Consider the following 121896-nt stretch of genomic DNA (forward strand, 5'->3'; position numbering starts at 1 on the left):
AGCAGCAGACTTATATATAAATCAGATCACAGAAGAAAAAGAGATTCAGAGTTGAATTTGACTGTTTGTATCAGTTCAATCACAGAGATAATAGAGGATGAAGCATCTGAAACATTCACAGATGTACTATTATAAATGACATATCTTCTTTATCTTTTTATACACTCTTGATCTTCTTTTCTCAGCAGATATCTGATTATGTTTTCTGATTGTGTTTTCTAATTATGTTTTGCATGAATGCAGATACTGATATATTTGTTTTAATTCATGTAGAATCTTCACATGTTGACAGATTTACATTCACAGATGATAGTAAACACTTCAATATTAAATCATTGATTGAGAACTTGAAGAATGTGATAATGAAGAAATTGTCTGTGTCATATATAGCTGAGTCTTCTGTGTCTCTCTCTGTCTCTTCTACTACTTCTTCTTAATCTTCTATGCATATCTCTGTGTTCTGTTCTCCCGCTTCTACTATCTCTGTTCCTGCTATTCTCACTTCTGCTACTTCTGTCTCTACTACTTCTGTGACTGTTACTAGCTCTTCTCATTTTAAGAAGATATTGTATAGACTTGATAAATCATGTTTCTCAGTGTGTATACTCTCACTCTTCTTACTAACTTCTAGAACAGTTTATTACACAAAGACTGTATATAATATAACTATTTAAAGCTCAGTTATAAACACTGATTATTACATTTATTTTAAATATTTATGATGAGATAATTATTCATTTATATCAGAGAATCATCTTTCTTCTTAACAGTGTTAAGATTGTAAGTTTTTTTCTTTTTCTTCTTCTCTTCTCACACTAATTTTTCTAGAGAAAATTATTATGAGTTTCATTGTATATGAAGTTGTAATGTCTACAGATATCAAGAAACTTTTTACAACTGTAAAGTTTAATATTGTAAGTACATTCACTCTGATAAATTTCTTTAAGATAATAGATCTGTATTGATCTATTCTCTGACATCTGTTATCTGACTTTATAGTGCAGGCAAAAGATATCTGTGTTTTCAGAAATGAGAATGTGAATATTATACTCTTTTACACTCATGAGTATGAGACTTGTACATCTTGTCTGAAATATCATTGTGAGAATAAACTATTTATATACTGTGTTCTGCTTTCTGCATTCTTCTGTTTTTCTCTCTCTCTTTCTGAGAAGTCTTATATATGTTGTAATTGTATGTATAACTCTAAGATTAGTGAGTGTTCATTTGATAACTATTCTCATCTCTGATTTTGCAGTTTTGTACACTAATAATGATTCTTAGTTGCTTCAGTGCCAGAGATCATTTTAATCAAAGATAATAATATTATCAAGACTATCTTCTTCTACTCTCAAGCTTCTTCTGTTATTTTCTCTCTCAACATCTTCTCTGTGAGTAAGATTATGTACACTTCAGATTATAAGTGTTCAGCTCTGAGTAACTTCTATTATTATTTATCTGATTCTGCATTCTCTTCTTCTTCTGTTTCTTTCATCTTCACTCTTTCTGTTCTGACTTCTGATTCTGCAGATTCTGCACTCTTCTTCAATTTTTCTACACACACACATACACATTTCTATATTGATATTTCAGTCAATCTTGTGATAAACAATAATAATGTTGTATGCAGAGTGATAGAGAAATCAGAGACATGTATAGCATTGTTACAAGAGCAGCTTGCAGCTCTTGAATCTCTTACAGATCCCAAGTTTTGAGATTTCCTTTGTTTTTGATGTTTTTCAGATGACATGATGTTGAAAATAGATTAAACATATAATGTATGAAAATGAATAAGATGTATATAATAACATTTGTCTTTTTACAGCTGATTCTTATAGTTAATCATTAATTCATTATCTCTTAAGTCATTCTCTTTTCTTTTCTTATACTTTTTCTTTGTCTACTAGTCACTACTCTTACATGATCTTTATATGATACAGTATTCAGTGACTAGGTTCAGCAGCTTTTATCTTGTGATTCTATCTCATATATTATACTGTCTCTCTTCACTCACTCAGATCACTATAGTAAACAGCTTATTGAAACTAATCTTACTTAATCTCTGAGCATTCTCAGAAGTTGAGATGACTTAGTCTCATATATTCACAGATGTTTCAGATGTTTCATTCTCTGTTATCTTTATAATTGAACTGATGTAAATAGTTAAATTCAACTCTGAATCTCTTTTTCTTCTATAATCTGACTCATGTGCAAGTCTACTGCTCTGAGATTATTCTTTACTGTGTTGCATCTGCTATCTGCAGTGTATTATTATATGATCAGCTACAGTTTCATCACTTATTAAAGTGTGATGTTCATCTGATTTCTTCATTTCTTCTCATTCTTTTCTTATTATTGTGAAAAGATCAGAATAAGTAAGATTATCTGATTCATAAGTGTCTATGATTTCTCTTACTTTATAAGACTTTTTAATTATAAGTCTCTTCTTTTTCAACACTGATGATAGTGCTGTAAATAATCATAATTTACTCAGGTCTTGTATCTTCATCTCTATAAGATATGAATTATTTATTAAGTTATATAAGATCTATCTCTCTGATTTCTTCAATGCATATATTCTCAGAGAATGTGATTTGAGTATTTTATAGAGCTTAAATTATCTAGATTGAAACTTCTTAGAACTCTCATTTTATATTAGAACTCACATTTTTATCTTGAGACTTGATTTCTTAACTAGTGAGTCTTGTATTCTTTTTGATTGAATTGCTTGATTCAGAAGTAACTCATTAGCTTTTGCATGTATGTGATTAATCTCTTTCAATCTTGATTCTGTATCTGTGACTGCTGCATCTGCAATCACTGTTACTGTTGCATCTGTAATTACTGTTTTCTCTCTCATCTTTTCTGAAGCATTCTCTGAGATACGCAGATGCAATCTATATAACAGATAGAATAATAAATGCTTAGAGACTGCATGTTACTGAATCTGTATAATTAATAGTGCCTGTCTGAGATATTCATCTCATAGTCTTATAGACTTGCTCACTAGATATTTCATCAGTATATTACTCAAGATTTCATTCAAGTGTTTCATCTTTCTATTCATTCACAGATGATATGATATTATTCTACAATATCTTATCTGTAACTGACTTATGAAATGCCTCACTGCTTCTTTCATGAGATTCACATCATTATCAGTTAGAATCTCACACAGTATTTCATAGTTAATATAGATCTTATCATGTAGAAACTTCATCATTATCTTCTCTATCATCTTTAAAACTGCTTTCACAACTGACCAGTCAGTAGTGTAGTCAATAGCAGTGATTATTCAATAATTTTCATTTGATATTTACAGCAGTATATCTATAAGATTCACTCTTCATTGTTTGAACAGTTGTATCATACTTTTTATCTGATATTGTGCTTTCTTATATTCTAATTCTTTCTTAGATTCTTTCACAATCTGATAAGTTAAATACTTGTGAGTGTATATCTAAATATTCTCAGTCATGCTTAATCAGTACACTCTTGATTTAAGTACACTTATAAGTTCAGAACTTTCTAAGTGACTGAATTTCTTATACATGTAAGTCACTAAGTCATATCTAAATAAATGTTTTAAATAGAGAGCTTCTGCATATTCTAGATCACAGTAAAGCACAGTATCATTTTTTAATTTTCTCAGCTTGAAGTTCAGAAGTATCTCTTCTATTCCTTTTACAAGATGCTTATCATTCAATATCTTATCATTCTTCAAGTGAGAGATTATTGTATTCACTCATTCTGATTTCTTATATTCTCTTAGCATATTTAATACAAACTTTTCTTATATCTGATTCACAGAACTCTCATTTATGAAATTGAGTTTGTGACTGATTGTATCAGATATCACAGTATCTGATCTCTTTCAGTATTTAATATGAAGATTGTATACTTAAAACTCTGAGATTCAACATGCTAAGTGTTTGAAAGATTTTATTATTAATTATAGATAGACAAGGCTTTCATAATCTGTGATTACTATTGTCATATATCTATTATTGATATATCTATCTTATAATATCAGTGTGTGCTTAATTACTAGCAATTTCTTTTCACACACTGAGTAATTGAGTTCAGTGTCTGATAGTTTTCTATCATTATACATCATCAGATACAGCTTGCTATTCTTACTCATCTGTAGAAGAGTGTCTCTGATAGCTCATTCAGATGTGTCTATCTTAATATAGAAAGGTTTATCACAATCTGATTGAATAAGTACTGAGAATATTATTATATATTTTCTCAGTGTGAGAAAGATTTCTTTACACACAGTATTTCAGATGATTGAATAAAACTTCTTCTTCTGCAGATTGATATTTATTTCTCTTAAGAGATCTGAGAGTAATACAGCTATTCATATGAAATTCTTGATGAATCTACATTAATATGAGATTAACTCAAGAAACTGTTATACATGATGTATATTTCTCAGTCATGATTAATTTACTATGACATTCAATTTCTTCAGAATAAGATATATACAGTTATTACTTACTATATATTCTATAAACTTCAACTCTTCTGTTTTAAACACACACTTTATTAATTTAATATAGAGCTTATACTCTGTCAGAGTTGTGAGCACTTTATCAAGATACTTCAGATATTCATTATATAAGTTTGAGAAGACTAAAATATTATTCAGATATATAAGATATAAGATTTCATTCTATTTATAAAGAATTATATTCATCATCATTTAAAAGATAGCAGATATATTTATCAGACTGAATAATATTATCAGAAATTTAAACTTTTCTCATTATATATTAAACACAGTTCATAGTACTAATAGTTTATCTATACAAATCTATTTATATTCTGAGAGAAGATTAATCTTTGATAGATATCAGATGTTTCTGACTGTATTCAACTGTTGTTGAATCTGTGACAATGAGTATCTGTTCTTGATTGTAAGCTTGTTAAGTGCTTAATAATTAATACATATTCATCACTCTTCACTCATCTTTTTCATGAATAGAACTGAGAAGTCTTATATACTTAATAAAAGTTATATAAGATCATGTTCTAGAAGATCTGTGATCTGATACTTCTGTTCTTTGAAATGTATTTGTGATAGAGAATATACATTCTGATTGACTGATTTCATGTTCTCTATATTAATCTCATGTACAAATTCTTGTTTCAGCAGTAATTTCAGTGAGAGATCTGTTCAGAAGATCTTCTTATACTTCTTCAGAAGTTTCTTCATATACTTATTCTCTTATATATTCTTTATCTTGATTTTCTTCTCTTTTAGATTCTGTATAACATACAGAATGCTTTCAGATGAGATCTTGTAAATTATTCTCTTTACTTATTAATGTATAAGCAGATTTAATTCTTCTATATCAGAGATATGAAATGTTCTTCTCATATCAGTTAATAGAATTGTATGAACTGTTTTCTTTCTATCAGTTAACTGTATATGACATGTATATTATTGAATCTGCAGATTGAATCTTTAAAATCAATTAAGTCTGAGAATAAGATTGTATTTCACATTCTGCAGCTCTTACACTCAAATATAGTAAGATTATTCTCTGAAGTATAAGAGAACTCTTACTCTTGCAGATGATACTAAATATTAATTATCAGACAATTTTATGTATTAAGAATTCTTTACTTAACAGACTTCTTTCAGTCTTCAGATTATATAATTATTAATATATTATATAGAAGCTTCTGTATTTATTAATACTTTTACAGTTATCTCTTAATTCTTACTCAAGTGCTCGCAGCTCTCTATATATTAATATTTCAGATCTTAAGATATTAAGATAAGTGTCTGCTTCTTCATTCTCATCTGCATCTCATTCAGAAGCCTGCTTTCTCTTGATATTCACAGAATTCAGAGAGTCATCTAACACAGACATCTCTTTCACTTTGAAGACTTTTTATAGAATATCAGTGAGTGTCTCTGAGCTCACTGATTCTGCTAGTTTTTTAACTCTCTTGCTTCTCTTAACTGTGTACACTATGTATAATCTTTTACATCATGATTTTGACATCTGCAGTTAAAGTAAGCTTAATACTTATAATATTAAGATTTTCACTCAGAAGATCTCTTTTTCAGAAAATTCAGTGCTTTAGTGATAATATTTAAATCTAGATTCATTGTATCTGAGTGTATAACTTGTATTATAAAAGTCTGATTATCTATTCTCTACTGAAATATACTTAATTGCAGTATTTTCTATCACAGCTGACTCACTTATTTCTGTATAATAAGAATATTATATGCTTCTTTCACTGTATCTGATTATGAGATTAAGCATTTTTATTTCACTCTTAACTCAGGTGTAAGATTATGAATGAAGATCTATAAATAGAAAGATATTAAAAGCTCTTCATTTAATGTAAAATAGTGTAAGCTGAAGTGTATAAAGTATGATATAAGATTATTTACTTATCTACACTCAGTGAAGTATTTATAATACTTATCTTATATATTCACTTTCTCAAAGTTGTGCAAGATTCATTTAAAAAACTTATTTTATATTTATAAAAATGAATACTACTTCAGATCTGTGAGATTCATCTTTTTATCAGTTATTTATAATAACTTTGCTTTTTTATATAGAAATACAGCAGATCTTAAGACTTGTTAAAATTTTATTAACTATCTATCTATGAGTTTACATTTAATCTGATAATATGATTATATCTGACTTAGTCAGCTGATTGCAGTATCATTTTTTCAGTTACTATTAAAGCTTAATAACTTCAGCAGATCTTCTAGCTTGATATATTTTATACTTAAATTCTCATTCTATATAGCAGTCTCAGATAATATGTATACTTCTGAAGAGATTGTGAACAATTGTAATAAGATCTTCAGATTCAGTATAATTACCTATCTGTGTAAATATTCAATCTTCTGCTGTAGATCTATAACCTGGTTTTTTCTATTCTTATTAATAATGATAATTGTGTCAGTAAAGCTCTTTATAGTGAATACTTGATTCACAGTGAATATTAATTATTACTTGACTTTCATCTCACTCTATTATTATATATACAAGATCTTAATCTTGTTTAGAATTCTTGTATATGTACAGAGCTTCAATTTCAGTTTAATAATCTTAACTATTTTTCTTACTATTTTGAGTAAATCTTCTGAGAGATTTTGTATATCTTTCAGTTCAAATAACAGAGAAGAGTGTTATTCATATTAATTAGAGAAGATATTCATTTTGATGATTTTTTATTGATTGTATAGTGTCTATTATTATATCATTTTATAATTTCTGTTATTATTGTATAACTTCAGTGATAAGTACTTCTTTCTTTTATTCTTCTGAGTAGAGAGCAGACTTCTTTGAATCTGATTCATCACTCTTATCTTCTTTCTCACATTTTATTCATTTGTATATGTGATATTCATCTGAGTGTGAAGTTTTTTCTCAATAAGCAGAGCAGTATTAATTAAATACTCTTTCACTTACTACTCTCTTATACATTATCTTTTGAGATGTTTTAGAATCACACTGATATGATAACTATGAATTGTTTTGTAAATGAAATTATTATACTCTGAAGAAGTCTGCACTTCTTATCAGTTTTTAGACATGCTATCAGATGTGATTTAAAGATTGCTTAAGTTAGTGTATGATTACAGATGTACATCAGCTTCTTATATACATTATACTAAATTAATTAATGACTGCTATGATCTCTTTACATTCGTAAGCATGTTCAGAAGTAACTGTGTTATTATTCAGCAATTATACATTCTTCTGAATCACAAAAATAAGTTAATTTTTTGCGGAGAAATTGATTAAAACTATTCAATTTTATTCTAAATCATTCAATTCTTCTCACACAACAAGTGTGCAACTCAAATCAGTTAATAAAAAGTGTAAAAAAGAATTAAGTATTAATGAAAGCTCTTCAGTCACTGAAAAAGTAATTCTTACTTAAAAGAATATGAAATTATAATAGAAAACAACTCTGTTTTTAATTCTTTATAAGAATATTATATAAAACTCTGAGAAAAATATCTTATTTTTTCAAGAGAAGTAAAAAACTAGTTCTAAGATCTTTTTTTTTTACAATAACTGCTGTAGAAGAATGAGATAGAAACTGCTAAGATATATACTACTATATATCTTCTATCAAGACTTTTCCTCTTCAGAATCTTGATATTATAGAGAATATAAGTCTGTTTCTAAATAATAATATAAATATTATTAGCAGAATATAGAGAAACTGAGTATTTATATCTTAAAATAGAAGACTTTGTCAATGATTATATCAATATAGAGTTAATTCTCAAGTTCAATAGAAACCTAGTATTGCTATTCTCAATCTCTTGCAGAATCTATTAAATATTGAGATATTAAAACTAGATTTAATATATCTCACTGTGCAGAGATCAAAGACTCAGTCAGATCTTGAGTTAGACTGATTTTATAGTTGTCCGCTGGTTATGTATTGAATACTATTGCCGAGGTATCTTTTTGTATCTTTCTGCCGGAGATAGGCCAGATTGAGCAGGGCGGTACGTGAGTGGGACTTGGTGTTGATCTTTTGAAACATCAAAGATGGACAGGGTTTTCGTGGAGGTTGCTCTTCAGATATCTCCACAATTACAGGTCAGGGATCTTCCAAAATCAAGAAGATTGGTGCATATGGCTAGGTCTCTTCACCTTACAATTTGTATGGCAATTTGGCCCGGGGTTGTGGTGTGGTAGGGGGAAACAGGGGATAATCCCACACAGGAGTTTCGAACCACGTCTGGTTCACGTTTGGCTGGATAACTCCACCACCACACGAGGTATGCGGTCGGCGATGGGGTCAAAATGCTCGTATGATCGAGTGCTCTTCGATGGATCTATCGGCGGGTTCTTATTCGAAGAATTGAGCGAGTTCGTGATGGGGAGGTGTTTTTTGTGAGATACTCAGTTGTAAGAGGCCTACGCTGAATAGATTGGTATAATATATAGGTCTTATAATACAAAGTGAAAAATGTTAAAGAAGGAAAAGAAAGAGAAAGTGTGAGAATCAGCAATTGAAGTGAATATTTATACACATACATGATGTGTACACAGTGAAGCTTCAGAGTGAAAGAATAGAAATTTCATGAGTTTTTCAGCTGAGAATCAGTGACTGAGAATCAGAGCTTTCAGTGAAATCTGTGAAGTGTAATGAAATAGTCTATATGATTGATCAGATGCAGCCCGTCACATTAGCTCTCTCTCTTCAGAAGTGATATAGAGTCACAGATATATAGTTCTTATTAATCAAGAGCTGCAGTCTTGAATAACACAGAGCTCAGAGTTCAGATCAGACAATCATAGCTAACTCATTTCATAAGATATTATCAGCTGTGGCTGTGAAATCTCTTATTAAGAATATCTTCAATCTCTTATTCAAGTTTGTTATCTTCTTCTATGATTTCTAACAGCTGTTAATCAGAAGTTAGTTAAGAAGAGAATAGATTAATGATAACACAGTGAAGTAAGCTTATATAAAAGACATTATAAATCTCTGATAATATATCAAGATAGTAGTTATAACTGTCTAGAACTTTTATCACTTTATACTTTATATAATGATAATTCAGTGTGTAAGATAAGTATATAATCTGTATATTCTTAAGATTTAATCATATCAGATCTTCTATCTTATATTACTCAGCAGAATCTCAGTGAATATTGATTCAGTTCTCTTGATCTTATTTAACACTTATTATGAAGACTTCTGTTCAGTCATAGATATCTTGAAACTTTATTACTATATTATCAGTGATCTGAATTGAACTGTGAAGATTCAGTATGAACTGTATAATCTCTAGAAGATTTAACACTTTCATGTAATAACTATATATAAGAAAGAACAGACTTATATCTGTTAAGATAGCATCTTAATTATTAATAGTAATCTCTGTATATAGAAGAAGATTATATTAATTATCTTATAAATAATTACAGAACTTATAAAGATAATTCTTTACAGTCTGAATTATTCATTCTAATACATTATCAGTCTCAGAGTGATAGACAGTTGATAAATAGTATATAATTTTAAAAACTTGACAGATTCTTATTCAGAGAGTGCTCATAAATTAATAACTCTGATTTAATATTATAGATCTCAGTAATTTATGCATCTAATAGAACAGACTCTGTAGAAAGACTTTAATAACTGATTCAGTATTTATCTTATTATAAGATTTCAATATTATATCTTTATTTAATCAGTTCATGATAATCAGAACATTCTTATAATTCTTACTCTTAAAGAGATTAATAGCAAAGTTAATTACTATATCTTATCAGATTCTATTAGAGATATTAAGTGATTTCAGTAAATCTTTTCTACAGTTCTTTTATAAAATGATGAAAGAATAATAGTTGCAGTTTCAAATGAAATATCTGATACTGTTTAATATTTCAGATCAGTAGAACTCTTGAGAGATCATTCAGTATAATTGTTTATAATCTGAGTGACTGATTATATACAAATCATGCATCTCTTGCATTATCTGAGTGTGTAAGAATTCAGAGTAAGAGACTTAATATTATTCATAAAACTGTAGAGTGTTATTATCATTGATTGAGTATTCTGAGATGTCAGTTCTTATATATAGTTCTGAGAGGAATTGAGATGCTTCTTGACACACTGCTTTGATAAGTGCTTGAAGAAGTTCATCAGTTTGAGCTGTTACATATTATAATTCATTCAGTGTAGGTTCAGAAGAAGTTGAGATATCAGTATCAGTATCAGTATTAATATCAGTGTCAGTGTTAATGACAGTTTGAAGAGAGAGTGTTCTAATTAAAGAAGTGTATATAGTGTTATAAATTGTTTCATCTTGATTAACTAATATCTTCAGATCTAGAAGCTGATATTCTCAATTTATTCAACAGATATCTGTTACATTGAAAGACATATCTTACTCTTATTATGAAAGAGTATCTGTCATTGAGTTCTAGCTCTCAGAACAGTAGTGTATTATAAAATAAAAGCAGCTTAAGAACTCAGATCATTGTATCTGTTATTCAGTGAGTTTACAGATAGTTATAAAGTACTTGAAATTCTTATAATCTGTGATTATCTCAAATTCAGAGACACTTCAGAGTTCAGAGTCTCATTCTTCTAGATAATGTATAATTGTAAAAAGTTTCTTATCATAGATCTCATAGTTGCATTCAGTAAGACTCAGTTTCTTAGACATGAAGATATATAATTATAAGATATCTTCATTATCATATTATAATATAGCTTTCTCTGTAATATAGTCAGAGAAGTCAGCTTCAACAACTATTTCATAATCAGAATTAAATATCATTAGTAGAGAGATATTAATGAACATCTTCTTTATCTGTATAAATACAGCTTCAGTGTTTACTGATCACTGAAATACTGAGTTCTTTCTGATAAGTTCTGTAAATGATCTTATAATATCTAAGAAGTTTTGTATAAATCACTGATAGAAGTTAGCAAATTCAATGAAGCTTTGTATATCTTTCACAGTATATGAAGCTTCTCATTCAAGAATAATGAAGACTTTCTCAGAATTCATTCAAATTCTCTTATCAGCTTCTATAATAAAATCTAGATATTTAGTACTCTTGACTTCAAAGTTATACTTATCAATATCTATTGATAGTTCTGCTTCTTATAATCATTGTAATACTCTTCATACATGTTCTTAATGTTCTTTTCTGAACTTATTAGTGAAGATGAGAATGTTATTGAGATATGCAGATACAAATTTATCAAGAAAATTCTGAAGTGCTCAGTTAATATACTTCTGAAATATACTGAGAGTATTAATTAGTTCAAAGAGTGTAACTATTCATTCAAAGAGATTATAATATGTTCAGAATACTGTAAGTTATTCATCTTCTTCAGTAATATGAATTTTATTAAATGTGATAATAATATTTAATTTTATAAATCATTGAGCTTGTCTGATGCAAGCTAGAGTTTCATTGATAAGAGATAAAGAATAACAGTTCTTCTTGATTAATCTGTTCAATTCTCAATAGTTTACACAGAATTGAAGTTCTTCATCTGATTTCTTTGCAAAGAGAATAGAAGCTGTAGTGAAAGAGTTGCTAACATGTATAAATTTCTTATTCAATAGATCATTGAGTGTCTTCTGAAGAAGAAGAAGTTCATCTTGAGACATATTATAAAGAGAGTTTTATAATGACTTGAGATTCTTATCATTCTTCTTTTCTAACTTGATATTGTGATCTACTTCTAAGTCTTATAAAAGAGATATATTTATAATATTATCTTGTCAGAAGACATCTAGATATTCATGATATTATTAAGAGAGTTTTGTATGAGAATCTGTTATTATTAGACTGGCCGGCGGGACCATGAATTTCACATTTGATCCCATTTGATCTGGTCTCATACATTTCTTGACGTGAGTCCCACCAGGACCAAGTCTCAAAAAAATCTGAAAATGAACCATTTCTGAGAGAAATGATGTGAAAAATGACCAGATTTAATTCAAGAACAGTGAAATGAGAGTAATTTCTCAGAATAAACTGTGAAAGATGATCATTCTTTCAAAATCAGAATGAGACTGAGACTGAAGATCAAAATCAGTCTTATTCAGTTCATTCAGTGATTGCTTATATAATCAGAATTTGGTAATGATTATTGATAACACTCATGAAACAACTAAATACATTCTTGTACAAGTTTATTCTTCACTTTCTCATGAAAACTACACTTCTCTGATATACTGTGATCAGAGGTATTAAACTGTCTGATAATTTCATGTTTTATAATCATGAGTTTCTTGATTGTTTCTCCTTGTAATTGTCTCTGATGATAGTGACAAATATCTTGACTTGAGTTGAACTTTCACTTCATTCTCACCTCTGTCAATGAAATTGTCAGAATATCACATGTCATCAGTGTAACAGTTGAATATGTACTCTCAACAATTTTTCATAACTCTAGAATTGATTTAGTGTGTAAATTCATTGAATTATCTTGAAGATAGCAGTCAAATTCAGTTTTATAAGCATGTAGTTTTGCCTGATTTTCAGTTATAATCAATGTATGCAAGTTCTGTTTCAAAGTTAGTATTATAGTTCTATATGATATGAAGTGTTATCAAAGATCATTACTTACTAGAGAATTGTATTTCACTGTCTTCATATCTTGAACATCTACTCATTCAAATCTCTGATAGTTGATATTGTAGTAGTCTCAGACTAATTTAATATATGAGTCTCATTCCTTCTCTGTTCAATCTTGAGAAGTGTAGATATTAACTTGATAGAAGGAATTTAGTAGAGCTGCTATAGTATAGTACTCTGCAAAAGATTGTTCAGTTTTGCTGTAGTAATATGCCAGTTTATCTCTTATAGTAATAATAGCCTGCACTATAGTATTATCCCAGACTGAATTTCTTTTTGAGTGATTCAACTGCTTCTCAAGATAAGTAAATAAACTGTTATACACTTATCAGGCTGACTGCAGCATTGATGTATGAGTGATTGAGACTGTCTTTATTATCTTATAAAACTGAAACAGTAAATCAATCATATATTTCAACTGAGTTCACTTCATATCAGAAAGTTTCAATATCTGAATCTTTTCTCAATCAGAGTGTTGTACTCAATGATCAATTGTCTGACATAATTGAAGAGTCTGAACAGTCATTTCATATGTTGAACTTCACTGTGTTCTAACATTCTGTATCATATTCAGTGATGTGACTGATTTATTTATTTATTGAATATTATGAAATCATTATTATTGTTTAGAGAAGGTACAAATTGCATTAACAATGTTTCAAATCTGTGATATTTAAATTATTAGTCAATCTATTCAAAATTAACAGTAGTATTATCAAAAAGTGTTATCAAAAAGCAATATTAAAAAGTGTTGTCAAAAAACATTATCTTTTGTAAAGTGAATGCAAAAGTTACTTGAGTAATCACTTTCATCTCATTCTCATTTCAAGAATCAGTCATCTCATTATTCTTTGTCTTGATGTTAAGATTCTTTATCAGTGTTTGTATTACAAGTTAAATCACATGAGCAATGCAGAGAATATAACCTTGTTTATTATTTCAGGAATGCAAAGTCAATTTTTGCTTCAAGCTCTTCATCATAGTGTAGTTATTCACAGCATTATCAGTTGTAATTGTAAGAAGACTGAGACTAATATCTCAATAGTCATTTTTAATCACAGTCATTAATATCTCTGTTATATAATTCTCAGTATGACTACTGATCAATGATTCAAATCTAATTAATATCTCTTAATAAGTTCAGTTCTCATCAATATAATAACATGTAACTCTTATAAATGTAAGATTATTTATACTAGTTCATGCATTCACTGTGAGAGACACTCTTCAATGATTCTTCAACTCTGATTCTAGATGTTGTATATTGACTTTGTAGTGTATCTTGAGATTGAACTGAAGACAGAATCAATGTGAAATATGAAGATTTGAATTAAGTATTTGAAGAAGTGTTCAGAATTTGAGGTTTTCAATTGATTGAAGAGAAAGATTCAGAGATATACATATGTGAAGTAATTGTTCACAGAAGTTATCAGATGAGAGTTATGAAATCAGAGTACTAATATATGATTATTTTCACATGATTTTCTTCAAATTAGAAAGTTAGTGTTATCAAAAATTGTTATCTGATAGAGTAACTTATCAGCTCAGTAGTAATTTTCTGATTATTTTTCTTTTATTATCTGCATTCTGATGACTTCAGATATCAGAAAATTTCTTCAGAGTCATGATCAGTTTATGATGAATGTTTCTGAATAAAGTTACAGTGATTGTAGTAGAGAGATAACTCTTCAGTAATCTGCAATGCAATCTGTTAATAATTATTTCATAGTTCATCTCAGTGTTTGTGTTGAGTTTTTCATAAATTTTGTAACCTGAAATCAGATATGAAGAATGAAGTGATTATTCATTATGATTGAAAGAGAGTATTCTGTATTGAATTGTAAATAATATAGACTTTGTGATTCACAGTGATTTCTTGAAGAGTTTGTGAATCTTCAATAGAAGTAAAAGAAGTGAAAGAAGTGAATTCAGAAGATATGATAATAATTTGAGAAAGATAACAATTTATTTTCAATAACTGATCACTGATGTGTGTAAGAAGAATTTAATATAAGAGAAAATAATCTTGTTTTCTTAGCTTAGTTATAATTTTAGTACTAACTCAGATTAAATATTATCAATGTATAAAAAGTAAATAAACAATCTTGATTAGTCTCTGTCATATTTCTTAAATATATTAATATTGTGAAAGAGAGTGTTATCCAATTACATTATCAGATAGATATTATTAAAAATATATTAATATTGTAAATATCAGGTGTTGAAAAAATGTTGATACTTATACATTATAGTGATTTGTGAATCATGATAGTTAAATATATATATATATATATATATTATTCCTGACTTGATTACAACTTGTACAATAATTTTTAAAAACTCAAAATTAATTTCAATTATTAATAATTATGAACTTATAACTAACTAATATAAAAAGAAAAAAACTTTTTCTACTCATTATCTTTCTGCTCTTTCTCATTCTTCTTATTATTCTTTATAATTCACTTCTTATTCTTCTTCTTCTTCTTCTTCTCCTCATCTGAGATGATAATCATCTTAAAATCTCTCTTCACTGTCTTCTCAGAGAAGGGTTCTCACTGCTCTCTCTCAGCCAGGTCAACCTGCATCTCAAAATCCTGCATTTTCTGATCTGCTGTCTCAGGTTCCATCTCAGTGATAAGTAGATTAACATACTCAGAGAGCAGAGCTGTCTTCTCAATGATCTGAATCATGAAGTGCATTCAAGACCTGAACAAGGCCTCAATTCTCTTCTTCTCTGTCAGCTTCTGCTAATCAATTAGAGAACAGAAGCATTATCAAAAATTATTATCTCTCAATAAATAAAAAACTTATCAGTTTTGACTTCTTTATCTCCTGCTTCAACACTCTCTTAATCTTCTTCTATCACTGCTTATTTACAGTAATACTCTTCTTCTCTCTCTCTCTCTTCATCTTGATCTTAAATCATTCTCAGAACTTCTTCTGATTTCACTACTACTGCATGAGACTCTTCACTGTCTTCTTCTTTAATCTCTCACAGATAATGTCATTCACATTATTTCTATACTTAGTTCAGTCTAAATCTATCAGAAGTATTACTTAAAATCATTATTATTCTACTCTCTTACAGAGCCTCTTCAAGGCATTATAATATATCTTACAATTTGTCTCTTCTCACTTGAACATCTTCTTCTTCTCTTTCTTCAATCTGTGACAGTGCTCATGCGCCTTGATAGTCTGCAGAACTGCAGAATATTTGAAGAGAGATAACATGATTGATTTCAGTAAGTGTTAAAGAGAAGTGAAGGCAGAAGAGATAATCAGAAATAATATAATAATGATAATAATAATGATAGTGATGATAATAATGATGATGATGATAGTGATGATGATAATAATGATGATGATAATAATAATAATGATGAAAGAGAGAGTGCATTGAAATATATTACTGACTTATCAAATATAAAGAGACTTAAAGAAAATATTAACAGCTTTCAGCAATGTACAGAAACAGCTACAGTGTTGCATAGCAATATTATCTTTATTCAATGTATACACTGTTGATATTCTTTGTATGCAGTTATCATATAATCTGTATCAGAGATATATGCAGAAAACAGATCTTTGTTGCTAGAATAAATGATTGCAGCAATTCTCTGTTTTTATATTATAAAGATAAGTTATTCTCATTTCTTTCTTCTCTCTTTTCTCTTCTTCAATCAATCACTAATTTCAAGCTGATATGAAAACTATTAAAACACTCTCAGAAACTCTCAAATTGAAGAGTATAGACTAATCAAATTTTAAATACAGAAGAAATCAAATTATCTTCTATAGATTCAATTACTTATTCTCTCTCAAATAAAACAGCAGTCACATCCCTCTCTCTCTCAATCAAACAAAACATGGCCCGTGAAAAGTGAGTACCATGCCAGGTCATAATGATCAACATGGCCTCAGCACACAGGGCTGCATATGCACAGTGCATGCTGAACTGAGAGACTGTGTGAGTTGCAAATTAGCAGCAGCATCTCAGAGAGAGCTGTGCAGTGTGAGAAAGCCATAACTCTCAGTTACATGCACAGAGAGTGAATTATCACAGTAAGTGTATATACATTAAAGTAATACTTTTTGATAACACTCAGTCTCTGATATGATGAAAATAGAGTCTCTTCATGAGATTCATTTTTATCAGAAGTTAGAAAATCTTATATTTCTCAAGACTATCTTCACACACCTTGTCTGTGAAATTGATGAGAGAAATCATCAATTTCAGCATTCTATTCTTAATGTCATTCAAGTGACAGCAGAGTTCACTCTGATCATACTTTTTAAGTGTATATTTTCTAATTATTCACATTTATATAGATATATACTGATTATTTATTAGATAATGTTAAGACAATAGCTTATCACAGCTGTGTTACTCTCACTGTAAGAAATACACAGTTAATAATGAATATTATAAAGACTCTGAGAAGTGAGTATTTTGAAGATACTACAGCTCTGCAATCTTGATTTTTTTTTATTTTTATTTTTTTTTTCTCTTTCTTTCTCTTTTTTTCTTTCTCTTTCTTTCTCTTTTTTTCTTTCTCTTCTTTTTTTCTTTCTCTTTTTTTTTTTTTTTTGTTGTGATTTTTTCTTGTTATTTTATTTTTTGTTTTTTTATTATTTTTTATATTTTATATTTTTTTTTTAATTAAAATAATATCAATTATAATCTGTGTTCAGAAAAGTAATAATATTTAGTAACACTCTCTGTTGAATTTTCAATAAATGAGCACTATGTTATGATATTATGTAAGTGAGAAATGATTTCATAGTCTTATTTAATATCATTTTCAATAATGAGATTAGAATGAAAATGTGACTAAGAATTCAAACATATTCTTTATCTGAGACTAGATTTTTATTTGAAAAGTGAATCTGAGATCTTTAATATTTGAAATAACATGATTTGAAATCAATGTGATGAACATAAACCATGATCAGAAGTAATGCTTTTAGGCAACATAACAACTGTAAAGTTTGATCCTGGTCTCAGACACGGTCACATGATCAGTCTAGTTATTATAGTACAGAATAACTTCTCTAGAGCTTTCTTAATATTGATCAGACTGATGAAATAGATTGTTATATAATTCTACTATCAGTGATCTTTTCAGTGACTTTCTTTTCAGAGTATTTCATAGATGTTGACAGAGATCTGTATCAGATTCATAGTCTTGTGAATGTTATCTTTATGAACTCTATCATTGTTAGGAAATATTAAGCTTCTGTTTTAAGTATTTAACAAGATGTCTTGTTCAGATAGTCAGACAAGTTCTAATATAAAATTATAATTGAGATTATTAACTTCATATATATAGACATCTTCATATTGATATTCTCTGACATCTATGTTCAACTTCATTATGTAACAGATACAAATGTCTTTTAAGTCATTAAATTCTGTGAGAAGTCAGAGTTTTGATAAGAGAATATACTGAAGATTGTAACATCTTATAACTGAAGATTTAATTATTGTATAATAATATAGATTACTATCTATCATAGCTTTTATATTATACATGTTATCAATCACAGTAGATATAAGAATTACATTCATTGTCATTTTCTCTTCAAATTATTATCATCTGATCTCTTCAAGCTTCTGTTTGTGAATTTGAATAGAAGCTAATCTTTTTCCTGTTTCATCAGAGTATTCTCATAGTTATTTTCTAAATCTTTCTTCAATACAATATAATTAGCACAGACAGGTGTTGATTCATTCTTTAAGTGAGAAGATATATAGACTGATCAGCAGTTGAAAGCAATATGTTCTAATTAGTTACAGTTAATACACACTTCTCATTAATATTAATTAGCAACTTCTTCAGAAGTGATCTCAGAAACTCAGAAGTCTGTTCAGACAGCAGAGACTCTTACTTATATATAGATATTTAAGTCTACTCAGTTCATAACATCTGTATCATTATTGTTATTTCTCAGTGCAGATGTATAAGTGACTAAGATGTGACATCTTCTATCACTGTTCTATATACTCTTGAGCTTGATAAGATGATCATTCAATGTTTAGAGTTGTACATAGAAATCTTTATAAGTCTGATTTTTATCTATGCTTATAAGAGTCTGTAAGAGTTTAAAAGTTAATATCTTCTTAAGTATACTAATCTTCATTTAATTCTCTCAAGATTGATTATCTGCTTCTAGAATCTTGATATTGAAGTCAGAGATAAATATTATAAGAGAAGTGTTTCTCTATCAGATACTCTGTAATCAATCTAATACTTTCTATTATATGACAGTGTCTCAGAACAGAATATCAAGATATTTGATAATATTATCAGATGTTTATAATACTGATTCATACATGCTTTTATTTATGAATGAAACTTCTGTTTCACATGATTTTTCAATTATTTATTGATATATCAATCTTGATTGATTAGTGAACTGATGACATCTTCATCTACACTCAGTTTTATAAGCATTTTCATTCTTCATGATGAGTAGAGAGTGAGATTGAAAGTATTAAAATATATAGAAGTATTTAAGTATTCTTTTAATACTTTTATATTCAATTCTGTAGATGTTGAAATTGTATGAGTTTCTTATTAAGATAATTGTTAAATCTCTTCATATTAATATTATTGAGTTGCATGTATATCAGCTATTTATTATTATTATAATTTCAATATTGTTTAAAGTCACTGTGACACTGTATTTATACTTATATTTAAGAGTTCTTTCATATTATTGTTAGACATGATTATATTAATTATTAAATATGTAATTGTATAAATATCTTATACATCTGTGTCAGAACTCTCAGATCTTTCACTGATATTCTCTTTATAAGATCTTATTCTCTTCATAAGATCTTGTTATAAGATCAGAGTAACTGATAAGTAAGCTTCTATCTAGAGACTCAGTGTTCATTTAACTGATTAACTGTTTCTCTATTTCTTACATATTATTACATGTTCAGATATTTTCTCAATGAATAATCATTTCTAATAAGAAGATAATAAACATTTTTCAAGTGTAAGAGATCTACACTGAATAGATCAGTATAATATATAGGTCTTATAATACAAAGTGAAAAATGTTAAAGAAGGAAAAGAAAGAGAAAGTGTGAGAATTAGTAATCAGAGTGAATATTTATACATGTACACAGTGTGTACACAGTGAAGCTTCAGAGTGAAAGAATAGGAATTCTGTGAGTTTTTCAGCTGAGGATCAGCAACTGAGAATCGGAGCTTTCAGCGGAATCTGTGGAGTGTAATGGAATAGTCTATATAATTGATCGGGCGCAGCCCGCCACATCAGTTGATTCTCACTTATGTCTTGATGATCTTAAATACAAAATTGTACAGTATTTGAGATATCATAGAGAAGCTGTGATTGAATAACTGATTAATATGAAATAGAAGACATTGTTCTTCAGTATTTGTGAGATTCTGACAGTAAGCTGATGTTATCTCTGTTCTGAAGATCTGTTGATCTTTGAACTGCTGCATCAAGATAATACAATTGATTCTGAATTCCTTTACAACTGCAGCATATTTAGGAATCAATTGTTGATTCAATTGAGCAATTGCTTGCTCTATAATCACTTCATTGGGTGGCATGGTGGGTGGTTGAAGTTGAAGAGTTGCAGGGATTCATGGAAAAAATAGCAGTTCGTTGGGTGGATGAGTTCGTTGGGTGGTGAGTCACGTTAACATTAGCCCCAGAAGATCATCGGCCCGTTGGGCCGTTGAGCCAAACCTTGGAAACCTGGCCATGGGGAAAGTACAGGAATCCAAATACACAAGCACATACTCCTGTTGGTATTTCGGAGGCATAGCCGCTGGAGGGACGTGCAGAGTCAGGTAGTTTTGACACTCTCCACTAAGTTCTGACTTTGAGGTATGATACACGTTAATAACATTCCTGAATTGGAAAACTTATGAGCGGCGACGTTGTAGGCAACATCGTACGTAATCAAAGGGGTTGAGCGAAAGGGAACGATGGAGAGCTGAAGGTAAAGCACCAATTATTGACTGGATACTGGATATCAGGATTCGCTGGACAGTGAACATTGGTATCAGGCATGTTTTTTGAGAAATGAATCTGATTCCACAGTCGTTCTTGGTAGCGTTCGGTTTCCCCAGATACCCCAAAGATTGTTAACGTACTCTGTTCTCTCCGAATATTGAGAGAAAGGAGGCTCATCTCGTAGTCCTGGTGGAGATGAGGTGCAGAAAGGCTTTGGAGAGAAACCAGCGAGGCGAAAAGGCATCGCGCTTATTACGACAACCAAGGGTGGTCATTGTGATATCTATGCTTCTCAATTTTGTAGGTACAATGTAGAGACAGAGGCATTCTCCGTGCCTTGGGACACTGTTCCGCTATGGGTCACAATAATACTATTTTCGGACAGAGCCAAAATCTCCTCACAAGGTTATTGAATACACAGAGGCAGGGACTTTACCTTCGATCAAACATCATCTAAAAGTCCTATTATTGGATCATGACTACTACTATCTCTATGATCACTCAGTATTGCTACGATCATATCCTTTATACTAGGGGCAACTGCGAGTTTCTTATTTTGAGATTATACGCAGTACTACGGAGTATTTTTTTTTTATTTTTTTTTTCGTCAAACTTATTTTTACTTGATGGTGAGTAGCTCCTCGGAGCGGATCTACTTTTATACGTTCGGGCAATGGGCAGGGGAAAAATCGCCTTCGGGACTGGTTTCTAAGCAAGGTCAAAGCCAAACCCCACTATTTCCAAGGTTGCGTGTCTCGTCCTGTCATGGAGTCCGGCAGTATGGAGGTCAATAGCAGCTTCTCAGAATTTTGCCTTTATGTGTTTTATCTCACCCTGGAGTCAACAGCGGCAGAACTACTATCTATTGAGAGGACATCGATTTCGCGATCGATTGACGCCAAGTCTACATATGTGCAGCAGCCATAATGCAAGTGTTTAAGGTACTATGAGCTTTCTTTGGCTTGTCAAAATTGGGTATAATACTAATTGGGAAAGGATAGACCACATTTTCGGTGCCTCTAACTTGCGATGCCTGTATCGAGGAGGTATCCAAGCCCATCTACGCTCTTGACGGTAGGTGGGATATACAGTCAATGCTTTATCCTCCTAGTACCGCAATCAAAACATGTGACTCACGGCGAGAAATATCTAGGGGTCAAGAACGTGCAAGGTAGTTTGAAGGACCAGATCCTCCTCATTGAAGGAACGGTAGCGCCTTCTGCCATAGTTGCTGCAATCCAGAGTACTGGTAGAGATGCTATCCTTAGAGGGAGCGGATCCTCAAACAGTTAGTCTCACCTCCCGGGCACACCCCCGGCCCCTTGTATTTTTATTCTATACTATACGCGAAAGGACCCCCGCTTACTGTTTTGTTAAATATTCTTTTTGCGAAAAAAGATGCGTCAGTATGTATCCTAGAGACACACTCCAGTACCGTACAGAATTCAATCCGTGGACTTGTGCGCATGGTCCAGGTTTCCCCGAAGTTGACACTTGTTGATCTTACGATAAACGGCCTCCCGCCTGGGAAATATTGGGCTACGGTACGTGATACGGGAGATATCTCCCAAGGACCGGCATCGACTGGCGGCATATGGGAGGCTCTGAAACAGAAGGTCCAAGGATCGGCCCTCCCGCGAGGAGTATTTGGCGAGGTAGAAGTGGGCAGCGATGGAAAGGGGAACGTCTTCCTTGACCGTCCAGTTGCCGTATGGGAGTTGATTGGGAGAAGTATGGTTGTGTCAAAATCCAAGGAGGGGCCGTTCCAGAAGGAAGATCCAAACACGCTGGTTGGGGTTATTGCTCGCAGCGCTGGCGTATGGGATAACGATAAGATGGTATGTTCTTGTTCCGGTCAGAACGTATGGGAAGAACGAGTAGAGCAGGTTTCGAAGGGAATGTTGTGAAGAATCGCTGTGGATATTCCCGTGTTTAAGTTGACTGAAGGTCATTTTGATGGCTGTCTGTCTTCTTGGCCCCTTGGAGGGTATTCCCAGACGATGCAGTCGTTTGAGCCCTGGGGTTGAGGGGCCATACTAATGGCGAGGGAAGGTTAAGAACAGGCTAAACTTGCGATTTCAAGTTGGCTGAAAATGCTTTTTTTTAAGATGTGATACCAGATTTAAATAGCAAACAATTATAAGGAGAAAATGATATGATACTTGCGAAAATAGTGGCTGGCAAGGTATTCCAGGACTGGGCTTCATGAGTCTACGTCTGGTAGAGGCCGAACCCCTGACACTCACATCAAACCCAGACTTGCCGGAAACTCAGCCATGGACATGTGTTTATATGCGACAAAAGCTGCAAATCAAATCAGATTGAGCAATACAGAAACATGTTAACTATTCTCACATCAGATCATGGTATCGATCAGAGTAGAACAATAATAATCAACACATACCGACTTTTCGTCTGATAGTCAAAAGACCTCCATCCGTCCATTTCGCGTTGGCCTGTAGAGATCGGCGGTTAAGCGCCCCTAAATGTTCCTAGTCCCCGCCAACCCCGTCGCAGGCTGCGCGCCACACGCGAACAACCAACCACCGCCGGCAGCAGATGCTATGCCATGCCATGTTTCCTCGCTCTTTGGCGAGCGTCCAAGAGCCAGGGGCTGTTGTTGACCTTGCTGCATTCTGGACCAGCCAAATGACAGCCGCAACGGGTTTATTATCTGCCTTCAGCTGGAACATCGGCTTCGAGCCGAGGCCGGCCTTCAATGCAAGGAGGAGGGCCAGACGTGATCTCCACCCAGTTCCTTGCTTCAACAAGTCACATCTCACAAACCGTGTTTCGGGTCCATGGCGGATCCTGGCTTTGGTGCAGCATCTTGGCCTTTTGTGACACATTACCCCTCTGGCTTCCTGCGACAATGAGCATGTTTAGGCGGCTTGCCCCGCCGCCCCTTGCTCAGGTCAAGGGGACAGCCCCGTCGCCTGCAAAGAGGTCGCTGTCATTCTAGCCGATGTCTGGCCTTTTTCTACTCTCTCGACCTGACGGGGCGGCAATTTGACTCCTCCCATTTGACTAATTGTTGTATGTTTTTTCTGTTTATTTTTATCGAGCAAGAAAACCCAGAACGGAAAGGGAATATCGACTACAGGCTGGCCCTCCTACGGATACAACTCACACGGCTTACCGTTTATTGAATCGTTACTCCTATTTTCTGCATTCGAGGCTCTCGCCTACCGGTGAATTCGGTTGTCTAGGGTTATGCTAGGGCGCAGATATCCAGATATCCTTCAGGAAATCCTTTAAATTGTCGACTTCTCATTATTGATTTGCAACCAGACATATCTAGCTAACGTGCAGGAGAAATAATGGCTGTCTACGCTGCGTAAGTCTGCAAGCTGCATCTTGGCCAGCCGTCCGGAATAGGATATTTAGCAAAGCCAACTCGAGGGCCCCTGTCATACCTTACCCGAATACTCCCCAAGGGAATTGCTCGGCGGCTACGTGGTTAATTTGGCAGGCTGGGACCCCAAAAAGAGAGGATCAACTGCAAGCCATTCCGCTAATCACAGCCATCACGCGCCCAGAGCACTTCCCTTAGGCGAATTGGCGAGGAGAGTGTGGCCGGTTTAGCCACCTCGAGATAGATAATACGTCTGTCTCTCTCCATCTTTCGTTTCTCCCTCTAAAACAAATCTTAAGCACAAACTCGACATACATCTAGCATCGAGAAAAACCCGCCTTTTACGAGTTGTATATTATTCTATCAAACTGAAGAACTCTCGCTAGCGTTTAACTCAAACCATCTGATAATCAGCGCTTGGGACTGAACAACCGGCCTTGCGTCTGTGTTGCGGGGAACGCCGCAAGTTGCGCAATGTCTTTAAAACAGGTACGGAAACCGCAAGGAAGACACATTTTAGAGTATTTGGTTTTGATATCCTTCAGATGACTGACTTTACTCTTTTTTATATAGGAGATCGAAACCTGGGTTCAAGCTCTTGCGAACTACGATAATAATGAGTTCGAAGAAGCGCTAAAAGTCTTTAATAATATCGCCGATACATCGAAAATCCTCTTCAACTGTGGTGTCATCTATGCAACTCTGGGAGAGCATTTTAGAGCGGTATGTTAAAAACGGAAAAAAAAAAAAAAAAAAAAAAAAAAAAAAAAAAAAAAATCGGATGAAGGCTTTATAATATAACAAAGGTATTAATTCTTTGTTTGCTTCTAGGTGGAATGCTATCAACGGGCCGTTGCACTTGATCAGTATTTTGCTGTTGCATATTTCCAACAAGGCGTCTCCAACTTCCTCGTGGGCGATTTTGAAGAAGCTCTCGCAAATTTCAACGATACACTACTCTACCTGAGAGGAAATACGTCGATTGACTATGAGCAGCTGGGGTTGAAATTTCAATTGTACTCGTGTGAAGTTCTATTTAATCGCGGCCTATGTTACATATATCTCCAGCAAACAGAGCCTGGCATGCAGGACCTTCAATATGCTTCAAAAGAAAAGGTTAAGCCGGATCACGAAGTCATCGATGAAGCTATCAAGGAAAACGCAGATGTAGGTCACTCAAGCTCACGAACTTTGTGCGTTCCCTTGGATGCTTTTGACTAACATGACCTACCCAGGGTTATACTGTATTCTCTATTCCCGTTGGGATTGTATACCGACCAAGTGAAGCGAAAGTTAAGAATCTAAAAACCAAGGAATATCTCGGGAAAGCCAGACTAGTTGCTGCTTCTGACCGTGCAAATGCCTTCACTGGCTTCCAAGGGTCCGAAATCAAAAGAAATGCGGTCGACACAGCAAAAGACGACCGGCCGCCGGAATCAATCTCATTTGCAGCTTCAAATCTAGTTCAGAAGGGCTTGACCAGTCGTGGAGGCAGACAGCAATCAGAACCACCTATCAGCCGAAATTTGTTCCCACCGACCCCGCCGCCCGAATCAGAGAAACCACCCTCTGTTGCAGGCAGTGGCTCTCCTAGCAATTCATCTGGTTTATCAGGACGCGGCCCTCGGCCACCGATGCTGGATTTGGGTCGATCAGCCATACCCACGAACGACTCCGGGGCAATGGGAACACAGAAACCGATGGAGAGGCCGCGGATAGGAACCGTCCGAACAGCATCAGAACCTCGCGGCCCGCCCTCCAGACAGCATTCTAACGCGCGGAGTCGTGACCAAAATGGTCGACCTCTGTACCGAGAAACCACCAGACGAATGCAACGGGACTCTAATTTTTCACCTGTCGATGAAGACGTGTACGCCGATGAGGTCTACGACATGTACGCTCAACCTCACAATGGCCGATTGGGTGGAAACACCAGGGGGGCAAGTGTCAGGCGGCAACGACAACCAGCACAGCATCAACCCCGTTACCTAGAAGATGGCGATTACGTTAGCGACACATACGAAGATGATTCAGCGGATGACGGCGAGTTTGAGATGATGGGCGCTCCTCCTCCACGTACACACCGGCGGCAACCCTCACGGCGGACAGATGTGCGCAAAATCCGAGCCAAGGTGCATGCCAGTAGCGACGTGCGATTTATCATGATTGGGTCGTCGGTTGGCTATAATGAATTCGAAGCTAAAATTCGGGATAAATTTGGGTTTAAGAAGCGGGTGCGGTTGCAGATGCAGGATGATGGAGATATGGTTACGATGGGTGACCAGGATGATCTTGATATGCTGCTTTCGACGTCCAGGCAGGAGGCGAGGAGGGAGGGGCTTGATATGGGGAAGATTGAGGTATGTTCCTTGCTTTCTTTCTTTCTTTTTTCTTTTATCCCCGAACTTTAGACGAGCTTCTTTCTTCTCGTGACTTATTTATCCCCGTGTCTGAGACTGACTTTATTTTTCTACTGCAGATTTGGGCGCAAGAAGTATGAAAAATGCTTTATGTATAGATATATCTGCTCTGTCCTTCTGTCTCCATCTTCCCCTACAATTCAACCCATTTTACGAGACGATGACTTTCATATTCCGTGCTTATAATCTACACATGAATCTACGAGCTCCGTACTGCATATTATTTGTCCATCTCACCTTTCCATAATATACCACCGTTTGTCTATTGATATCTAGCCCGTTCTATGTTTCTCCCCCGTCTCCCCTCCCGTAAATTTTTGGTACTGTATTGATATCCTGGTTACTTTCGCGTTTTCGTTTTTGTTTAGGTTCCTTGTCTGTATTCTAGCATGCAGGCAGTACTTCATGAGAGGAAAAAGAGTGAATCGCACTAAGTTAGCTATGCAGCTATGTGACAATGCAGAATTAATTCGTTCTTTTTCTCTTCTTCCTCCATTTAGGATCTTGTTTATTTTTCCTTGCGAACTCATCCTACCTAGACTTTTTTGGATATACATATAATTGAATAATTTCTGACATTTTATTTTCTTCTCCCAGTTTTCTATTTCCTTCTATTTTTTTTCTTTTTCCTTCTTTTTCTTCTTGTTTTTCCCTATCTTTCTATACTCTTTTACCCTCGTTCCCCTGTTAACTCTTCTTGGCAATTCTGCACAGCTTGAGGCAAGTAGTGCCTGATTAATGACAGCCTCGGGTGGGCAGCTTTCATGTAGGCAGGTTGTCAGAGGTATTTCCTGGGATATTTCCGGGGATATTTCCGTGGTAATATGGGCACTAGCTCAGCTCATTAATCTATCTTTATTATACGATATAAATACATACCCCTTCATATTTACAAAATTCTTCGGTGTTCTTTTTTTGGATATAACAATGGTATCTATCCCCATTTCAACAGTTAGTTAACCCGAACTGTGGCTGCCGGCATGACTAAGCATCGTCTCCGCAAGGCCACAGTAGCCACAAACGCAGCAAACACACTCAGAGCTTCATTTCAACATCCGCCAGCACAGCAACACAACATCAATTGGGCATCCATTATAGGCATCTTTTGTGAAATACACATACGCATACACGCATATATCCCCTCCTTCTCAGATATCTCAATACCGGGCATAACCAATGCAACGGTAACGACCGTAATGACGGACATCACCCCTCTCGTCAGCGAGCTCCTCAAGGCCCATGGCACCAGGGTGACTCAACCCAGATCCAAATCCGGGGAAGAGCAGCGGCCGTCAACAGAGACTGTAGATGAGTTTTTGAAGGAGGCGTATAGAATAGTATGTAAAACGAAGTTCAACGACGTTGGAATGAGAGGGAGAAATGCTCTATATTTTTCTATACTTAGGACTTATCCAAAATAAAACATGCCCCAATTTTGAGCTGTCTGGAACTAACACACCAAACAACACATTGACAGAACGCCCATATAACCTCCCTCCTCACCTACTTAAAGTCCATCCGGCAATCATATCTTTCCACCTCCCCGCGGACGCATTTCTCCCAAAATACCCACCCCCATCGCCGCCATTCAACCACCACCTCCCTCCAACAACCACCAGACCAGAAACAGCAAACCCTAACCGACACGGACCGCGACACAATCGACTCGTCCACCGCCCTCGTCCTCCGCGACCTCTCCAGCTCAATCAGCAACCTCGCCTCCGCCGAAACCCTCCGCCAAGAAACGCAATCGACTCTCCTGCGCAAGAAATTCGGGCTCGATTATAAGAACAGCGCGCTGTGGAAATGGGCTGCCGGGGGAAGTCAGGTGGAGAAGAGTGCGGGGACGGGTTCGGCAGAGCAGGCACGGCTAGAGGAGACGGAGCGGACGCTGAAGACGGTTCGGGAGAATGTGTTGTGGTGGTTGCGGAGGCGGTTGGAGGGGGTTGCAGAGGTGCAGAGGGGGATGGTGGAGAAGCGGATTGAGCGGGTTCGGGAGAAGGAGAAGAGTATTTTGTATAAGATGAGTGGTGTTGCTGGGGTTGGGGCTGGTGTAGGTGGAGTAGGTGCAGGGAGTGAGGGAGGGTCGTTCCCGATGAGGGACCGCGTTGCCGGTGCAGCTGATGTCCCGCCAGATATGATTGATGAGAAAGAGAAGGCTGAGATTGAATCGAAGCTGTCGCCGGAGCAGCTGCAGTTATTTGCGCAGGAGAATGAGGGACTGTTGAAGCATTATGAGGATACGTTGGGCAAAGTGAAGTATGCGACTCTGCACTTTTCCCCCGGTTTTTATTTACTCTTTATTGTCCCCTATCCCCAGTCCTTCAACAAAGAAAAACGACGAAACATCAGGAAACCTATGTCGAGAGACCACGCGCTAATCAATTTTTTTTTTTTTTTACAAAAAAATAGGAACGCCGAGAAATCGCTCCTAGAGATATCCTCCCTGCAGCAGACGCTGGTCATGCATCTATCCACGCAGGAAGATTTCATCAACCAGCTTGTCTCGGACGCCGCCAGCACAGAGGCCAATGTAGGGCAAGCCAATAAGGATCTCAAGCGGGCCACTGAGCGGCGGAGCACGGCGCAGGCAGTCTTTTGGGGGACTGTTGGGCTGTGTACGTGGTTGATTATTTGGGATGCTATATTTTGATTCGGATATATATATATATAGCCATGGATGTGATTTATTCTGGCGGGATTCTTTGTAGACAGGTGGTACATGTAGGAGGAGGTTAGTGGTAATTGATAAAGGCAGACTGTACTGTTTTTTGCAGGTATTTCATGCTTGTTAAGATCTCACTGAACATGGCGGTGTACGAATGTACAGAGTACATGTACCTTGTACGTACATTTGCCTACTTTATCCATAACATACATTTCGCTATCACAGACAGCTCCTAGGCGTTTGTACCGATGGCAATAAACGTCAAAAACTAATCGTAAATAATCGACATCCATCCTTGCTGGGCTTGACTATTATAAGTTATCTCCCACTCACCCCACGAGTCAATGAGACGACATACATACATGTCTGTCTAAACTCCTAAAGAAATACAACATAGAGATTATAGTTATTGGCATGATGGCCCATCCCCGCCAAGCCATCCTCATATCAGTCTTTTGCCCCCGTCCTACCAGTTAAACTAGTTAAACCCGTTAGTTAAACCGGGGGACCTTTTTGGTGCCTGGTAGACTTGGCAATCACAAACGGGTCGGGCCTGGCCTAATTTTTGACTCTTGTCTCTCTCTCTTTTACTTTCTCTCCACAGTTCGCCCTTTTTCTTGTTTTCCTGAAACGGCTCTTGGGCGGTTTCGGGTTTCCGATTTCTGTTCCTCTCCTCCCTAACCCCTAACCGCCGTACATCGGCGCAAGATGGAGGTGCTTTGAACTCCCCCCCCCAACGACGCCTCCCTTCGTTTCTTTTATATATATATAAAGTAATTTATATGTATATAATCTTTTCCTACGGATATACCATTCGTTACATCTAGACCCAGGTTGTCTTGGTGTTCTGCTGCCCAAGAAGCCCTAGCCCTATTATATTCGTATTCCTCATATTCGTATTACGTCTATGGGCTCTTTTTCACGCCCGCAAATCCCCACTTCTTATATTTATATTTATATTTATATTTATATTTATTTTGAATCTACTCCTCTGAATATACGAGAAAGGGCAGCTAGGTAACCCCTGGTCACCCGTTTCCCCCCTGCTGCGCGGTAGCCATGGCTCCTCCCCCGAAAAAACGCGATGATAACTGGATTGATGTACGTCGTTGCACGGGCGCTTTTTCGTTACAATATATATTTATATATATTATTCCCCCATATATAAACCCTCCCACCCCCTTGCTATGAAACTAACACAACCCCCGGCAGGGCCTACGCGGAATCGCCTCCTTTATCGTCGTAACCGGCCACCTCCTCACCGCATTCGCACCAATCCTGCACTCCCCCTCCTCCTCGAAGGAAGGCTGGCCTTTACTCTTCCAGCTCCCCATCCTCCGCCTCTGCGTCGGCGGCCGCGCCGCAGTCTGCATCTTCTTCATCGTCACCGGTTTTGTCAACTCACTCAACCCGGTCAAGAATGTGCAGGCCGGCAACACCGAGCTGGCCCTCACGAACCTGGCCAAGGCCACCTTCACCCGCTCTGGCAGGCTATTTTTCCCGACCAATATCGGGGCGACGGTGGCCTGGGCCGTGTGTCAGCTGGGCGGGTTTAATATTGCGCGCAGGGCTGATGCGGGCTGGGTGCGTATGGTGAGCAAGGTGCCTGGGCCGACGTTTTGGGCGGCGGTTAAGGCCCTGTTGAGGAATTGGACATTATTTTGGAACGATGGCTCCGGCACGTATGACCCGGTGCATTGGACGATTGTTTTCTTCCTGAGTGGGTCGATGCGGATTTATTTGACGCTGCTGGCAACGTCGTCTATTAGTTCGCGGTGGAGAGTTGCTATTGTTGTTGGGTTGTATATCTTCTCATGGTGCACGAGTGACTGTAAGTTCAGGTATCTATATATATATACATGCATGTGACATATATAAAGCTAACACCCCCAGACATCGTCGGCATAAACATAAACTCCGGCCTCCTCCTCGCCCACCTGCAAGTCACCTACGGCTCCCGCGCAACATCCACCCTCCCAAAAGCCCTCCCAGCCCTCCTCATCCTCACCGGCCTCCTCATCACCTCCTTCCCCCAGGACAACCACGACTGGACCAGCTGGTCCCTCGCCATGCGCCGCATCATGCTCAGCATCACCCCAGCCTCCGCCGACCGCTTCATCGGCCGCTACTGGGTCAACCTCGGCTGCACGGTGCTGATGACGGGCGTCTTCTTCTCGCGCAACGCGCGCCGCATCCTGACGCTGCCGCTGTTCAATTTCCTGGGCCGCTGCTCGTTCCCCGTCTACCTGCTGCACAACACGCTGCTGCGATCGCTGCTGGTGTGGATGGTGTACGGGGCGGAGGCGTGGGATAAGGAGGCGTGGGGCCGGGTGAAGGAGGATGGGACGCCGGCGGAGTTGCGGCGGGGCGGGTGGGGCACGTTCGCGGTGGCGGTGCCGGTTTTTTATGTGGTGTTGTATGCTACGGCGTATTTTTGGATGGAGAGGGTTGATCCGCTGTGTGCGCGGGTTGTGTTTTGGATGCGGGAGAGGATGTTTGCGGGGGAGGTGGAGTTGGGGAGGGCGGGTGGTGGTGGTCTTCATAATGGTAATGGTATTGGTAACGGCGGTGCGAATGGTGTTCTGAATAGCAGTGCCAAGGGGACCTTGACGAGGGAGAGGGAGAAGGAGAAAGAGCAGGAGTTGTTGGTGGCGGGGTTGGTTTCTAATGCTGGTGCGAGCGGGAGCGGCTCTTCATGAGGGAGTGTTTTAAGGGGTAAGGGGGGGAGGGGGGGGGGTCCATTTATCTATTTATCAGATCGATCCGTGCCATACGAACATATATCTATATATATATATATATATACCTGCGACGGCACATACCCGGCGTTATGTTGCATTTTTATTATTATTATTTTTTTTTGTCCGGGTTTAACTAATAATGTGCTTCCCTCCTTTTTGTTTACTATTTAATTGTGACCTTTTTTCTGTGGAAGGTGTAAAGCTTGTGCGATTGAAAGGTTGCTAGCTTGTGGAAAGTTATACGGTGGAAGGATTAGTAAGCCAGATCACATGACCTGACATTTTCCTTTTTGGATTGGGGATTCTGCATATATTTTTTTCGTTTTCGGTTTTCGCTATATATACCACCAAGCATACTTACTACTCTACTACTCCTACTCCCACTATACTACAACTACGAAACAATAGCATAGACAGACATATTATCCCATCTATTCCACTACCGCCTCCCCGCCCCTCTTTTTGTTTTTTTTTTTTTTTTTCTTCTTATTGTCTAGTTATCCCTTCCCTATTATCCCTTTCCGATATAATCGTCTTTGCCACAGCGATAGCCCCCATATACCACTCCGCATTTACTTCATACCCGTGGGCTAGACCCACCCACCCCCCCACCGATGAGATTGAGTACGGAGTAGTCCGTACTGAAAGAAGAAGCACAAGAAAATAAAAATAAAAAAACAAAGAAAATAAATTCAAGAACAATGTTTCTTTCCAATTGGTTTTCACCTCCACCTACCTCCGCTTAACTATGATAAGTAGACCAGAGGAGAGAAGAGAGGAGAAGAGAGCAACTAGTTATATAAAACAAACAATAAAAATAAAATAAAAATAAAAAAATAGATAAATAGATAAATAAAAAAGCATGGTGTCAAATCTGTCTGTCTTTTTTAACCAAACCAACTCAAACTGAGAGAACCCATCCATCCCTCATATATTTTACCTTCCCACCTTTTTTTTTTTCTTCCCCTTTCTCCCTTTTCTCAACGAACCCCTACCTACCTCCTATTTTCTGTCTTCTCCAACCTACGAGGTCTCCCGCACGACACTGTCGACAGCCTCCGCGAAGTAATCGATATTATTGCCGTTCAGACCCGCCATGGAGATACGGCCGTTCTTAGTCTGCACGTCGGATATCAAGGTAAGCAAGGGGCCGTCCCATATATATCAAAATATAAAGGGGGGAAAAGGATAACCCACCATATAAATATGCCACTTCTCCCTCAACTGCGCAACCTGCGCTTCACTCAACCCCGTAAAACTAAACATGCCAATCTGGCTGGTAACATGATCCCAGCTCCCCGGCGTCCCCTTCTTCTCCAACCTCTCCCTCAACCCGCGTCTCATCTCTATAATCCGCCCGCTCATCGTCTTCAGGTCGCTCTCCCACTCCGCAAACAGCTGCGGGTCGTTTAGCACCAGCGACGCAATCCGCGCCCCGTACGCTGGCGGGTTCGAGATCTCCGAGCGCTGCAGGATAGCCAGCTGCGAGGCGATGTGCGCGCTGCTCTCGACAGCCTGTGGGCCGGGGCCGGCGATGAAGTGGAAGGCGCCCGCCCGCTCGCCGTAGAGGCCAAAGTTCTTCGCGAAGGATTGCGCGATGCATAGCTCGAAGCCCTGCGCGACGAAGTAGCGGATCGCCCAGGCGTCGCGGTGCAGGTCACCCGATGCGAAGCCCTGGTAGGCGCAGTCGAAGAAGGGGAAGTGGTTCGCTTCGCGGATGACAGCTGCGATCTGTTTCCATTGGTCCTGTGTTGGGTCGACGCCGGTGGGGTTGTGGGCGCAGGCGTGCAGGACGATGATGGAGCCGCGCGGGGCGGAGCGGAGGGCGTCGAGCATGCCGGTGATGTCGAGGCCCATTGTTGTGGGGGAGAAGTAGGGGTATTTTGCTGTGCGGAGGTGGACGTTTGAGAAGATCTGTTGGTGGTTGGCCCAGGTTGGGGTGGAGAAGTAGATTGTTGGCGGGGGTTTGGAGGGGTGGAATTTGGAGAGGAAGAGGCCGCCGAGATGGACGGCGCCGGTGCCGGAGATTGTTTGGAGGGTTATGGCCTGTGGATGGGTTTGGATTATTATCGGGTGGATTTAAGGGGTATGGAGAGAGGTGTATGTGGATGGATTGACAGTACTTACCCGCTTCTCCTTGATGGCGGGTGAATCTGCGCCGAGGATAAGTTTCTGGGCAGCGCTGGTGAACTCTGGCAGACCAGCGATGGGGAGGTATTCATGGTTTAGATTTGGATCGTTGCGCAGGATCTCATCGGCCTGTATGATATTTATTTTTAATACATCTGAAATTCATTTACGTAGTTTGATAGCACGCTTAGCGATACACACACCACCCCACTTCCCCCCCCCCCCCCCCCCCCAACAAAAAAGAAGCCACTACTAACTAACCTTTTTCACAACAGGCAAGATCCAGGGCTTCGCATTGTTATCTCTGTAGGCACCAATGCCCAGGTCGACCTTTTTATCGGAAGGGTCCTGTTTGTAGGCGCGCATCAGGCCGAAGAGGGGGTCTTCGGGGGCCTGAGGCACGGACGTAGCCGTGAAGATGGAGGGGGAGGGCGACGCCATGGCGATGTGGCGGGAGATGTTGGCGAGACGAGAATGGGCTGTGAAGTTTGGGGTTAAGGAGGAAGATGACGATGACCTGGCTGGAGCGGCAGAGTAGGAGGGAGAATTGGAAGAGGAGTTGGAAGAGAAATGAAGTTGAAAATGAAGTTGATGTTGATGTTGATGTTTATACGAGGAGGAGGAGGAGGATAGCGGCGGAAAGGAGAGCTGCTGCGGGGAGTCACGCGGGGCAGACATGGCGGGCGGTGGCTGTGGCCAATCAGCGTTCGCGCTGCTGGCTCCTGGGCACACAGAGGGCGAGGGCGAGGGAGAGAGAGAGAGAGAGATAGTGTGTGTGTGTGTATATACAGGGGCGAGCGACGTAGGCGAAGTAGGCGGGTCAACGGGTAGAGTAGTGAGTTGGTTATATCACAAGGCGGCGGTTGAAAGAAAATATCAGAGACAGAGATGAATCATGATGATGCTTTCCTCGGATTTAAGTTTGTTTACCAAGGAAAAATAGAAAAAGAAAAGGCCGATGAAGCCCCGTTCTTACGCAGTAGATACCCAAGCAGGACAAGGACGAACTGGTTATTTATATTATTTAATATTATATATTATTGTATCCCCGTACCAACAAGCCGAGGCAGTGGATGGGCGGCGTCACAAGAATTGAATAGCAATATATCCATCCGTAGCTAGTCTTTGTACGGAGTATTGAGATATATATATATATATATATATCAGATGATTTTGAGACTCTTCGGAGGACTCTGTAGACCATTTTCATGTGCCTGATTTATTTTATATTTTATATATTTTATATATTATTTTATTATTATAACTTATTAATTACAATATGTTCTGCCATCAGCCATTCACAGCGCTCGGCTAGCCCTACTTCCAAGCAGTGATTGAGTTCGAAATGCCCGCCCGATGCCGTCATTGGCACGTAATCCGCGGGCCATTTCTCTGTTCTCGATGTTTTACTATTTTATTCAACCAGAATATTATCAATATATTTCTTTATAATAATTCTCATCTATTGTAGAGGCAAAAATGGGCAAAACATACCCAGCCAACAAAAAGAAATCCTGGGATGAACCACCCGTTCTCCTGCCCTGAGATCCAGCGCGGACTTTTTCAAGTTCATGAATTACTAAAATTTATTTTTTTTCTATTTTTTCTGTTTTTTTTTCTGTTTTTTTTCTTCTTCTTTTTAGAATCTCAATCATGGAAGAGCACCAATCAACAATAGGGGAAGTGAAGAATTTGTAAAGATGTAATCCCCCGGAAAAGAAGGGAGCTTGGCCGAAAGTCGTTTTTCCTTTTTTCTTACCCAGGAGGATAGTGTTGGGAGATATATACAGTGAACAATGTAGATCAGCATATCAATAACTGAAGAAAGAATTAAATAAAGAAACAGATACTCAAATTGCTTTCAATTGTAAGATAAGCCTCTTGACAAATGCTCAAGTTATATATATATATATATAAGAATAGAAATATATATAATCTCATGAATATACACTTACTAATTGTGATAATAGCAGAATCTCTAGTAGTTAACATTAAAAGATCCAAAAAAAATAGGCTGAAAAGAACAAATAAGAAAAAAACCAAAAAAAAAAATTGAGAAAAGAAAAAAAAGAAAAAAAAAAGAAAAAAAAGAAAGAGAAAAGAAAAAAAGGGGGGCAGGGAAAGAAAAGGGAGAATAAAAGAAAAGAAAAACCCCATGGAATGTAGGTAAATATGATAGTACTAATAATAATTAATCATATAAAAAGTAAATGAATAAATAAATTCCCACGCTGGCTTCAAGAATGTTAGTTACGCTAATGTATTCAATATTCAATCCAAATAAGCAACTTAACCCCCCGGCCCCCCATCCATCCATTCTCATCACAATTCGTCCATTCGTGCATTCGTGACATATCCTCTCGGCGGATTATAACAGATATAAAGGCAATAACAACTGACATTTGGTCAAAAGGGGAGACAAAAAGGGGGGGGAAGGCAGGAGATAGGGAAGAAGGGGTCCCGCGTGACGATCGTTCATAAAAATGGTGGCTGGGGGGTTTGGGGTTTGGGGGGGAGAGTTGGAGGTGCAGTCAAGGTAAGAGGTGGGATATTCTTGTTGGTTGGCGGTTTGTTCGTTGGTGATGCTTTTGTGTGTGGATGTGTGGGCGTATGTACATGGACTGCTTTTCTTATGTATAATACCATATCATCAGATATATCCGAGGGAAAAAAGGCAACTGTGGTAGAGGAAGGCATTAGGGAGCTGAAGATGAAGGACGAGGATGTTATGATTCACAGACACGATATAATATATCGGTCATCCACTGAGCTAGGTAGGTGCTGCACTCGTCGTTGGTTGTTGGATAGGCGTAGTGGGTGTGGAAGTAGTAGGGATGGAAATATCTGCAGCCGTGTCTGTATCACCGCTTGGATTGGCAGCGGGGCTCCGACTGGCACTGGCACTGGCACTGGCACTGGCACTGGCGCTGGCGCTGGCGCTGGCAGTGGCAGTGACGTCGGTATCAGTTTGCGTACTAGTACCGAGTTTAGCAATACCACCAGCACCAGCACCAGCACAGCACCAGCACCTCCAGCACACCACCGCCATCCATCGTCACCATCACTCTCCCCATGCCTCCTCGTCCGCACCCGGAACCCGCTCCCTCAGCCACGTCGATAACCGATTCCGCCTCGACGCCTCATCCATCTGCCCCTGGCCACTTCCTTCGGCTACTGCTGGTGACGACGACGCCTCGGTAATAGCCCCCGTCGCCGTCACGTTGTTGTTACCGTCGTTCGTGCGGTGTTGTTCACTACTGCCGCGCATGTGCCGGAGCGTATAGAGGCGGCGTTGGCGTTGGTGTTCCTGTTCCGCACTATCGTTTTCGGTACCTGTGTCTAATATCATGCCGCGAGTAGAGGCGGGGACGAAGTAAGTTGATACCCTGCGGTAGCGGCGGGCGTAGGAGGTGCGGAAGTGGTGGTGGGAATGGCCGGAGTGCCGGGCTAGCGTTGATGGGGGTGTCGGCGTAGTCGCTCGGGATGGTGTGGAGGTTGGAGTTGCGGCGACATCGGGTTCGGGTTCGGCTTCTTCAGGGTTGAGGTTTATGCGGCTGTCGTTGGTTGGGGGGTTAGCACAGGGGTATAATTCGATCTACATTATATTCTATGTTCGGAGAAGGATTTTGAGGGAGAGGAGAGAAGGCGGGGGAAGGGGGGATTTTGGGGGCTCACCAGAGAGGACAGGTCCCGGATACATTTATTAACCAAGGGTCAACGCATTCCGGGTGGAATTTGTGCTGGCACGGCAGAAGCCTCACGTCTTGACCCTTCACAAAGTCATCTGTGCAGATGGGGCAACCTAGCGTACCAGAATCTGCCAACTGATCCTGATTGACAGGATTCAGCTCTGGTGAAGCAGGGCCAATGACTCCCTCATCTTGCTCTTTTACCGTATTTGCAACCACATGGGATGTTGACGCCACCGTGGCCGATGTCGCTGTTCGTTCTTGTTGTGGTGCCACTGGTTGCAGTTGTTGCTGGTGTTGGTCTACTTGCCGAGTTTTAGGGGTTGTGACGCCGTCGGTGCGTGCGTCACTTCTCCGGTGATCATGTTCACCATCTGGATAGTTGGACGCTAGCTCAAGGTCCTGCTTCGCGGTCGGAGCTCTTTCGTCCTCGGGGTCGCCAAACTTGACAATGGGTAGTGTCTCAAGCATGGCTCGTGCAATTCCCTTGGCACGGCTCTGGCGAGGTCTACCAGCGGTGTTGCGCGGACCATATCGATCGGGGTTAAGATGGGCTCGAACAGCTCCGGTGATGATGACGGTAAGGAACAACGCGGTTATGATCCCCGTAATGCTATACAGGATTATCATGGCTACTGATAGATCTACTTAGATTCAGAAACGACACGATGTTTTCTTTTTGCGAATGATACTTACCGTTGTTTCGCTGACCTCCACTTCCAGGCCTCGATGAACCCATATCCATACTTGGAATTATAATTGATTCCCCGACGGCCCTCCCCCCGGAGAGCAAGGCCGTTGTTAACTCACTCGCAGCTAGGGAACTGGTGATGGTGAAAATATTCATGAATGGGGGCCAGTTAAGGGCCCCAGGAGAGTAGCTGCAATGTGAAGACTCGGTGCTGTAGAGGATGATCGCGTTGGGAGTGAAGGCCCCAGTGATGGCTAATCGTAGGGCGTCATCGACGTCGGATTCTCCAGAAGAGACGGACGCATCGCAGCTGACTAGAGCGATATCACTCCCATTAAGCCTGGTGGCGTTATTGGCATCTATGATCACTAATGTTCCAGTGATGTTGAAACGCTACATCACAGGGAAGAACAGGAAAATAACAGTTAGCCAGTGTAAAAAAATAAATAATAAAAAAAGTCCTATGCTGATAGATGGATGGATGTATGGACGGGTGGGTTACTGGGGAGGTGGGGGTGGGTGGGTGGCGGAGGAGAAACAGCCCCATAACTCTAATTCCCGCCCGCCGAACAGAGTTAGAACACAGAGCGATATCATAGTGAAAGTATTCCTACCGATTCAAGGAGACTCCGGAACAACCTCCTTAGGGCGGTGCTAAGTGGCAACAGCCCAATCGGGCCCAGCGTCAACTGCATGGTAAGTAGTTCATATTTGGTGATAGGGAGGAACGTGTCTACCGAGTCGTTGGTAGGGCGGGATACCTGCGCCTGCGCAGGCATGGAGAGGAGAGTGAATGCGCATATCCACAGCAGCGGCATCACCACCTCCGCGAGGGAGGACGGGAGTATATGCATAGTAGATGGAGTTTCCTTCTTTCCCTTCTTTTCTTTCTTTTCTTCTGTTTCTTCTCTTTCCTCTTATTAAGCACTGATTACCCGATGTGGAAAGTTGACACGGTAGATTATCTCTAGAGTCAGATACATCGTAATGATTAGCTGGATAGACAAGAGGAGAGAGAATGTTTATATATACTCCGTAGATACAGAGGTCGTCCCGGCTCATTTGTTTAGGAGTTGACAAGGATAGACTAACGTATTTGCTGTACATGGGATCACCCTAAAATGCGCTCAAGAAACCACCAAGTCCAGACTCATAGTTGTCGATCGACTACGGGATGGGATAAAAAGCAGTTGACTATCGCAGTTAATTTATACCACGGAGAATTGTTCCAAATGTTTTGGACAAAGCACCGGATATCGAGATCGAGATCGAGGACGGAGGGTCTAACGTCACTCAGCCCAATCAGTCACCTCCCCAGAGCGGCATGGCGAACGAGAGAGACAACCTGCGGAGGGCTTTGTGGAAGGAGAGAGGAGAGTGGAAAGTGGAAAGTGGAAAGTGGAAAGTGGAGAGTGGAGAGTGGAGAGGAAGAGGATGAGGGCGGCGGCGGAGGAGGAGGATGAGGAGGAGGAGGAGGAGAAATAGCAAAGAAGAAGAAGAATGGTCTCGGAGATGTGACGGGGGAGAAAAAGAAAGTTGTTGACACACGCTCTGACCGCGGACCCGTGGATGCTGGTGGGCGTGGGGTTGCGGCGGGCGGATCGGTCGGCGCAAGAACAACGGTAATGATCATAAATAAACAACTCAGCCCCTAGCAGCCCTATCCAGGGAATTGGAAATTGGATGGATGTAATAATAATATAATATGTGCTCACCCAGAGCTAGTTAGTTATTTCTTGAGTTTGAGAATCTATTATTCCATTTCATAATTGTTAACTCCGTTATATTTTGTTCTGCTTGACCATTGGCGGTAAGGTAACTACAGCTTCAGAATGTATCCATCTATCTATCTAGCTGGCTATCGAATCTGCATGAAATTGTGAGATGTGAAGCTTCTTCAGCTTACTCCCTCCTCCTCCACACCCGGAAGGGGAGAAAGTCCTGCCTTTTCGATGTGGAATCTTTGAAGTTAAAAGATTCCACACCAGCCTAACACTCCAAATCAAGAAGAAAGAGACAAAAAATAATAAAATAAATAAAATAAAAAAACTACAAAAAAAAAAAAAAAAAAAAAAAAAAACCCCTTTGCTTCTATGCATCTTGACTACGCCCCCCCCCCAAGTCAAGGCCCTTTTTTGTAACAAGTCCGTTCGATCCCATCTGGCCGTGTTAGGGCTGAGGGCTCAGCCACAGGGCGAAATCCGGGCTGGCGTCGTTCCAATTTAATAATAGTAAGGTTAAAATATTCTGATGCGGTGGCGACCGATGACGTGACGGTTAAATCGCCTCCTTTAAAACCTTGAGGAAAACGGTTTCTCAAACTCTGTTTCTCCTGACGTTAAAAATGAACGGTTGAATTGGCGTTTGTAAGCTAGAGTTAAAAGTAACTACGCAGTAATAACTGATTATTATTGCCAAAAAAGGAAAGTTTCTCCATCTTTCTACATGTAATGGTACCTGTACATGTACAATGTACATGTACTCCGTACATACATAATAAATAGGTCCGAGACTACAACACCGTCCATAACATACGGACCGTACTCAATATATTATTAATTTTAACTAACGTTGATTTCAAGAACGATCTTTGTCTTTGAATAAAACGAAGCTTTCAAGCATTAACATCATACATGTTTCCATTCTAACCACCGGGTTATAACTGCCACCTCAATAATATAACCCCAGACTTTCTGCTCTTTATTTTTCCCATTGAATAAACATCTCCTCATTATTGGAAATGTTTTAAACTCATGACGGTGATCAACTATCAGCTGTTGTTGCCTCCCCCCTTCGTTTTCTTCCGGGGATTTTTCCTATCTGGTAATATCCGATTGTTCATGCTACTGCAAAACAAGGCAGCAAGCAGCGGGGTTCCCTCCGGCCCCTCTGGAGCATCATCAACGGAGATAACTGTTCCCCTCCGAGCCGTGGCCGGATGATCGGCTACTACCGTGATGAGGTGCGGCCATTATGAATTTTTCTTTTTTTTTCTTTTTGGCTTCTCTATTACTGTGTGGTATTGAATATACATACTGTAAGAGGCATTGTCTATTTTACATCAATGTCGATTTCGCAGTCTTGTTTTGGTCAGTGCCATGCAACATCATCCCATCATTCATTCATGATGGTGGCTGAGGGAGTTGAGTGACCCAATACCCAACGGGGAAGATGAGTCGTACGGTAGTTACAGTACAGTAAACTCCCCAGCAGGTTTGTCTATGACAGCAAGCAGCCCATGGTCTTGTCTGCCTGTGAGTTGTGGCATGCAGTTGACTTTTTTATCACGCCATCAGCGCCTCTTCAACTGGATCAAAGATTAAGATTTGTACGTACATGTACATCCCGAACGCCTCTGGCTTGCTGTTCCTTGTGCTCTGTTGTCTTCTTTTTAACATAGCTTGCCTGATGGAGTTGAGTTATGTTGAGGTTGGACATGCATCCAGAATCTAGACATAGACAGACTGTCTCTGCCTTTGACTCACAAAGATGCGAATGTTCGGCCGTGTCTTGCACCGGCGGCACCAGCCATCCCACCCTAGGGCTATTATTTACTTGCGTGCATAAATAGGGTAAAGATGAATATGGCCTTTTGCCGGGTAATTCGCAGTTTAGGCTTTGCTAAGTCAGTCACAGATGACATGCAGGCAGTGCAGTAAATATATATATATATATATAAAAATATAAAAAAAAAACTGATAGAGCCTTAACTGCTTAGTTGTATATTATCTAGATAATTCAGTATAACACTAAACTACTTTTGTCACCAATTCTCACCAGAGTCTCTGAAGATTTTCATGATTCTTCATAGATTCTTCAAATTTCTCAACTTTGACTTTCAATTATAAAATTCTTATATATTTTTGAGATTTGTGAATTATCTTAGATTGTAGCTAAATAGAAGAAAAATAGAAATATATAATTTTTTTTTTTAAAAAAAAAAAAAAAAAAAAAAAAAAAAAAAAAAAATTAATATTTAATCTAAATATATTTTAATTATTTTTTTATAATTATTAAAACTATAAAAAAATAATTATAAAAATGTTAATTTTTCTAAATCTTAAGATAAAATCTGATTTATTTGGGTTAGCTTATTTCCTATTTTAGATTAGCTTAAAAGAATGAGTGACTAATCATTGGGCGGCGCTCCATTGTCGGGAAGCAAAAAGGATATCCCAAAAATGAAAAATGTATGAAGACTTGTGCATGTGTCCCATTGCCCGCGAGAAACATAACCGCTTCAGCTGGAATATATAAGTTAGTTGATTATATTGACCAGGGGGAATGAGTACCGGTCGAGAGAGTTTAGCTACGAGCATGGCACGTCTCTAGCAATGCCCGCGAGGAGACTCAAAGTACCAAGCAGCAACTCCATCTCCACCCCGTCACCATCACACTCTATTTATTCAGAGTGACAATTGTTTGCTTTAGCGGCGGTGAAAAGGTTCTCTCCCCCTTCCTTACTTTAAAATATCTGGTTAAAACTACTTTCATACAGATCAAATCAAAGTAGGGATGAGCGTCATTAAATCCAGGCCAGTTATAGCAAAAAATGTGGGTTGAAAATCGATCCAACTAAAATGGCTGGTTTCCCCCGGTTTAACTAGACGGCCATTAATGAGGTTTTTGTTCAAAATCCCATGAATTCATCTCATCGTCAACGGTCAGAAAAACCCCCCTCAATGACGTTTGTTTAACCGAGTATGAAGTTGGTAGCATCCTAACTGGAAGTGGACGAGAGAATTTTCCCCCCAAACGACTTACGAGTGCAGTCCCAAGAATAATCAGCTCACATCACCAATGCGTCCAAGTGTGTTCGGTTTTGAAGTTGACGCAGGGGGCAAATGTTATTATTTTGTCTGGACAGAAATTGCTAGCTATGTGGAAGCCTCAATCCCGATTCCCCTACTAGAAAAAAAAAAAAAAAAAAAAAAAAAAAAAAACAAAACCGAGGCGGAGATTAGTGGTTGTCACCCAACTTGCAAAAGACTAGATGGAGTTTTTTTTTCGCCTCCAGATAAGGCAGGGCAGGATTTTCCCTATAGTATGACATCAATTTCTTCTTTCTTCATTTTTGTGGAGATTGGTTGTGAAGGAAGAACATTGAATAGTTATCAAATAATGCCGTCAGACAGAGAAGGAGAGGGCAGGATTTCTTGTTTTCTATTCTACGGAGTACACTGATATCTAAGGCTAACGGGCGTTTCTTATTGCATCCCTTCCAATTGGGAAATTTACGTGGAGGAGGCAAGTAAGTAGTTATTATTTATTGACATCTATCCCTTGGAACTTGCAATTAATTAATTTGCCAAATAGAAATAGCGACAACACCAATTGCTCTGACGGATAGATTAACAACTCAGCAGTAACTACTCCGTACTCCGTAACTAGATCATATAAAAACAAAAGTAGAAAAATCGGAAGCTCATATAACTATCCTGTGTGAATAAACGAACACACCGCACACGTTTCAGCCTGAAACCACCGAGCGAGGTTTGTCCACAGCCAATAATGGCGCCAAATCACCGATGGATGGGATATTTCTTCGTTTCGCTCGGGGTCATTCTGTGGGGGCGTTGTGCTTGTGTGGTTGGTCGGAGTAACGTAAACTTGGGCGGCCAGACTGCTTGCTTGCTTCGCATCGAGGGTCGAGCCTTGGTTGGGCGGAGGAGAAGGGGGCTTGTGGCAACTTTCAGTTGAGATTTCTTCTTGTCACTTGACTTTTACTTGACTTGCTTGACACTGGTTTGTTTGTCAGAGCTTCATTCGGAATTTGGGAACGGGGGACAGTTTCTTGGTTTCCCCTCCTTTTTTTTTTTTTTTTTTATGGGCAAGATGCTCCGTTATTGCGGGGCTGGAATGGATCTCCTGTTCCCTCTTTTTAATTTTACCCACCGTCAAAAACGCCACCCGCTGGGTCGTGCTAAAGTCTGGAGAGAGATCGACTTTTAACTTATCCTTGTTCGAGTCATGAATAAACCTGGGACCGAGGTAAATAAACTAAGGCTAGCAAGATGGAAGGAAGTTCAGTTCTATGTGTGCCTTTTTCACACAGGTCGTCAGTGAGAAAGAACGTCATGATGTTGCATGGTCACAGAGTCACAGATAGAGGGGGAGAGAGCGCCTACCAAGTGGCGCTTATCCTGCGCTAGTATTAGGTATTAGGCGTGTGTTTCGTGTGTTTCGTGTGTTTCGTTTAACCAACTCGGGGCCGAGGCATGGCGGCCAAACGCCGGAAACCTTAACCATGGAGCCTGGAACGTTTGCCGTTATTTGCATAAGTATTATTATTGGACACTTATCACGGGTCGACCTCAGAAGGCTTGTTGTACGTATCGTATACATAGTTACATACTGAATTTTTGATTTTTATCAATGAATTTTTTTTTTTTTTTTTTTTTTTTTTTTTTTATTATCTTTTCCCATATTTTGTTCTCTGTCTTCTTCTGACGATTGTTCACGTTTCCTTTTCCTGCTTTCCCTCTTGAACCTACACACTCGTTAGTTATTACTGCTACAATTAATTATCATTATATAACCAGGTCCCTAAATCAGCTAACTAAACTGTTTTTTGCCACCAAAGAAGCCCCCGGGCCCTCCCGCTTCGTTATCACAGTCGCTTCCTGCCCTTCTTCTTCTCTTCTTTATCTGCCAATTGGGTATAGTACATGTCTGTACATCTACATGTACATTACATCTTACATCTGGCGCTCTTTCAATCCTATCCTATCAGAGATCTTCGCACAGCTCGCAGACGACGGCCTGGGGCCAAGAACCGCAGATCAGCGCCTTCCCCGCAAGTTACACGGCGCATCCTGCTAACGCACTTGCTAACGTAGTTACTTACTTGCTAACGCACTTGCATGCTTTAGCGTCTGTGCCGGCATTAGATTAGCCCTGCTTCCAACCGACGTAAGCTTCATCTATTCCCTACAATAATCGTCTTTGTTTCAAGAACCGATGAAGGATCGGCCTAGAATTCGGCAAAAACGCTTTTCCCGGGACAGGTTCCAACTACTGGGCAAGGGCAGCGGCAACCACCAAAACGATGCCACTGACAACATCCCATTGACCAGTGTCCCGAGTCGAGGCCAGAACGGTGCGCGACAGGAGGACTCCAATGCTTCTTCTTCTTCGTATTCCTCCTCCTATATCCCGCCGACAGACCTGCCTGCTGAGAACGACAACAATGACAACAACGAGAAGAGCGGATTATTCCATCATAGCCCAGGCGGACGCAGGATGCTGTCGTCGCATGGGAAGCAGCTCGAGGCCCCGGAAGATGGCACCATCAACCGCATGGGAGAGCTGTACAATGCGATTCTGAATTACTCAGTCATCACGCGGTATTTTATCTACGTTACGCCCTTGGCGTTGCTCATTGCCATCCCCATTGTTGTCGGAGCTACAGTTGCTCAAAATGCAGAAATCGCGGGTGTTCGCATTGTATGGTTCTTTACTTGGGTGGAGATTGTCTGGTTGAGTTTGTGGGTGTCAAAAGTTGTCGCTCATTACATCCCCTATGTGTTTCAATTCCTGTGCGGCATTGTCAGTTCTGGGACGAGGAAGTATGCACTCCTCTTGAAAGCCTTGGAGATACCATTCTCTCTCATTGGCTGGTCACTGACCTCGCTTGTAACTTTTATTCCGGTACGTCTTTCAACCTGTTCCGTCCTATCATTCTGTAGAATGAAAATGGGAGAAGGGGGAGGAAAATAATATATACAACTAACTGTAACAGTTGATGACGCGAAACCCTTCCAATAGAGCTTCCGGTAACACAGGTATCCATCATTGGCAACGTGTGGTCAATAATGTCTTGTTTGCCGCGTTTATCGCGACTTTGATTCTAGCTGTGGAGAAGATTCTGATTCAATTGATATCGATCGGCTACCACCGGAGACAGTTCGATTCCAGAATCAAGGAGTCCAAGCGGAACATTGCCCTCCTTTCTATGCTCTATGAGGCTTCACGAACCCTTTTCCCTGAATATTGTAATGAGTTTGAAGATGAAGACTATGTGATCAACGACTCCATTGTTGGTGGTGTTGGGAAATTTGGCCGTGGCCACAAGCGACGAGGATCCGCTTCGCCGCTCCGTTTGATTCATGGTGTAGGTCGAGTCGGGGACAGAATTACAGCTGCATTCGGCAACGTCGCCCAAGAAATTACTGGGAAACAGGTCTTCAATCCAACTTCTGCCCATTCGATCGTGACCTTAGCGCTCGAGAAACGCAAGTCGACTCAGGCACTTGCACGCCGTCTGTGGATGTCCTTCGTCCTCCAGGGACGAGAGAGCCTTTTATTGGATGATATTATCGAGGTTCTTGGTTCCGGACGTGAAGAAGATGCGAAGGAATGCTTCGCCATGCTAGATCTCGATGGCAATGGTGACGTCAGCCTGGAGGAAATGATACTTACTGTCACCGAGATTGGGAGGATAAAAAAATCGATCAACAACAGCTTGCATGATGTGGATCAGGCAATTCATGTGCTGGATAGCCTTCTGTGTGTTGTCGTCTTCATTATGGTTGTCTTGGTTTTCGGTATGTTGCATGCAGACCACGCAATCCTTGCACTAATTAAACACATGGGAGAACTAACAATTTGAAATAGTTGCTTTTCTCAACACCGGATTTGGAACCACTCTTGCGGCGGGGGCGACTACTCTTCTTTCTTTATCCTTCGTCTTTGCCACGACCGCCCAAGAGGTCCTCGGCAGCACGATTTTTCTTTTCGTAAAGCACGCGATGGACGTAGGAGACAGAGTCGATATCGGGGATCGTCAACTGATTGTAGAACACATCTCTCTCCTTTACACCGTTTTCAGGGGTGTTCGAGATCACAAAACCTTTCAAGCGCCAAACATAGTTCTGAACACACAATGGATTGAGAACGTCACTCGTTCAAAGGCCATGCGCGAGCAGATCACTCTCACGGTGGATTTTGGTACCTCGTTCGCAGATATCCAGCTGCTCAAGGCCGAGATGCAGAAATTCGTCCGTGATAAGGAAAACTGCCGCGATTTCCAGCCAGATGTTGACATCGAGGTCGTCGGCCTTGGCAATATAGATAAGCTCGAGCTCAAAATCGAAATCCGCCATAAATCCAACTGGTCCAATGAGACTGTCCGAGCTGCCCGTCGGTCGAAATTCATGTGTGCATTGGTCCTTGCCATTCGCAAGATTCCCATCTATGGACCTGGCGGTGGAGATGCAGTGCTGGGCGACGTTACTAGGCCGTCATATTCTGTCTCCATATCGCCCGAACAGGCCCAGGCAAGCAAAGACGAGTGGGCTAAGGGTAAAGAGGGGAAACGGATGGTTCCCACAGATGAGATGGACAACTATTTCGCAGGTACCAAGGAGCAGGATGGTTCCGAAGGCACCTCCACCGCAGTGGAAGGCAGGTCTCCCGGTGACGGCAAACCCGTTTACCGGGGCGCTTCAACCCGATCAGTTCCTGCAAAAGACAAGGAAGCTTCTGTCGTCCAGGCACTGCATTCACGTCCACCAGCGATGGACCAAGCACGCATCGACGGATGTGAGATCCCCCGCGACAGCAACACTACCCCCTCCAAGAAGCACAATGGAGCAGGCGCAAGCGACAACGGAAGCGGGACTTCCAAGCCACACCGTGACGGGCCCCCAGTCGCCCGAGGAACATCCACAGGACGACGGACGGGAGTCCCAGCTACGAGATTCGTATCGCCCAAGACACCCATCAATGAAGCCGACGTGCCAACCCACACCGTGCCCCCAACCTCAGCACCCCCATCATTACCAGCAGCGGCAGCAACAGCAGCCAACCCACCGCTAGCGCAACATCCACCGCCCCAACCACCACCAACAACAGCCCTACCATCAACCCCTACACCCGAATACTATGAACTCACCGAACGGGACCGCCACCCGTCCTCCTATTACTCCTCCTCTTCTCCCACCGCCGATAATCCATACCTACCACCCCCATCGCCGCACCCATGCGCATCTCAAATGCAATCGCAGCCACTACAGCCCCCTCCAGCAGTTGCGTATGGAGGTAGTGGCAGCCGTGCTGATAATCTACCTCCACCGATCGCTCCAGGCCCGGGAGGAGGACCGTTACAGCAGCAGCCACCGAGACAGCTTGTGCCACCGCCGGGCGGGAATGCGTTTGCACTGCCGCCGCGGAATGAATACCAGTACTGACACCGGCAGCAACAGCAGTATCAAAATAGGATGATGATAGATAAAAATAGTTAGGAGTTTTTATTTGATTTATTTTTGATTTATTTTTGATCTATTTATTTTTTTGTTATTTTGGGGGGAATTTACGAAGATGGCTTGTATATACAAAATATATTAGAGAAGAATTTGGTTTCTAGACCAGTGGCAATGTACGAACATACTATTTGAATGTGACTATGGGTGGGATCTATGGAGGGCAATTGGCGGGGCGGTTGCATGCGTTGTTTTTGGATATTTTGAATTTTTTATCTAACCCATCTACTCCGTACGCTCTTCCCTATATATATAGTTATTATGATTTTTTTATATGTATTAATTATTATCTTGCGTCTTAACGGTTTTATGCCCTCTCTCAAACGTTGCTATATTGAACTAGCCCCGTTGACAAGAAGAGGGATTCGCGATATAATATTAATTCAGATTGTAATAGTTATAGTACAATTACTCGAAAATGCACTCAACCCGTGCTAAAAACAGCTTCAGCCATTCAGTCACAGCATTGCCCAAATGTTTCCATCCAACCATTCGTTTGCAATATCCCGTATATTATTCTATCACATATACATATATGTACTGTATGTACATGTACATACAGAGAGATACTGGGATTACCTAAAAAAAAACCATCTATCGTACAGAAACTATCGCTTTTGATAATATATAGGGGGGGGGAAGTGTTAAAACAAACAAGAACAAGAGAGGAAAGACCAGAATTCCCCCGGAAGTCTATACATGCAGGGGGATACAGCAAATAAAATAATACATGGGAAAAACATAGTAATGCACACGGGTATCTGGGTGTATGGGATATTGCGACTTTCATTAGCCTTTCGTAATGTTATGACCCTGCCATGGGATGGGGAAGATGGCGAAAGGCGTCCTGGGTTGACACGGTGACTGAAGGCTTTTTTAGATGGAGGTTCGAGTAGTAGGTGGAAGCAACGTGGGTTGGTTGCTTTTATTGGGAGGATGGGGCAAAAGTTTTGTGCTAAGAATGGAAGGGGAGGGGAGAAATGTGCGCTGTAGCGGAACCTCGTTGACCGCGTTGGCGTACGCGGCGGTCGAAATGCTGGGACTCGTTCTACTGGGGGTTGGAAAGGAGAAGGAGTTGATCGGATACCTCAATGGAGGGGTATCCCCCCCCCCCCGGCTACATTCAACAGCCCAAGGCAGACAATGGTTATCCACCCGCCCAACGTCAATATATGTCCCCATCTCCCATCTCCATACACGCATATATCACGGGCAGATCACGACATATTATTTATATCTCACTTCGTCTCCTTCCACGGATACGAGACCGGGTCATCCTTCCTGAGCCAAATCTTCGTCCGCCGCTTCGTCGTCACATGTTCCACGAACGCCTCGCGGGTGTACTTGGCTTTAAACTTGCGGATCCAGCGCGGGTCCCAGAGCTCGCTGGCCACGCCTAGGTCCTTACAGCAGCGCATCATGGCGTTGGACTTGCAGCCCTCTGTCGCGGTGGGGATGCCGTCGGGGGAGAAATAGTCTTGTTCGCCGCGCGCGACGGAGACAAGGCTATTGGGAGGAAAAATATTTGTTAGTTTATGTATATTATAGAATGGTTTCTGGAGGAAGGGATATAGAGTAAAAATGAAGGGGTCTACGAACCGGCCATGCGCAACGAGCGCGTACTCCCTCGTCACAGTCTTGGCTGTGACGATACTCTCACCCCGCGGTGCAAGCCCCCAGCCGCCCGGCCCAAACGCTTTATTCAATATACGTCGATATTTAATCTCGGGGAGGTAGACAATACCATCTGGCTTTATCTCGACGTCTTCTGGGTTTACCTCTTGGAGGAGGACTGCGGCTGCTTCCTTTGAGAAGGGCTCGGCGCTGAGCCCGTGGAATGAGCGCGTCCAGTCGACATGGTCTTTGCTGTTGTTGTTGTTTTCGGTGGAGTTTGAGATGCCAAGGTCTTTGGGCTTATCGTCTAGGCCCGTCTTGCTGAGATTTTGGACGGTGGTTGTTGTTGGTGTCGGTTTTGAAGGGGTGGTGGTACTGGAGTTTGAGTTCGACGAAGAGCTGGGGGAGGGAGACGAGGAAACGGGTGGTTTTGCAGGAGTAGTGGTCGGGGCAGGAGAGACAGGTTTAGAGGCCGCAGATGTTTTAGATGCTGTGTATTGCGACTGGCGATATGTTGATGGGCTGGTTATGGAGCGGAGAGGAATGTAGGCGAGCTGAGCTCTGGACGAGACGGATAGTCCTGCTTTCCGCGGTGAGTGGAGAAATTCTGCAGTCCGACTGACTGTGCGGAGTGCACGAGATGCCATTATAAGGGATGAGCTGGCTGGATACGTAAATGCCAGTCAGTCAGGTTAGATAGTCAGTGGTTGTGGTGTTGAAGCTGTGAGGGTTGTGTCTCGTCGATTGCTGCGGATGTTTTTTTGGAGCTTGGAGGTGGAAGCCAGATCCCGTGACACAGAGATAAATATTTAAATATTTATTAAAAGCGTTAAATATTTAGATTTCTATGACAGAAAACATCAATTGAAAGACGGGAAACCAGAATATAATAGTAATATACATAGAGAGATAATACACAGAGTGGGGGATTTCCTTTTACACAGATCCAATTACGCCTATCCTTTCCCTCCAGTCAAGAGTCTTTTGACTCCGTTCGCTGCTCATTGCCATGGCGTTTCCAGCATTCCCGGAACGCCTCCATCTGTAGATTGAAACAGGACTAAGTCAGTATTTATATAGCCTTCTAATGTACTCAGCATGCATGTGTTACGAGATACAGTGGATGTACTGGAGTTTAAGCTGGGGCGCATAAATAATAGCCTGGCGGGGTTGAGAAAGCGCTCGGCGGCCAAAAAGCCTTGGACGTACTTCTTTTTTACATGCTCGCCAGTCTCTCTTCTCGTAGTAGCAATCGTTCATCTTCAGCTGCTCCGCTGTTGTCCCCAATGGCCTCTCGTTAGCATCCCCCCTTGCCGTCTTTAAAAAGGGTCGCCGTCTTACCTGCGCATCCGGTGCTGAAGATCCGCTTGTCCCTACAGAATTGGATTGGAGCGTTAGCCGACCAGTCCAAAGCGAAGACCTTGTTCCCTGGCCCCAGGAGACGGAGAAGAGAGGGTTCATACCATTCATCAGGTTCATCATCGTCCACTGTCTGCGTTACCGGCGGATTGTTCTCTGATTTGGACATTGCGAGGAAGTTTCTTTTGCTGTGGTTGGAGAGAAGTAAAGACTGTGGAGGTTCTGTGGCCGGAGATCGATATAAAACAAATTGATTCGTACTTAGAACAATTTCCCCGCCACGCGGAGGAACCATCTACTTCACTACTACAAAATGGCCACCAACCCCGTCCTCCTTTCCAAAAGGTTGAACGTGCTGGTCTACTCCGGTGCGCAAACCTACTCTGATTGGAAAGGCAATATTCTGACCCCCGCTGCTCCAGGAAATGGAACTACTGTCGATGCCGTCCGCCACTGCCTCTACTCTTTCCGCCGGCTCCTGTCTGCGAACTACGCCGTGATCCCCGTCACGGGGGAGATGATCGTCAACGAGCCTTGGACTGCTTCCTGCGCGCTGCTGGTAATGCCCGGTGGCGCGGACCTGCCGTATTGTCGGACTCTCAACGGAGAAGGTAACCAGAGAATTGGTCAATTCGTCCAGCGGGGTGGGGCATACCTGGGGTTTTGCGCTGGCGGTTACTTTGCCAGCAAACGATGTGAATTCGAGGTCGGGAACAAGAAACTGGAAGTTGTCGGTGACAGGGAGCTGGCCTTCTTTCCCGGGACCTGTCGAGGGTGCGCTTTTCCCGGATTTGTTTACGATAGTGAGGATGGTGCTCGAGCCGCGGAGCTCAAGATATCAAAATCTGCACCGGCGTTTGGGTCTGTGCCGGAGGTCTTCAAGGCTTATTATAATGGCGGGGGCGTTTTTGTTGATGCGCCTAAATACGCGGACCAGGGTGTAGAGGTTCTTGCAAGTTACACAGAAGATCTCAGCGTGGATTCCGGAGAGGGCTCCGCTGCCATTGTCTACTGTAAGGTGGGCGAGGGGGCAGCAATTCTAACTGGGGCTCATCCCGAGTTTGTATTCCCTGCAAAGCCGATTGATAGCTGGGTACTGACGAAGTCCAGGTTTGCTGCTTCCAATCTCGACAGGAAGGCAGATGGCCCCGAATATGATAAAGTCGTCGATGCCTTGGCTGCAGACGATGAAGCGAGGGTGGAGTTTTTGAAGGCTTGTTTGACGAAGTTGGGCCTTCAGGTTACCCAAGACTCAGCCCCTGTGCCATCGTTATCCAGACTGCATCTCTCCTCTCTGAGTCCTCAGGGGGTTGTTGGGCTGCTCTCTGCCCTTCGAGATATCATTACCGTGACTGATGGAGAGGAGTATATCAAAGATGATGCGGACACTTTTCATCTCGAGAAACCATCGTCCATGGGCATGAGAGACCTAGCTGAATCCCTACCTGCAGAAACTGCGAAAACTGATCAAGGAGACGATTCTGACAAAGTTGTCGATAATAATTCTATTATTAAAGAAGTAGTTGTCCATGACGACATTCCGTCGTCTAAGGCTACCCCTTGCTTCAACCACCACGCATTCTACGGAAATCTCAAAGAGTACCGCGCACAGTCGAAAGAGCATATTCACGAATTCGGCTCAAATATATTGTACGGAGAGGTCGTCACGAGCACAAGTACCCTCCTAGAGAAGTATGGACTTCACAGCCCGCCCTGATTTTCGCTCTCCTTCTAAAAGGCAATGTCCGCCTGCTTACACAAACTATAGGAACACCCAACTACTACGGAGACTCCCACATGGGTTCGTGGCTACTGCAACAGTCCAAGTGGCCGGAAGGGGCCGCGGGTCTAACGTCTGGGTCTCGCCATCCGGTCAACTAATGTTTTCAGCTGTCGTCAAACATGCCGTTGAGAAAATGGCACGTGCTCCCGTGGTGTTTATACAGTATATCGCCGCCATCGCTATCGCCCAGGCCATCAAGAGCTATGATAACGGATACGAAAATATGCCAATAAAGCTGAAATGGCCAAATGATATCTGTAAACATGGCCTCTCCCGCCCCTCCCCTTTCCAATGCTCTCCGTTAATAACCATCTAATCCAATCCCCATTTAACTCCACAGACGCTCTGGACCCTACCCAACCTGACTCTAAATCCTACACAAAAATAACCGGCATCCTCGTAAACGCCCACTACTCCTCCGCAGAGTACATCGCCGTCGTCGGCATCGGCATAAACGCCCTAAACCCTTCCCCGACCACCTCCCTAAACGCCCTCCTATCCGCTCTCGAGCAAAAATCACCCACCAATAAAAAGCTACCGCCACTTACCCTCGAGAAACTCCTCGCCCGCATCCTCACCACCTTCGAGTCCTTGTATACCCGATTCCTGCGCACGGGCTTCGATCAGTATTTCTTCGACTCGTACTACGCAGACTGGCTGCATATGGATCAGATCGTCACCCTGGAGGCGGAAGGTGGGGTGCGTGCGCGTATCAAGGGAATTACGGGTGATTATGGCTTACTTGTGGCGGAGGAGTTGGGGTGGGAGGACCGCCCCACGGGAAAGATGTGGGAGTTGCAGAGTGATAGTAACAGTTTTGATTTCTTCAAAGGGTTGATTAAGAGGAAGGTTTGAGTTGGGTTGGAGGTAATATGGGGGGATGTGAATAGGATATGGGAATGAGCTATCCTTGTACTGCAGACGGACGTGGTGGATGAGCCTCGGTGCGATTCAGGTAAATGACTGCCGTGATACAACCACTTATGTAGTTACGTGATGCTTTGAGGGATTTTTCATGTTAACCCCCTGTAGCGAGATGTTGATCGTTGCGGTTCTAGATGTAGAGATACATATTATACTCTCTGTTCCTCGTAAAAAATGCCTTTCGTCGGATTTTTATTCCTTTATCGCCCCCTTAACATAGGGGAATATATATATGATGTATTGACAAAGTGTATTTTTTCTTAAAAGCTCAAAAGTCTCTCGTATCAATTGACCCATCGCCCTCTTCTCTTTTCCCCATCTACGTGTGTTCCCTCGAAAAATACTAGAAGATGAACCAATAATGAAAACTGCCCCAAAAAACCAAAAGTGAAATCTTGAACAGGTTTGGAAATCAAAATAAAAAGAATCAAAAAAATAGGAAGTGATGAGTTGAAATGGAAAAAAGTGAAATATCTTTATTGTTTTTGTTCATTTGTAACATTATCCATCAACAACTAGGCAGAGTAAGGGAGATTATATGTATAGACAATATACAATATACAATATACAATATATGACAGGAATACCTCTTTTACCCCTTTTCATCTGGCAAGTCTCCTGGCAATTCACGTTCTTTGAAAATGTATACACCACGTATTGTTCGCGTTTGCGTTTATGATGGAGAAAAGGGGTAGTAGAGAGAGAGATGTAGAGGATCTTGCTTCCTTCGCCTGTCTTTTTTTTCCTTTCTTTCTCTTTGTAACGGGTAAATATCGATTGTCTCTTTCTGGTAAATGTATTGTTAGATGGTGTATGGTATAGGTATGCTGTGTAGCGTTTTCTCGCGAAATAGAAAGGGCAAAATTGAAGTGATGTCTCGCTGGGTGAGCCTAGGCCCTTTATTTCCCGCTTCCTTTTGGGAATAGGTCTTATTAGGGTGAAAGAAAGCGGGGGCCAGAGGAGGGGTGAGTTGTGGTGCTTGTAGGGGGCAAAGAGATGAGAAAATGTTGCTGAAAAGGGGTGACCTGATATTAGCCATGCAGGTGTGATCGGGAATGATAAAATTCTGCTGGTGAGCTTTTTTCTTCGTGGGCTTCCATACCTTTCCTACATACGGAGTAGTAATATTGGATTTTTATTTCATAGCAAACCAACCAAAGGCAAAAAGTTCATCGTACACTCTCCTCGTAGCTCAATGGGTACACGAATCAATGGACAGAATAGATCACTTAGGTTTATTCAAATCCGATTTTCTTTTTTTTAAGGGCAGGCATTTACTCCTCAACAGTAAACTCGAAGGATCTATCCCCCTTTCCAATGGGAATCTGCTCTGCCTGGTCGTTATACAGCGTCCGCTCAAAATACTTCACCCGCCCAGATTCATGCACAAGAACAACCGTCTGTGTCTGCGTCCCATACAAACCCTTCATATACGCATGATGATCCATCGGCCCATTAGCCACCACGTCAACCTTCTCCCGCAGCTTCGATGCACACACTTGGTCGACGGTATGTTTAATCTCGGCATCGTCCCCAATAACTGGGATGAAGATACTCTCGCGCAGCAGATTGATATACGTCTCTAAATTCCCCCCCTCGCGCAATCTCGGTAGCGTATCCCTACTCAGCAACCCCAGCAATCGCTGCACAAACGCATCCTCGCCCTCGTCCAGTTTCACAGAGGTATCAATCGCCTCCTTCAGAAGCCTCTCCCCATCCACAATCTTCCGCCACGACCGGTCTCCAAATGCCGTATTGCTCAGCCCGACCGTCTGCCCCTTTTCAGTTGCTATCCACTCAATACCATCCGCTGCCGAGACGCGGTTGGACACAACAGCCAAAGGGCCCCGTACGTTGCCGCAGGCCAGACTGAAGCCGCCAGCCAGCTGGGCTTCGCCGCTTGAAACCAGCTCCTCGGCATACTCCTTGGCGCTTATTGTACTGTCTGGAGGCAATTCGAGGAATGAGTTGACGATGGAGCCTCTGCTACGCACGCCCACTACTTGCTTATCGGGGTCTTCGCGGTAGTTTGTCAGCACCGCGATGCGGCCTTGCTGTGTGACGCCTAGCCAGGTTCCGTGGACTTCTCGTGCTAGGTCTCGAGAACCTAGGACATGGGATTTGCCGTCGGGCCACCAGCTTGCGGGGGCTGTCGGGCGGTGGAGGAATTCCTAGTTGATGTTAGTATGGTATAGATATAAGATATCATTAGAGACATTTGGGACAGTCTGGGTAAGCGTGATGAGTATAGGAATTGGGAGGGTTTATCAAGGGAGATCTTATACATACATCCCGATTATCGATTAGAATTAGTGGGTAGGAGGGGTGAGCGGTTGAAACGAGAGCTATGCACATTGTTGGGAGTCGAAACCGGGGAAGAACGTAGTGCGTCGAAATGAGTTTCCCTAAAAGGGTTCTTGCGGTTTTTTTCCTTTTCCCTCTCTTTTCTGTCTAGATGTCTATTTTCTATCGACTGTTAATATACGAGGCAGACAAAATTCTAGCAGATATGGTACAACAAATTGGTCAGAGTTAATATTCCCACATGCCACAAACGGCCGGTACCTGGTGTGCGCTGGCAGATTTCCTAGAGCCCGCTATTTATAGAGAAGCTTTCTGAGAACAAAGAGCACCACTCTAAATCCCGGGCTTAGAGTCAACAAAAGAAAAAAAAAAAAAAAAAAAAAACTGACGATAAGCAGCTATGTGTCGTGGAAACACGTTGTTGCGGAATTGCGCGGTTGCAAGTCGGGCGAGGCGCTCGTGAGTGGCGTTCTCTTGGCTTCTGGGTTGGCCTGCCGAGGTTGAAGGAGTCGCAGAAATGAGTGTTAGGCAGTGGAAGAATACAGCTTGTCAGGAAAGCTATGGAAAAATAGATGAGCCAAGTCTATATTGAAGCCAGGTTGGTTTGTCTATAGTATGCGTTATATGGGCTGGAGAAGGAGGGATGTTGATGCATTCAATGACGTTGGTTATTCTGCTGGTGCCAAGACAATTTATGCCAGGTTTATCTTATCTACCGCATCATGCAACCATCATCAACAGATAAACAGGACATAACTATAGCTATAGCTATGATTATCAAGCCATTAGGCTGGTATAAATGGAAGACTAATAGTAATTTATTTTACTTCCATTTCTGTTTTGACCCATTATCACAACCTAGTTGGGTTTCGCCATTCAGCCATCAACGCCGTAACGAAGATAGGGGATGCAAATGACACCAAGGGAATTACATTCTGAAGGCATCATCAGTACACCGCAGGTGAGAATTTCACGACACACAAGCCTAGTGACAAGTTAGTGCTAATCGACATTTCTCCATCCTTCTTCTGCACTCCCTCGTCCAGCCCTTCTTATTTGAACAAGATTCAACCACTCCGATTCCAGTCAGCGGGATAATCTATTTCCCGAGTCAAAGTATGTTTTCTGCCAGCACGAAATTTGACGACATATATATACCACCCGTGGACGATGGCGACAACCCAAATCGCCAAACTTTGACTTTTAATCTGAGAACGGTGTAGAAGTTTAAATAGAGTACAGTTCTTCCCCATCCGTCGGCCACAGCTACATGTATGTAGCTTCCTTCAGCTGCGCGCCACGAATTACCTATGATAGTCGAACCCAAATTCCCCATCGAGAACTATCAGATCCTCACATCATCGTGGAATATTTGCAAAGGGTTAGATTTGATGTCATAAAACGTTGGCATAAAAACTCAATCATGCAAAATATATCATCCGCATAGCGTTTGGAAGATAATATTGTGAGAAAATTCACTTTAGATCAAAGTTGTTGTTATTATTTTTCCCTGGACACTCGTGAGTCCGAAACCAGAGGATTGAAAGGATTGGAAATCCTAATCCTTCAAAATCCACAGGACACGAAAATCGAGAGAGGGCAGACACGGAGCTCCATGAATCGGTCTAGACTGGTTACTGATCCAGGTGTTATGATTAGCAGCCGAAGTCAAGGAGAGGGGAAGGAGGAAATAGTAGGAATCTTGCGAGAGTATATGTCGTTGAGAATTCCATAAAATGATACTTTCTCGCGTGACAAAGGTATCCAGTTCCTGGGGTATTTAGAAGGTAATACGAACAATCCTGTATAACGCTCAATATAACGCTCTTCGAAACCGCCGTTAGCAAACTCGATCCAGGATAGAACCCTATATTTAAACTCTAGAAGATTCCCGAGTAATTAACTCTCTAAGAGCGTTAAGTTTCATTCACTGCTGAAATGTATCTCCTCACCTATTGGAACGATGAAGCCAGAGCATACCTGCTCAACGGTATGTTCTAGGTAGGGTAGGCATGGGGTGCACAACCTCGAGAGATCCTTTCCAGGGCAACCTACTAGTAGGCAAAAAGTGTATAAAAATGAAGTCTAGCTTTTTCCGACTGCGAATTAGGCTTTTGTTGCAGTAGTTAATAATTGTCGGCCCATATATTACTGAGAGTTCCGTGGTTGGAGGCGTTGGAAGAGCTTATCCCAGTTGACTAGTTACGTCAGAGCCCTAGTTACAGGATCTGATTAGGGTTAGAGTTGCGCAAACCCTAACCTTCTGCCCGCATAAACATCGTCGACAAGCAAATAAATAATAGCCCGATCTCAACACACATAGTTCCAAGTTAATTTATTTTAACCTCTTTGGGTTTCAACTTGCGGTCACATGTAGGCTATAGAGGGCGATTTGGCAGTTCAGACCTCGGTAGTCATGTATACATGATGTACTGTACATGTACATGTACATGTAGGATTCTGGGTGGCTCAAAGGCCTCGATCCCACAATACCACCGCTCTTCCCTGCAGTCACATCACATCAGTAAACGTGTTTATTCTGACCGAGGAACTTGGATTGACGGAGGGGTATTCTGTGACTGTGCATAATAATCCCGCAAGCGAGCCGATCGTTGGACTGGATTGAGTTCGCGGTCTGGGAAGTTTCTGAAGCTACGCCGCTATGCTACGGAGAGTTCAGGTGGAAGCTAAGCAGCACTAAACGCATGGAACCCTGCTACTGTCAAGTACTGCGGGGGCTTGCCACCAGTTTGCCAGAGCTAGAAAACTGATCTCGGCCTCTGGTTGGCTGCGGCATTATCAATCTCCCATCAGATACGCCGAAAAGGCCTAGCCGCATCTGATAAAAATTTCTCCCCCCTCCCAAGCTCCCTGCTGTAGAAGGAAGATGCGCGACAAAACCCAGCTGTGCTTAAGGTTGAACTCAAGGCAGGGAAAAAAAGAAAAGAAGAAAGCCTGTTGGATCGCTTCCCAAACACAGGACAATGTTAGGGTTTTACCGGCTTTATCTAGTGCTGTCAGGTCCTGGTTTCCTTTTGATGCGTCGAGGGATCTTTAAAATGCAGCCCCATGCCCGCATCCGAGCCCGGAATTGGCCCTTTGTTTCTTTTCCTCTTCATAAACCGAAGGATTGCTTGCTTACATCGATCAACTCGTCTATATCTACTTCAGTAAATACTTGGATCTTGTCTATTCAATTACCACCTTGATCGTCTCTACTCAATAACTACCTGGATCGCATCTGCGCAATAACCACCCAGACCTAACCATTCGATAACTACTCGAATCCTATCTATCCAACAGCTGCTTTTAACTGTGATCTATCTCATTAATTACTTGGACTTTTCACCCCGCGACTCTCCGTTGATTCACCATGGGAGCTGCTGAGGATAGCAAGGAGGCCATGCCTCCGCAGCCGGTGGAGGTGGATATGAAAGAGAAGCACCCTGCAGCTGACCCCGGAAACGCAGGCCAGGATGACCAGTCGCCGGTTCTCCTGGGAGAGAAAAGTCCTGGTGTTGCGCGGATCGAGGTTATTTCTCGTTACTTCACGCTTCCAGATCGTATCATGTTCTTTTTTGGTATATTCCTTCTCGCCTATGCTTATGGCTTGGACGGGACGATTCGTTACACCTATCAGGTTCGTCAACGTCTTTTCCCCACTGGAGAGCATCTGTTGCCAAAAAACAGAGAAAAATCCAAAGTACTAACTGAATATCACCGCAAAAGCCTTATGCCGTTGCTTCATATGCCGAACATAGCTTGTTAGCAACAGTTAATGTTCTACGAGGCGTCATTGGTGCTGCTGCCCAGGTATGTTCCTTCTTTAGTCAAGCATATAGATACTGCGATACTGATTACTCCATATCTAGCCAACCATCGCAAAAATTGCTGATGTGTTTGGTCGCGCGGAGGTTATCTCTGTTACTATTGTATTCTATATCATTGGTACGTGATATTCTTCACTTTGACGGAAAATGCTTCTACTTGCAGATTTAGCTTACGATAATTATAGGTACCATTGTTGAAGCTTGCGCGACTAATGTGCAATCATTCTGCGCCGGTGCTGTCCTATATCAAGTGAGATAATATGTTCCATGTCCCACTGCAACTCTTTGTGCCCACTAAAATCTAACCCTGGTTTTTCTTTTCCAAAAAGATTGGATACACCGGCATCATGTTGCTTGTAGAGGTTCTGATTGCCGACACAACATCTCTTCGATCCCGTCTATTTTTCTCTTACATTCCCGCATTACCATTCCTTGTAAGTTTGAACCTTTGATGATTCGTTCTGGGTTCAAAAATATCCACTAACCGGTCCTAGATCAATACTTGGGTGAGCGGAGATGTCACGAATGCTGTTTTGGCCACTACAACTTGGCAATGGGGTATTGGAATGTGGGCAATCATTTACCCAGGTATTTTAACTTCCGTCCTTACAATCTACTCTCCGCGCAAAGGAAAAAGTAGGATCAGAAAAGAAAACTAACATAGTTTATAGTTTGCTGCCTGCCCTTGATCATATCTCTATTCATCGTCCATAGAAGAGCAAAGAGAGATGGCGCTCTTGAGAAGTACAAAAGCTCGTATGAGCTTATGGGTGCTCGCCAGCTTTCAAAAGCTCTCTTCTGGCAGTTGGATGTAATCGGCATCATCCTTTTGATTGCCATTTTGGCGCTTATCCTTGTCCCTTTTACTCTTGCCGGTGGAGTAGAGACCCAATGGGCAAAGGCCAAGGTGATCGTACCGCTTGTCGTTGGGTTTTGTTGCATTCCTGCCTTCATTCTCTGGGAAAAGAATTGCAAACATCCCATGCTTCCATTTAAAGTAAGCCCTCACACCATTTATATTCGATATTTGCCGTCTTCTTTAAGTACTAACACAGCTTTGCTCCCAGCTTCTGAAAGACCGCGCGGTCTGGGCTGCTCTTGGACTTGCAATGATGCTTAACACCGGTAAGGACCACTCAAGTTCTCTGAAAGATTCTGGAGCCTAGGCTAATCTTCCATCCTTTTTTACTTTACCATTCCACAGCATGGTATCTTCAGGGAGACTTCCTGTTTACGGTGTTAATTGTTGCCTTTGACGAGTCCATCAAAAGTGCCACCCGTATCACGTCCCTGTACAGCTTTGCATCTGTCATCACAGGTTGTATCGCCGGCCTACTTGTCATGAAGATTCGCCGGCTTAAGGCCCTTATCATCTCCGGAACACTTCTTTTCATCGTGGCATTCGGTCTCCTCATTTACTTCCGTGGAGGAACGAGCGGAGCTAATCAGTCCGGGATTATTGGTGCTCAGGTCTTGCTCGGTATTGGTAAGTCCAACTCACAGCTCAATTCAACCCCAAAACACCCCCCACCAGATTTAATATTGACAATGCTAATCTCCTATTCAAAGCTGGGGGTTTATTTCCCTATTCCGCCCAAGCAAGTATCCAAGCTGCAACGAAACATGAACGTAAGTACCCCCTCTCTTCCTCAGTCCGTGACAACAAACAACAACCACAATCAAAAGGCACCCTTGTTACAAATCCAACTAACCCTTCACATAGACGTGGCCGTTATCACCGGCTTGTACCTCGCAAGCTACAACATCGGCAGCGCAGTCGGCAACGCTATCTCTGGCGCAATCTGGAACCAAGTGCTTCCGGGCACTATCAAGGACCGAGTCGGTGACATTATTGACGCGGGCACGATATACGGCAACCCGTTTGGATTTGCTTCGGAATATCCCGTTGGCACGCCAGTCCGCGATGGCGTTATTGATGCCTATCGTCATGTCCAAAGGCTGCTGTGCATTACTGGTATTTGCCTCAGTGTGCTGTTGGTCGTCTTTGCCGTATTGCTCCGTGACCCCGTTCTGGGAAAGACTCAGAGTCTTGAGGATGCGGAGAAGCTATCGATCTCGTCGGCTGAGGAAGAGAGTTCGAGATGATTGTGTGAGGGTTTATTTGTTTTATTCTTTTGGTTTTCTTTTTTCTATTTTCTTTTTCTCTTTTTTCAAGATCCCCGGTTAAAAGCCTTACTCCCTTCATATTGTTTGTTTTTGTTTGTTTTCAACGATGCCCCTTTTGATGTTTATTTATAGATACTGTCCATGGAAGAGGATGTATATTGATTTATTGAGTTCAAACGGCTTCGGATGGTTTTGGGTACAGGTTTTGGGTGGTTTCCAGTGCTTTTCCAAATGGTTTCCTGTTTATATACGATTCCCGAGTTCTAGATGATTCCCTATGTTTCTGATATGATATAACTCTAATATTAATGTCTTATTTTTTTTATTTTTTTTTATAATGATATCCAGTCCTCACAAAGCAAATATTTTGCAGGCCCCTATGAAACTCGGATTTCAGTCATAAGCGGCGAGTTATATTCTTATCATTATATGCTTACTAGCATTCAGCACCTAGTCAAGGTGAATGAGTGGCATATAAAATATAGAGAGTAGTTCGTTCCGTGACATGAAACTTCCATACTATATAGTAACTAGTAACTAGCCATGGTAAATTTGAGTGTCAGTGCGACCCCAAGGATAACAAGGCAAGTACCTACATTAATGCGGTATTGTATAGATAGATATAGCTATGACAGGCTATATACAAATCGTTCTCAGCTAAGATGGGAAAGGAGCTCTGCGCCAAGCAAGGCCCAGCCTTAAGTTAATAGCCGAGGCCAAACGGGAAGTCTCCCGACCGACTGGGCCAAGCGCTAGACTAACCTAATTCAACCCCCAAGCAAACCCTATGACGACAAGCAACTAACTATAACGGTTCAACTTCCACCCCCCCCCCCCCCCCCAAAAGCCCCAGCCCCCCCCCCAGCCAGATCCATCCCCCGCTGCCCATCACATCACACATTCCCTCGCTGCCAGCGATTATTACTCGCGATAGTTCTGGAGAAACAGGGTGGTTAAGGGACACATCCGGTGATCTAGCAGCTGTCTTTGCAGTGGGTCTCGATTATTATTCTGGCCTTGACTCTGCCGCTCTTGCAAACTACACAGCCTTCCGCTTCTGCACTTCCGCCCCGCTTGTCTTTTTCTAGGGCTCTACGGAGTATATATATTCCCATTGAAGCAAGATCTGGGATCCTATATATTTTCTTTTTTTTCTTTTCTTTTTTCCCCTTTTCTTTTTCTGTTTTAATCCTAGACCGGTTGGCCAATCTGCCTACAATGTTTGGCATCATTGCGGATTTACTATCGTGAGTCTCCCGCTCTCTGATGCTTGACCTGATTGATATTGGAGCTCTGGTTTTATATATATAGCTCTAAAGGTTTTACGATCAAGCCCACAATAAGCCTCCTAGCGATCAAAAATACTGACCGGACTTCTTTTTCCGCTTCGCCTATAGCTCCGCGCTCACCATCCTCTTCCCTATCTTCGCATCTTACAAAGCACTCCGAACCTCCGACCCTTCCCAATTGGCACCATGGCTTATGTATTGGGTTGTAATGTCTATAGTGTTGCTGGTTGAATCCTGGACATATTTCATCGTCAGATGGTATGTTACAGTGCAAGAAAACACCCAATCAAACCCCCGGCACGTTAGGTACTTGTTCTGTTTTGTGTAAACACTAACCCCGGCGCACTTCAATACAGGTTCCCATTTTACAGCTGGATCCGCCTCTTCGCCCTCTCCTACCTCGTCCTCCCGCAAACCCAAGGCGCCAAGCTGCTCTACCAGCAATACATCGACCCCTTCCTCCTCCTCTACGAGCGTGAAATCGAACAATTCATCAGCCAAGCACACGACAGCGCCAAATCCGCCGGCCTCGAGTACCTCTACAAAGCCATCGACTTCATTCGCGAAAAGGTCCTCGGCCTGCCCACCACCGCCCCTCCTCCCCCGCAACCACCGCCGGCAGCCGGAGCAGCGGGTTTCGCCCAATCCTTACTATCCCGCTTCACCATCCCTGGCGCCGCGGGTGCCGCATCCTCACTTGCCGGCCCCGCTGCGGATCTGTACTCCCTGCTGGCCACCGCTGTGGGGTCAGCAGCCACCTCGGGGAAAACCAGAGACATGCAGGCTGAGGAGCTTAGCGCCAGCGGCAAGCTGATTCCTGATAGCATTGCCACGGCGTCGAAGGCGGAGCAGGCGGAGTATATCGCGTCGCAGAAGGAGCGGCTTGGGGTCCTTTTATCGGCGTTTGATCGCGAGCAGCGGAACCTGCGGCTGGATCCGAGGGGTGTCGGGGTTAGTAGTGATCAGGATGATTTGGCGTATGGGAGTAGTGGGTATGATGAGTATGAGCGGGGAGCGGGGCTGAGGAAGAATCGGAGTGATGTTTCGTTTGAGAATATTGAGCATGAGGAGTTTTTGGCGGGGGGCAGGGAGGGGAGGCATCATTCGCGCAGCCCACACCGGAGGAAGGGGGGGGATGATGTGGCGGATTTTGCGAGGAGGTCTGTGGAGGAGATTGCGAGGGCTTCGGGCGTTTATCGGTAGAGAGGGTTATCGGCTTTTCGTATCTAGTGCGGATTTTCTTATTCCCTGTTTTAATGCTTCCCTTGTTCTTATTTTTTAACTTTTATGGTGTTTGCTGTCATCCCTTGTGTTGCCGGTGGCGCATATATACGTACATGTCTTGTCCACATGTACTAGAAATCAAAGATCGCATATCATGAATTCATGAGTTGATATACCCTTTCGATTATATTCATCGCCCCAATGGCGGTTGTTTCCTCGCACACGACCCGACCCAGGGGACCAAAGGCGCGAACGCAGATAAATCCACAATGCTATTATCAGACATGGCTGCCCCTGATATATCTAGCTGGGTAGACTTGGACTTACCCAGCACACACACTTCAAAGATACCTACCTACCTACCTACCTACCTCGGCGATTTTACAGCAATACTATATAGCTGATCATACGGGAAGATGGTGGAGCATAGAGGTTGTATGCGAGGCAAGCCATAGCGTGTATGTGTGTGTGTGAATCTCTAGAGCTCTCAGCTCCTTCCTTTATCTCCCCTTCTCACCCCGATATTGTTTCCCCGTCTCTAAGACGGTCTCTTTTGATTCTGCAGTGAAGGGAATACGCCGAATATATATATATTTTCCATATCTTATACGATGAACAGGGAAGTATAGTTATTTACTATATCTATCAAAGTACCCGCCGGTGCGCACGTCTACATCCCATACAGTCGCCATCCCCCGCCCCCCGCCGCCCTCCCCCCAAACGCTCTACATATGCGTTTACGGGAGGAATCACAATCACATTCTCTACCCCTTCATTGAATTCCAGCATCTTTTGTACTTTTTGTTTTTTGAAAGGTGCGTACAGTGAATTATGTCCCTGTGGATTAGAACTTCGAGACATTTCATCCAGTGAATATGAAACACGAACATGAACATACCTTCTTCCATCTCGTACTTACCGTGTCTCAACGATATCCTACCCTCTCTCGGCTCTTTTATTAACAAAATTCCATCTAGAACAGACAAAAAAAATAAAAAATAAAGATGATTCGGTTCCCTCAACGACAGAGAAGGCGTCCGACACTACCGAAAAAGATCGAACCCCTTCCCGCCGCAGCAATAGATTCAACAAAACAAGAGCTAGAAGCCGAATCACAGCGGCAGCAGCAGCAAGTGGAGAGAGACGCGTCCCTTGAATACCCGCCGCCGCTCCCACAAAAGCACCCAAGATCGTACATATACCAGGCATCGGGAAGAGTACACCCCCGCTCCCCTTCAGAGAACCAGAGTAGTAGCAGTAGCCATAAACGCCAAAAGCTAGATGAAGCGCGGAAAAGGGAGCCGGGCAAATTCTCCACGACCCTGAGTTCGCTGGACAATCGAAGCAATGCTACTGCTTTTGACGATGATGCGAGCTTCAGATATGCGGGACAGCCCGGGCCTAGCATGTTTGGGTTCGAGGTGATGGAAGGAATGTGTGGCATTTCTGGCTTCTGTGGACGCGACGATGACCATCAGCAGCACCAGCAGCACCAGCAGCACCAGCAGCACCAGCAGCACCAGCAGAAACAGACGGGAACCGCACGGCGACAGGACCTCCTAGCCCAACTACGCGCGCTGGAAACACGACAGCTAGAGCTGGATAGTTGGGAGAAGAGCGTGGAGGATAAGTTTGCCTGGCTGGATAGTGCGCGCGAGGCGGCGGAGAAGAAGCTTGCGTGGTTGACGAGGGAGGAGGAGGCGATGAGGCGCATGTTGATGTGGTTGCCTGATGAGCTGCGGGTGGTGGAGGAGAGGCGGGCACAGGCTGTGCGGGAGCTGGCGGCCACTGAGGGGAGGGGAGAGACGGTGTTGAATCCGCTTGAGGGGTTGGAGGGTGGAAGTGGGAATGGGAATGGGAAGGGGGGAGCGGGAGGGGAGAAGGATGGCATTGTGACTGATGAGGAGATGATTGGGTAAATGGTTATTAAATATCATTATCTTCATGGTGACATCAGGAGGTTCTTGTACAGCGCTTGCCAGGTTGTTTTTCATGTTGACTTCCAGGAGTTCGTTATCACTATTATTAGATTATTGGTTATGGTTATAGACTGGGTTTTTCTTTGCCTTTGGGCTTCATGCGGGCATAGAATGGAAAATGACAACGATGAGAAAGGTCCATTCAACTTTTCATAATATGAATCTCACCCTCACTTGATACTACAGATTTAGGCCTGAAGTAGTGCTAGAAACAGCTGCTTTCAACTCCCACAGTGCCCAGGTGCAGTCTGGAGTTAACATAGCTACTTGCATATAGTCTTCGATATCAATTCAATTCATTCCCTTCCCTCCATTCAGTTCTTTTATGGTGTTTATTTAACCAAAGCCCATTACTCAATCAATTAGAATTACCGCCATTTCTCCTTCTCCGAATTTGAGAGGTGATAAGTTCAAGCAGACTGAATATAGAGCTAGGGGTTCTCATCCCGGAAACTGATGACGGAGCTCCTTAACTTTGAGCTCTGAGATATGGCCTTCTCAGCGTCGAATTGGTGGTAAGGACAGAATGACAGCGCGGTTTGAGAATCGGCGCTGTATGTACTATTTTATTATGGTCATTGGGGAAGGGAATGCCGGGAGGCGGTATATTTCTCTTTGATCATCTTGAGCATCACTTGGGCCGCTGTAAGAAGGTCGATGAGGACATATTCTGCAGGATTCTTTGGATGATAGAAGATCACTGGAACCTCTGGGAATAGAAACAAGGGTGACTGGTGTAGCACAAGCAGCCCCGATTGTCAGCAGAAGGTATATATATATATATATATATATATATATGGATGTCGCAAGGAGGGAGTATTGTGGGAAACGCGTGGCTCAGGCACGAATTGACGAGTAAATAATACATGAGCCCAAGCCCGTGTAACTATAGAAATATTTATTTATACAATTACCTTGAACAATGATGATATCAAGGTTAGGACAAAAAAACAATAATTAAATAATTAAATAAATAAACTAACTCAAAAACAGGTCATAAATCCAAACCATGGTCAGAAGTTGAGCATTGATTTTCTAACCATGTTCATGTTCAACTTTCCTCTAACCGCGTTCACCGTTATTTAGTTACTCCGTCGTTAGTCATCTACATTCAAAAATCGCGTTTCTTACCTTACACTAGAAACAAATAAATGAAAATACCTTCATTCTTTTAGATTTCTTCCTTATCATAGCGTTCATCTACTGTTAATTCCATCGTTATTCATTGTCTCCCTCACTTTGCACAATAATGTCGCGCGTCACCATCGCCAACCTACCCCGGATGAGCCGCGATACCCTCGCGGCCATGCTACTCACGCCTACCAACGCCAATACACTCGCGATAGTAGATGTACGGGATTCAGGTAAGAGCTGTTTCCATTCCTAGTTTTTGCCCTATCTTTTCTTCTTTTGTATGGGCGTAGAAGCATATTGCGCAACAGAAAGGAATAATCCTCCTTAGTTTACCCCGCGGATACCCATACCCCTCTCCAAACAACCCCCCCCACCTTTCTTTTTTTAAAGCTCACAGCACAACCGACAACCGTTCCACCCTACTGACTCTAATGTCATTGCTATAGATCACGTCGGCGGCCACATCTTCACTTCGACCTGGCAGCCGAGCGCGACTCTCGGCCGGCACATGCCGGAGCTCATCAACTCGCTACGCGACAAGGAGAAAGTCGTCTTCCACTGCGCGCTGAGCCAAGAGCGCGGTCCCTCTGCGGCACTCAAATACATACGAGAACGAGAACAAGTACTGGGGAAGGAAGAGAGTGCTAAGCAGACCGTGTTTGTTTTAGATGGGGGCTTTGTCCGGTGGCAGGAAAAGTATGGGGAGGATCAACGGCTGACGCAGGGGTATGTTAAGGATATTTGGGAGGATTGAGGGGCCCTACACTAGAGGGAGGATGTTGTATTTTTTTATTTTTATTTTTATTATTTTTAATTATTTTTAATTATTATTTTTAATTTTTTACGCGATATACAACTGTTATGCGACGTTTTAATATTTGGTTTCGTTTACACCCGCCTGGAGGCTCGCGATGCGAATCGTCAACTGCGGAACTTCGGCCACGATAGGCACTGGACGATGATCAATGGTTTAAAAAAAAGAATAAACGCGGAAGAAGACTACCTTCATTTCTAGCCCGCACAGGTTTGCCAAAACATCTTCATTCCTTAGTATACGTCCCTAACAGCGATTATTCGAAGACTGGGTTGAAATAGTATTAACCGGCGGCCAAGACAAGCTCGACATGAGCCATTCCAACAACGGATGCTGTTTCTTCCTCCAATCATTCTATAGAGAACTTCGTGGCTTCCTATACAACAAGCTCTGATAGATGATAGGATCTTTGAAAATACAAGATTTCTCATGATAATTGGAATTGGTTAGTTATTCCAGCATGAGGGAAATACTCAATACGATACCCATCTTTGCCGCCCCTATTCGTCCAAAAACCCAGAGATCCAGCATTAAAATACATCAAGGATATATAATACATACGAAATTACATATATAAATACAAACCAAACCCTCCAAAAAGGTTTACCTTACCCTAAAACACTCCCTCCGAACCCAACAGGCCTCCGCTTCCCCCCACTCTCTGGCACAATAGCCAAAGCCTTATATAGTCTCCCCATGCCCCCCCCCCCTCTCTCCACCAAGCGCTTCCACCCACTCTCAATCCGCTTCCTCTTCTCCTCATCGCCCTCCCCTTCCACCTTCTTCAGCAACTGTGCCGCCCTCTCCGAAATCCCCAAGGCTTCTAAAAACGCCCCTTGTTCCGTCGGCCCATACACCTCCACGCCGGGACTAGCATCAATCGCCGCCTCCGCCAGCGCCGTGAAATCCACATCGGCGCTAACGTCAACCTGGCCGGGAGCGGCAAAGGGGGAAACGAGCTGATGTTTCCGGATGCCGCGGAGGGAGTTTATGGGAATTGTAGAGGTGGTGCCGTAGTCGAGGATAAGAGCGGCGCCGGAAGGGACTTTATTCTTCTTCGCGTCCGTGGCCGCTGGGGAGGATGGGGAGGTAAACGCACCTCCTATCCGCTTTGCGATGTCTTGGACGCACGTTTGGCTTTCCGGGCTGATCTCGATTGTGGACCCTGGAGTTGATTTTAGGGCCTTGTACCGGGGCGACATTTCGGGGAGGATGAGGGAGGACGGTGTGGATGCCTTGGCGAGTGAAAGGCGGAATTCGGGCTCCTTGCTGCTTTTCACTTCTGGCGTTTCTGGGTTGGGCGAGACAACGAGTTCTCTCCATTGGGTGGTAGTGGAGGAAGAGGGAGCGGACGATTGGTGGAGAGTGATAGGACCAGTGGGCGAGTTAATGGTCTGGGGCTGAGATGGTACTTCTACAGATTGGAAGGCGTGTATGGGTAGGGCGTCGAAGAATTCGTGGGCGAAAATGAAGGGGGTTTTATCGGGTTCTAGATGTATGATAGGCGAGAGGAATAATCAATTATGCTCACAAACATCTATAGATATGCCATGGGGTCGAGCAGGAAATATATACTTACCATCTGGGAGGAAACTGATATGCTCTGCCCAAACAATCGGGACACCCAGATGTATACTCTTGCTCTTATACCCAGCCTCAACCTCCTCCATAGGTGCATCTCCGCAGAGTAATTTCCGCTGAACCTCCCGCAGCACCGGGCTGGCTTCTACCAGATAAACAGCCTCAATCGTAGACGCAAAGCTCTTGAAATTTCGAAAGCACTGCCATGGACATCACCCCAAGTCATTAGCAATCGCCCACATCCCAAACTACCCAAAATGCCATTAGAGAAAAAGTCAAAAATGAAAACTCACCCTTAACATATCCCCCATAAGTGTCCCCTTGCCCGGTCCAAACTCAATTATCTGCACCCCACCACTCTTCCTCCCCTGTCCCATCCACTCCGCAACGGTCCAAATACCCAACAGCTCGCCAAAAATTTGAGAAATCTCCGGTGACGTCACGAAATCCCCCTTGGTGCCAAAAAGCTCAGTATCCTCAGCCTCCTGGCCGCGAGAGGTGTAATATCCGCCATCGGGGGAGGTGAGGCATTGGCGCATGTACGCTGCGATGGATACTGGGCCGGTGACCTGTGGGATTCAAGCTCGTTTAGCAGAAGATCAATTCATTCTCATCTCTTTTCTTTGTTATTAAAGAAATATCGGATAGGATTATGGGAAGAGATACGTACGCTTATAGCTTCACCAAGCGATTTTGCCAGTGGCGTTGACCATTGTCGTGGAGTCGTCGAGCTCGGGACGGCGGTGGAGGACCATCGCACAGGAACTGTCGCATTGGAAGCAGCCAACTGATGAAACCGGCCAACCTTTGGTAGGCGCGTTAAGAGCAGGAGAGCGGATCCATTGCTCATTTTTGAACGAGCCCCGTGGCTTTCCTGTAGGCGGATGTATGTGTAATTTCCGCGCGGAGGCTTTTGGAGGAGAGGAATTTGTGTTTGGAGTTCGCAGTTCGGAGACCGAGAAATATGCGGCTTGGGTCCCGCTAGATTCGCCCGCTCGCAATTTTAGTCGCGCATCGCGAAGCACGGAAACCAGGATCAAATACTTTTTATAATACTTACTATGATTTCAATTTCATTGATTTGGATTGTAAACTATAATGTTCCTTCTTCGCCCATCCACGACTAGGGGATCCGCCAATGTAAGGAATAAAAATAAAAATATAAAAATCCAAGAGGACAAAAGAGGTTCACGCATAGTAACCCCATGAATTCATTATACAATACAATGAAATTTCAGTTTACAAAATAGAAAATCTACCTGACAAGCCCCTTCTCCTTTCTGATATGCTAAAGTAATCAAACCTGAAGCCGGTAACTATATGCGCCCATTACCAAACCAAAAAAAGGGGGGAAATAATTAAAAATATATAGACTTATTCGTAAATTTCGCGCCCCATATACTTTTTATCCTCCAAATTCCATGACGGCTCCATAGCCCCGGTCTCGTTAGTTCCATGACGTAATGTTAAAACAGGCATATACCATGATCGCCAAACACAAGGAGTTATTGAAAAACTGATCATAAACAGCTACTATCTCCCGCGTCTCCCATGGTAGTGTGAGTCGTGGCTCGGTTCATCTATAACCATTTGATCACTGTAGAGTCCCGTATCACGGCCATTTCCCATGCTTCGATCCCTCCCTGATCCACTACCTCCTCGCTGATCTCTACTTCCACGACCGACTCCGGCGTGCTGTTGCTGCTGAGATCGATCATCGAAGCCGTAACGGCCGTCTTGTACCTGGGGGTCAGCGCGTCGTTGCTCGCGGCGCTCACGGTCCGCTTGTTCGCGGAGGCTATCGAAAGTGGGCTGTGACCGATGGTGGCGTAGTCTGCCTGTATTCGTTTCGGCGGGTATTTGTGGAGGGGGTTGCAGTCCTGGTTTTATCCGGACATGGAGGATCCTTCCATCCGCCTTGAAGTTGTGTTAGTTTGTCTGGAGTAGCTAAACCAACACCAGATATGGAGTAAAGTGACATGCGCTATACCTTTTGATTATTGAATCGTGCAACTACGCTCTCAGCACCACTCCCTTCCTCAAAAGTCATCTCAGCTGTCACTTCCGGGTGCGTAGACACAATCCTGCAGCCCAGAATTGCACCTCCTACTGGTTCGAGTGCGGACACGATATCTGCAGCGGTGGTGCCGGGCGCAAAGTTACTTCCCAGCACGACGCAAGGTCCCGACACGCTTCCTTTGCTGAATCCTGGTCCCCGATCCGTGATGGTCGTTTGGCCGCTGTTTTGTGTAATGAGATCGGAGAACTTGCGGTTCTTTCTGGCGGGACGAGTCGGCACAGCCGGTTTTCTCGTCGCTACCGGCGCAGCTGATCTCTGGGTATCTTATTAGCTACTTGGGGTTGTCGAGCCTAGGTTCTAACGTCTAATAAAAAGAAAGGAGTACCTTTCCAATGCCCACTCTACTTGCAAGGCTGCCAGGTACTACAGACACTCTGTTGGCCAACGCGCCTGCGCCTGAACCTGACCCTGGCCCCGAACCTGGTGCGCTGGAACGCCTTTTAGCCTCGAAGAATTTATCCGTCAAAGCTTGCTTCTTACGTCGCGTGCGGGCTAGAGGTTTTCAAAAAAAAGAAAGAAAGAAAGGCGTTAGTTTTTGAATATATTCTCTACTCCAAAACAAAAGAAGACGAATAGACAAAGGGCAGGTGTTGGCAAGAGCTTTCCATAACTTACCAGCCTGGATAATCTCGTCGAATGAGACAGCTTCCTTGGCTGCGGCCATGGTTGCGGAGTATTAGTTTTTCTCTGAAACTGGATTTCTGCTATGAAATTAGGGCAGGGTTGGGTTGATCGAGAGAAGTGGACTAGTTAGTGATTGTATTTCTAGCAGATGAATTGCTAGCTTGTTCGTAGGGATGATAGATGTGATATGCTGTGGCCAAAAGGGGTAAAACTTCATGGCGGCTAAGCCTGCGGGCGCTAAACCGTGTTTGGCTAGTGGATTGTTCCAACAAAGCGCGTCGAAAGTATTTTAGAGGAACAGGCGTTTCTGATTCTCATTGTCAGATATGTCAAACAAGGCCATGAATGAGAGTAATACACCAACGCCACTATATATAACCCGAGATATATAAGGGGCTGTCTGCTATTCTCTGGCATCCCATAGGAACTTGGAGTGATATGTAGTGCCACGCCTAGGTACCTCCTGGTGCATACCAATTTGTACTTGTCGCGAGGTAGCTCCAGCACACAGACAATAGCCCCCTGGAAACTTTCTCTTCTTTCCTAATCGAGCATGTCCTGCTCGTCGTTCTGGCCTCGGATTTTGAGCCTCATCCAACGGTGCTTCATCTTCTTCGTTGTCTTCCTCTTCGTCTTCTTCATCATCTCTTTCGCGTCGTTCTCGCTCTGGTCTTTGTATCTCTTCATCCAGGAATCTCCACGAGTTCTCTGACTCCATTCCTACTGTTCTATTTCTCCTAATACCCAAAACTATAAGAACCTGTAGGTATTCAACTACCTGAATACTGCTTTCGGTATCTATCTAGCTATATCATCCTTGTTATTCCCTATTTCTATCCCTTCGGATTCGCCAGTGCACGAGCAAGTGGCCGTTCAGCTGGCCTATTTTCCTGCTCACCCAGTTTTACCCTATATAAATACCCTATATAAAAGGGGGGCTAGTTTCGATGGCTTCCATTTGGAGGCGAATGACTTCCAGTCCTGATTGCCGACTTGATGAAGACGCGTCTAAGACGCAGTCCTCACTGAGGTCGCGACGTGTAAAGAAAGACCTCCATCGACGTCGAAGCCTGGCTGGTCTCTTTACTACCTCGCCTCCGTCCAAAGAGCCGTAAGTTCCCTCTAGACATCACCTCGATGTCTCTGTTTCTGATGTCCAGTCGGCCTCATAGGGACCAAAATATAACAACTATTACATGCGAAGAGAGAATCCATTATCCGCTGTACAACCCTCGCGATCCTAGACATAACATAGACGCTCTTGCCTGTGATTGTAAGGACAAGGGATTCTGGACTACCTACGGCCGATCTATAAGATCACGCTTTCAAGGTTCCGCTAAGTCCGGAACAGTATCTCCAAGTATCCAGCAACGGAACTCTCGTCGGAGCATCCGATCTAGCTTCGTGTCCTTTACTAGCTCGTCACGACTCATGAAACGCTTCTCCCGCTCGGAAACGCCTTCCAAACCTCCTTTGAGCTCAATTTGGGAGCCCCAAAGCGCGAGTCAGGAGGTAGCATGCAAGCTCCTGCCTGATAAGATTGACGACTCCCAACTTTCGGGTTTCCATGAAGCCTTGGGCGCCCCGCGGCAATATCTTTTGCCGTCACTTCCATCAATGTCATCAGGCTTAATGTCCCCATTGGAATTGGAAGCCTGTACTGCCGGAGCGCATACGGAGCAGGAAACATCCTACCCTCAAAATTATGGATCTGGACCCCAAACATTCAGTCGGCCACTCCAGCCGTTTCATATTCTGCGGAACGCAGTGTCTTCCATGTCCAGTGGCCAGTCAGCAGTCCAGGCACACCCAAAATATGCCAATATCTCAAATAACAGTGAGCTTTTAGTAGCACGCATCTTTTAACCCCAAGATGAAGATTAACTCCTAACAGGGTTTATTGTAGGATCCGAAATGGCCAGCTCACCAATACCCATCACGTCGAAGCGCCCGCCGCTTAACCACCAGCAAGCTCGCATGGTAAAGGCAAGAGATGGTGCAAACATGTCAACTTTGTTGAGTAAACAGATGCATTCGCACTCATCTACACTTGATGACAAAAAGAATAATGAGAGCCAAATATCAAAAATTTTATCTAACGGTGCAAAACCTGAGTCGCTTCTTAACCTTGGTGAGCAGTGGCTAGAAACTCGAATGCAACCACTCCGCGAAGTCAGCCCCGGAATCTCACAACCCAGCACTGCCACCGATTCTGAATTTGGAGTAGAAATGCACCGCACCTCCGGCCCGCATTATTATGCTTCTACCACGGAGAGTGACGCGGTTCTTAGCTCCTGGCTTTCTTCATTGTCTAGTATTTCTCATCCACGCGATAATACTGATATTTCTGGAAGCACCCTGTGTCGCTCCCCGCCTTCTTCGACAAGGCACCCAAGCCGCGCTGGGCAGGCTGGACTTGTTCAAGGACTTTCAGGATCGAAAACGAGGCATTGCAGTGAACCCTTGATTCGCGATAAGGCTGCCACGAACAAACGTGAAGAAACGCCCTCTAAATCTAACTCTCTGCGGCCCGAAGTATCCACTGAATCTATGGGACAGGAAAACCCTGATAATCCCAACTCTGTAAGAAATATTCATCTAGAGGTTGGCAGGCCTTTTGAGGTGCCGAATGCTCCCGTTAACCTACATATGAAGTCAGAAGAAAATTCAAACCCGGTATCAAATTCGTTCAGAGACAACGGTGATCTTAAAACCGCATTTACTAAAGGAGACTTCTGGTCTGGTTCGATTGATTCACGAATTAGAAATGGCGACCTCAAACAACTTCCCAATGAAAATAGGCCGGATTCCCCAGTCCTAGATGGGCACGACACAGATGGTCATGGTGAAGTTCAGTTTGCCACAGAATGCCCGATCATGCCAGTTACTCACCCAAAGGAAACTAGAGCTCCTAGTTATAGTGGAAATACACGACCACCACAAAGCGTTTCTCAAGATGCTCCAAATAGGAAAATAATCTCCACCTGCAAAACATCTTGCATCCCTTGCGCAAAGACTCCAACAGATTGCGGCACTACACCCATGGAGAGAAGGGAAAGTCAAGTTGCCGATGATAGGGGTTCCAAGTCCTCTTGTACTCGCAAAAATGGATCGAGCAGTGGCTCCGGCTCCGGCTCTGGTGATTCAGGCCAAAGTGACCCATTAACCAATAGTACGGCCGGGACCAGCGTTGTTGATTTTACAAGTGATCAGAACTTGACTGCAAAGAGAAACGAGGATCAACGCACCGCGAGTCCAATGGGCATCAAGGCTCTAGCATAAAAAGTCGATGATGGGATAATATTTAAAAATCGATGGTTACAGGTGCTATGGCTGGGAAATCTTCCAGGTTTTGAGCCACAGAGGGATATTTGTGCAAAGATATATCTCATCATGCTCTGCTTTTTCTGCACCACAGGTAATAGAAACGGGCAAATCCTCTACCGTACATCTTCTATTCGTTTCTTTTCTCTCGCGTTTTCGCTTTCCATTTCCATTTTCTTCTCTTTTTCGCCCCCATCACCGCTAGCTATGCACGCATATCGACGTGTCATCGAGTAACTAATTCTTTTCACGAAACTGTATTTTCTGCCACTGATATCCCCTTCTTTCTAATGCCGCTGAGATCCTCGTGGCCTCATGTCCTCGTTACTTATATATACTTCCTTCCCTATACTTAACATTGATGTTTCAAAGTAGTTAATTCCCCGAATGGGCAAGCGAGCGAGCCAACAAGGGGAACAGCTGAGCGAAATGTTACTCAGGGGGGCGAGCATAATTCTAAACAGCTACGACCCAGGCTCTGTATGATTATGATGATGATGATGATGCCTGGGGGTCTCTATCCTCTGTTTGGCCGTCTGTATATGTGTACGTATGCATGCTCGCGAGGTAAATGTGATACCAGTTGATATTTGTTAGACAACGCAATATAACGCAATATAATTAATTTTCATGTACTGTACTTCATGCCTTTGTATGCATAGTATATGAGACCGTCGCCTTTCGTGTTGTGTAGTAGATTTGGATTAACCCATGTAGTTCCAACTTCATTCTTACCACCTTTCGAAGAAGAAGAGAAAAAGAAAAACAGCTAAACAGCATAAAATTAATTAAAATGAACCCCGAACTTAAGCTGACTAGTAGTAGTAGTGATGGTGGTGGTGGTAGTGGTAGTAGTTTACTTGAGCTAGTTAGACATGATTGAGAAGGAAAAGGGAGGTGGGAAAATCAATACTTGATAAAAAATGAGGAGAGGAGGATGAGATGGAAGAAAGAAGAGAGAAAATATAAAGAAAAAAAAAAATTTTTGAACACACATATATGGCATGGAAAAACGGAGATGGACGTTAGAGAATAAGCGGGGAAAAGAGAAGAAAAAAAAAAAAGTCATGGAATTTACGGAAATGAGTAGGACGCGGAGACAGACAGGTTTGTAAGACGCACGCACAGACGCAGATAGACACACACACATGATGAATAAAAAGAAGTTATGTATTTTAATCAATCATTCAATCGGTCAATCGGTCGATTCAAGACGAAGAGGGAAGAAGGGCGAGAAAAGGAGACAAAGCAACAAAAGCAAAAGAATCACCGTGCAAATGCATAGCAGGCAGTCAGCAAAAAAGCACGTGAAAAGGAATAGAAGAAGTGCAACATGATTAATTAAGAAAGAAGAAAAGTCAAAAACAAAAAAAAGTTTGAATAGAATAATATGAAAGCATGGTCTTTTAGGGGCAAAGAAGAAAAAAAAAAGAAGAAAAAGAGTAACGGAACAGACAGGAAAAAATCGGGAAAATTATAAATGAGATAAAATAAAGCACACAACCTTCCGGGTATTCTTTCTTTTCTCCTCTCCTTCTCTTTTTCCAGCATCCAAGAAGAAACATAGAAAAAGGAAAAGGAGAACATGGGCCTTCTTTCCTGACTTTTTCATTTCCCCTAAATCTGTTCACCACCAAATGATTTTGAACTTTTATATAGCGATTTTGGTAAAAAAGAGATTGGGAAATAAAAAAAAAAGTAAAAGAAGAAAGCAAAACAAGCGAGATTTCTTCCTCATTTTCTCTTTCATACTGTCTCTTTTTTACCCCTTCTCTCTATATTTCATCCCATGGGAGTTCCGGTTATTCCGATTCTCAGCTTTTGTTTTCCATGTCTTTCCCAAAATAAATAATATACCACGCCCTGAACGGATTTCCTTTCCTTTCCTTTTTTTTTAGTGAAACCGGCAAAGTATTACAAGGTTGTATCGTCTATAAATTGGTTTTTGAAGGTGTTTGAGAGAAGCCGGCGGGGTATTATTATGGACTGAAAGAAATTGGCTTCCCCGAAGAAGGGATGGAGAGTTGACGAATAGGGGAGTGGGTTCGAATATACACCTTAATTTATAAAAATAATTCAAGATGTACTTCGACCTTCCCGTTCCTTTGCTGGCGGATTTGACCGTTCGACGGCTGGCTGGGATTTAACCATGGGAGGGGACGATGGATTGGATGGGGGTGATGTGGCCAGGTTGTCTTCGTTATTCAAGGCGGCCAGGGCACTGAAATGGTGAAACGAAGACGCGGAACAAGTTAGCCTATCCAGTCCATACGTGGTGTATGAAGAAAAATCCTAGGTGGGTGTTGTGCTGTCTTTTTTGGGTTGCTTGGGGTTTGGGTGGTCTGCAGTCCTCACCTGAACGCATTTACAGAGGATGCAGCCTCCTTGTCGTCCTTTTTATCCTTACCGCCTGGCGGCGTACCAGTTCGACTACTTGCCCCGCTGTCTGCGCCTCCACGAACTAAATTGCCGCCGGGACCAAGATTTCTGCGGCCGCTGCTACTCCGGGAACCAAACAAGCTGGAGGGTCCAAAGGATACCGGCTGGTTTGTATTCCTGGGCGCCTTCAGTCGGCGGAGGTCGTCGTTGCCAACCTTGCTTGACGCAAAGTCGGGAGGAGCTTGACTTCCGTAACCACCAGAAAAGTTCCGCGAATCTCCACGACCCATTGGCATCCGACTTCTGTTGGCCTCTTGACGCATGCGTTCCTTTTCATGCTCGCGGGCAGCCTATTAATTGACACGTTAGCGGCTGAAACTTTTGATCCAGCGAAATACCATGCTTATGTTTACTAACCTCTTCCCGAATCTCAGCAATTTTCTTGGGACCCTTATCGATGTCTTTCGATATCCACCCAGCATTACGCAAATCGATAAGGTCCTAAATTCTATCAGCATTGGATTCGGCATACAGGAAGGTTAATAAATCTCGCGGGAATTGCAAAACATACCTCAAGCATGAACTGAAGACGTTTAGGAACGCCTTGCATGCTCGTCAAAGCTTGAATCACTTCGAAGTAATTGCCCATTTTGCCACGGTGCTCCTTACTCTTAGTGTGGTCAAGACTGTATCCGACCGTTCGCAGCAAGTTTATCAAGCTCTCCACTTCGGCTTCTTCGGGGACACCCTTAAAGTTAAGCAATTTCACTATACATCCGTGCATGATTCCCTCAGTCAACATGCCGAGTTTGTACAGTTCACCAATAAATTTGATCAGGCCGAGACCACGTCGTTTGGCGGCAGCTGCAATGTAATATTCGTCGGACATCATGGCAGCCTCCTCGGTGACACCTTCAGGTGTCTTTGGGAGGTCGACTTTCCAACCACGATTGAATTCATCTTGGCAGCCATTGAGAAGGTATTTTTTGAACAAAGTTTTACCAGCGACCGCATTGCCGTCTCGATCGCGCATACTTTCATCTTTGATATCAGGGGTCACATAGTTCTGCATACGGTGGCAGAACTGGGCGTACAATGGACTCCAGTGGGCTTCATCCATGGCCTTGTCGACGGTACGCTGGATGACTAGTTGGAGTGTGAAACCATTTGATTCGAGCTTAGATTGTCCCACAATGCTGAGTAGCTGATCAGAGATACGCTCAAAGTTGTCGGGTGTCATTTTGTTCAAGTTAGCTTTAATCTTCCGTTCGGCAACATCTGGTGGCATGTATCCATCATCCCCAAGAGCAGGGCCAGAAAGGTTTTGTCCCACGCTACGCGGCTTCCAGCCAGTCTTAGATGGGACCAAGGGTTTTAGGTCCAAGTTAGCAGTGAGAGGCATAGCCTTGTGGCTTTCTTCATCCTTCCTTGATCCTTTATCCCGCTTGCTTCCTGACCGCTGGCCTCTGTGGCTGCCAGCACGTGGAGATGGCATCTGCTGCATAGTCGAAGAACTGCTACGGCTCATAGGTGAGCTACCCAGAGGAAGGCCACCAGGACCACGAGAGAAGTGGCCGAAAGGATTTGCCATACCATGGCCACCAGCTGGCATCGGGAAACCATCCCGACCGATACCTCCAGGGGGTAATGTTTGTGCCCGTCCAGGAACTGGGACAAATTTACCCATGCCAGCGCTAGGGAAAGAAGTTTGAATTCCTGGACGGGAGGTTGTCCGTCCGCCACCCATGATTGGAGTTCGAGCGGATCCGGGGCGCGAAGAAGTATCCGTACCATCTCCAACCGTCTCCCGAACACGGCTGTCCCAATCTATTGATGGCTTCTCTTTGAAAACAGACTGAAATTGGAGTAAGAATTCTTTGTTATACTTAAATTTACGGTCGGTTGGAGCGTTTGCATTTAGAGCAGGATTAGGGGAGACGATGGGGAGAGGGTAGGCGATCTTGCTAGGATCATCGAGGAACCGGGCAGTCTGGAGGGATTTCATTGCAGCACTTGGCTGAGGTGGTTCAACCGTTTTTGTAGTTTCCAGCTTCAATGCAGCAGGCTTGTCTCGCTTTCCGCTGCTAGCAGGTTTGGAGGGTGGTCCCATCGAGGTATCCGATACGGGCGTGGCAGCTCCGCTTTCGGCAGGGGTTCGAATGACGGGGCTTTCTGCTGTGGAAGTGGGAGATTGGGTGCCCTTGGTTTTGAGGGGAGCAAACAAATCTGTCTGCTCTTTCTTGGCAACTTCTTCCTCGCCCTGTTTGAGTTTGCGGATTCGAGCCTCTTCTGCAGCCTCCGCCTCTTGTTCAGCTTTTTTAAGGTTGAGGATGTAAGCCTCATGCTCTTCCTTCTCTTTGCGAGCTTTCTCTTCCTGCTGCTTCTTCTTCTTTTCAGCATATGCCTTCTCAGCTGCGGCTTCTTTCTCGGCTAGTTCCTTTTCTAGTGCATCCCAATCAATCTCATCTTCGGCTGGTGTAGATTCCATAGGTTTTGGCGCTTCGGGGTTGCTAACTTCTTTAACTGCCGCTTCCTTTTGCTCTTGTTCCTTTTCCTTCTCTAGTGCAGCAGCTTTCTCCACCTCCTCCGCTGCCTTCTTTCCCTCTGCCTCCTCACGTGCTTTGGCTTCAGCTTCTTCCTTCTCCGTTTGTTGCTTCTCAGCCTTTTCGGCCTCTTCTCTCCTGCGAGCCTCAGCTTCAGCCCTGACCTTTTGAGCGATGGCATCCTGGAAAGACTGCTTTTTCTCCTCTCCTGTCATGGACTTAGAGTCCGACCGTTCATGTTCGGCACGGCTGACGGTACGGGGAGGTGTAGAAGCTGGAGTATTGGCACCTAGTTTGACGGGGGAAGGAGTCGTGCGAGGTTGAGACGTCGATTGCTTCTCAAAGCTCATCTCTTTACCACTGTTAGGGTCCTTAATAACAATAGAACTCTTAGTTGGTACGATGAACTGGGATTTTGGCGCAGGACTGCTGGTGGATCGACTCGCGTTATAAGAAGGTCCTTGGGTCATTGGGACGGAGGGCTGGGCCGGTCCGAGACTTGAGCCTGGTCGGTCCGGGCCGGAAACCTGTGAGGGTGTACGTGAAAGTGGAGTGGCTTGTGGAGGTGGATGGCCCTGGTTGCTATATTGGGCCTGAATGTAAGGGGCTTGGGTTGGGTGTGGTACACTCATAGCGGGGCGGGGTGACGAAGGGGGCATGTATTGATATCCTTGCTGCATATTATATGTCGAATGTTGGTAATAGTAATTAGGATCATAGCCCTGAGCAACGAATCCCTGGGTTTTAATCATCGTCAGATACTGTTCAAAATGTCCACTCTCTGGGGAAAGTGTAGGGGGTTGGGGGTAATGAAGGTGGGCTTGGGGAGTAAAGCGGCGTTGGGCATTTTGGGGTTTAACACAGGGGCCATTCTGGTTCTGGGGTAAAGAAGATCGACGGTTAGGATATTTAGGGGGGTAAGAAAATTGTTGCTTTACTGGTTGAGGGGCCATATGAGAAGGATATCCGCCATAATGCGGGGCCTGCATTTGTGTATTTGCCATAGGAACGTGGGACATCGGTGGAGTCGCGGGGTTCACGTTGGAAAGCGCAGGGCTTCGAGCCGGCTGCCGGGGAGAATTTGGGAAGGGACCTAGAGATCGCTGGTGATGGCCATGGTAACCCATATTGGGCCCGCCCCGAGGTTGGCTGGAAGTGGATCTATATGTAGGGCCGGGCGAGTTATATCCTATTGCCTGATGGGGCTGTCCATAGCTTCTTCCTCGGCCACCATGACCATAGCCGCCGCGTCCTGGAGGAGCACTTGGCATAGCATGATTGCCCATATCACCATGTGCAGAGTGTGACGATTCACGTCGAAAGTGGGTAGATTGGGCATTCGGCCCCATCGGAACAGGTCGCATATTTGGTCGCTACAGAAGTGAGGCCGTTAGTACAGATTCTTCTATGATTGGCATAACCCTTGTGTAATAGAGTAAACCTATCTTACATTCACGTCACCGGGGTCACCACCAAAGCTGCCAAAGTTAAAATTATTCCCTTGTCCTTGTAGGGAAGATGGTGGTCGTCCGCCACTTGCTATAGGTTGAGGAATAGGAGAAGGAGATGTCTGTGGGGAAGTTGTGCGAGGGTTCATAGATGCATTAGCGCCTAAAGTAGACTGGGGTTGGTGTGGAAGAGGCGCGGGATTGTCCACCGGAGCTCCCTGGGAGTCCAACGACCCGAATCGCAGACTATTTGCGCGGCCTGAAGCGCCAGCTGGGCCTCCATTCGGGATTAAACTAGGGTTGATAGTGACAGAACTTTTCCTGTCGTGTAAGGATGTGTTTGGCGCGGTGTTTCCGTTGACGATGGTCAAGCCACCGGCGACGGGGGCTACTGGATGCTGCATGTGTTTTCCGTTCAGAGAGACAGAGGGCGACTTTCCATGCTGAGGCGTTTGAGCAGGCCCACTTCCGGCAGTCGTTGAGGTGGCCGCTTCGCCAGTAACGGTCTGCGGCGGAGATTTCTTTGTCGCGTTAGCAAAGTAATGGAAAAACTTGTTTGCAAAGTACTGGGAATAATGCTCTCAAGGAGGTGGTGGGCTATGCTGTAAAAGGCTTTGCTTTCTCCTTTTCTTCTTATTTTTCTTCTTCTTCTTCTTTGCTTTTCCCCTTCGTCTTTTCAACTCACCGAAGAAGTGGGAGAGTGACCCTGAGGCGAGGCCGAACTGCTGGTACTACTCTGTCCCTGTGGTTTGAGGCCTGATGTCTGGGAGATCGATGTCATTACACGATCGTCTGCGCAAAGAGTCGCCGGAACAGTGGTTGAAATAGATAAAGTTATTAGGGACAAGAAACGTTCAAGAAACAAGCTGGGAAAGTGTGCGCCCAGCAGATTCCAGATCCGGCTCGAGACGAGGGGAAAAACTATGACAAATATAAAATCAAATCGTAAAACGGCGCGATAGAGCAAAGACGATGAAAAACAAAGTCGATGAAGGCGAAAATAATATATTGCCTAGTCGTGGAAAAGTGTCAAACCAAGAGGGGATACGGTTTGGCACGCAAAAACCTAACCCACACAAAGCGAGCGGAAGGTCAGTGTTTCTTCAATCTAACGTTTATAATGTTCAGAAATATCGGCGCACGAAGTTAATCGAAGAAGCGCTAGCCGCAGTCCCGTTGCGGCATCCTTTGAAGTTATTTGCAGCAGAGGGAGATGCGGGATACGAGAATGATAGGAGAGTGAAGGGTAAGTATACCTGTCGAGGTGGATTAACGAGACACTCAAATAAGGAGTGGGTGTGAATCCGCACACCACCGCAAGAGCGGAAGAGACGGGATTTTCAGAAAAGCGACGGATGGAACAGAGGAAACTGAACTATCCGCGATCGTCCTGCTTCAGAAAATGAAGAGGATCCGCCGGTAAATCAAAAGTTGATGTGTGTTGTGATGATAAGGGGGATGAGGGTGGCAAGGGAAGAAGAAGAAGGAAGAAGAAGAGAAGAAGACGGGACTTGAGGTCGTTGCCAGAAACGAGAAGGTTGGGATTTTTTTTTTTTTTTTTTTTTTCCCCGTGGTCTCGTCTGGTATGTACAGTACAAGACGGAACCCAGTGGTATCAAGGTGGTACAGTGGCGGTATTGGGCAGTACAGCCGCTCGGTTCTGCGAGGTGACCACCAAACCCAGTCATTTCTGCGGTGGTTTCTACGCTGTTGCTCGGCTGGGTTTGTACCCCAGTGTCGAAAAGTGGGCACCTAAGCCGCATCCATCATCCATGGCGTCATAACAGTACCAATACGGCTTATAAATTACCTCCTCGACAAGAACAACGAAACACAAATGCGCCAGGATACGTAGGCAAAAGCGTATTTTATTTCTAATTGTCACAGGCGAAAGAATAATACATAAAAGGCAGCGATATTATTTATTTTGTTCTTTGATATTCTTTGAAGAGTACAGAGTACACAGTAGGTTATTGGCAATTAACTAACTCACTTACTTTTAATACTAATATGTGCTCTCCCCGTCAAAACGGGAACTCCCAGAGGTATTGTCTATTTTGCTGTTGTTTTTAATATCCGAATGCGCATATCTTCTAAACGGTTTAAACTACTACTCTCAATGCAGTCCATGGAGGGCAGAGCAACGGCCCACAATGAGATAGAAGGGAAGAGTGGGAAAATACAGGAAGACGGCGTCAAAGTTGGTGTCTTTTGATTATATTAATAGTTAACTCTCATTTCCTAGGTCATTAAATGTATTTGACATCAACTTCGTCATTTCTATTTTTTTTCAAGATTGCTCTGGTTTTTTTATTTTTTGTTTTTTGTTTCCACAAGTTTTCTTCAAGGCTTTGAAGAAGAAACTATTATGTTCTGAAGAAACTATTGCCTTGCCATAATTTTATTGATGATAACATTGAGTTCCTTCTCAGTGAGTCAGTGATACATCTTTCTTACTGACCAACCTCCATTCCTGGTAGCAAAGCAGATCTTCTATTGAGCGCAGATGTCAATACTGTACATATAGTTATTTCAGCATTTCCAGATCTTAGCATTCTATCTTTACTTTTCTTCTTATTAAATTATCCCAGTACTCAACCAAACCCTCTGTTTCTCTTATTCTTGAGCCACCAATAGCTCCTATTATGCATGGGCTAAATGTCACGCCGCTTAGTTCTCTTAATATACGGAGTATATACTATATTTATATACATGCATTTATAACCATTTGTTCAGCCACACAATACACATCTCAGCTTGAACACCATGCTCTTGTCTCTCTCAGCTTTGTAGGCTGAGACACAATACCCCCAATTTCATTTCTTTCTTGGCTTCAATTCAGTGAAGAAATGCATCCCTATTCAAGACACAGAGCACTTGGCATTTCAGCAAAGCACACCTCTTCAATCCCCCAGTTTGCATTTTGATTTTCGGCAGATATATATAGTGAGTATTTGAGTATCAGAAACATTCATGCAATTGTCATGTGAATTCCCAGGTATATACTTTCCAAGAAGTTGAACCATTTGGTGCAAGGGTTAGGAGATAGATGAGGCAAGGGGGGGAAGAGTAGAGTTATCATCATAACTATATAATCCCCCTCCCTATCTATATGCCTTCAGCTGGCATCATAACAGTACATGTACTTTTCAGTGAAAATGTTGAATTTTCTTCGGAGGGGCCATCACCTCACATCTCGGATATCCTGATTGCATAAAAGAATGTTTGCCATTCTTTCATTCTTATCTCCGGGCCTTTTTCATACCAGAGTTGGGTTGGTACTGATACTTGTGCTATTCATTCCATCTATGGCCACTTTCAACGTCGGGCGTCGTCATTATAATCGAATCAAGAGGGTAGAGTCCGCTAGTTGGAGAAAATGTTTCAGATAACGGCCAGTGTATGTATATTGCGGAATACGGATAGTCCCACACCTCTCAGTCAGATTGGATGGGGAATCAGTATCAAGGCTACAAGTGAGCCAATAGAGCAAGGTGATAGATAAAATAGTTACATAGTAATCAAAGAAATGTCAGTGTTGAAGATAGCCAATGTACCTCCGAGAGCAAGAATACGGGTAAAAGAGCTTTACCAAAGCCATATAGTTATCAAGCTCAAAAAGTGAACAAAACATATCCTTGAGAAGAAGCATTTTCGTCGGGACAGAAGCTCCCAAAGAAAAATCCCGTCCATTATTGATATTCTCCATTCCCGCCACGGCGCATGTATGTATGCTTGCTTTGGTTGGATGGTTTGACCAACTTCCCGCACCTGGGGTTATGCCTATGATAGGAGAGTATGACTATATGAGGGGTACAAAGGATAATATAGAGATTTGTGTCCGTATTCCAGTGATTCATATATCGTAGGAATGAATCGCCGGCCCCTATAATGACGGGCCAGCTCCAGCTAGATAGCAGTCTGCAACCCCTGCTCCTCCTCACGGCGCAATATGTGCAATGGGACGGAAGAAGCAAGGAAATATCACGTGTCACGTGACGGTTTTCATTCCGAAATATTTCTCAAACCTCAACCACGCCAAATTCAACCTCAGACTCGCAATGGGAGAATCGGCCGCCAACCTCACTACCTCTCTACTTATCTTCTAATTGGCATCCATGTACATATTTCGCATATAGAATTCAGATTTTTACCACCATGGAGACCCGCCATATTGCTCGGTCCATAAATCTCCTCTCCTCCTCTCGCCGCTCCATTCTCCAGAAATGCCCTCTCTCCCGCTCCTCGACCTCAATTGCCGCGTTTACAAGACCAATTAGCACCTCAGCACCCCTCAGTGCATCCGAACAATCCACTACTCCCTCTCAGCCAGCACCTGAAGGCGGATCCAATTCGCCGCCGCAACAATCCCAAAGGCAACCACAACTTGGACAAAACCAACCGGTCAAACCCTGGTCGCCAGGCAATATACCGAGGGGACCACCTGGAGGCCCAGCTTCCCGCAGCGCCACTAGCAGTAGTAGTAGCAATAATGATAGCCTCGCCCAAGTCACCGACATACTAAATAATTTCATCCCCCGCTCAAACCACCCGCGACAGGCTACCAACCCCTTCCAACCGCGCACGCCACAAGACGCAGCAATGTACAGACAGGTGCGCGATGCAGTGGGTCAGTCGCAAAAACTCCGGGTACCCACCGTCAACATGCGTCTGGGCCCTGAGCTGGGCCGCACCGTCGCCGTAGACCCGAAGGCAGGCGTTGATGTCGCAACGGCTTTCCAGATGATGGAGACGAGGGTTCGGCGGAATAAGGTCAAGACTATGATGATGAAGCAGCGGTTTCATGTTAGGAGGGGCCAGTTGAAGAAGCAGTTGAGGAGGGAGAGGTGGCAGAAGCTGTTCAAGATGTCGTTCCAGCATACGGTTGCGAGATGTGAGAAGTTGAGGAAGCAGGGGTGGTGATTGGTTTTGGGATTGGGGAATGGTGTTTTATGTCCTGGGGAGAGAGGGCCACGACCCACTAGAATGATAGAGATGGGTGGTGTTTTTGCTTCTTTCTTGCTTCTGAGAATTCATGGGTTTATATTGGGTTTTGTGGAGAGTAGGATAAGGTGGAATTAGAGGGATCTCAGATAGATGTGTGTAAGGATACTTTCTGATGTATTAGTACTATTTGAACTTCAATTGCAACTATTTTGTGTAATTTCATCGTGTATATAAGAAATATTTTGTTTTTAAAGACTAAATTCAAATATCGCTGTTATTTGAGATTTGTTTTATACACACTATTAATTGTTATATAATGATTAATTGTAGTAAGTGAATTTTACAATTATTTTTCACAGTAATAAATTTCTATACAAATATAATCCGTGAATAATAACGGTGTAACTACGAAGTATTGGCGCGCGCCTAAATTAAATAAGCTCTGGGCGATCAACATCGTCTCAGATGTATCTGTCCAATCCACCTGCAGCAATTCCTCGAGCACTGGCATGATGAAACTGGCTGCAGATCAAGTTGGGCTACAGGTGGAATTCCACGATGAGCACTGTCGGGAGTTCGGAGGTAATATACATGTACATGTACATGTACATTACATTGGAAGGCGCACTGGGATGGGCTGCTGTATCCCCGACTACCTGGGCATGTTTATGGCTTTCTGATATCCAGACGCTGGAAGAAACGATCGCACCAGTTGCCCGCAGCCCAGTAGTATGATCAGATCCTACCTTCCTCACGAGCTTCAATCTTAGCGCGATTGTCTACTATGTAGTGTGTTTTTGGAACACTCGCTTTCTGTGATTACTCCCGCTGACATCACCATTTCCAGGGGGCTCAACGACATCGATCGATGTCTACCACCTCGAGTCCCCAATATACTCCTCCTCGATGCTCCCACCGTTCTTCGGCTTTAATCCCACTACCACAGTATACAACAACAGAGGAAGCGATTAACCCGACGTCAATCTGATATACGGCTCTCATCATCGGCGCTGATCACGAACACCCCAACTTGTGGTTTGAGTTTGACGCAAACACGGGAAGATAATGAGTCCAGATCTGAAATTGCGAAAGAAAAATTATGATCTTTTTTGACTGATGCTAGATTTTCGGCCAAAAATAGTTTCAGTGTCGCGAGAGGGATGGGTCTAGATGCATTCTCACAAAACTACTCTGATCCAGTCGACATGACCCACAAATCAATCCCTTTTTCTATGGGCGGCAAGGACAAGCAAGGACAAGCAAGGAGCGAGCTTTTGAAAATAGCCTTCTAGTCCCAGGAACGTGTTAATGCATGACACCAAGCAGTTTTCTAGAGAGGCACTTAGCTGGTAAATAACCTGATGTGTTTTGCCCCACTCGCGCACTGCTGGGATGCAAAAAGGGAATTTCACTCTCTCTGCAACCCATCAAAGCATCTGAGGGCTGTAAATATCTTAAATTGAAGGTTTGCTGGCTTCCTATACGTCCAACATCAGCTACAACGAAAATTACAGATCGCCCTTCTATTCCCGAGAATCTCACCGAATTGCCTGGCACCTCAAAGCTTGGAATCTTATAACTGAACGCAAGATTAGTTTAGGTGATGAAATAATCCTCGAAATAGCGGATCTGGAAGCCCTTCCATTACCAGATGTGAACTTACTAGATATGCACTCCGTTTTGCAGCGTCTCCTGGCATTGAGTGGATCCACTGAGCCCTCTGACGACCACCACAATGATGATGACGATGATGATGATCATGAGTGAGGAGAATCTGTCAACATCAGAGACTCACAAGTTGCTGAAGATGAATATCCCGGGGCAAACAGCTGAATTTCCGGTCGGTCTTGGATATCTGCTCTTTAACGTGCACTTACTTTAACGTGCACTTAAGCTCTGGTTGAATGATAGAGAATGTTGACCAAAGGTTGAAAGCATGCTGATATTGCTGTCTGTTATAGCTATTATGTCTTAAAATTTTTTACATTCCCAGATTGTAATCAACTGCGCTAGGTATGTGTTTTCTTTATTTGTTACAATGCAGTCTCGGGATGTACGCAAAAGCGAAATAGGAGAATTATATTCCCAGGCATTTGGCGTTGTTTGTGATGCAGCTAAGACACTCTCATGACATATGGACTCTGTGCTGCTGCAGGGGCTAGCATGAATACCACCCTCTATAGTTGGATGAGTATTCTTTTCTCTATACAGTGTTGCTGCATGTGAGCTTGTTATAATGCATAGGGTATTCAGATCCAACGCCTTGAACTGCTGAGTACTATCTCAATAGTTACAGTGTAACAATCTAAGAACTAAAACTGGCTTTAAAGCCAGTTGCATTCATCTGTTAGCTCATTCATTATATAGGCGATAAAATAAATGAAAAATCTTGTTAATATATTGATTATTAGAGATTTCTAGCTAGCTAGCAGGCTGGCTGCCCACTCTCTATGTATACCTCTGTCTATATTACAAACCTCAGGGGTTTGCTCTGTTCATCTTTGCAGTGCCTAAGCCACTGTATCCGCTAAAATGAATTCTGGGTGGTACATGTACTGGTAACTCTCAGTTGAACCATAATAAGATTATAGAATTCAAGCTGTGTTTGCCCCTTGTAGAAAGAATATTACAAAATTAAAATGTATAACATCAAATATTGTACAGTCCCTCTATACCTCGATACTGAATATTTCCATTTTGTCACTCATCAGATCAAAAGCTGAAAATGGCTAAGGTCTATAGTATATAGATTTTGAAAATCTAATGTTCTCAAATAACATATCCAAAAAGAAAAGGAAAGAGAAGAGAAGAGAAGAGAAGAAAAGAAAAGAAAATAGAAGGACAATTCATTGCTTACATATGTAACTCAATCTTTCTTCCCGACGGAATACCCTCCATACCCCCCATAGCCACCTCCATTCCCATTCCCGTTCAACCCTAGTCCATACCCATTAATCCTACCCTTATCCCCTCCAAAACTCATTACCCCGGTCCCGCCGATGCCAGCACCAAACCCACTAAAAAATGGCCTGTGTCCCAAAATCCCATCCCCCTTATAAACACCCACCACCCTCCTTCTATGCCTCACCCTCTCCACAACCACAGCCAACCCCATCCCAACCCCGACCCAAAAGCAAATAGTCATCAACCGGAAAAACAGCCCAACACGGGGCCCATATCCAAACACTTTCTTCGACTTCCACTTTGCCTTGTCCGACTGAACTAGCCCAAGCACATCGCCGCTGGAAACCCACCCAACCCGAAACGTGAACACAAGCGGCTCGCCGCGGATGACCTTCGCGCCCCCCTCCGCTGCCCAGGGCTGCATCAACATCTCCCTCTCCTTCTTGCGTTTCTTCAATGCCGCCGCTTCGTTGTTGCCGGGGTCGCCGTCATTGTCATTGAAATTGTCATCAGCAGTAGCGCATATAACCATCGGCACCGAGTATGCCGATGCGGCCACAATCTGTCCCTGCGGGAGCGTCAATTTATTCATCTCCTTGTTATTGTTCTTCATATTATGATCGCTTTTCTTCCCCTTCTTTTTCTCCTTCTTCGACTTCTTCCATTTTTTCGAGTAGGACTCAGGGTTAGTGGATAATCGCGCAGACTGGTGCATGAGCACATTCATGTCTGTCCATATATGGAGATGGGACAGCTGCAGGGTCCCCTGCAGCGCGATTGTCAGGGGTGTAAAGGGCGGTTGCGAAGCTGATGAGGATATGTCATTAGTCGTAGAGCCGTCATGTGTTTCTTCGCCGCTGCTGTCACCGTCGCGGTCATTCTCATGGCTGCTGCTGCTGCTGCTACTACTAGCAGAGGAGGTGAGGAGCGGGAAGGTAGGTATGCGACATGTTAATGGAACGTCAGAGTGGACGTAGTATTCAAGTAGGTGGTAGAGGGTGTCGGAGAGAGAGTGGATGGTGCAGGTTATTGTTTCGGAGATGCCGTAGCGGAAAGAAAGCGGGGCGGAGGTTTCGTTGCATGTTGGGAAGGGGATGTATTGGAGTTTTCCGGCCGGGTCGGTGATCTAGATGAGAGCGTTAGCGGTACGTTATTGGGCGAAAATATGTCTATTTTACCCCATGCGGCGGGGAAGTGGAATAGTAATGACCGGTTATATCTGATCGAGGTGTTTTGTAGGTTCAGACATACATGTTCGCCAGTCTCTCTACAATAACGAATTAGTCTAAACGAATACCCCCAAATCTGGCCCAACCCAGCCCGTGCACATTTAACCTAATATAAAAAGAAAAGAACAAGAAAGAAAAAAGACTCACATATCCCTATTCAGACAACTAACCGGCACACTTTGGCCATGGGCATAGCCTGGTAGAATCGATTTAGCCGCCGCAAACCCGCCGCTGTTTACGAGCACCACATTGGTCACCAGGAACAAGGGAAGGATATATTTGCGGCAAAGGGAGGAAATGCCCGGCGGCTGCGACAACATTATAGATACATGTGCCCGGGAGCGGATAAGAGTTTTCGGCGAGTGGGAAACTGAAGAAGTAGAATTGAATTGTAGGTCCTGAATTATGGAGATGTGTAAACAATTGTCCCTGCGCCCAGGAAGCGCTACTATTGCGTTGATTGGCTGCAAATGCGCGCGGGGATTTTGTGGAACCTGGATCCTGGAATCTTTCAGGGCGGGACCGGGGAACTTTCCAAGGGAGCGAAGCATATATATATATATAGTTAGTTATATGTATCCTTTGGCCCTCCAATAATTATGGACCTATCACGAAAAGGAAACATTGAACCCCCATCCACGCTAGGTTTGGCAAAAGGAAAACTACAAAAGAAGAAATAAAAGCTTGCTTTATTATTTACTGTCTTAACACACAAAATATACCCGGACTTTTGGGATTTTCCTCATCGTGATCGTTGTCATCGCTTCATAAACTCTCATCCGTCACAGATATCACGCCGGTTTACATTCCATGAGCTCCCACGGTGACACTTCTTGCCTGTCCCTCCTCTTATCTACAGAAGCGAAGCCTTCTTCTTATACGCAGCGATCAAGCCGCTAGTGGAACCATCATGGCCCGCTCCCGCACCGGGAGTCTCCAGCTCCTTCTGAATCTTCTTCGCCAGAACTTTTCCCAGCTCCACACCCCACTGATCAAACGAGTTGACGTTCCACACCGCACCCTCTGTGAAAGTGACATGCTCATAATAAGCGATGAGTGCACCAAGGGTGCCGGGTGTGATCTTCTGCGCGAGGATCGAAGTCGTTGGTCTGTTCCCCAGGAACGTCTTGTGTGGCACGAGATTCTCCGCGGCGCCTTCCGCCTTGACTTCTTCGGGTGTTTTGCCGACCATCAGGGCTTCAGCTTGGGCGAGGAAGTTAGATGCAAGCATGGTCTGGTGCTTGCCACCCTCGACGGGGTTATGTGACTGTGCTGCGAGGATAAAGTCGGTGGGAATGAGCTTTGTGCCCTGGTGTAGGAGCTGGTAGAAGCTGTGCTGGGCGTTGGTGGCAGGTTCGCCGAATAGGATGGGCCCAGTGGTGTACTTCACATAGTCTCCGCTGCGGGTGATGGCTTTGCCATTGCTTTCCATGGAGAGCTGTTGAAGGTAGGCGGGGAAGCGGTGCAGGTATTGATCGAATGGGGAAACGAGATGAGTCTGGGACCCGAAGAAGTCGCTGTACCAGACACTTAGCAGTGCTCCGATAACGGGGATATTCTTCTCTAGGGGTGTTTCGCGGAAATGTTTATCCATGGCATGAGCGCCTGCGAGGAACTCGTGGAAGTTATCGAAGCCAATGTAGAGAGCAATGGACAGCCCAATTGCGCTCCAGACAGAATACCGGCCTCCAACCCATGATTCGAAGCCGAACATGTTCTTCTTATCGATACCAAATTTCGTAACTTCGGCTTCATTCGTGGAGAGCGCGACGAAATGTTTAGCAATATGAGCGGTGTCTTGTGCGGTTTTCAGGAACCAGGCTTTGGCGGTATTAGCATTGGTGATTGTTTCCGCTGTGGTGAACGTCTTTGAAGCGATTAGGAAGAGAGTGGTCTCTGGGTCAGAGTTCCTCAAGGCTTCAGCGGCATGGGTGCCATCGATGTTTGAGACGAAATGGATTGTCAGATTCCGATCAGCATATGGCTTCAAGGCTTCCGTTACCATGACAGGGCCACTGTAGGAGCGTTAGCATCACACCTTATTATGCGGTGGTTTCCAATCAACTGTGAGAACTGTGTATTGAAGACACTTACAGATCCGACCCTCCAATCCCAATATTGATAATGGTGTTGATTTTCTTTCCTGTATAACCCTTCCACTCCCCGCTCCTCACCTGCTCAGAGAACTCCTTCATGTGGTCCAGGACGGAGTTGACACCTTCCACTACACTCTTCCCATTGACCTGCATGGGTTCATTCGTCACATTGCGTAGAGCAACGTGGTACACCGCCCGATTCTCAGTGAAGTTGATGGGCTCGCCCTTGAACATCTGGTCACGAAGGGCCTCCACGCCGGCCTCCTTGGCCAGGTTTATCAGCAGGTTGAAGGTCTCATCTGCGATAAGATTTTTGGAGTAGTCGAAGAGAATTTCGGACTTGTCTGCGGCGTTGTTGAAGGTGTAGGAGAACTTCTGGAAGCGGTCGGCATCCTTTTGGAAGAGGTCTTTTAGAGAAATATTGCGGCCTGTAGTATTGTAATGCTCCTGCAGAGCTTTCCACGCATTGAGATTGCTGGCCTCTGAAAAGCTAGCCATTGCTGATTGGATGGAACCTGGTAAAGCGGAAAGGGGAGGTTGCTATTTGGCGGGGTATGGCCAAGGGCGTTGATTGAAGGTAAGCCGCTTCAAAGCGATTCAATTGCGTTAAGGACGTAAGAGTGAGCAAAGATAATCTACTCAGAGTATTTCAATTGTGCAGGTCTGCTCCTGGCTGCGCTGGGTGGACAGAGATGGTTGAGGTTGAGGTGTTGAGAAAGAGCGAAGAATTGGACAGGTGGGGGGGTTAAGCCGCGAATCTTATAGTTGCGCGAATGATGCCATGGTGGGGCTTGGCATACTGTGCTCCGTAAGTACCTTCTGGTCTCCAGTCTGGACAGTCTGTCCGGAATATCGAAATACTACAATAACTAGACGTAATCAAGCAACCCTGGCTTCCCGGAGTGATCCTCTTTAGAATATAAGACGTTCTTGTTCCAATAATCGCTGATGCAGGACGATTAATAACAATGACCAACTAGCCGCCGACTTCCCTTCCATCCATGTCTGGGAACAAAGTTCTGTGACATTGCTGTCCGAATACAAGTAGCCGCGCTGTATCATCCCCTATGCGGCTGTTGTTTCGATTCTTACCCTGTATTACCATTATTTGCAAGTTGAATCCTTTGTCGTCTGGAAGAGTGGGCGACGAGGAAGGATAAAATTTTTGCTAGTCGCTCAAGGGACAGGATGTTCTAGAACTCCGCTTGCCAGAAGGGGCGGTTGGGTATCAGATCGCTTGTCCACCTCATCACAGCCTGGAATGACAGGTAGACAGAGTGAGGGTTTTCGTCAGAGAGTAACCCAATGGATAGTTATGGATATGGGCTAGTTGGGCCGGTTGGGGAGTGGTCGGAACGGGAAAAATGAATAGAGTGTCCCACCATCCCACCATATACAACCCACTTACTTCTACGGTGTCGTAATAATAAGGCTATTTGTCTATAGGACGTTGGGTATATAGGAATAGTGCATGAATTTGTCAACGCGCTTTCGCTCTCTTGAAATCTTCAACATCTTTCAATCCCTGCCCTTTTGCCAACTTCAAACAGCAAATATGCCCCAGCATTGTGAGTTATATAAAATAAACTCCTCATGCGTCTTGGCTCGTCTTGGGTAGGGCAGGAGGCAATGTCGAGTCTTCGGAAGGGGGGGAATGAAAACAAGAAGCCAACTCGATTAAATTAACCCGGGAGTTGTGGGAATTATGTGTCTCGATACGCGTATCCTGGGGTGCACTCACTAATGGTAGTGAGTTGCGCTTGGCACGGTTAGTGGACAGCCTGAGACAAGTCCGCTTCGTCCAAAAAAAAGAGAGGAAAAAAGAAGATAGTATAATAAGCTTAAAGGTCGGGTTATAATTCTGTGAATCTACGAATTGTTTGGTTGTTTTTATTTTTATTTTTATTTTGTATTTTTTGATAAAAAAGTCATGGGATCTATATCCCCTTCCCAAACAGACGCAAAGGGCAAGACCCCCGGTGCCTCAAGTAACATCGAAGTGGTACCTCCAGCTACACAGAAGGAGGTTTACAATCGCCATGCAAACCATCAGAGCAACAAAGAGCTGTCATCCTCAAGCAAAACCGGAGTTGTCCCTGACAGCACTCAAAAGGAAGTCTTCCACAACAACCACCCAGACAGCGCAGAAGGAAGTCTCCGTAGACCCAAACGGCGCCTCAGGCAACATCGAGATAGCCAACAACAAGCCAGCAGCATACCTCAAATTCCAAGTCGAGAAATCTAGTGCGCTTGGCCTGATCCTGCCGCAAAACCTCCAGCTCACGATCCACAATGTAACCAACGGCGCCTACTTCCCCACCTTCATCACGACGGATATGCACTGGGAAGATATCCTATCCGTGCTCCCGCCGCAATTTAGTATGTATCCAGTATCGAACACAGGCGTCGCAGAGAAAGGTACAGGTCGGATTGTGAATTTTTGCCCCAGGGGATGGCAGGGATTCACTGGAATGAAGGCTCGTCTTGATCTTGTCGAGAATGGCAATGCAGGGCTGCCACCGCAGAGATGGACAATTAGCCGCAGCGGGTGGACCAGGCATTATAAGATGGAGGAAGAGTTACCCGCTAAATCAGCGCCAAATTCTCCGAACCCGACACAGTTTATGTGGAAAGGCTCCATGGATATCCTGGGTCGATTGGATGATACGGCGCCGCGGTGCAGGGGGAATTTGAAGCTGGAGACGCAAGATGGGAACACGCTTCTGGCTGCGTGGAAGCAACGGCGGGATGATCGTAGAATGGGGTCGTTTACGATATTTGAGGCTGCGAAGGACCTGATTTCCTTTGAGCTTATTGTTGGATCGGGTATTGCTGTTGTGATGGCAGAGCGCGCCTCAGGGGTTAATTTCCTCGGTGGACTTGGGAAGTAGTTTTTCTTATCATTTGATCTCCATTCCTTTAGCAGTTTGTTTCTCGCTTCAACTCTGGAATGTTATTCCTTTTTCCTTTTTCTTTTCATTGCTGTCGCCTCTGGGTGACAAAGTGATGTTCATTCATCTTCGTAACAATTTCATAACCAATGACTGAAATACCAAACGGACGTTGGGTCTCTTATTTATTTTCTCCTATGTTTGATCGATTTAATCTAGTCTGCCTGTCAAATATCAGTTGAGGAAAATCTGTCGACATACCAAGAAGTTGCCCCCCACCCGACCTCGTTATGTAAGCAGACCCTGTGCCAACACCTGATGTAGGATAGTTGAAGGTTGTATTGATAGATCTTGTAGGCTACTGGGGCAAAAGAGCTTGAGGAGAACTTGAAGCCGAAAAGCCGCTTTGGGAGGGGCGGGGGGGGGCGGAGGGCACGTCATCGTTCCATCCACACACGATCGGCCTGTGGCAGGGCAAATGCTTTGTAGTTACATTGACCACCGGATTAGAAGGGGGCTCAGTCTGGAGCGAACCTACAGGAGGGAGCCTTTTTTTCCCCCTCCCATCCCTGCAGGTCCCTCAGCCCCAACGAATGACTGGAGAACGGGTTTCCACCGTGAGCAAATCAACTCTTGTGGATGATGCTCGCGTTTGATCCGAGATTCGAAGGTGATGTGAAGACCCCTCTCCTAGGGTGAGTTTAATGCAGCTTTGTCGTTCGTTTGAACGAGACTTCTAAAGGCCTGACCTTTTTGCTTGTGGGGCTATTTATCACTTGGGTGCTGGCTTGCTGCTTGCGCGGGTTTTCGGCCCGACATGCTTTTTTTATAACCCGTGAGCTTTGTGATATCATAGGTTCTATGAACGGTGTGCGCTAAAATATAGCTATTCAGATATTCAAGTAGTATTTAAAAATATAATATAACAACTTCCCACTGGTGAGCCCGCAGCGGCTAAACTATATGTAAGCTAGAATCGAAAGGAGTGACAGAATCCAGCACAGTCAAGAATATTCATGCAAACGAAATGCCTGGAGCGAGAGAGGTACATGAATCATCATATATAAAGTTCAAGGAACTTTACTTCAGCGGGAAATAACCTCTCGGTACATATTCAAAAACAGCACAGCCCTGATTATTGACCATGTATCAGGGGAACAGGACATGTACTCATATGATGCTAGTGGTTTACAACGCATTTTGCATGAAACTGAGGAATCCCAGCACAGCGGCGGCGCCAGTGGCTACCTTGAGCGAATTAGCACCGCCATCGTACGGTGGAGTCTCGGATGGCATATTTGGGCTCCCGCCAGTTGGATGAGCAGTGTAGCTAGGTTCAGGTTGAGAGAGAGTTGGGTATGGCGGGGTGTCAGTCTCGGTGGGAAGGTCGGTGGGAGTCTCGGTGGGATAGTCGGTGGGAGCATCGCAGTGGTCGTCAGGGGGAGTCTCGGTGGGATACTCGGTGGGAGTCTCGGTAGGAGTCTCAGTGGGATACTCGGTGGGAGTCTCGGTAGGAGTCTCAGTGGGATACTCGGTGGGAGTCTCGGTAGGAGTCTCAGTGGGATACTCGGTGGGAGTCTCGGTGGGAGTCTCGGTGGGAGTCTCGGTGGGATACTCGGTTGGAGTTGCAGGGGGAATGTCCGTGGGCAGATTACTCTTAGTCAATTTCCCAAGACAGGCTTCGGGCCCTTCGCTCTAAAGAAGACACGTTAATTAGATAATTTTCACGGGCATGTTTTTTTTCTGATTGCGGCGTAAGTGAATGCGCTGAAACGAGCAAACTTACATCTGGGCAGCAGCGGCCGTTAGTGAGGCAGCTGGAACCACTTGGGCAGACATCTGGGCAGAACAGGTTAGCTGATATTTTCGCTGGCGATATGTACTTCGTAGTGAGAGATGACATGCATCCATCGCAGCAGGAGTGTCCAAGATTGGGGTTAAAGCAAGATTGGCTTGTTCCACACTGAAGATAGCCGTCTCCAAATGCTTCTTTGCAGGTGTCGCCAGAGCCCTTGCGCCCTTCAGGCTCAAAGGATCCTCCACTTTGGCGGACTCTTAGGGCGTTGAGGTTATCAACAGGAGAAGCGATGCGAGTCCATGTGTTGGTAGCGACAGCGCTGGTCGCAAGCAAAGCGGCAGCGGCGAAAAATTGAGCGCGCATTGTCAGTTGTGTTGAACGACAAAATGACTAATATAGCGTTTCTCTCCGGCCCTTGAAGGGAGTCAATAATTATTTACAATTGATGCTTTAACGAAGGACTGGATATAAATATATCCTATGATGGAAGACAAAAACGAGCGGTACAGGATGGAAACTGTATGGAAAGTAATGGGCGGAGAGGAGGTAAATGGAACAAGGGAAACAAGTGCGAGCCTCTCCAATATAAAAGACTTTTTTACCCAGTCTTTGCATGGAATGGCGCGGAACAACACCCAGGGAAGGGTGTAACTAATCTGACAGCTGACAGGCCCACAGGCAGGGATTCGTGAAGGCTCACGTCCCTTCGCGCCTTGGGCTGAACTTAATAATTTTCATAGTTAATTTTGTGGTTTCCTGCTAAGCTCTTGAGTGCGGGATGACATGGTGGGGATATTGCTGGCAGTTGGGTCGGGCCCCTAGCGGGTCACGATGGCAAAGGCTTCTTATTGAAATCCTACGGAAAATATGATAGCTAGATGCTTCGACCCAATGAGGGTTGCCATGCCGCGAGAGCGAACTCAGGATCAATAATAGATTCTAGAGACCTACTCGAATCCAGAAGTTAGACATGTATGGACTTTATGCGATAAGTCTGGCTGTGGTTGCCCTGGAGCAAACCAGCTGATGAATTTTCCGACTCAAACTGGGGGTGCTCGCGCCCAATTAACCCTTAGGGCAACGGATGCAATTTCCCGGCGCAGAGGAGAGACATAATGTTGACAATAAACCAATCAGGTCAGCTCGTGGTAATCTCACCACATAAAAAGGGCGGCGGCGTGTCTTATCCCTACAGGATGATGTCGTTATAGCGCTGGGATTCGATTGGCTGACCGAAAATGGGAATGGAACCTTCATGGCGTACGCTGCTCAGGCAGATCAGTTGATGGGATGGGGCCCGATCGCACTGACCAGATTAGCGCATAACATGCTTGGCTTTGAGAGCCTTCATTTTTTGGAGCAGGGTGGCATTCCATTCAGGTTTTGTCCACAATTTAATCCCTATGTGCTGTCCATGTGGGATATCCGCGTAATAATACAGAGTAACCGTCCACGGGTTGTCAGATTGACGTTCGTTGCATCGTTGGTCAGCGTGAAATTTGCCTCAAGTGAGCTTGGAATATTAATGCCTTGACTAGCGTTTCCCAGCAGAAATCGGGCTTCATTTGTTTGCAAACGGCTCAGTGTTTCGAACCTCAAATTTAGCGCTTTGGCCGGAAACATATGAGCGGCCTGCAATCGAAATTTCGGATATTTCTCTTTCGCCATTGACAGTACGGCTCGGAATAAGTAGACAAGCCTTTTATAAATACCACTGAAGGCCGCCGTGACCCGTTATTCGTCCGTAGTTACCATCGTCTTGGAAAAATCCGATTGTCAAAGTAGTGCTCGAGAAATTATCAGAGTCCACGTTGCCCCAGCGAGGCCAGCAAGTGTATATAGCCTAGATAGGCGTTCGTGTTCAAGACGAAGATATCAAAATGAAATGTGAACAGTAGACATTGGTTGTTCATTCATTGTCGTCGGTACACAGTTGGCTAGATATACTGCGATCTGGGTTGGCCGACAACAGATAATTCATATATTTCGATCAATTCTAAAAGACATACCACTATTCTTGTTCATCACAGGGTCTTGTCCATGCTGGTGGAAATGTTCGTCCCTTCGCAATGATTCCGTGCCTAACCACAGACTTGGGAGGGAGGTTGGATTTCCGTCGAAGTAGGTGTTAATCTATGTAAGGACTGTCCACATGTTCGGCCCAACTTGTAGAATGAGCGTTTTGTTATTGACATCGAGCATTTAAATACTCTGTACCCCATATGGAGAATAAGAAATATGCGATCGCCACCGCAGAAACCTGGGTGTTCTTGACTCAAACAGAAGGCTACTAGAGCCACTTTTTAGAAAGTAGTAAGTCGATCAATGGGTTAATATATTATTTCACAAATCCAGATTAACAGCAGAGCAAGCTATTCCATAAGGTTGATATGAAGCAATGGAACAAGCTCGACGTTGCCGGTTGCGTCTGGCGATACTCCATGATCACGTGATGCGAATCCCAGCCCAGGCCAACGAGAACCTTGGAAAAAAAGAAAGCAACAACCGAAGAAGAATGAAATCAACGCTTCACCAAGGGGATCACGCATCTCTGTACTGTACATTGCTGTCGACCTACCTGAAACCTCTATTGACTCTTTCTGTGTAGCCTTTGCGGTTTCCCAAAGCTATTTTTACTGCATATCCAACCCTCAGAATCGCAGCGTCTTTTTAGACTTGACTTGCGCCCTTGAGAAGCTATCAGTCGGCGCTGCAAACCACTTCAGCACAAAATGTACAACCCATACCAATGTAAGTCTTTTCCTGGCACGCTGATTTCTCTTTTTGGAGCTTCACAGATTCCAAGCGATGCTAATAACTTTTTTATTTTCAGCACAAACCCCTTTCGGTAGACCACCGGAGTTTACTGCATTCCCAGGAGGCCCCCCCGGCATGCGTATGATAACACCGCCCCCTTATACCGCACATATATACTGATATTAAATCTAGCACCTCCTCCCGGATTGTCAGCCCCTGGGACTGGCCCTCCACCTGCCATGCAACAATCGAATACCCAGCAACCTGGCCGACCAGGTGGATTCCCTCCGAACTTTCAACCCCCCGCAAATATGCCCAATATTAACTTCTCCGCTCCTGTTATCCGCCTTGGCACCTCTGGCGCATCGAAATCAGCTACTCCTATGGAAAGCGGCCGGGAACGTGGAGGAGAGACTGGTGGGAGACGTGGTGGCCAGGGCCATCATTCGTTGGAATCGCAGCGCCAGAATTTACGAGACGCGATGTTACAACTACAACCGCCTACGAAAGAAGAGGTTGTGCGGACTATATTTGTTGGTGGCATAACGGAGGGAGTCAGCAGCGATGAAGATATAGAACGGATACTTCGAACTACGGGGAATTTGAAGCGTTGGATCCGTGCTACGGATGCGGATGAGAAGCCATGCACGTTTGGTTTTGCAGAGTATGAGGACCCTGAGAGTTTAAGCACGGCAGTAGAAGTGCTAAAGGATATTGAAGTACCTGTGAAAAAACCGACTCCAGTGAAAGAGGACGGGGTGGACGGGGACGAGGTTGAGAAGAGCAAGCTACTGGTATGCATTTGATACTACTTGTATTGACATTACAGTGTGCTAACTGATAATAGGTGGTTTTCGATGATAGCTCTCTCAAGTACCTCGAACAATTTGAGTCGACTACCCAGCGAGACCCTGAAGCTGAGCAAGCACGGTTAGATGGGGCTAAAGCGGCTCTGGCCAAAGTCCTCTCCGAGCTTGCCAGCCCGCCAGCCCCTGCTAAAGCGGATGAGCCTTCAAAAGTGGTGGACGGCGAGGGCGATACCCCAATGAAAGATGCAGATGGACAGAAAGACGGGAGCCCTGCTGAAGTTGTTACGATTCCTATTAACGTTGAGGATGAGTTGTCAGATATTCCTGCGGAAATGAGAGAAACTGTCGCAAAAGAAATTGCCGCGTTCCGTGAAAGAAGCAATCGCCGCGACCTTGAAAGACTGAAGAGAGAAGAAGAACTCGAATCTCTAGAGCGAGCTAGAGCCAGTGGATCTAGACCAAGCAGATTAGCTTCACCGCCCCCAACGGCACCAAGTGGCCCTGCTGGAGGTGCAAATGGCATCCCTCTGGGGCCGAGGGACAGGGGTGTTCCAAATGCTCCTTCGGCTCCAAAGGGGTTTGGCCATCAGATCCCAAGGGACTACCAGAAGGGGGTGTCGTTCGTGAACGGAAGCGGGATAAATGGTGCTAATGAAGACGAGGATACCGACGCAAGCGATGAAGAGCTTGAAAGAAGGCGGAAGGATAAGAAAGCCATTGAAGCGGAGAAGCAGTACTTAGATCAAGAAAGGAGATGGCTGAATCGGGAGCGGAGCAGAACAGCAGCAGTGGAGCGAGAAAAAAATCGGGACAAGGAAGAAGATATCCGACTACAGGAGGAAAAGCAAATCATGGCTAAACGCCTGCGAGAATGGAACGACGACGTCGAAGCTAGCCGAAAACTCGAGGAGTACTACGCTGACCGTGGAGTCTGGATACGGAATAGGGCGGCATTTAGAAACAGAGAGATCAACATGGATGAAGCCGATCGTGCTGCAGAGGAACGCGAGAATGCCCGGACTCAACAACAACGAGAACAAGCTCGCGGCATGGCGGACGACTTCCTTGCCCGGCAAGCTGAGGAGTTGGAGTCCCGGACCCAAGCACCAAGAGAGCCACAACGCTTTAAATTGTCTCTGGGTGCAGCAGCACAGAGAGCCCAGGCTACGGCGCGGAGAACAGTGGCGGAAGTCGAGGGTCTTCTTGAAGATGAGGAGGACACGGGAGCCGCCACGAGGCGTCCACTTACTTCTATTAAGTTTGACACTGCGGCTGAGTCGGCCGGTCTTACGGACGAAGAGCGCGCACAGGCGGCAAGACAACTTGCTGCAGATATTCCATCGGACAAAGAAGGCCTTTGGAACTGGGAGGTTAACTGGGAGTTTGTGGATGAGTCTGTGCGGGGCGAACAGCTCAAGCCATTCGTCGAGAAGAAAATTATGGAGTATCTTGGTGTCCAAGAGCAGATGCTGGTCGACGTGGTTGAGGAACATATCCGGAAACGGGGACATCCTCAGGAGTTAGTCGAGCTGTTGGAAGAGGTGAGACCCCGTCCTTTTCCTAATCCCCTCTTTTGCTTTTCAAGCCCCTCTATTTACCGAGTTTCACACGATTGTCATCTTGTTACATCATGTCTTGCAATACTAATGATTATGATTTTACCGTTCAGGCTCTGGACGAGGAGGCGGAGATTCTAGTTAAGAAACTCTGGCGCATGATTATCTTCTTCTCAGAAAGCGAGAAAAGAGGTCTCTCCGGCTAAAATATAAATGTAACTATATGTATACATTTCCATAGGAGAGAAATGATGACTTCCACTTAGTTTATTCGGCGGGGTTCATTCGGATGCAGTGCAGTCTATTTAACCCGGTTTGGTTTTATGTGAGATTCCCTTAAAAATCGTTCATCATCTATTAATGATTCATAGTTATTCGCCCTCTCCCTGGCTTTTATTTTTAATTTGTAAACTAGCTGAAAATGGATGCTTTAGCATTTCCTTTTGACGCATGAAATAGTATTCAACCATTAGTCTGTTCTGTGCTCACGAGTCTTTCAGGAGTTTATTACCTTCTCGTTCGTTTGATACATGGGGCACTACCCCTTACCTAAGGGGCCATTTTTCTCCCCTCATATGATGTGGTTTCGAAAAAGAAACCACTACAAGTCAGTGAAATGGAATCGAGGCCTCTCAATCTTGGTAATGTGGCTCAGTATCACGAGCATGATCTAACCAGGTATATGTGAATTCGATACATAATTGAAATCATAAAGCAAAATGGAATGCCCTTCGATCCTGGTCCTGCTTTACCTTCTTTTAATAGGTACATGTACATACATTACATCAGCCCGCAACCACCCGGAAATTGGGGGTTGATCAATCTCGCGAAATATATAACCTTTCCTTCATCGTCAAGGGATCGCACGATGCCGTCTACACCAACATCGGTGAACCCCCTAGAATCTTTACTTAGCGCATGGATGACATTCAGTAGGTCGTTCTGGCTCCTGATGGACACCCAATCAGCATATTTTCATCATGACGGGCCATCCATATATTGGACTTTGCACTGCAGCGGCGCTTTCTGCAGCGATACCAAGGAGCACAAGGGAGAAAAAAAATAAAATAAAAAAAAGGCGATGCTGAAGCTTCATGATGATGGGTATATATAATACAGGAAGTACCGTCCAATTGAAGAAGCACATTCCGCAGTTGAGGGTAGTCCTTCTCGGTCCTATATCCAAGTTTCCCTCAACATCAGAACTTGGGTAGTCTTGAGAAATAAAATTGGCCCCCGAAAGCAGACAAGATACAGGATTTATCAAGCGCGAATGTCAACTTCTTGTCGAGGATAGACTCTGAAACGAAAACTTCCCATCTGACTGTTAAGGACGGCAAAATCGAAAATTGAACGGCCAATCAATGACTTCCTACCACCTTTCGTCATTGCTTGATCTTGAACTACTCCTGTTCATGACGACCGCACGGCTTACCTCGCCAGATAAGGAATGCCATTCATTTTTTTTTTTTTTTTTTTTTTTTTTTTTAGATTAAAACAACGCGTCTTTAGGATACAGGTCATAATCAGATACATTGCGTCCCTTCCCCCTCCTCATTCCCCCGGGGCTCCACTACTCACCATGGGACTGGCCTGAGAAGATCCTGGACAATCTCAATCGGAGCTCAGGTCTCAAATAGAATGTTGGCTCATGGCCAGTGAAAGGCGGTCGTAGTAGTATCTGGTTCTATATCAGATGAATCTGAAAGCTACATGCATCTACCCGCAGATTCTTATGCGTACGGTTGGTACATGGCCATGTACATGTACGACGTTGGAAGTACTTCAAGAATCCAGCTTCTCTCAAGACCCTTGAACTCTTATTATCTGGCACTTTTTTGTTGCTCACTGGGCGACGTGCCGGATTGTATTTAGCAATTAATTCTTTTATTGAACAACCTGACCTTATTATATATTGGATTTTGCTTCTCTCCTTACCCCCAGGGGCTTCTTCCAACGATCAACAAGGTTAGAAAGAGGGGGAAGCAGATGTGATGTTAAAAGATTATACGGAAATTTATATCTTCTGTCCCCCACTGGTTTCACAACGCACAACGTAGTAATTATACTTCTCTGTACACCCGGTAGTCGCCGTTTTTGATGCATAAATCTTGTTCTGGCCTGCTTGATGGCCCGTATGACGCGACATTCCGTCCCCAACCCCCATCCATAGGGCCGGAATATACTTCCTATAAACGCAATTCACAAAACGATGCTTCACCATAAGAGGATACCGTTTTGGTCCCACCACCCCTTGTCAACAATGCAGAAGCCGAGGGTTGCAGAACGAACTATGCCGTGGGTCAATTGCACAGCTGGAATTGAAAGAAAGGATGAAGGTGGTGGTATTGGTACCCAACCTATGTACATCGTTGAGGAAGTATATGGAAGTAGGGGCTGTGTTAGCTCCCTTGACGCCTCCAGCCAGTGATGATCTAAGTGTTATGCTTTTGAGGGAATTTGGGAGGAGGAGGGAGGTCTACTTTTTTGGTCCTTGCTGGTGATGATTTAGTAAATGTATGTCTTTGTTGAGGGATGGGAATTGGTCGCCTTAGACTGCTGAAGCTGGGGCGGGGGTCTGTAGTTGGGGATCTAAAATAATTGAACGCATCAAAGTGGTAAGGAAGGAAATGAAGATGAAGCAGTTGCGTTTGGCATAGTCAGGGTGTGTTTTTGATATGATCGAAAGTCAGAGAGCAAAAAATGCGAGCCTAAATATAGAGAAAGGGGGAGCAGATATAAAAGTAGCACTGCCTATCGATATATGTCATTTAATAGTAACATGAGGAATTAAGGGCAATGTGCCACCGTGGGTGTAAATTCAGATCTCAGGCGCTCAGATGATCTTCATCAGACAATAGGAAAGACATAGAAGTACATGTATGTACATGTACATACATACTGTACGGAGTGGATGGTAGAGAAAATACGACGGGCACTCGGGTAGTGACAAAAAATCAAGGAGGTCACTGCATTGCAGTGTAATAGCCAGCGGAAAACGTAGATCCAGTAGTCTTTGATATCAAAAATAATACATAACTAGTCACCAGATTGCCACAGGATAGGACAGGACTTCTAAAGCCTCAATTCTCATGATTCGTGGATCTGAACACTGCGAAAAGTTGGAAAGTCCCGCCGCCATCCATCGAGAGTTTTTCTTCATGATAGAACCAAATCTTTTACATAGAAATGGAAATTGGAAAGCAGGTAAAATAAAAATAAAAAATAGGAAAACCAATACGAGTATATTAACAAAGAAGCAGGGCAAAGTTAAAAAACAACAACGGGGATATCTACAGCTTGGCAATCATCGTATTTCCCTTTTGCAGCCATTTTACAGCATCCCCGACAAGTTCGTCGACAATAGCCTTGGCGGGCTTCTTCTCGTTAACCACAGCAGCAACCTTACCCATCAGGTAGGGGCGGGCATTCTCAATCATGTCATCATCAGCATCGTCAGGGAGGTTCTCAAAGTCGTGCTCGACAGGGATGATGCCCTTGCTAGTAAGCTCCTTAATTTCCTCAGCGCGGTTCTCTTCCCAGTTTTGGATATAGGCGTTGTTGCGGACGCGGAGGGGTCGGCCCTGTAGATAGAAAGTATTAGCAATTTTGGAAGCTGGGAAAATGTTACTGTGCAAAAATACACCAGGGAAAAGAAAGGCACGGCTAGGATCAGGCTTAGCCGGGGGGAAGAGCATACGGTGAAAATGACGGTGCGGATATTATCATCAAAGCCAGACGTGCGGACGGCCTCCTGGTGAGGCTCGGGAGCACCAGCCTCATCTGCAAGGATGAAACGGGTACCAACCCAGACGGCGGAAGCGCCCAACATCAGAGCTGAGGCAACAGACTGGCCGTTGAAGATACCACCGGCAGCAATGCACTGTACTGGTTTCTTGGTGAAGGGGCTAATGTGTTGGGCGCACAGCTTGGAAACGGTGGGAATAAGGATGGAAGTGGGGACGTCTCCGGTGTGGCCACCACCCTCACCACCCTGGGCGCAAATCAAGTCCGCACCAACGTCGATGGCCTTCTGGACGTGCTTGGGATGGCCAATCATGTTCATGTAGAGAATTCCATTGGCGTGGAGCTTCTCGACAACCGCCTTTGGTGGGACGCCGATGGCGCACACAAAGAGACGCGTGCCGCTCTCGATGATGATATCGATCAGCTCATCGAGCTTGCCCTTGGTGTAATCATAGCTATATTTGGGTTGCTTGTGTTAGTTATGTTTAGTATGTGTATGTGTCCCGGGGGCCACGTGAGGCTGAAACACATGGGAATTACATACTTCGTCTTGCGCGCATTTCCTCCAACCTGAGGAAGCAAGAGATCAACACCGAAAGGAGCGTTCTTATCATGCAAGTAACTCTTCAGCTCAGCGATCTGCTCCCGCAACATATCCGGAGTGTAGCCAACGCCTCCGATAACACCGAGACCTCCAGCATTTGTAACGGCAGCAGCGAGTTTAGGGCCGGCAGCAACGTTCATACCAGCCAAAAGGACAGGGTGCTTGATCCCTAGAAGATCGGTGGCCGTCGTGCGGAGTTGTTCTACAGCAAATTCAAAAAAAAGCAAAATTAGCAAAAACGTCGCTTTCGTACCATGTTTGGGACTTGATTTTCGGCGGAAAGCCGAAGCATGTGCTTTTCGGGGACTCACGAGGAGAAGCCATTTTGTCTGATTCGGGGAGGGAGTTTGAGAGAACCAAGTAAGTTTTATGGATAAAATAAAAAATATACAAGGATCGTACAGAGGATTTCTGGAGTTAGGTACGGAATAGAGAAGGACGAAGGAGAGAAGCAAGGGCGCGGATATTTATTTCAGCTGCTAATAGAGAGTAGATGGCGAAAGTTGGAGATGCCTCGGCAGAAGTGGCAGCGGTGGGTGGTGCTTGTCGGCTCGAAGACTAAAGCAAGCGTGGAGTGTCGCCTTTCCTCCCCTATGTCCGGCACTTTCGGTTGAATTAACCATATCAATCTGTACCCGAGATACCGTTCTCCGCATCAGGAGACTGAATCCAAATGGACTAGCTATCCTCAGAGGAATCAATAATAAGTAAACATGGCAACGGGGTTGGAGATGCGTTTCGATCTTGCCGAACAATACCCATACATACAGCAGCAGCTCATAACCGCCACTGTGTGGGGAACTCCTCCCAATTTGCCCCTTGCGCGTATCAAGGCTGTATCTGGTAGTATTGATACCACTAAACCAAATATAGGATGGTGTTGCTGTGCCGAGACTCTGCTTATATAATGATCTAGAATTTTATCATGTGACTTTCCAGGACGCATTTGTCTCGGCACGGATTATCCAGATTTCCGACGGCTGAGACAAAAAGGCAATTATCGAACAGCCCTAGTCAGGGCCCAAGGACTCGTGGGTCGCTCAGCCAGCGCATTAGTTACCCCCAGCAGACTACGGAGTACTCTACTACTGCACTCACTCCCCCTGCCAACATGTGTTTGCCTCAATTCGACGTAAGCGCCGCGCCCATTCTTCTCGGGTACTGTGAATCATCCTACCATGTCTGAGGCGCAAGCCAGGCGGAGGCAGCCGGCAGCTGCAAGCTTCCAGTGCGGGCGTCTAGACTATGATTGCTCACGGCCCGCCTGGCCCGATACGATCCATTCCCCTCATGGTTTGCGAGGGCTGCTTGGCTCAAGCGGGGAACTCTTGGCTCTAGGCCAGCCGGGGCCAGGGCTATCACGTGGTCACCATACTCAAGGAAAATCCATGGATGTGGTTAACTGCACCCTCCATTTTCCCACCTATCGTAATATCTGACAAATAAAATCTTACTGCGGAGCTACAGTCTTCTCATTGGCTGAGCAAATGAGATATGGCGAATCCGCCGATTGAGAGCCGCCCACAAATGTCAAACGATGTATTTTGTGTGTGGTGTGTGCGCAGCGCTCGCGATGCCCAACCTACCACTTGCCCCAATTGGTTCAATTTCAAGAGCTCACAGCCTCACAGGATAGCCGACACAATACCACACCTCACAGCTCTCCAAGGTTCCAAACAATTCTCAGCTACAATGTGCGGTGCTAGAGGGAAAAGAGCGGGTCCTCGCTCAGCAAGCTCCATACCAGTGATATCACTCTCATCTCATTATTACAGATTTCCCTCCGTTTGCCTGCTCGTAAGCCTCTCATCCATGAGCGAACGCACCTGTGAGCATGGGATAGCTTGTTCGACAAGGATCGAACTCCAAAACCAAATCCCGATTTCCTTCCGCCTGGATCAGTTTTTGGCTCTTGTTCTGAGATTTTGTGTCTTTTTATTCGTTCATTCGCTTATCTCGCCCCTTCCGCTAACATTCCCTGCCACCAGCAGCGCACAATGTCAGTGTTGTGTTCATCAAGCTCAAATTGAAAGTTTTAAATAAATCCTCGTGAACGGGTGTCCGATGTAATCTAACACGGTAGCATGTCAAACGCAAAGCCTCCTAGTCACACATCAATAACCGTGTATGACCTGTGCGACTCGAAACGGTTTTTTCTATGAGACTTTCAGGTGACATTTACCATTTTTTGGTCACTATGAAACTCTTTAACACGGCAGAAAGGAGTCATCAACAAGTAGAACCATATTTTTTGGTCCTTAATAATGAAAGTGGCCGAAAATGGTTCAATAAACGAGGACGATCGGAATCGGTATTGTTGCCATTTTTTGGGAGGGAGGTAAAATAAAGAAAGAACAGTCCACCAGAGCAGGAGGGCACGCAGCAGTTGACTGGGGGTGCACATCGATTCCTTTAATGAGCTCTTATATCCATAGCAAGAAAAAGTCTATCGATGGTCGGTCTGTCATTTGAACAAAGGGCTCTCCTTTTTTGATCGAGATGACGTTACATAGTTTCCCGCTCAATCGGGATCACAGCAGAACCCACAAAGTTTTTCTTTATGGATTCTTTCATCTTTTTATGTAGAGCCCTCTTAATTTTATTTTTGTCCCCCTTTTCTTTGAGAATTCCCGCTCCAGGTTTCAGAACCAGACTATTCTTGATGCTCTCGTGCCGCTCTCGTGTCTCCTACTGACGAAATATGTCATAGGAATATGAATCTGTTCATCACATTTACAGATACCCCTTATAAGCTCCGCCTTCGTCACCCCAACTGACCTACCTTTGCCGCATCTGATACATCAATTTTTGCCCTTCTCTTTAATTAATTCTCCTATTTATGCATCTTTATTCAGCGACGGACAAAAAGTTAAAAATAAAATTAAACAGGGACGTGCGTTGTTCGGGAATTAAGTTGTTCTGTGGTGGTATTAAACCTGCGAACGCAGCAATCGACTTACCTATGTAGCCAACCAGTTAGGATGGGATCATGAAAAGAAAGAGGACTGATCGTGGAAAAATTCAGCTTCAATTCAGAGCCAAGCTAGGCAACTTCACGATCTTTGGAGGCACAGATCGATGATAAATGTCACAAAAGTGATAACTCGAACAGAAATATCAGTAAACGGATGGATAAGCAAATAACACGCCATGGGGCTTATTGAAGTAGAAAGTCTTATGCACTGTGCCGGAGTTGATTAAAGCAAGAGATGATTGAGAAAAATGTTCTCAAACGTATTTCAATAGAACAGACTTTTCACACAAGAACCAAAAAAGGAACCGACTATGCTCGTCGACATTTGCGGACCGCGTCGACCCTTTTAAGCAGAACGGAAATTTAAGCAAAAACAAACCGGGGGTCAAATCTCCTTTTTCTTTATCAGCTTTCTGTAGCGTGGATAAAGAGAACTCGGCGGGGGGGCCGGAAACAATGGTTCACAGTCGCACAACAGCCTGGGACGATATAGTGAAACCAAGAACCAGGACATGGACGCAGGGTAAATAAGAGAGGAACGAAACCCAACAACCCCCCGATGCAATCATGTGCACGATGCGATGCGCTGGATCGTGCACTCCGTGCTCCCTCTGGATCATGCAAAAATATATTATTCCTCCTGTCAAACATGATTTCTTGGGGATGGGAGATGCAGGACCACAACGGTCATGGCGCGAGTGGCTGACGACACACCCAGGTTTTCGTCAGAGATGATCTGCAGGTGGATTGAGATATGACGCAGGAAAATCTCGATTCCTTCATTATTGGGTCTGCGTGGTTACATGTAGCTTTGGGGGGAAAAGTCAATGGGCCAATGGACCAATGAACCAATGATGACAATTGCTAGCTAGCTCACGTTCTCTACTCCGCTCATTTTTTGTACATGTACATGTACAGGACTCAGCACATTTCGCTTTTGGCTTTTGGGGATATACGTGGAGAGAGGCTCGGATAGCTGCCGTCATAGTTAGCGGGAGGTTAAAAAAAAAAGTATCCGTATAGTCTGGCCCGATCTGAGATCACCATAGCTCAACACCGCCTCTCCATATCCTGGAGCTCGATGCAGCCTTTGCATTTTAATCCTCCCAGCTTTGACCTCATGACTGGGATCCCACATCGGGATCACTTAGTTCATGCCATGCCATGAGTGTTGTCTAGTATTTACCGAACACCGATCGACCCTTATGGGACCGGAGCCAGCAGATTAGAGAGATATTAGAGCAACCCAGAGTCCGGTGACGGAAAGTCAATTTCTGACTACAGAAAGAAAGCTGCACATTTCAGATGAAACAAATTAGCCTCACATCCGTAGCTTTTGTTTCCTGGCAGACTCCTTTGGCTTCTATCCAACTTCGTCAACCCAGTGCCCGCTATCAAAACGGAAATTGGACCTCTTTCTAGCGGAGGAGTATCGTATCAGTGTTGCATCTTCTTGGCAGGTCCTTCCGACGCGAACCACCACAGTTAGTTTGGTCACTAACATAAGCTAGCTTGGTAACCTTGGTCCAAATCACTCAACGGACATCCTTCCATCTTCAGGTCTAATGCACATCTCCCTTGGGGGATGGTGGGCTCGGCATTACTTTTCGTAGCAATTATTTTGTCTGTCCTGGTTTGTGGATCTGGCCAAGTACAAGGGTGAACTGGCCAAAGTCCCCCAAAAAGAGCCATAGGCCGCACCTGCCCGGTAGCGGTATACCAGGATTGTAGCGGCGCATAAGAGGGCAAGGGTTTCGAGTCGCTTAACACACAACTCATTGGCGGGCGGCATTTTCTCACGCAAACGACGATTCCCACATTACCCCTCTGCTGATGGGGTGTGTGCAAGGGGATGAGGAGGGTGGAGGACACGGAATGATGCAACTGCGGCAATGCGGGATGGAGAGCGCCGCACCACCTATGCCAGCAACGAATCCAATTAATAGTCAATAAACCTGCGGTGTGCATAGGAGGGGCGTATTTTATGGGTTGCTAGCATGTCAAGGCAAGCTTTGTTGAGTTAATCTGGGAATTACCCGATCTAGTCCCGCCAGCGACTCCCCTGTCTGTGAGGACAGGTTGGACAGATGTGCATGACAATCATGCTGGCGTCTGAGTTCCCTGGTATGGTGTCTGTTGGCTGTGGCCGGTATAAAGAGGGATATATAGACCCAGGGTGCTGTCGGAGTTTTTGGTACTTTGGTCTGAGAATTATCGACGCTGCGTGTTAGAAGCACATCGGTTTGTCGCTCATATAATATCTAATATATATATATATATTTTGTGTCGCAGAGGGAACATAGAAGCTCAGACCTTTTTCTCTTTTTCTTCAAAAAAGGTTTTTAACTCTTTTTCCTCTCCTTCCCACTCCGCTTTTATATATACCTCACCACCAGCTTCGTAGCTTCGCCGGATATGGGTGGTTGTGCTAGCGTCATTACAACTCAAACGAATCAGTTAGGAGATGTGGTCCGAAGGCGGGGGAAGAAACTCCTTGCTTCCACTTCTCAGTCTTCACCATCACTACCCAGCTTACCGCGAAAGCAAAAGTTTCGGACCTTGATAAAGAAGAACAAACAAAAATCCCTGGAAAAGGCAGAACGCCTCTTTCGAAAATCAAACCCAACATTCAACGACACTTCCAAAATAGACCGCCTGCGTGCAACAGAGTATTCTACCCTAGACAAGGAGGGCCACATTTATTTGGACTATACAGGTGGAGGACTCTATGCCGACTCCCAGCTGCGGGCACATCATGAGCTTCTTGCCCGCAACATTTTTGGGAATCCACATTCCCTCAACCCAACTTCTAGTGCCATCACAGAGCTGGATGAGCAAGCTCGAGCACAGGTGCTATCTTTCTTCAATGCTTCCCCTGAAGAATATATCGTTATCTTCACACCTAACGCATCCGCCGGCATGAAATTAGTTGGTGAAGCATACCCCTTCTCTCCAGGTGCCGAGGTGATATTGTTATGGGACAACCATAACTCTGCGCACGGGGTTCGTGAATATGCTCGCTCCAAGGGCGCCACAGTCTCATATATTCCGGTGACGTTGCCTGAGATGCGCGCGGACGAGTCAGTGATTGAGAACGCCCTTCTGCCGAAGGATGAAAAAATTAGCAATCCCCGCCTGTTTATTTATCCCGCCCAATCGAACTTCTCTGGTACCCAACATCCTCTCGAGTGGATTGACAAGGCCCACGAACAAGGATGTGATGTTTTGCTCGACGCTGCTGCTTTTGTCCCTACCAACCGCTTGGATCTCTCCCGCTGGCACCCTGATTTTGTGCCCATCTCCTTCTATAAGATGTTTGGATATCCTACCGGCGCTGGCTGCTTAATTGCTCGTCGGGAAGCATTGGCACGTTTGGAAAAGCCATGGTTTGCTGGCGGCACTGTCTGGGGTAGCTCAGTCCAGGCTGGTGGGCATGTGCTCTTGCAGGGGCATGCAGCCTTCGAGGATGGCACCATTAACTATCTAAACCTCCCAGCGGTACACATCGGCCTTAATCATTTGGCGAGCATCGGGATAGAGACAGTCCACGAACGTGTCGCGTGTCTGATGGACTGGTTGATCAAAGAGATGCTGTCCCTCCGTCACTCCAATGGTAGTGAGGTTGTGAGGCTCTACGGACCGGCCAACACATATCGACGCGGCGGAACCTTTACATTCAACTTTATAACACCCACGGGTGAAGTGGTTGATGAGCGCATTGTCGAGAAACTTTCCTCTGCGCTTAATATTTCATTGCGGACAGGCTGTTTCTGCAACCCTGGTGCTGGAGAGGCTGCTTTCATCCTCACACAACCAGCACTTGTCAGCGCGTTCAATGGGGAGGCCGAAATGAAGACCACCGGCCAAATGAAGGGTTTTGATGACTTCTTGATCGATATGGGGATGACCACTGGCGGTGGCGTCCGGGCCTCTCTTGGGTTGATGTCCAACTTCGCCGATGTTTATCGATTCGTTCAATTTTCCCGCGCCTTCATCGACGCCGTTCCAGTAGTCGAGAAACTTATTCCCCGGTTGCACTGTTGAGGTTGATTATCGATATCAGCGTGTTTAACTTCTCCTTTTTCTTCGCTTTCTAAACGCTAAAACGATCAACGACGGAAGGCTTGAGTGTGTATATTAGCCGACGTGAACATGTACATAACGATTTGAAGATTACCGACTTCATGAACATATCCGAGCCCTACATGACTTTGTATTCTTTTTAAGTGTTTTTGCCACTCTGTCGGGATCGGTGCGGGCGCCATTTAATGGTCCACCAAGGCTGAATATATGATGTCTCTTCAACTCCAGTGTGATTTTTTGTTTCTGGCGTTATTGGTCTTATGTATGATCCGAGAAGAATTGGATGGGACTTGCGTAGAGAGCGGCGCTGATCGACATATGAACAAATTATAAGCGGGACGATGTATATAGTTTATAGAGCCCCGCAGAATGCCCACCTCGATACAGCTTCTCCAACTGCAACACGCTCAGTTTCCCGATTTGTTGAAAGTATCTGAAAAGATTAGTGTTTGATGAAAGAAGGTGGAATAGAAAAGAGGACAGTCAGAGTTCTTTAAGAAAATTTTTAAGAACAATAGCAGAACCAGAGAGCTATTGTTCTTGATATTGGCGGGTTCGGCTGCCGCCCAGAACTCAAAAGTTGGAACATTTTTACATGTTCAAGAAAACCCATTCTTTTTCAGATGGGAAGAATACAATCGGCGGATACTTAACCGTTTAGCTTGCCAAACGGGGAACATGCTTCTTATATATTTAAGGGTAATCGTTGGTCTCCGTGGTATTTCTACTAGCAACTACGCTGCGTAGGAATGTATATTAATATTATGGTGGGGTAGAGTAGGTCAACAGTCACAGATTGAACTACTGACTATATAAATCAATAGAAAACGCTCTATCATAGATAATCTGCTGAAAACTAATTACATTTGAAAAGTCATTATTCTCTGTCTTTTCCACTCATAAGTTCTAGCAATCTATCTCATGAAACACTAAGATGTGACTGTGCTCAGAGATTTAGTAAGATTATCCTGAGTGATTGGCCAGAAATGCGCATGAAGGAGCAAAGCACTCCGATTCAAAGGAGCTCAAAGTGTCCACGGATTTAAATATTTTCACGAACCCCAAACATTCGTACCCGGTCATATCAAAGGATGTGGTTATATATGGCGAATTCCTTATACAATGACTGTTTGGAACGTTATTAAAGCCACGGTGTAGATTTGGAAAGTTATATCTACCGGCATGGCATCGAAGGTGAGGTGAGCGATGGAAAATTCAATATCTGTCAAAAAGTGCTCAGCATACGGAATGCGTACTGAATCTCATTAAAACTGCATGAAACACATATCTCATTTCTTGACAATGAGTGACTTCTCTATATACTTCAGGCACTGTCAGGAAAAAGAGGTTATACACTACTGAACGCCACCAACATCGTATTACTACAATATTTCTCATCATCATCATCAGCTTACTACAACACTTGTCTAATACTTGCTTATGCTAGCTCTCTTGGCTCGCACATATATTTTACTATAAATAGCTCTATCTTTTGTATGAAATAGATATATTAGATAGTGTATGAATAATATGACAAGCAGATCTTGATACACATAAGATTCATATGTCTTCAACATATTCATCTATGACACTCAATTCAACAGTTATGAGCCTGGTAAGCAGCATCTGAAGAGAAGTGTGATACACTGATCTCAATTCTCATTTGAATTTGACAACAATCATTTGAACTGAGATGATTGATTCTCATTCATATACAGTCCGATCTAATTGACTGTTATATTCAATTCCCAATTCTCACTCATATACATTCTGATATACTTGACTGATATACATTCTGAATTCTGATCATATCTATCCTCAAATACTTGAACCAATTCATCAATTCATTCAATATAACTGATATGACAGACAAGACAATGTCTAGTGCAACTGTACATCTTAGTGTTTCTAGAGATTGAAAACTTTGATACAAGCATATGCTAGAATATGCAAAGAACAAGAAGATATCAGACTTCATTAATCTTGACAAACCTGATATCTTCTCTGAACTAGAAGAACCTCTGAAACCTGAGTGTTCAGAAGAAGTCATCATGAAGGCTAAGATAGTATATGACATCAAGATCACTGTGTGAAAAATCAAATATATGAAATATGAGAAATTGAATAAAGATATGACAAAGATATAAGATGTCATATAAAGAACAGTGAATATCACAGAGCTATAACATGTACACAGTGAGAATGATGATATAAAGAAGATTATTCATTCATTAAGAGATTGACTCTCACTCATGATCACAGACTATCAAGATGATGTGAGAACCTGATATTATAATCTCTGCAAAGCACTGAAAAACAGAGATATAGAGAAGTAATTAAATAACTGATCACTTATCAAAGATAATATCAAAGAGATGAATATAGCTGAACAGTTCAACTTGAAGAAAGACTTCTTAAATATGAATCTAGCTATTGATGCAGATTATACACAAGCATGAATAAAGAATGTTCAATATAATAAAGATATCATATCTTTGATAGAGTTAGTTAAGAACTTTAAGAAAAGATATAGAGAAATAAGTATTCTCAAAGAAGATAAATTATGACGGGCTGCGCCCGATCAATTATATAGACTATTTCATTACACTCCATAGATTCTTTCATTTCCAATCGCTGATCCGCGGCCGCTATGAACGCGCGTAGTGTACGCTTTGATTCTCGGCCATTCCTGATCACTGATCCTCGGCCACTATGAACACGCGTATATTCTTCCACCTCAAAGCTCCACCGCGTACGCCACCACATACACATATAAATATTCATCTCAATCACTGATTCTCATACTTTCTCTTTCTTTTCTTCTTTAACATTTTTATCTTTGTTATATAAGACCTATCAATATAATACTGATCTATTCAGTATAGACTTCTTACACTATAAAAATGTTCATTGTCTTCTTATTAGAAATGATTATTTATCAAGAGATATTCAAATATGTAATAATATATAAGAAATAGAGAAACAGTTAAACAGTTAAGCAGACACTGAGTTCTCAGATAGAAGCTTACTCATCAGTCATTCTGATTCTGTAATAAGATCTTACAAAGAGAATAAGATCTTATAAGAGAATATTAGTAAAAGACTTGAGAGTTCTGACACTCAGATATATGAGAATATAATTATACTTCTTCAAATTTCACAGATATTATATATCTAATAATTGATATAATCATGTCTAATGATAATATGAAACTCTCAAACATGAGTATAGACATAATATCACAGTGACTTTAAGTAATGTTGAAATTATAACAGTAATAGATAGTAAATATGCATATGACTTAACAACTTTAATATAAAGAGATTCAATGATTAATTCATACAATTTCAATATTTATAGAATTGAATATAAAAGTGCTGAAAGAATGCTTAGATACTCTTATATATTTTAATACTTCTGATCTCACTCTCTACTTATTATAAAGAATGAAAATGCTTATAAAACTGAGTATAAATGAAGATTTCATTAGTTTGTTAACTAATCAAGATTGATATATCAATGAATAATTGAAGAATTATATAAAATAGAAGTTTCATTCATGAATGAAAGTATGTGAATCAGTGTTACAAATATCTGATAATATTATAAGATATCTTAATATTCTGTTCTGAGACACTGTCATATAATAGAAAGTATTAGATTAATTACAGAGTATTTAATAGAGAAATACTTCTCTTACAATATTTATTCCTAACTTTAATATCAAGATTCTAGAAGTAGATAATCAATCTTGAGAGAATTAAATAAAGATTAGCATGCTTAGAAAGATATTGACTTTTAAACTCTTACAGACTCTTATAAGTGTATGTAAGAATAAGTACTTACAGGCGATTATTCAGGTGTTTGCAGCTTGGCGTGATATGTACTGTTAACTACTAGAAGTATTTGTGATAGAAAGATAAAATGTAGAAGTTAAATGTATAATAGTATTCAAGCTGAGTTATAAATAGTATTCATAAACTTCAGTCTATATAGTTGTGTATAATCAAGAGCTGCTAACTCTATTAATTATACAAGAGATAGAAATAGAGATAAAGAATTCATAAGAAGTAGAATTTCTTACATATTCTTCTCTCTCTAAGACTTTATCTGTAAAGTCTTTCACTGAGTAACTTCATAGAATCAGCTCAGCACTGCAGTGATACTCACTAAAAATTCTTCATATCTATAAAAAAATCTTAGTGAGAAAAAATCTCTTATTACTGTGAAGAGAAAAGAGTCTGTTACTTAGTTTCTTATTTTATAAGATTCTTTATAATCTATAGATTCTTCTCTAACTACTATACAGATTCATCTCATATCTTTCATATAGAAGAGTTTCAGTTAACTCTTAATTATTTTTATAAGATTCTTATATAATCATTATACAGATTTATCTTACAGATGAATCACTCTCTATAAGATCACTCTCATTAAAGAGAAGTATTTATAAGTTAATCTTTTACTCATTCTTATAAATCATTGTTCTTTGATACTGTAGAATTGTGAGAAATTTTTCATTCTTTTATTAACTCTATAGAATTGTAGAATTAAGATATCTGTAGTCTGCAATCACTCTTTATAGTTATATAGAAAGATTCAGACCTGTGATTTATAATCACTCTTATTTACTAGAGTGATCTGACTATTCTGTGAAATTACTCACAGTGTAAACAAATCTCTCTAAAGTAGTATAAATATTTCAGATCTGTTTACAGAATCTTATCTTCTTTTTTCTTTTTCTATAACAGCTCTCATTCTTATAAACTATGAGTATTCTCATTCATCTGTAAAGTATTTTCACTTAGATAATAGAGAGAAAGTGTTTCTAACAATATTCATATATTAATTTAAGAACTTCTCAAGAATAAAAATTTTTTCAATTTTAATATCTTTATAAATAATATCTGACTGCTGCTGAGCTTCTTATAAGTGTCTCTGTAACTTCTCTAATTACTTTTTACTGACTGATAAAGCAGAGATACTATTATTCATAACAGTATCTTTATCTCTTTCAGCTCTGTCACTGCATCTGATCTTCAGATCAGCAGTCAATTTCATGTCTCTTTCAGATTAGTTTCTGACTTTAAGTAGTACAGTCTCTCTCTTTACTGTAAGTCTTCTTATAAGTAATTTCTTACAGATTCTAGCTAACAGTTCTTACAAAGCTCTTAGTTTTATCAGTGTCTTCTACAGCTCTATGAGTCTATAATCACTCTCTCTCTGCTCACACAATCTCTGACCAGATATATGCAAATATGTCTAGGTTTTCTATCAATGATTCTTACACTGTGATGCATTTCTGCAATCTCATTATCAATGAGAGATAGATTTCTGAGTATCTGTAAAATTCAGATAATTAAGATAATGTAAATTCTATGAATTCATAACAGAAGTTAATCTAAATAGATAAGCTCTCTTCTTATATCTCAATTATTTCTGAGCTGAATACTTCAGCATAACTGAGAGAGTGAATATAGCTTTATAAGAGATATCTGATCATATATACAGATAGTCAGCTTTCAAGGTTCTGCTACAACTGTGTATACTCTGATATTCAGCTTCTCTGAAGTCTGTGTATTTCTGATAATCTTTATATTAAATACAATAATTGTCTGTATCATAGATATAATACTCTCTGCTTCTTTAAAGAGAGAAATTGATAGTTATGAGAAGATTAAGTATCACAGATATTAAGAATATAAATATAAGTTTTCTTTATTTTTTCTTTATTAGTCTCTAAATTGTGTTCACAGCTCTGTTTTTATTTTCTTATTTTTTAACTTTAATAAGAGTATGATTTCTTCTTTTCTTTATATATATCATGAACTGTTCATTTCAGTAGAAACTTATCATCTTATAGACTAGAGTTTATAAATAACAGTGTTAATATTTTTATTACAATCAGGTTCTTAGTAAAGATTACATTATTCTAACTTATCAGAATTTACAGTATAAAAGTTATATCTCAGCTTCTGCAGATATCTTATCTACTTAGATGATTTCTAAGTGAACTTATTCATCTTATTAGAATACTCTTATCACTAAATCTT

General features: G+C 43.3%; 30 protein-coding genes across 40 annotated transcripts; 15 read left to right on the forward strand and 15 right to left on the reverse strand.

Annotated features, from left to right (window-relative positions):
- Nucleotides 1–8421: 8421 nt before the first annotated feature.
- On the reverse strand, nt 8422–8550 carry BDBG_17532 (uncharacterized protein; the record flags this gene model as incomplete). Its single annotated transcript, XM_031725225.1, has 1 exon — nt 8422–8550. One exon carries the CDS (start codon nt 8548–8550, stop codon nt 8422–8424), a length of 129 nt encoding a protein of 42 aa, XP_031579871.1.
- A 13203-nt stretch (nt 8551–21753) lies between these two features.
- BDBG_06954 (homocitrate dehydratase) lies at nt 21754–23645 on the forward strand. The gene is made up of 4 exons (XM_002622397.2): nt 21754–22072; nt 22133–22205; nt 22285–22419; nt 22530–23645. The coding sequence occupies exons 1-4, from the start codon at nt 22058–22060 to the stop codon at nt 23036–23038; spliced, it is 732 nt and encodes a 243-aa protein (XP_002622443.1). The 5' UTR covers nt 21754–22057; the 3' UTR covers nt 23039–23645.
- Nucleotides 23646–27798: 4153 nt separating this feature from the next.
- Nucleotides 27799–29900, forward strand: BDBG_06956 (SNARE protein). Its single transcript, XM_002622399.2, has 3 exons — nt 27799–28243; nt 28384–29165; nt 29319–29900. Exons 1-3 carry the CDS (start codon nt 27887–27889, stop codon nt 29557–29559), a joined length of 1380 nt encoding a protein of 459 aa, XP_002622445.2. The 5' UTR covers nt 27799–27886; the 3' UTR covers nt 29560–29900.
- Nucleotides 29901–30075: 175 nt separating this feature from the next.
- BDBG_06957 (acyltransferase) lies at nt 30076–32307 on the forward strand. Its single transcript, XM_031722855.1, has 3 exons — nt 30076–30675; nt 30787–31405; nt 31468–32307. Exons 1-3 carry the CDS (start codon nt 30634–30636, stop codon nt 32271–32273), a joined length of 1467 nt encoding a protein of 488 aa, XP_031579872.1. The 5' UTR covers nt 30076–30633; the 3' UTR covers nt 32274–32307.
- Nucleotides 32308–33338: 1031 nt separating this feature from the next.
- Nucleotides 33339–35123, reverse strand: BDBG_06958 (aspartate aminotransferase; the record flags this gene model as incomplete). The annotated part of the gene is made up of 4 exons (XM_002622401.2): nt 33339–33434; nt 33513–34361; nt 34443–34574; nt 34707–35123. The coding sequence occupies 4 exons, from the start codon at nt 35121–35123 to the stop codon at nt 33339–33341; spliced, it is 1494 nt and encodes a 497-aa protein (XP_002622447.2).
- A 2092-nt stretch (nt 35124–37215) lies between these two features.
- On the reverse strand, nt 37216–37494 carry BDBG_17533 (uncharacterized protein; the record flags this gene model as incomplete). The annotated part of the gene is made up of 1 exon (XM_031725226.1): nt 37216–37494. The coding sequence occupies one exon, from the start codon at nt 37492–37494 to the stop codon at nt 37216–37218; it is 279 nt and encodes a 92-aa protein (XP_031579873.1).
- Nucleotides 37495–37506: 12 nt separating this feature from the next.
- BDBG_06959 lies at nt 37507–40857 on the reverse strand (the record flags this gene model as incomplete). 2 transcript variants are annotated; one of them, XM_031722857.1, is made up of 5 exons in its annotated part: nt 39918–40857; nt 39440–39792; nt 38831–39218; nt 38121–38769; nt 37507–37999 (listed from the first exon to the last, which is right to left on the reverse strand). In XM_031722857.1, exons 2-5 carry the CDS (start codon nt 39677–39679, stop codon nt 37507–37509), a joined length of 1770 nt encoding a protein of 589 aa, XP_031579874.1. In that variant the 5' UTR covers nt 39680–39792; nt 39918–40857. The 2 variants fall into 2 exon arrangements, with proteins under 2 accessions (XP_031579874.1, XP_031579875.1); XM_031722856.1 differs by having other exon boundaries at nt 38121–38778; nt 39918–40307.
- Nucleotides 40858–45234: 4377 nt separating this feature from the next.
- On the forward strand, nt 45235–49631 carry BDBG_06960. Of its 2 annotated transcripts, XM_031722859.1 has the most exons (4): nt 45235–45737; nt 45902–46475; nt 46567–47371; nt 47442–49631. In XM_031722859.1, the coding sequence occupies exons 2-4, from the start codon at nt 46068–46070 to the stop codon at nt 49013–49015; spliced, it is 2787 nt and encodes a 928-aa protein (XP_031579877.1). In that variant the 5' UTR covers nt 45235–45737; nt 45902–46067; the 3' UTR covers nt 49016–49631. The 2 variants fall into 2 exon arrangements, with proteins under 2 accessions (XP_031579877.1, XP_031579876.1); XM_031722858.1 differs by having other exon boundaries at nt 45235–46475.
- BDBG_06961 (mitochondrial genome maintenance protein MGM101) lies at nt 49308–51451 on the reverse strand. The gene is made up of 2 exons (XM_002622404.2): nt 50687–51451; nt 49308–50593 (listed from the first exon to the last, which is right to left on the reverse strand). The coding sequence occupies exons 1-2, from the start codon at nt 51346–51348 to the stop codon at nt 50326–50328; spliced, it is 930 nt and encodes a 309-aa protein (XP_002622450.1). The 5' UTR covers nt 51349–51451; the 3' UTR covers nt 49308–50325.
- Nucleotides 51452–51509: 58 nt separating this feature from the next.
- On the reverse strand, nt 51510–52465 carry BDBG_06962 (uncharacterized protein). Its single transcript, XM_031722860.1, has 4 exons — nt 52165–52465; nt 52043–52074; nt 51911–51975; nt 51510–51743 (listed from the first exon to the last, which is right to left on the reverse strand). Exons 1-4 carry the CDS (start codon nt 52353–52355, stop codon nt 51675–51677), a joined length of 357 nt encoding a protein of 118 aa, XP_031579878.1. The 5' UTR covers nt 52356–52465; the 3' UTR covers nt 51510–51674.
- On the forward strand, nt 51543–55136 carry BDBG_06963 (biotin holocarboxylase synthetase/biotin-protein ligase). The gene is made up of 4 exons (XM_031722861.1): nt 51543–53119; nt 53171–53752; nt 53829–54100; nt 54184–55136. Exons 1-4 carry the CDS (start codon nt 52374–52376, stop codon nt 54696–54698), a joined length of 2115 nt encoding a protein of 704 aa, XP_031579879.1. The 5' UTR covers nt 51543–52373; the 3' UTR covers nt 54699–55136.
- Nucleotides 54927–59210, reverse strand: BDBG_06964 (DUF833 domain-containing protein). 6 transcript variants are annotated; one of them, XM_031722864.1, is made up of 5 exons: nt 59024–59143; nt 58870–58873; nt 57461–58708; nt 57057–57233; nt 54937–56938 (listed from the first exon to the last, which is right to left on the reverse strand). In XM_031722864.1, the coding sequence occupies exons 4-5, from the start codon at nt 57120–57122 to the stop codon at nt 56042–56044; spliced, it is 963 nt and encodes a 320-aa protein (XP_031579882.1). In that variant the 5' UTR covers nt 57123–57233; nt 57461–58708; nt 58870–58873; nt 59024–59143; the 3' UTR covers nt 54937–56041. The 6 variants fall into 6 exon arrangements, with proteins under 6 accessions (XP_031579880.1, XP_031579881.1, XP_031579884.1 ...); XM_031722862.1 differs by having other exon boundaries at nt 54927–56938; nt 57461–58873; nt 59024–59210; XM_031722863.1 differs by having other exon boundaries at nt 54927–56938; nt 57057–57226; nt 57461–58873; nt 59024–59188.
- Nucleotides 59211–59404: 194 nt separating this feature from the next.
- Nucleotides 59405–63591, forward strand: BDBG_06965 (MFS transporter, SIT family, siderophore-iron:H+ symporter). Its single transcript, XM_002622408.2, has 11 exons — nt 59405–60711; nt 60801–60884; nt 60944–61019; nt 61087–61151; nt 61231–61335; nt 61396–61489; nt 61573–61898; nt 61969–62026; nt 62106–62387; nt 62471–62530; nt 62625–63591. The coding sequence occupies exons 1-11, from the start codon at nt 60445–60447 to the stop codon at nt 63005–63007; spliced, it is 1800 nt and encodes a 599-aa protein (XP_002622454.1). The 5' UTR covers nt 59405–60444; the 3' UTR covers nt 63008–63591.
- A 280-nt stretch (nt 63592–63871) lies between these two features.
- Nucleotides 63872–66455, forward strand: BDBG_06966 (HVA22 domain membrane protein). Its single transcript, XM_002622409.2, has 3 exons — nt 63872–64275; nt 64426–64575; nt 64674–66455. Exons 1-3 carry the CDS (start codon nt 64247–64249, stop codon nt 65518–65520), a joined length of 1026 nt encoding a protein of 341 aa, XP_002622455.1. The 5' UTR covers nt 63872–64246; the 3' UTR covers nt 65521–66455.
- A 90-nt stretch (nt 66456–66545) lies between these two features.
- On the forward strand, nt 66546–67460 carry BDBG_06967 (uncharacterized protein; the record flags this gene model as incomplete). Its single annotated transcript, XM_002622410.1, has 1 exon — nt 66546–67460. One exon carries the CDS (start codon nt 66546–66548, stop codon nt 67458–67460), a length of 915 nt encoding a protein of 304 aa, XP_002622456.1.
- A 1051-nt stretch (nt 67461–68511) lies between these two features.
- Nucleotides 68512–71151, forward strand: BDBG_06968 (uncharacterized protein). The gene is made up of 2 exons (XM_002622411.2): nt 68512–68884; nt 69101–71151. Exons 1-2 carry the CDS (start codon nt 68770–68772, stop codon nt 69406–69408), a joined length of 423 nt encoding a protein of 140 aa, XP_002622457.1. The 5' UTR covers nt 68512–68769; the 3' UTR covers nt 69409–71151.
- BDBG_06969 (DUF185 domain-containing protein) lies at nt 69648–72083 on the reverse strand. Its single transcript, XM_002622412.2, has 4 exons — nt 71720–72083; nt 71343–71618; nt 71048–71249; nt 69648–70957 (listed from the first exon to the last, which is right to left on the reverse strand). The coding sequence occupies exons 1-4, from the start codon at nt 71897–71899 to the stop codon at nt 70077–70079; spliced, it is 1539 nt and encodes a 512-aa protein (XP_002622458.1). The 5' UTR covers nt 71900–72083; the 3' UTR covers nt 69648–70076.
- Nucleotides 72084–72227: 144 nt separating this feature from the next.
- On the reverse strand, nt 72228–73912 carry BDBG_06970 (uncharacterized protein). Its single transcript, XM_002622413.2, has 4 exons — nt 73745–73912; nt 73455–73621; nt 73040–73384; nt 72228–72966 (listed from the first exon to the last, which is right to left on the reverse strand). Exons 1-4 carry the CDS (start codon nt 73791–73793, stop codon nt 72583–72585), a joined length of 945 nt encoding a protein of 314 aa, XP_002622459.1. The 5' UTR covers nt 73794–73912; the 3' UTR covers nt 72228–72582.
- A 156-nt stretch (nt 73913–74068) lies between these two features.
- On the forward strand, nt 74069–77718 carry BDBG_06972. Of its 2 annotated transcripts, XM_031722867.1 has the most exons (4): nt 74073–74864; nt 74926–75590; nt 75660–76336; nt 76409–77718. In XM_031722867.1, exons 1-4 carry the CDS (start codon nt 74701–74703, stop codon nt 77033–77035), a joined length of 2133 nt encoding a protein of 710 aa, XP_031579885.1. In that variant the 5' UTR covers nt 74073–74700; the 3' UTR covers nt 77036–77718. The 2 variants fall into 2 exon arrangements, with proteins under 2 accessions (XP_002622461.1, XP_031579885.1); XM_002622415.2 differs by having other exon boundaries at nt 74069–74864; nt 75660–77718.
- Nucleotides 74157–74579, reverse strand: BDBG_06971 (uncharacterized protein; the record flags this gene model as incomplete). Its single annotated transcript, XM_002622414.2, has 1 exon — nt 74157–74579. Exon 1 carries the CDS (start codon nt 74469–74471, stop codon nt 74157–74159), a length of 315 nt encoding a protein of 104 aa, XP_002622460.1. The 5' UTR covers nt 74472–74579.
- On the reverse strand, nt 77542–85008 carry BDBG_06973 (translation initiation factor 4G). The gene is made up of 8 exons (XM_031722868.1): nt 84704–85008; nt 84133–84513; nt 83450–83968; nt 82938–83372; nt 80028–82736; nt 79874–79957; nt 79433–79806; nt 77542–79298 (listed from the first exon to the last, which is right to left on the reverse strand). Exons 2-8 carry the CDS (start codon nt 84226–84228, stop codon nt 79154–79156), a joined length of 4362 nt encoding a protein of 1453 aa, XP_031579886.1. The 5' UTR covers nt 84229–84513; nt 84704–85008; the 3' UTR covers nt 77542–79153.
- Nucleotides 85009–87449: 2441 nt separating this feature from the next.
- Nucleotides 87450–88745, forward strand: BDBG_06974 (uncharacterized protein). The gene has a single exon (XM_002622417.2). The coding sequence runs from the start codon at nt 87606–87608 to the stop codon at nt 88368–88370; it is 765 nt and encodes a 254-aa protein (XP_002622463.1). The 5' UTR covers nt 87450–87605; the 3' UTR covers nt 88371–88745.
- Nucleotides 88746–91260: 2515 nt separating this feature from the next.
- BDBG_06976 (uncharacterized protein) lies at nt 91261–93078 on the reverse strand (the record flags this gene model as incomplete). Its single annotated transcript, XM_002622419.2, has 3 exons — nt 91261–92424; nt 92550–92565; nt 92675–93078. The coding sequence occupies 3 exons, from the start codon at nt 93076–93078 to the stop codon at nt 91261–91263; spliced, it is 1584 nt and encodes a 527-aa protein (XP_002622465.2).
- A 302-nt stretch (nt 93079–93380) lies between these two features.
- BDBG_06977 (glucose-6-phosphate isomerase) lies at nt 93381–95121 on the reverse strand (the record flags this gene model as incomplete). Its single annotated transcript, XM_002622420.2, has 2 exons — nt 93381–94542; nt 94622–95121. 2 exons carry the CDS (start codon nt 95119–95121, stop codon nt 93381–93383), a joined length of 1662 nt encoding a protein of 553 aa, XP_002622466.1.
- A 340-nt stretch (nt 95122–95461) lies between these two features.
- On the forward strand, nt 95462–97913 carry BDBG_06978 (uncharacterized protein). The gene has a single exon (XM_031722869.1). It carries the CDS (start codon nt 96663–96665, stop codon nt 97512–97514), a length of 852 nt encoding a protein of 283 aa, XP_031579887.1. The 5' UTR covers nt 95462–96662; the 3' UTR covers nt 97515–97913.
- BDBG_06979 lies at nt 96455–99675 on the reverse strand (the record flags this gene model as incomplete). 2 transcript variants are annotated; one of them, XM_031722870.1, is made up of 5 exons in its annotated part: nt 96455–97136; nt 97207–97709; nt 97776–99209; nt 99301–99353; nt 99420–99675. In XM_031722870.1, 3 exons carry the CDS (start codon nt 99673–99675, stop codon nt 98703–98705), a joined length of 816 nt encoding a protein of 271 aa, XP_031579888.1. In that variant the 3' UTR covers nt 96455–97136; nt 97207–97709; nt 97776–98702. The 2 variants fall into 2 exon arrangements, with proteins under 2 accessions (XP_031579888.1, XP_002622468.1); XM_002622422.2 differs by having other exon boundaries at nt 96455–97709; nt 99301–99675.
- A 1850-nt stretch (nt 99676–101525) lies between these two features.
- On the forward strand, nt 101526–105923 carry BDBG_06980. 2 transcript variants are annotated; one of them, XM_031722872.1, is made up of 7 exons: nt 101761–102063; nt 102146–102208; nt 102262–102733; nt 102790–102863; nt 102917–104419; nt 104548–104759; nt 104935–105923. In XM_031722872.1, the coding sequence occupies exons 3-6, from the start codon at nt 102697–102699 to the stop codon at nt 104638–104640; spliced, it is 1707 nt and encodes a 568-aa protein (XP_031579890.1). In that variant the 5' UTR covers nt 101761–102063; nt 102146–102208; nt 102262–102696; the 3' UTR covers nt 104641–104759; nt 104935–105923. The 2 variants fall into 2 exon arrangements, with proteins under 2 accessions (XP_031579889.1, XP_031579890.1); XM_031722871.1 differs by adding an exon at nt 101526–101625 and having other exon boundaries at nt 101685–102063; nt 102262–102863; nt 104548–105923.
- Nucleotides 105924–106102: 179 nt separating this feature from the next.
- On the reverse strand, nt 106103–109989 carry BDBG_06981 (oxidoreductase). The gene is made up of 4 exons (XM_002622424.2): nt 109097–109989; nt 108726–108987; nt 108135–108636; nt 106103–108018 (listed from the first exon to the last, which is right to left on the reverse strand). The coding sequence occupies exons 1-4, from the start codon at nt 109107–109109 to the stop codon at nt 107728–107730; spliced, it is 1068 nt and encodes a 355-aa protein (XP_002622470.1). The 5' UTR covers nt 109110–109989; the 3' UTR covers nt 106103–107727.
- Nucleotides 109990–112614: 2625 nt separating this feature from the next.
- BDBG_06982 (cysteine desulfurase) lies at nt 112615–116696 on the forward strand. Its single transcript, XM_002622425.2, has one exon. It carries the CDS (start codon nt 114175–114177, stop codon nt 115801–115803), a length of 1629 nt encoding a protein of 542 aa, XP_002622471.1. The 5' UTR covers nt 112615–114174; the 3' UTR covers nt 115804–116696.
- Nucleotides 116697–117427: 731 nt separating this feature from the next.
- Nucleotides 117428–117935, forward strand: BDBG_17534 (uncharacterized protein; the record flags this gene model as incomplete). The annotated part of the gene is made up of 2 exons (XM_031725227.1): nt 117428–117457; nt 117777–117935. The coding sequence occupies 2 exons, from the start codon at nt 117428–117430 to the stop codon at nt 117933–117935; spliced, it is 189 nt and encodes a 62-aa protein (XP_031579891.1).
- Nucleotides 117936–121896: the final 3961 nt, after the last annotated feature.

The sequence above is a fragment of the Blastomyces gilchristii genome (assembly GCF_000003855.2).
Source record: "Blastomyces gilchristii SLH14081 genomic scaffold supercont1.17, whole genome shotgun sequence".
Classification (NCBI taxonomy): domain Eukaryota; kingdom Fungi; phylum Ascomycota; class Eurotiomycetes; order Onygenales; family Ajellomycetaceae; genus Blastomyces; species Blastomyces gilchristii.

Excerpts from the sequence above, each read along its gene's own strand:
- BDBG_06954 (XM_002622397.2), top strand. Across the intron at positions 22,206-22,284 it reads GCCCATCTACGCTCTTGACG|GGGTCAAGAACGTGCAAGGT; the intron begins GTAGGTGGGATA and ends AGAAATATCTAG. Across the intron at positions 22,420-22,529 it reads AGGGAGCGGATCCTCAAACA|ATGCGTCAGTATGTATCCTA; the intron begins GTTAGTCTCACC and ends TTGCGAAAAAAG.
- BDBG_06956 (XM_002622399.2), top strand. The coding sequence starts at position 27,887 with ATGACTAAGCATCGTCTCCGCAAGGCCACAGTAGCCACAAACGCAGCA. Across the intron at positions 28,244-28,383 it reads TGAAGGAGGCGTATAGAATA|AACGCCCATATAACCTCCCT; the intron begins GTATGTAAAACG and ends ACACATTGACAG. Across the intron at positions 29,166-29,318 it reads GATACGTTGGGCAAAGTGAA|GAACGCCGAGAAATCGCTCC; the intron begins GTATGCGACTCT and ends ACAAAAAAATAG.
- BDBG_06957 (XM_031722855.1), top strand. The coding sequence starts at position 30,634 with ATGGCTCCTCCCCCGAAAAAACGCGATGATAACTGGATTGAT. Across the intron at positions 30,676-30,786 it reads GCGATGATAACTGGATTGAT|GGCCTACGCGGAATCGCCTC; the intron begins GTACGTCGTTGC and ends AACCCCCGGCAG. Across the intron at positions 31,406-31,467 it reads CTCATGGTGCACGAGTGACT|ACATCGTCGGCATAAACATA; the intron begins GTAAGTTCAGGT and ends TAACACCCCCAG.
- BDBG_06960 (XM_031722858.1), top strand. The coding sequence starts at position 45,786 with ATGAAGGATCGGCCTAGAATTCGGCAAAAACGCTTTTCCCGGGACAGG. Across the intron at positions 46,476-46,566 it reads CGCTTGTAACTTTTATTCCG|TTGATGACGCGAAACCCTTC; the intron begins GTACGTCTTTCA and ends TAACTGTAACAG. Across the intron at positions 47,372-47,441 it reads TATGGTTGTCTTGGTTTTCG|TTGCTTTTCTCAACACCGGA; the intron begins GTATGTTGCATG and ends AATTTGAAATAG.
- BDBG_06961 (XM_002622404.2), bottom strand. The coding sequence starts at position 51,348 with ATGGCATCTCGTGCACTCCGCACAGTCAGTCGGACTGCAGAATTTCTC. Across the intron at positions 50,594-50,686 it reads GCGCTCGTTGCGCATGGCCG|CCTTGTCTCCGTCGCGCGCG; the intron begins GTTCGTAGACCC and ends TCCTCCCAATAG.
- BDBG_06962 (XM_031722860.1), bottom strand. The coding sequence starts at position 52,355 with ATGGTTCCTCCGCGTGGCGGGGAAATTGTTCTAAGTACGAATCAATTT. Across the intron at positions 52,075-52,164 it reads GATGATGAACCTGATGAATG|GGACAAGCGGATCTTCAGCA; the intron begins GTATGAACCCTC and ends CCAATTCTGTAG. Across the intron at positions 51,976-52,042 it reads CTTCAGCACCGGATGCGCAG|CGGAGCAGCTGAAGATGAAC; the intron begins GTAAGACGGCGA and ends TGGGGACAACAG.
- BDBG_06963 (XM_031722861.1), top strand. The coding sequence starts at position 52,374 with ATGGCCACCAACCCCGTCCTCCTTTCCAAAAGGTTGAACGTGCTGGTC. Across the intron at positions 53,120-53,170 it reads CTAACTGGGGCTCATCCCGA|GTTTGCTGCTTCCAATCTCG; the intron begins GTTTGTATTCCC and ends GACGAAGTCCAG. Across the intron at positions 53,753-53,828 it reads ACAAGTACCCTCCTAGAGAA|GAACACCCAACTACTACGGA; the intron begins GTATGGACTTCA and ends CACAAACTATAG.
- BDBG_06964 (XM_031722862.1), bottom strand. The coding sequence starts at position 57,122 with ATGTGCATAGCTCTCGTTTCAACCGCTCACCCCTCCTACCCACTAATT. Across the intron at positions 56,939-57,056 it reads TTCTAATCGATAATCGGGAT|GAATTCCTCCACCGCCCGAC; the intron begins GTATGTATAAGA and ends AACATCAACTAG.
- BDBG_06965 (XM_002622408.2), top strand. The coding sequence starts at position 60,445 with ATGGGAGCTGCTGAGGATAGCAAGGAGGCCATGCCTCCGCAGCCGGTG. Across the intron at positions 60,712-60,800 it reads CGATTCGTTACACCTATCAG|CCTTATGCCGTTGCTTCATA; the intron begins GTTCGTCAACGT and ends TCACCGCAAAAG. Across the intron at positions 61,490-61,572 it reads GTGGGCAATCATTTACCCAG|TTTGCTGCCTGCCCTTGATC; the intron begins GTATTTTAACTT and ends CATAGTTTATAG.
- BDBG_06966 (XM_002622409.2), top strand. The coding sequence starts at position 64,247 with ATGTTTGGCATCATTGCGGATTTACTATC. Across the intron at positions 64,276-64,425 it reads ATCATTGCGGATTTACTATC|CTCCGCGCTCACCATCCTCT; the intron begins GTGAGTCTCCCG and ends CTTCGCCTATAG. Across the intron at positions 64,576-64,673 it reads ACATATTTCATCGTCAGATG|GTTCCCATTTTACAGCTGGA; the intron begins GTATGTTACAGT and ends ACTTCAATACAG.
- BDBG_06968 (XM_002622411.2), top strand. The coding sequence starts at position 68,770 with ATGTCGCGCGTCACCATCGCCAACCTACCCCGGATGAGCCGCGATACC. Across the intron at positions 68,885-69,100 it reads AGTAGATGTACGGGATTCAG|ATCACGTCGGCGGCCACATC; the intron begins GTAAGAGCTGTT and ends TCATTGCTATAG.
- BDBG_06969 (XM_002622412.2), bottom strand. The coding sequence starts at position 71,899 with ATGAGCAATGGATCCGCTCTCCTGCTCTTAACGCGCCTACCAAAGGTT. Across the intron at positions 71,619-71,719 it reads CGCTTGGTGAAGCTATAAGC|GTCACCGGCCCAGTATCCAT; the intron begins GTACGTATCTCT and ends TGAATCCCACAG. Across the intron at positions 71,250-71,342 it reads TTATGGGGGATATGTTAAGG|TGCTTTCGAAATTTCAAGAG; the intron begins GTGAGTTTTCAT and ends TGTCCATGGCAG.
- BDBG_06970 (XM_002622413.2), bottom strand. The coding sequence starts at position 73,793 with ATGGCCGCAGCCAAGGAAGCTGTCTCATTCGACGAGATTATCCAGGCT. Across the intron at positions 73,622-73,744 it reads CGACGAGATTATCCAGGCTG|CCCGCACGCGACGTAAGAAG; the intron begins GTAAGTTATGGA and ends GAAAACCTCTAG. Across the intron at positions 72,967-73,039 it reads CACGATTCAATAATCAAAAG|GCGGATGGAAGGATCCTCCA; the intron begins GTATAGCGCATG and ends CACAACTTCAAG.
- BDBG_06972 (XM_002622415.2), top strand. The coding sequence starts at position 74,701 with ATGGCTTCCATTTGGAGGCGAATGACTTCCAGTCCTGATTGCCGACTT. Across the intron at positions 74,865-74,925 it reads TCGCCTCCGTCCAAAGAGCC|GGACCAAAATATAACAACTA; the intron begins GTAAGTTCCCTC and ends TCGGCCTCATAG. Across the intron at positions 75,591-75,659 it reads TGCCAATATCTCAAATAACA|GATCCGAAATGGCCAGCTCA; the intron begins GTGAGCTTTTAG and ends GGTTTATTGTAG.
- BDBG_06973 (XM_031722868.1), bottom strand. The coding sequence starts at position 84,228 with ATGACATCGATCTCCCAGACATCAGGCCTCAAACCACAGGGACAGAGT. Across the intron at positions 79,958-80,027 it reads GTCTTCAGTTCATGCTTGAG|GACCTTATCGATTTGCGTAA; the intron begins GTATGTTTTGCA and ends GATAGAATTTAG. Across the intron at positions 79,807-79,873 it reads TTGCTGAGATTCGGGAAGAG|GCTGCCCGCGAGCATGAAAA; the intron begins GTTAGTAAACAT and ends GTCAATTAATAG.
- BDBG_06974 (XM_002622417.2), top strand. The coding sequence starts at position 87,606 with ATGGAGACCCGCCATATTGCTCGGTCCATAAATCTCCTCTCCTCCTCT.
- BDBG_06978 (XM_031722869.1), top strand. The coding sequence starts at position 96,663 with ATGCAAACCATCAGAGCAACAAAGAGCTGTCATCCTCAAGCAAAACCG.
- BDBG_06980 (XM_031722871.1), top strand. Across the intron at positions 102,864-102,916 it reads TTGAGAAGAGCAAGCTACTG|GTGGTTTTCGATGATAGCTC; the intron begins GTATGCATTTGA and ends AACTGATAATAG. Across the intron at positions 104,420-104,547 it reads TAGTCGAGCTGTTGGAAGAG|GCTCTGGACGAGGAGGCGGA; the intron begins GTGAGACCCCGT and ends TTTACCGTTCAG.
- BDBG_06981 (XM_002622424.2), bottom strand. Across the intron at positions 108,637-108,725 it reads GGAAATGCGCGCAAGACGAA|CTATGATTACACCAAGGGCA; the intron begins GTATGTAATTCC and ends ACCCAAATATAG. Across the intron at positions 108,019-108,134 it reads TCCGCACCGTCATTTTCACC|GGCCGACCCCTCCGCGTCCG; the intron begins GTATGCTCTTCC and ends TTCTATCTACAG.
- BDBG_06982 (XM_002622425.2), top strand. The coding sequence starts at position 114,175 with ATGGGTGGTTGTGCTAGCGTCATTACAACTCAAACGAATCAGTTAGGA.